General features: G+C 37.7%; 1 protein-coding gene and 1 non-coding gene across 2 annotated transcripts; one reads left to right on the forward strand and one right to left on the reverse strand.

The window, feature by feature from the left end:
- Positions 1–9,974: 9,974 nt before the first annotated feature.
- DKK2 (dickkopf WNT signaling pathway inhibitor 2) lies at positions 9,975–113,893 on the forward strand. The gene is made up of 4 exons (XM_043571068.1): positions 9,975–10,441; positions 107,454–107,604; positions 108,786–108,941; positions 111,509–113,893. Exons 1-4 carry the CDS (start codon positions 10,220–10,222, stop codon positions 111,757–111,759), a joined length of 780 nt encoding a protein of 259 aa, XP_043427003.1. The 5' UTR covers positions 9,975–10,219; the 3' UTR covers positions 111,760–113,893.
- On the reverse strand, positions 58,957–59,071 carry LOC122479182. The gene has a single exon (XR_006296250.1). It is a non-coding gene; the product is annotated as a U5 spliceosomal RNA (small nuclear RNA).
- Positions 113,894–144,179: the final 30,286 nt, after the last annotated feature.

Raw genomic sequence — 144,179 nt, forward strand, 5'->3', positions numbered from 1 at the left:
CCTTTGTCATCTAGCATTTCCCTAAAACATTGTATGTTGATCTTTTGTTCTTTCCAGTTCAATCTTCATTTCTGAAACAATTTTTCTTGTTACATCTTTTTTTTCCAGATCTTTCTTTTCTTGAAGCACATATTAGAGTTTTTCTAATTCTGATTTATGATGTTCTTTCATAGAATCAAATTTTTAAAATTTCCTTTAACATGTTTTAGAAGATTAGGTTACTATTTTATGTGTTTATTAGAAATTGTTTTTTGGCTTGCTTGTAGTGATGTTATTCTAGTCCTTATTCTCTTTCTTTCACATATTAAGTTTACACAGGATTGGGCCAAAATCTTTTTTTATTGCCCATTTTTAAGTTTAATAAGTTTTTCTTGTTGTTAGAGAGAGGGTTGGGCCAGAATAATTTTTCTAGCTACGTTACCCTAGCACTCCCCTTGTACTGTGTTTATAAAGTGATTTTTTAAGTGCCCTTATATTGTTGATATCTACTTCCTCCTTTTGCTCATTTTTATCTACACTTTTTCTTCTTGTCCCAATTGTTCCTGACCTACTCAATTTGGATTCTATTTCCCTAGGTTTTCTTCATTGAGGAACTTTGTTTTTTGACTTAGAGCCTGCAGAACCCATTCTCTCCTAGTTATGTCTACTGCTTTCAGATTGGCTGTGTTCTATCAAATGAGGACTTGAGAAAGACTTGAGCGTTCTCTTCTTGAGAGCCTCAGGTTTTTCCGTCAACATCATTTTTCATAGAAACTAATATATGGGCCTTATAATCACTGGTGATTTTCATCACTCGCCTTATTGCCTTGTTTTACTCTAGATGTTATCTGTGGGGTTTGTTGTTATTGTGGTTGTGGTTATGTTTGTTTGTTTGTTTTTGTTTTTGTTTTCCCAGTGTCTTTTTTCTGGTTTTGTATAGCAGGCATTTAAAAACTATGCCATCATGTGTTCCCAGACTCTACCTTCAAACTTTTACCAATAGACTTTTTGAATAACACTAATCCCTTTGTGTTGGGGCTGCTTTATTTGATGTTTATTGCAAGCAGTAAAACATGGGACAAAGTCAGGACAGAGTGAATAAGGAGGGAAGCAGCTTGTTGAAGTAGTTTTTTAAAGAGCTGGGGGGGCGAGGGAGGGGGAAGATGCAAACATTGTTATGGGAGTGGAGAGTCACAGAAGCTAAAGGAAGGTAAGAACTGAGGTCTTTGGATTTTGTTGCCTTAAAAAAAATGTTTATTTATTTATCTTGAGAGAGACAGCAGGGGAGGGGCAGAGGGAGAGGTGAGAGAGAATTCCAAGAAGGTTTTGTGCTGTCTGCACAGAGCCCTACGCAGACTCAAACTCACAAACCGTGAGAGCATGACCTGAGCCGAAACCAAGAGTCCGAGACTTAACTGACTGAGCCACCCAGGTGCCCTGTTGCTGTTTTGTTGGTTTTTCGTTTTTTGTTTTCAAGTAACCAGAGACAGTTTGAAAATAAAGTGGTAGTAAGATTAAATGGTATGGTTCATTTCCAATGCATTCTGCACATTCGTTAGGCCGTTTGCAACCTGCTTTATCTGCCTTTGTTTCTGAGTGGTCGGGAAGAGTTTCTACAGTAGATTTGGTGCCATATGGGCAAACTGCACTGATCTTGATAAAGAAAGATCGTTCCTTGTGTGTACTTGGGTAAAGGAAATCTTACTAACTTTTAAATTGTTTTTAAAATCCTTACAATCTAGGATTCAGAAGTATTACAGCATCTTCATGGGGAGAGTAGACCTGTTGTCAGGTCTCTCCAATTCAAAAACACTGGTATAGGAAAGGTCTTTAAACACTTCTTTCCAGAAAAATTATTTTGTAATAATCTCTAGTTCTTCATCTTTCTTACTATTGATAAATGTGCATTACTGCCCTCTGCTGCATGAACTTGGACCTCTCCTAGTCTTGCAGACTAATGATAATTTTGTAAGATCATGGATTTGTTTTAAAGCCCATTTCTAAAAGTTGGCAGGAATTCTTCTTTTGTCAGAGAATAATATCATGATGGGTTGCAAGTTTTATCCCCCATTTGTATGGATTTACTTAGAGGCATTACTTAGAGCGGTTTCCTTAGAGACATTTTAATATTAAATGGACACTGAAAAAGAAAAGCAGATGATCATGTCTGCTGTATTCAGGAAGTGCTTTACAAATGAATGGCAGATAGTGTACAAATTAACTTACAATTAACAGTCTTAGACTGAATCTACACTTGGTTAAAGAGAATGAAAATTGGTGGATTTTAACAAGCATAACTTTTGATCAGAACTTACAATTGTGGGCTTTTTAAATGAATCACCTCCTAGAATTATGCAAACATATAGAAAGGAAAATCACATAATTACATGAACTTGAAAGTAATACTTAGGAAGTTATAATTGTATCTTGCCTTTTCACATTAGAAAAGGTCCCAGTTTGCATATCTCTGGCCCGGTGCTAGCTCCAGTGTTAAGTGGCGGAAAGACATGCATTCAATATTGTAGAACAAAACGACAGTTTTCAAAATTTGATTAATTCTATTACATGCTAAGAGTATATTTATACAATACATTTTGATACCTAAAAGGCCAATGGATAAAATACTTGAGGATTTCATTTTCTTATTAGTTAAAATATAATATTGGTATTGGGGAACAAGGCTAACCCACTTTTAGAACATGGAAACGGTTGTTATGTTCTAGATCTTATTTGATCTTAGGTACATAAAATCTGCACATATATTCTTGATACTAACCACAAAAATAGCATCTTATGGATTTTGGAAAGAACAACAACAAAAACTGAACTAAATCTGAGTTTATTCTAACTCAGATTTCTTTATAACTTAAAAACTAAATGGTCAAAGTGCACATATATTAAAAAATGATTTCATGCGCAGTTTCAATGAAATTAGATATTCCCTCTGCTTCCACATATTTAGCACTGCCTTGAATTAATTAAAGGTACTGTGATTCCAACTGACTATTAATTTACTGAATAAATGGAACAAATCAAATTAAATAAATGGACAAATTAAGTTAGTAACAGAACAAGTTGCTGATTGCTAGATCGATCTATTTTTGATTCCCGCTTCCTTTTTCTTTGATCTACACTGATTTCATTTTTGTATCATATACTCCTGTATTTTATTATTTCCATCTTTCATTAACGAGGTGCTGTTTTGAAATGTAAAAGTGACCTTATCTTCTTGGCAAATAGCTTGTATTCATTTTCAGGGCCCCAGTGGAATCTCAACAATCATATTCAAACTCAGTCAGCTGGGTCCATAGTTAGCCATAAGTCACACACAGAAGAAAGGTGAGAAAGTTAATATCATTAACACAGGCCAGAGGTAAAATGTAATAGGAAAAATTTGAGTAACATTTTTAAGTGGATGTATGACACATCTCCCACCTTAAGTTTAGGAACTCTGGTGGACTTCCAGAAATGTTACTCCTTCCCCAAATATTTTAATATGCACTATGTCTATAAATCCATCTGTTAGGGGCTGAATTCTGTTTCCCCCCCAAATTTACATGTTGAAACCCTAGCCCCCAGTACCTCAGAATGTAACTGCATTTGGAGATAAGGCCTTTATAAAGGACATTAAATTAAAATGAGGTCTTTAGGGTAGATCCTCATCCAGTCTGACTTATGTCTTTATAAGAAGAAGAAATTTGGACAAAGACATAAAGGGACAGCCAAGTGAGGACACAGAGAGGCGTTAGCCACCTGTAAGCCAAAAAGAGTGGCCTCATAAGAAACCAAACCTACCCCCACGTTGATCTTGGGATTCTTGCCTCCAGAACTGTGAGAAAATAAAATCTGTTGTTTAAGCCATTCAGTCTGTGCCATTTTGTTATAGCCACAGACTAGCCATAGACATAAGACACCATCTAAATTGATAGCAGAGAGCCTTTTTTGTTTCTCTGCTAAATGATCACTGAGTTTCCAAGAGGCTCTACTACATTGGATGAAGCTGCAGTACATGTACTCATCTACTTACATTATTGATGTTATTTGTAGCCATTTACCAAGCTCACCTCCTTCAGCGGAGTCAGCATTGAGTTCTGCTGCAATGAGGAAATTTTCTCCTTTTGTAGGTGTTCTCTACATCGCTGCCGTAACTGGGCTTTATGTCTAAAATGAGAGCCCGATGTGCTGCAAGTTACTCTTTGCTCAGTGATTATTTTAATATTGTATATTGTTTTAAAGGCATGAACTAAGGAATCCGAATAAGAGGTAATACATGTAATGCATGTAAAGTACTTAACAAGCCGGCATATAGTAAGAATTTTAATATATTTTGCTTGTTATTATTTTTTATTACTACTGTATATTTTAAGCCATTTACCTATAAAATTCCTTCAGTTGATTGTAGTTTAATATCTTGACTTTTCATACCTCAAATTGTTTTTGAGCATTGCAGCCTATTCCTACTCTATCAAAAGGTAGGATCTATTATAAAATGATCATTCAAAAATAGACCAAACACAATTTACATTTCCTATTACCGAGCCTAGTGATGCTTGAAACACAGATTTTAAATTGCCACTTGGGAACCTATTTCCTTATTTTTTGCAAACAGTTTTCACATTATTTTTCAATCTGTGCCACAATTTATTTTATAGTTAATGTTTTTCCATGGTCATTAGTCATAGGTTCGGATAACTACCAGGAAGAAACATATTGTCCCATGACTGGATTAGGTACCCTGCCCTTCCATTTTTTAATACTCTCTACTTCAAGTGACCAAATCATTTCTGACTGGATAAACTGCCAGATTTTCAATAGTTTCCCCATTTGAGTAATTTGTTTTGGAAATAATCTGTAATAATAACAGGGTAGAAATCAATCTATCTTGTTCTTGGCAGGTTGAGGGCTCATAGAATATTTTGCCTAACTCACTGTGGATTCCAAATCTTAGCAGTTAACAGCTGATTAAAACCAACCAATCAACTAACACATCTCTCCCCTAAATAAAAACAATAACAAAAGCAGGCATTTAAAAAGTCATCTTTCTGGATCCCTGTCCTATCAAAAATACAGCAGCTTTAACTTCCTTGTGGGACTTCTCTAGAACCCTGAAGACCTAAGGAATATAGTTTGGAACCCACTGGTCCAGATTACTGAGAAGTTGTTTGTTTTCTTGCTCATCAAGATGAGATTCCTTGCAATGAACCTCTCTTAAGAATTAAACATGTTTCTCTTTCATAGCCAAGTGTAGTAGTTTCCCAAGAAGAATCTTGAAAACAGCCTGCCAGAATTCAGCAGTGGGAGTATGTGGACCACCAAGAAGGATCTGCAGTGTACGGAACCAGCAGAAATTGTGCATCACAAAAGGAAAGGCTTGGTGTTAAACATTTGGAGAATGTTTCCAATTTCAGCTTCACCTAAGGTCACTTACACGCACAAGAATCAGTAGAATTTTGTCCACTTGAGTTTCTGACTATAATATTTGCACACCTTTTATTAGTTGGGTTCAGGTGCTAGGAGAGGGATCTGTTCAATAATTCTCTTTCATCTGAGTAGCAGAGAAAGTATTGAGAAGATGATTAGTAGGTCAAAGATCAAAAAGAAAAGTCATTAGCTAAGCAATTGTGTTTCTGATTGATCCACTGTGAAATCCCTGAAATCATTTCATTTGTGCATGTTTGTGTCAAGTATAGCTAAGTGCCTCAAAAGTGACTGATGAGGCTTTTTCTCATTAGTAGGTCCTGTTGTTCATCAGATCAAGGTAGAAAAGAGTTAATAGCTGAAAATTACAGCAGGGATCAAATAGGAGATACAAATTTTTCATATCTGGTTGGAAATGAGCCCTATCAAGAAACACACACAAAAATGTTCACAATACCAGTGCTAACTTACGTTTACTGAAGATTATTTAAAATGCAATTAACAGCAACACATGATACTATTATTTCTTAGGCAGAGTGAGAAGCATGAAATGCTCATGTGATAAGATCCAAAATGTGAGCGTACTACTAGAATAGACAGCCAAGTAGCCTTGTTTACTATGGAGAGAGGAAACCCATATAACCATATTTTCCAAGTCTTTTAACATCCAACAGGAAGAAGGTCTGTCATGTCCATCCTGTGTGGACAAGAGGATTTAGGGTCCTGTGGGGCCTACTAAAATGTAATCTCCCTTCCCAATTTGCCATAATACCATATTTTGGTTCTTAGTAACTAAAATGACCACGACTAGTGTCATTGTAGGACTATTTTCTCCATGTACACTCTAAAAGTGTACATGTAACTTATGAAGAAAGAAAAGACTGGAGGACATATCTATTTTTTTTTCTTTCCACAGCCACATGAATTCAATCCAGTTCAGAAGTTCCAGATACCCTATGAGAGACTGAAATTGGCAGAATTCAGCAGCAGATGAGAACAGAGGAAGGCTCATAGCAGCAACTCCTGAGAGGGGCGAGAGGCAGATTTCAGTGAGGCAAGGCCTTGACAGTGGACCATAAGCCTCTCCATAGCCAAGGCACTGTCTTAGGCACCTTTGTCTTCTCAAGACCTTAAGCTCAATAAATATGCAGTGAATGCATGAACAACTGCTAAACAGACTTATGTAGGAAGTGGTTGCCATTGCGGGGAGAGAGATAACGGGATAGAAAACACAAAAAAGGCAATTATGTGTATGCACTTAGCTCACCGTGGGGCTAAGTAGTCAGAAGGAAACCAGGATCCAGAAACAACTAGTGAGATGGTTATTTTTCGACAGAACCAAAATGACTTGAGGAGCAGAGAGAGAAGGGAAAATACGGCCAAAGGAGAAAGTGCTCAGGCACTTTCTTCTAAGAAAACCCTATCCTTACTTCTGTACAGTATTGCCTTTATATATTTACTCCCTAATGATGTTATTGCAAAATGCATTAAAAAATCCATTTTTCCAAGTAGATTATGAAGCTTGTATCTTCATGCTTATGAAAACACACATGAGAAAACACATGTGTGGTTATGACATTAGTCCAAAGGATTATGTTTATTTGCAGTTAGTTGATTTTGTGTATGTATATCTACTTGTCTATGTGTGGGTTATGTGTGTCTGTTCTACAATTTAAAGAGAGCACTTGGATCATGAATACAATTAGTTTTTACCTCCTGTAAAAACTCCTCCTCCTCCTGTTTAGCCTAAGGTGTAATTGTGTATATTTAAGCATTTGATTCCATAGTGTGATTTAGTTTCATGTATATGGGGAAGTGTTAGTGCACCTAAATGTAAACTTTGATTTTTAATTTTGATTTGCAAAAATTTCCTTTTGGAGTGTGTAGGGTGTCATGTAAACCCCTGAGATAATCTCTATCATGATACCCAGAGAAGAGGCGTTTCTTGAGAGTACATAAGTTGAGCTTCACATCATTTTGCTTTTCAGCAGATATATTGACAAGAGTTAGGAATGACCATGTGGGATCTTACTTTGGTTGGAAGTAAGGAAAGAGGGAACTGACAGGCAAAGTATCTTCAGATTTTCTCTTGATACCTGTGTTCCCTCTTTAGCAGACGATGGATATTTGCAACCTTCAAATGGATGTAGAATGATTTCTTACCCATATCATTTAGCTCTCTTTTGTCTTTTCCTTTGCTCCAGATCTTGAAAAATTCCCAACCAATAGCCTCCTAACTTAAATTTCTCCATTTCTCTAATGTTTTCTAATTGGCATATCACAAAGAAGGCAAAAGATACACCTTCCTTAAGGTGTAAACACTGAATCCCAAGTACTCATTAATAGCATATCAATCAGTTTCCTTGCCCTTCACTAGTCCTGTAATGCGTCCTTTGTCCTTGCAAATACATTCCCAGGCATATTTTTAAAAAGTGGAAAAAAAAATTGAATGTGAAAATCTCTAAGGAAGCACAAAGGCAATCCAGAGATAAAAGATTCCAGAGGTTTCCTCAGTTTTAATGACTCTTTGCTTGTGTTTAAAAAAAAAAAAAAAAAAAATCTGAAAACGAAGAATTCCACGCCAGACAGACTCACAGATCAGGGCAGAGAAACATGCAAGGCTGGTGCTGTCTGGGAGACCCCAGACATAAATTCCTACTTTAGACCTCGGCCCTTTTGTGGGGAAAAGAAAAGAGTCACTAACGTTCTCACTTAGCGACGTGTTGAACGCATACTCCTGTAGGCGCTGGTGTGCTTTCGGATCAGGAATCCTGTTAGGATCGGGTCCACAGATCAGATCTAGAGTGCAGTTCGGGAGATAAGCCTCCTTCTCTAGCTGTTAGCTGCCAAGCTGTGCTCACGGCCTCAATTTCTCTGCGCGCAGGCGTTAGAGCCTGAGAAGGACAAATACAACTCCCAAACAAGCCTTCTCATTGCAGTAGAAGCATTGGCGATTAACGGCCAAACCGCTCCAAACCCGAGCACTGAGCTTGCCCGGGACGCCGTGTCTCCTGCAATACTTCCGCGCCTCGTCCGGCTGCTGCCACTGGCGCCCCCAAGCGCCGCGCGCTGGGCGCCCCAGTCCCTCTTAAATCCTCCTAGACCTTCTCAGAAGCAAACCGGACCTAGGGAGCCTTGTGAGCTGGAAGGAAAGGCTTCCCATGGAATTCCCAGAAGCTAGGAGGCAGGAAGCTGAGGAAAGCAGAGCCTCAAAAGGCTCCCCTGCCTCCGTTCATTCCAGTTTGGGATTTCCTCTCTGCAAAAAGGGGGTAGTTGCCTGGCACGGTAAAGGTGCCCGGTAGAGCTGGGAGATTGAAACCCTCGCAGCGTACTCAGGGCACCCCATTCCTCCCAGCCCCAGAGACATAAACGTACGCTGAGTGTGTGGTGGGGTCCCAGGGTTAGGGGTGCAGAAGGCAGACACTAGAAAATCCCAAATGTCTCCTGGGCTTAAAGAATAGGAACATCTTTCCCCTTTCTCAGGTCGTCTTCTCCCCAATTCCAAAGCCCCCATCCATCTCAGTTGGGCACCCCTTGGCACACAGCATAGCGCAGCCTCACACACCGACTGGGAGGCAAAGACTAAAACCCTACTTGAGCATTCGAGCGTACACAGACCACAGCATTAACGCCCAGGTGCTCACTTCTCTAAATCTTCTGTAGGGCTTTCTAGTGCCCCAGTAGGAGTCAGGCATTGGAGGTGGGTGCTGGTGGTCCCCAAGGGCGGTGGAAACCTGCCCCTCTCCACTTCCACTTTTGTCTTGTCCTCCGTCCGTCCCCAAAGGTCTTTCCACCGTCTGGAGCTGTGGTCAGGAATTAGGAGACCTCACGTTCCTCTGGGACTGAATCCCATTTTCTCAATTGTTGTAGCGTGAAGAGGGGTGTGGGAGGGGGGCAAGGAGGAGAGGCAGGAGGGGGGGCCGCAGAAGCAGCAGCCGCATGGGGGAAGGAGAAGAGTGGGGCGGGAACGTGGGGGGTGAGAGAAACGATTTCACTCTTTGTCACTCTTGAATTGGGGGCGGAGGGAAAAAAAAAAACCCACTGTGGGAAGCTATAAAAAGCAAAGGGGGCGGCGGTGAGAGAGCAAACGGAGAGAGGGAGACCGATCCGCGCGCGAGACCGCTCCCAGGGCATTGCTGCGTTCCTGGCAGCAGTAGGCTGCCGGGTGTGAACCGGGAAGCGACGCTTCGCGGCGACTGTGCCTGCGCGCGTGGGAGACCTCCGCTCGCCTCAGACCTCCAGGGTCACGTCTGGGGCGTTCTTGATCCCCCATTAGAGCGTCCGCTAACACTGTGTCCTGCAAAGGTGGAGGCTTAAAGCGTAGTAAGGAAGGCAAAGAGGAGAAAAAAGCAACTGAGGCCGCGGGAGAAGGAGCTGGTGTGGACCTCCAGAGGGATTAAGAGGACGATTGGACCGCGGAGATCCGGGTCCAGAGGGATTAAGAGGACGATTGGACCGGCGGGACCACGGAGGTGCGGGGCAAGGAGCAACTGGAGCGGTGCGGTCTGTGGGGCTGGGTCTTCTTGCACCTCGGGTCACGCCTCCTTGGCGAGAGTGCTCCTCGCCTTTGATTGCTTCCAGTTACTGCAGAACTTCCTGCCCCGCTGGAGAAGCGGGTCTCGCTCTGGTCGCTCTCGCTCCAGGTCTGAAGCGTGAGACTGAGTTCACACGGTGCTGGGCCCCCCCAAGCCAAGTGGGGTTGGGGGAACAGAGCCTGAGATCCGCCTCTCCCCGAGTGAGGGGCCAGGTGTAGGGGTCCTCCCTCCTCTCTCATCCGCACCCCTCCCGGCTTTGCGCCTCCCCGGGGACCCCTCGCCAGGAAATGGCCGCGCTGATGCGGGGCAAGGACTCGTCCCGATGTCTGCTCCTACTGGCCGCGGTGCTGATGGTGGAGAGCTCACAGCTCGGCAGCTCGCGGGCCAAACTCAACTCCATCAAGTCCTCTCTGGGCGGGGAGACGCCTGCCCAGGCCGCCAATCGATCAGCGGGCACATACCAAGGACTGGCTTTCGGCGGCAGTAAGAAGGGCAAAAACCTGGGGCAGGTAGGAAAACACTCCAAATACACTCTACAGCAAGAGCGATAGGGACCAGCGCTCTTGAGCGCCTCGTTTGCCTTTGCACGCCTCAACCTTTCAAGTGCGTCCCCAGGTGTGGCGCGCACCACAGCTAGGGAGGGGTTCCCAAAACAGATCTTCGTGGGCAGGGGTGGCTGGTGGCTGCTGGTGCTGGAGGGTGTGGACCGGGCGGATTAGGGTTCTCTCATTTTTCCTTTGGGACATGGGCATGGTCAAAATCCAGAACGTATCGGTGGGGAATGGTCCTCCAAATTTAACATGGCAATGCTGATGATAATGTTAATAGCAGCTAACACATAGCAACTATTACGTGTCAGGCACCGCTCTAAGCGTTTACATATATTTAATCTTCACAACCCTATGAGCTAGGCGCTGTTACTCCCCCCATTCTGCAAATGAAGAAATTGAGTTAAGGAGTGATTAAGCGATTTGCCCAAGGCACACAAGCTAGTGTTGAGTGGCAGAGTGGGATTCCAATCTAAACAGTCTGGGGCCAGGTCCTGGTCTCTTAACCATTACATTTTACAATGTGGAGGGGGGGATTTACCCTCTTTCAGGTTCTGCTTCCCTCCCAACCACTTTCTTCCTTCAAAGAAGTGAGGTCACAGACAGAAAACTTCAGGACAATCCATTTCTCAATTATCTAGCATTGTAAATAAATCATCCAGGAGGCAGCAAAATGATGAAGCGACATTGACAGCATCGCGTAACGCAGGCGACCAGGGTGCCTGCGACATAGCAAGGTACACGCCGGAGGCATTTTCGCAAGCGGAAACTTTTCGAGGGCGTTTGTCACATTGTCATACAGACACATTGACAGTCGCTTGCAAAGAGTTACGCAAATATTCACAAACAATAAAACTAGCGTGCACACTCAGGGCCCGCTGTGGCCAGCGCGCAGCAGCCAGGAGAGGGGGCCTTGTGGGCACTGGGAACCACGACAGCTCCCCCTTTCTGCTCCTTTTGTAGCAAGCCAAAACCGAAAGCCAGTATGCCAAACAGCACACGCACCTCTCAGCACAACTGTCAACCCGTGAAAGCGGCTCATTGCCCCACAGATCCTGGGTTTCCTTGTTTCATCGGAGGACCTTGTCGCACCCGCTGTGCGAGCTCTTCGTGTCCTCCACTGCCCCTGCTCCTAGCGCAGGCGGCAGGGTGAAGTTGAGAGCAAGGGCCAGTCCTGGATGGACAACGAGGGAAAAGTTGGCCCGGGTTTGGCCCCCTACTGCCCTCTCACGGGGACAGTTTTGCTAGGTTTACAGTTCCAGAATGCTTCCTAGGCTTTGAAATGACAAACATTTCAGCTATCTTCTCAAAGGAATACAAAGTCTACAACCACTTTTTTCTTTAAGGGTCTCAAGGGAAATGAACTATACCTATGCATGCATACTACATGCATAAATACTACATGCATATATGTCCTTTGCACATTCTCGCGTGTCTTGTGCACATACCTCCACACTTATGTGACCATTGTCATTCCCATTTACTCTTCCCTCTGAAACACCCAACACGTTCCATAGTAATGTACTTAACATTCCCTTAGATATCCATCATGAAACAAGGCAAAGTTTAGAAGGAAACCAAGCTGTCAATCCAAATCATAAGACTTTTCTCTCATGCTCCTAACTTCGAATTCTGCCTTGTCAGTTGTTGAAGAGAGCTAGGCATTTAGTTCAGCCAAGGACAGAGGAGTGGACCCAATGATCTTTTGAGGTTCCTATCGATTTTAATCAATGTACATCCTGTGAGTTTCTGTAAAAGACTTTCTGTTTCCGTCACCACTGGGCCCCAACACTTGATGTTCCTGAATCAAATTATCAGTTATGTCAGAACTGTCATTAGCCATGGGTTTACATGGACTAAACTGAGGAGTGCAGCCCAGAATCTATCTTATGCTTTATGTTTTGATATGCCTATTTTTCTCTGTGTCCAAATATCTGCTCCTTAAAGAGGTTTGCAATTCTATGTGGACGTCTTCAAATGGGAAATTGATTTATTTTTATAAATGAGTTTAATTTTCTTCTTTCTTTCTTTCTTTCTTTCTTTCTTTCTTTCTTTCATACTCTCCATAACTTAGTGGTTCTGGGGAATAGATTTCATTATATTTACTTAACTGTAATCCCATATCCTTAAAATTTGATGATGGGTTTGTGAGAAAATTGTAATTTATAAGAGATAGTGGTAACGTAAGATAAAACACAGTTGAATTGAAGTAAGATAGGTGGAAACTGAGAGGATTATCTTTTGTTATTTTCTGGCTTCTTACTTGTTTAGCGGGTAATCTAAAATGTATTCTATTATGAAGAAACAAATGGAAAAATCTATCGTCTTTGAAGTAGAAGAATTCTTTGAATATTTACAGGTCTCTTTACCTTCTTTAATCTACTAGTTAGGTGGTTTCTGAAATTCTTTGTACTCTCACTTTCAATAATAGAATGGAAGTTAGAAAGACTATTCAAACAGGAAGATGCCACATCCTTTTTTGGAGAAAAAAATGTCGAATTGAAGTGTAGCCGAGCTGAATTTTTATCCATCAGAATAGAAAAATATGATTGATTGATAAGATTGGGTGTTAAGTGCCAACTGATCAAACTAGCTAATTATGTAGTGTCATTCTGAGGCCTGATAATTTGATTTTCTCCCCCTCCCCCAATCTTGATGAATGATGCTGAAATGTATGTGTTTCAGAGGTACAGGAACAGGAAACTGTAGGATGCAAATTCAAGCAGGTATATCAGAAACTTAGTTTTTGGTCTTCTTTTCCTTAAGTGAAAATTGAATAATTTTTTTTTCTGATTTACTTTCAGAATATAGAATTAAAATAAAGATTTTATTGCCCTTGCAGAATAAATTAATGAAGGAATTTAATAATTCATTAATCTACAAAAATGAAAATGAGAAAATAGGCCCGAAGCTTTTCTTGATTCGATGTATACTGTTTTCGTATGAAGAAAACATTCTTATTTATAGGAATTCTATTTATTCTATAGGTGAGATGGATTATTTGTAAATCATTCCTGGAAAAGATGCCTTTGAAGATCAGGAAAGATTAGGAGAGGTCAAAAAGAGAACATACTGTTCTCCAGAGGCGTTACGATTCTCATTTTTAGGTTTGCTTTCAAAGACAGTTATGAGCTATGATGGAAAATGACCTACAAAATTGAATATGGCAGTATTCAAGTGATTGATACAGAAGTAGCAAAAATGATCTCGTTGAATTATTCACATTTATGTTTTAATTTGGCTTTCCATTTTCGTCTATTGCTTATGAGTTTTAAAAGATAGTGTATATGTATGTGGGATAAATTAACTTGTAGACTGTTACTAACGCATATACATGTCAAGATATTTCCCTTTCCAAAGAGATTATTGCAAATGTTCGAAGTTAAAAATAATTTTAAACAAAATCTTTTATATCATGTGGATACATATATTCTGAATAAGTACACCGTTGCTTGACATCACCTCTGGAGTTTGAAGTAATCAAGTTTTACAGGCCACTTTAAGAACAAATAAAAAACAAGCAATTTAAAAAATCAATTTACCTTTGTAATTCACTTTTTTTTTTTCCAAATGGAAAACCTTTGGCTTTGTGCTTGTAATTGCTTCTTTTAGTCTTCTTTACTCCTTGCTTTGTCTCTTTGAGACAGATTAATTTGAATGCAATGCTATTGGATTTTGAAATATTTTTAGAGGTTATGAGTAGAAGAGTGGAAAATAAGTACATTTTAAATGTAAATAAGCTTCCTGGCATGTGTCTCTAAAAAGAAGCTGAAAACCGGTTTAACATAAATTCGATTCCGTGATTTTCTCATATAACTTGGACATTTGGGCAGGTTTGGATAACGTTGTGCTGTGAAAAAAGAATGCTTGAAATACGTTGAAACAGAAGCTTGAGGGAGTCGGTTAGAGAGCCCTAATATTTGTGTATTGCATTTTCTTTAATAAAAACTGCCACGGGTATTTATGTGTATGAATACTCAGGAAAGTGCTCATAGAAGTAAACTGTATATAAAATAGATGGCCTATTTGCTGTAGGTGATCACTTCACTTTTTGAAATTACCCATGACTTTTTTTTTAACCCCAGCCCAACTTTCTCCTGCTAGAGAGTAAATATGTGCAATTTTTTTGAAACATCACCTGATGCTAAGTGCAATCAGGAAAGCAAGTCATTTTTAAAATTTAAACTTTCTAAAATAGAAAGGTTTTGAAACAATCTGCAGTAAGGTTCATTTTCTTTCACTGTGAATAATAGAGAATTGATAGTCGATGCAAGTGGAAGGTGACCTCGTGAATAGCAAGAAAAGTATTTTAACGATAATCTAAGTAGGAGCATCCATCATTTTATTTTTGTGCTAGAGTAGAGAGAGCAAGGGACAAGGGTACTTAAACTCACTCCAGCTGTGACTTTGACCCTACCAGAGTCTTTTTTAGTACTCCCCTCCAATACAAACTCCTCCCAGGATGTTTCAAATCCTATAGTTTTTAAAGTAGAGAAAGCAATGTAATAGAAGGGTAACTGATGTATTCTGTTCTAGAAGAATGTTGCCGCTTCCTCTTCTTTTCCTTGTACAATCATTTTAAATGGATATTAAAATAACTTGTTAAATTGTAGAAGTTTTTATAATACTCAACATATTTACCATTTTTGACCCACAATTTTCTAGCTGTTCATTCTTTGATATTGATGTGACATCAAAATGAATTACAATCTTTTTTCTGTCTGTGATTCCCTCACAGCCCTTTAAAGTCATTCTACTTCATTAGACCCCTGGTTACTTGTGCTCATTTATAAAAAGAAGGTAAAGCTGCTCCTAGTTACTTATCTCACAATTGAAAAGATTTATTTACTATGTGTGTCTGCCCATGACTCTCACGGAGTCATTTTTTAAAAAAATAATTTTGAAACAGAACCCAAAAGGAGAAACAAATTAATAATAGTTAATGGATAAATTTTTGCATTGTGTAGGATTGCTTTAAGATAACAGAAAGATTAAATATGGAATGCATAATGAAAATTTAGTATTATCATGGAAGGTAAGCAGAGGTTAATTTTCTTTTCCTCCTTTGTCCCCTCTTGCCAGGAGCTAGAGGACAGCAACATATTTTTCTCTAATTGTTTTGTTGTGTTTTGTTTTGTTTTTCAGGACAAATATAAACTATTCTCCCAAATGAAGAGGTCAACTGATATAAAATATGGGAGATTTTTTTTGATAGGAACATCTGTCCACAGGAAGAAAAGTCACCACCCAAATATTTTAAGTAGTGGCTTCCCAACAAGTCTCTCGTGCTAGCAGCTCTGGGTTACTGCCCATGTCTCTGGGTTCAAACCAATGATGATGGAGGCCATGAATGATACCAACATCTAATCAGATGTCCTCAGGGAGAGCTCATCCCATAAATCCTTGTCCTTGGAACGATAAATTGAGCCAGATGAAACTTTAAGGCAGAGGGATTTCAATATCAGGTCTAAAATGCTGTATTTTAACTCAAGTAATTCGTTTATGTAGCATTAAAAAACAATTATTATTTCAACACTGATTCCATAACCACTTAACCATAACAGACTCTATTTGTGGAGTCTTAATAGTAGTTGAGATTTATCTATGTGCAATAAACAATAACAACAAATGTAGCAATAAAATCAGAAAAAAGCACAAAAGTAGTATATTTTTTAAAACCTCATTTCTTCTCTCTCCTTCATAGATAAAAGGGACAAGTGTGCATTAGTTATCCTTTGAAATATATTACAGTGCCTAATTTAATTGGTTGATTCCACTTATGTATTATAATTTGGTATATAGATAGTTACATATTTTATAATCATACGAATTCTAACTGCTGCACCCTGTCTAAAACAAAGAAATAAAAGTAATGAGGGAATAAGTACATTAGGTGGAAAAACATCAAAGCATCACAATTAGGAGTACTGATTTCTTAAAATAGTGGATCTATGCAAACATTTCCTGAAAGATGTTGGTTCTCTGTACTATATCTTTCCAAATAAGAGTGTTCTTTTTTTTCTGGGGACTGGAGGAAGTAAGTGGTCCTCAGACATATTATTTCCTTCACTGGCTTGTAAGTACTTATAGCACACATTAAATTCTAGTACAAAGTTCCATTTATTATTTACTCTGTGCCATACATTGCTCCAAATGCTTCATTATAATGAACTCTTTCGAACGTCTCAGCAGCCCTTCAAAGGGCAAGTCCTATTGTCATCCTTATTTTTATAAATGATAAAATATTTTATAAATGATAAAGCAATAATTTTTCTGAGACACAGAGAGGTTATGCAGTTTGTACAAGTCACACAGCATTAAGTGCAGAGAGGCAAAAAACACACTCTCCTGTGTTTATCTGCCTGCATCTGAGGGACACAAGGTGCCCACTGACACCAGCAAGGCAGAGGCCTTCTCAGTGACCTCCCTGCAAGGATTGTGAGTTGGTTTGACTGGCATCACTCACATCTGATCAGATAAGGGAAAAATCATCGAGGGCTAGTGCCTCTGATTGCTTTTGCTTTTCCCTTGCTTTGGACTTCTCTAGCTTCCTTTTGGAGAATCAGATGATCTGTAGCAGCCCCACAGCACTATACTTCCCAAAGAGGTTCCAACTTCTGACTTGCCACTGACCAGCTTAATGTCTTTGGGAAAGTTACTTAATCTCTGGTTCTTTTTCTTTTAATATGTAAAATAAGATAAGTAACAATAGCAACCAAGAGTAATCATATTTATGTTACTGAGCCAGAGGGAAAGGGAAGTGCACTTATTTACTGTGCTGTCATTACTGCTACCATTACAGAAATAAGTAAGACCAAGTCAAGTGCTCATGCAAAAAACAGAAAGTGCTGCTTCATCTTCCCCACCAAACCGGGCAGGGGTAACTAAATAAATGCATGTGATGTGCATGAAGGAAACAAATGAACTCAGTGGCACCAAGGGCAAGATTGCAAAACAAAACAAGACAAAATGAATACACACACAAACATGCTATTACATTTCTTGTATCGAATGTTAACATTAAGAGGGATGGTGAGTCAGTGCTTTCTTGTATAAAGTAAGCAAAATAGCATATAATTGAGTAATTGGTGAAATATACAGAAGCAAGGGTACACCAGACATTAAAATACAATCACAGTAAGTGAGGGTCCTAACAGCCATGGCAATATTAGTTATTTAACCACAGGAACCAAAATAATTGAACAACATGTTAGAGTCTGCTGCCGACAGCATTAATTTGATATTCTCCAAAGTAAGATAGCCTCTGCAAAGGCAAGTTTCTTGACACTTTCTGCACAGCCTGGGGCCCAGAGAGCTTGCTGAGAATTTGGAAGGTTTACAAACCTTTTTTGAGTGTCAGCTGTCCTGCGAGGAGGACTTAGAAATTCGAGGTTCATAATTCCCATCCCACTCCCTTCACTTTCTTTGTTTTATTTGGACTATTCCAGGATTCAGGTGATTTGGAAGTATTTTAACAATGTTACATTAAGAGTGAAAGTCTTTTAGCATATTGGAAACCAGCTGTTTGCCAATAAGTGTTTCTATCTGGTAATGAGCTAAAAGACTGGGTTCAGATGGGATGATGGGCGTGGGGATTGTCATTTAAAACCAACTGAAATGACAGCTCACATTCAAATAATGGTCTTCACTTGCTCATTCTAGCTTCACTTCATCTTAACCCTTTGAAACTTGGCTCAAGAAGCATTGGGTTAATTTGTCTCTTGAAATCTTTTCAACAATCATCCTCTATGCTCGGTAGCCTATCCTTTATACTTAATTTATCCCCTTGCTTCTGGTGTTACATGTTTCCATGTTCCTTTCTGGATCATTCCTCCCTCTTTCTTTCACTGATCCCTCTACAACCTTCTGCCCATAAATGTGGGCATTTGCTCAAGTCCCTTCCTTACACTTCTTTCTCTGTTCCACTCTCTCCCCTTTGCTGAGAGGATTTCCTTCTTTGCAATCATTTGCCGCACAGGCAGAAATCTACCCTTAGTTTGGTTAAACTCCTGAGCCCCCTTACCTGCTCAACTGTTTGGGACATCTTTCCAGAAACAAACAAACAAACAAACAAGTCCCCATATCAAAAATCACACATTTTATGTCTAACTTTGAATTGTCAGGAGTTAGGCAACCAAGTCTTTATGATTTCTCATAGCTATCAAAACAAACAAAACAAAACAAAACAGGTGAAAAGTGCCCTAGGTTAATCTAATGCAGGCCACAAGAATCAAGTCTGATTGCCCAAATTCTTCTCATGCTTTGCTCATTACTCACTGGTGATGAAATAAAGCTCTGTAGATTCCCATGAATGCTCCATATTTAAATGCTTGGGATTTAAATGGCCTCCAATTTTTTTTCTCTATGGTAGACCTGTTGTTAAAACAACTCATGTCTGATTAGAATGTGCAAATAAATCTGTAATGTATGCTTATAAAACATTACATATTATAATATGTGCATACCATTTTAAACAATATATAATGTTTATTTTTATAGCTTGAGCAACTTACCACAGAGTACTTTTTGCTATTTGCTATTTTAGAAATAATTGTTAATTTTTAGTGTGAAAACCCTTCTTAACATTTCCTTTCAACCTGACAGACTCTTGAACATGCTTTCATAACTGTGTAAGAGGATTCTTCAAATGTGCTTATTTAATATTATTTAAGATGGAGAGCTTTACAGAAAGAACCAAGAGAACCTTTTATCACCCAAAGGTTTCGAGACCTTGTACAAAACAGACAAATGTAGGCATAGTTGGAGCTGGCAGATACATTAGAAATCACCTAGTTTAACTCACTCCTTTTATGTGTGAGGGAACCGCACTAGGAGATATTTCCTGACCTGTCCCCGATGTCAGTGCCTGTGACAAAAGAATTTCTGTTGGAACTTGGATTATCTGACTTCTAACACAAGTCTTCCAAATAATCAAAAGCAACACTTTCTGTCAAATCCATGGTAACAAAGCACTATAGAAGAATTAAATTCAGTTGATTTAAAAGCTGGTGGGAGATAAATTACACGGAGAGCTCTCTTTCAGCTCTGAATTTTGTCTGTCAAAATGTATTATCAAAGAGTACAATGTCATGATGACAACTATGTCAGTAGGATTTATACAAAATTAATGAAGGGGAGGGGCTTTGACTGTATTGTCTTTGCTCACTTTTTCAGTCATGATACTTAGTGACATGATTAGCAAGAAGTCTGGCTGGAGAGAATCTGCACAGGAACAGCAGGAACACACAAAAGAAGGGAAGGAAATAATGGTGGGCTGGCGGGAACACAGATTGCTTGACCTTTGTCCAAGCATCATCTAGGATAGAGGCCAATGGCTTTAAAACTTTTCTGACAGCGATGCACGGAAAAAATTGTATTTTATGTTGTGATCCAGAATGCACACACACCCCTCAAAACAAAGTTTCGAAAATAAATCTTCTTACAATGGGTAATGCAGTGAGACATTTTAAGAAATGTTAGTCCTTTCCTTCATGTTCTATTCTATGTTAGTCTCCTATTCTATTCTCTCTCTCTTTCTCCCTCTTTCTCCCTCTCTTTCTCCCTCTTGCTCTCTCTCTTTAAAATGCTGGTCATGACGGGGCACCTGGGTGACTCAGTCAGTTAAGCATCCAGCTCTTGATTTGGGCCCAGGTCATGATCTCACCGAGCCCTGCATCAGGGCTTGGGATTCTCTCTCTCCCTCTCTGTTCCTCCCCCCCTCCCTCCGGTGTGCTGTCTCTCTCTCTCTCTCTCTCAAAATTAAATAAACTTAAACAAATAAAATAAATAAATAAATGCTGGTAATGACTCATTGAATTCATTGATCAAAATCTGAGGTTTGAAAACCTCTGCCCCATTTGATCCTGCCCTCACCCTGCACAGAACTCAGGGTACCATGCTGGGACATCAGCCATCCTTTAGGATCAGCACCAGTGAGGGGAGGTAGAAAGCAGAGGCAGGAAGGTCTTCATGGACAGAAGCATGCATTGTCTCAGACCTCTCCCACTTTCCCTTCTGCAACAGCATGTCGGCCTCTGGCCTAAATGTGGTGGACCTCTTCACCTACGATGTGCTTCACCTTTGCCTCTCTTTCCACTTTTAGGAGTAGGTGACTGATAACTATGCTGCACGTGGCACTTGGATGGTTCAGACATGTTTACTCGGAATCTGTTATCCTACGTTAGTATTGTTCTTCCTGAGTGTATGCTGTGTGCACTGTCATATTTTATTTCTGAGAAAATGCAGTCGAAAATGGTTACAGTCTCTGCACAGGATAGCAGGTGAACCCCAGAGAGCATGGGATATAGATTCAGAAGCCCTGGGTAGCCTATTGAAGAAATATCCTGGCCCTTGCAGAAATCATCTGACACCTTTGAGCCTTAGTTCTCTCATCAGTAAAATGTTAGTTCATAATAATATTATATTTTCTTATCTGTTTGCAAAATATAAAATATTGCTGATTTGATTAACATCATTAGAAGTTATTTTATGAAAAATAAAATTAAGACCTTTCCACCCTGAATTTATGAAGGACCAATGTGAATTAGAGTCAACTCTAATGAGTTAGAGTTAGCTAGAATGAGTTTATCTAGTTGGATTTTATGATTCTGGAATCATAAATTCAGTTTCTGTTTTAATAGATTGCCTTTTTTATATAAGCAGGAAGATTGAAAGTTGAAGGTGTTTTTTGGTTTTGTGGGTTTTTTTTTCTTCTTATTCATTTTGATTTTCTTGGATTTACCCAAAAATTGCAGTGCTAGTGGTTATACTTTCACCTTTCTGATTAAAACATAGTTTTTGTTTTTGTTTCATTCCTGCAGGCTACAAACTGCTCTCTCGCCTGTTTAGAATATCCTGTCTATGATATTCAAGGAGACCTCTTTTTTTTCTATCATGTCAGAGATGTGTTACTATTTATGTATTTTCAATATATCTTGGAAAGACATGATAAGTGTCTTAATAATAGAAGTAAGTGTATTTTTAAAACTGTGAAACTAAACATGAGGGTCATATTTTGGACACATTATAGGCTATTGGGGTCAGAATGGATAAGTTTAGGGGAAAAGCCAATTGTAGTCAAGTTGTGTGGGTGTGAAATCACATGTACGGTGACAGAGGAAATATATTTTGTTAGAATTCTTCAAACAGGAAAGTGGGTATTTTCAGAGCTGTTGAAAGCATATTGTATTGCTAAGGAGGCATTTCCTAGCGAACAATGTAATAAGTCTTATCATTCACGTTACAAGTGCTGGAATCTCACCCAACCATTTGTCCATGCTAAAAATAGTCTAGGCTTCCTGCTTTCTATTCCTGCTCCTAAGCAATTATTCTCCAATGTATAGGATCCTACATCTTCCTTAATATTGAGGTCTTCTGCTGCTTTATTGTCAATCCAATTGTCATTGCTTTGGCTCAGAACATAATCATTTCCGGATGGACTATTTCAGTATTGTAATCGTTTTGTACTTCTCCAAACCATCCTCCGTACTACTTCTAAAGTGAGCTTTTTAAAGTAAAACTCTTATCAGGCTATTCTCCATCTCACGGCCATTTCTAGAGCGTGATGTCTGAATTTCCTGAGATGGCGCACCATATCATCAATTATTTTGTTTCTCTCTACTTTATCCCTGGGGCCATACAATTGTTGAGTGGAAGATGTGGGATTTATAACTAAGCAGTCTTACTGGAGTCGGCCTGCTCAATCACCGTGCTGTCCTGCCTCCTCATATAAACTGGAGGCCAGAGAAACCAGCTAGAGAACTTTTACTGGTACACTTCAGAATTCAGATGTGGTTCCATTCTTCGGGTCAGTCAACTTGCTAATTGCTTACTTACTTCTTTGGTGTATTAGATGCTGTAGTCATAGTAAACAAACATTTGTCTGACACATATGCCATGCTGGGTATTTGGAGTAGGTAGCCATAAAAGCAAATGTAGTCTTCTTGTGGAATCCAGTTGGCATTTTAAGATTAAAAGAGATAGCCAGAAATGGTCCAGTCCACGCTTCTCTTTCTAATACGATATTAAATCCGGGCAACCTGATGTGTTTTCCTTTTTCTAAAGAGTTCCAAGAATGAACACTTGAATTGCATCACTTAGTTATCTCATTATTTTAACTTTAATTATGTCAAAAACTAGAACATTCTGCTTTCTGTTTTAGTGGAGCATGAATAAAACAAACCTGGATATCAATCTGTATGTAAAATCCCTCCCTTATTAACAGAAAATGTAAGTACATTATTTTAATCATTTTTCACAAATTACACTCTGATTCCCTTGATGAACAGTCAGGCTGACCTGGAAGGGTAAGACCATCGCTATAAACACTCAAGAAGGAGGTCTGTTCATGTTGGACATTATGGTGACAATGTAGAGCAGTGGTGTCTGCCTTTTCCTTTCTAAATATTTTAGAAGGAATTAAATTTTGATTTTTTTTTCCTTTGTAAATGCCTCACTATTCCCTGTGGAGGTCTGATCCTAATTTTACCATTTATAAAGGACTAAAGAAACATTAATGGGAAGAGGCATGCTTATGAGGAATTAGAAGAATAATAAGGAATAACAGAGTTGTACTAGTAGGAGGGTAGGAGTCTGGTGACCTAAAAATGGAAAGGTGGAGGGGGTGTGTTCAGTAAAGTAGACAAGATTTTACCGCAGGTAGGGAAGAGGGATGGAATGTGTGCTAAAATACATCACAGAATGAAATTTGATAAAGATACAAGTTTAAAATAATCTCCTAGGTTTTTTTTTTTCTTTAAACAACCACATGCATTATTTTTTGAAATTAGTCACTGCAGAAAACTCATCCTTTTGATATTGTCACTTAAATTTTGTTTTGGAACTAACTTCATAAGTAGTTTACATGTTTATTTTAGTCTACAACTTTATGACCACAAACAATGTTATATATATTGATTAACATACCACATTTAAAATGCTAGGCCCTGGGGCGCCTGGGTGGCTCAGTCAGTTGAGCTTCCAACTTCGGCTCAGGTCATGATCTTGCGGTTCGTGAGTCAGAGCTCAGCGTCAGGCTCTGTGCTGACAGCTCAGAGCCTGGAGTCTGCTTGGGATTCTGTGTCTCCCTCTCTCTCTGCCCCTCACCTATTTTCTCTCTCTCTCTCTCAAAAATAAACACTAAAAAATTGTTTTCAGGGATGCCTGGGTGGCTCAGTTGGTTAAGCATCCAACTTAGGCTCAGGTCATGATCTCACGGTTGGAGGTCTGAGCCCTGTGTCAGGCTCTGTGTTGACAGCTCAGAGCCTGGAGCCTGCTTCCTATTTTATGTCTCCCCCTCTCTCTACCCCTCCCCTGTTTGCACTCTGTCTCTCTCTCTCTCTCTCTCAAAAATAAATAAACATTAAAAATTTTTTTTTAATTTAAAATGCTTGGCCCTGAGTGATTTTATGTTGTTTCCATTAACCAAATAACCAACAGAAGGTAAGGATATCAAAGAAATGTGGTGTCATTTCTGAAAGTAATTCCAAAAAGTTCCAAAAGATATTATGAGTCATGGAATCAGTATTGTGGTTTCAATTGTAAATCCTTCAATGTTGATTGCTTTAAGGTGGAAAACCATCAACTGGGTTTATAGTCTTAAAATTAAAAAAAAAAAAAAAATATATATATGTAATATCTTGTAATTAGGTCTTCTCCATTAGAAGAACCTGGTCAGAATTTATATAATATGGTTATTATTTCTCAGAGGATCATGGTGTTCAGGAAGCATTTAATGAGTACAAGCCAGCAGTATGTTCCCCACCCAAACCCACTCTTTTCCTGAAAGAAGAGGCAGGAACAAATCAAACCCAGTGCAATTCCCTAGAGTCTGTCTGGTGACACACATAACTTTATGTGCCATTTAGTTAAAATGTGTACACTGAAGTCAGAAAAACAATAAGGTCCGTAAAAAGTTATTTTTTAATGCAAATATAGTCTATTAAAATTTTAGAGAAAAAACTAAACTGCTTTAACTCGGTAAAAATATTTTTGCAATTGTTCAAATTGATACAGTGCTTCCAAAATGGTCTTTGGAAATCCTTGTAAATTTCCTTGCTTGCCCATTTGCCCCACTGCTATCTTCTCAACACTTTTCAGAGGGAAAATTTTCTTTTTTAACCAGAAAAATCTTCTTGAAATTACATTTCCAGGGGGGTCCTGGCCACACCAGCTGCAACACATTGTAACTGAATTTTAGTCTCTGTTTTTCTTATTGTTAACAGCACAAGTGACCAGCACTCAGGTCTTATGCCACTGACATCCCACTGATTGATTACAAATTGGATTCGAGTGTGTGCTGTGAATTTTCCTGTTAGAAAAATACAAGCTTTCAACACAAAATAGCAGCTATATTTGATGGTCTGGCACTTAAAAAATTAAGTTAGACCAAAAAATATAATTCTGGTTCTTAGTAAACGTCAATAAAGAAGAATGTAGCCCAACCTCACCAGTAATTGTTTTTTTCATTTCTTTTTTTTTTAATTCCACTTATGGAGAGAGTCAGAGACTGAATGAGAGAATGTTCTGATAGTTGAAACAAAGATGTTCTGAATTTTCAAGGACCATTTAAAATATCTTAGGGAAGTGGGTCACCTGAGTGGCTCAGTCTGTTGAGCATCTGACTTCAGCTCAGGTCATGATCTCATAGTTTGTGAGTTTGAGTCCTGCATCAGGCTGGTATCAGTGAGGATCCTGCTTCAGATCCTCTGTCCTCCTCTTTTTCTGTGCCTCCCCTGCTCACAGTCTCTCAAAATTAAATTTAAAAAAAAATGTTTAAAAAAATAAGATATCTTAGGGAATCAAGGCAGGGCAATGTCCAGAGCAATGGACAAATTATTGATTTTGAATACATGCTATCAGATTTAAGAATCGCGTGCCCAATGACAAGCCCATTGCAATGATCATAATGAGATTTAACATAAGGATTTGAAAGAGTGATGATCTGCAGCTAAAATGCATGAAAAGGAAGAACATGACTAAAAGTTACTTGTGACTCAATCACAAAATCAAGCAGGAAAAATAGGCTGAGCTTCCAATCATAGTCATTGCTTATCTATGGTTAGGCAGTACACAATGTGAGTAGTACACAATACCTTGCTTCTAGAAGACAGGGCAACTAATATTTGTTGAGAACCTACTTCACGCCAAGAACTTTATATTATCTCAGTCTTCCCAATGCCCTATGAGCTTCTGTCATGTGCAGAGCACTCAGTAAATGTTTGTGAGAGGCAGTCAAGCAAGGAAGAAGTTGCTACAAAAGTGAGCATTTACATTATGAGCAAGCTCAACATATGGTATCTGAGGTCCTGTGATGGCCTAGCTTCAAATTCAGAATTATTTGATTGTAGTTTTAATATAGAATAGCTTTGCCTTGCTGAGTTAGTAGGGAAGCCACGTTACACTTCTTTTTAGAACGGTCATTATAAAAAAGGCAAGAAATAACAAGTGTACATGAGGATGTGGAGAAAAGGGAACACTCGTACACTGTTAGTGGGAATATAAGTTGGTGCAGCTGCTATGGAAAACAATATGGAGCTTCCTCAAAAAATTAAAAATTGAACCATGATATGATCCAGAAATTCCACTTCTGGGTATTTATCCAATGAAAACAAAAACACTAAATCAAAAAGATATATGCACTCTACGTTTATTGCAGCATCATTTGCAAGATATGGAAACAACCTGTCTGTTAATGGATGAATGGATAAAGAAATTGTGATATATATATATATATATATATATATGCATAATGGAATATTATCCAGCCATAAAAAGAGTGAAATCTTGCCATTTGTGACAACATGGATAGACCTTGATGGCATTATGCTGAGTGAAGTAAGTCAGGTGGAGATAGACTAATACTGTATGATATCTCTTATATATGGAATCTAAAAAAGAAAGAGACCACCAAACATACAATAAAAAACCAAGCTTGTAGATACAGAGAACAGATTGGTGGTTATTGGGGGCATGGGGTAGGAGAATAAAAAAAGAAAGTGGAGAGACACAACCAATCACTGAGACTGGAAACTGGCACAACTCCATATGCAATTAATTTAGCAAGTGTGTCTGATTATTCTTTTATGCGCTTCATTTCTTGTACAACATATTTGTTAATTATACAGAAACAGATTAGCATGCTTTACTGAAACATGAACTGAGAAAGAAAATGATAGTGGCATTAAATCTGAATTGCAAGTAATTTCTGAAGTCAGTCTACATTATTGGCTTAATTAAGATTATGAGTTCTTGGTTCCTGTGCCTGAAAATTAAGGTGAATATTCTGATCTTGGTCAAATTGGAATCTATTGAATGACTCTTGTGAGATCTTTGTTATAGTTACATATTTTCAGGATGATACTGCAACTATATTTGTAATTATATTATATATTTATAATTATATTATAAAATCTGTTTTTTTCCCTATTCCTATCAATCTTTTAAACAGTGAATGAATTTGTCTTCCCCATATTGAGATTTTGTTTTGTTTTGTTTTAGGGGTTTAACAACTTTATAGAATGAACCTATAAATTCTAGAAACATAATCGAAGTCCTTATCTTCTTATCTCTGAGGAATAAACCAAATTGCCATAATCTTTAAAAGGAATAGATGATAAATATCTATCAAAGGAAAAAATAAACATTTAAAATATCTGTTCATTACTAATAGTTGGTGAAAGGTAATAGATGGCTAAACAAGGACTTAATAAAGATAGTTTGTGGGAAATTCAATCCCCAAAATTGCAAAGAAGTGAGTGTTAATTTATACTCTTCAAAATGTCAGTTTTATCGGGGGGTGGGAAGGCAATTACTACTAGTTGTTCAATAGATTCTGAATTGTCCGCCATATTTTCCCTGTCCAGATTTTCATTAATGATCAGGAAGTCAAGGTGTGGGCCAAATGTCTCCTTATGTTTCAGAAAGACTAGGGAAGAGAGATATTCCCTTGTTGGTCTGATTGTTGCGAACCCAGGGACAAGAACATAGAGCATTTTTGGAATGTGCACATGCTTAACACCTGGAATTTTCTGAGAGTTATAGTCATACTTCATCAGTCACCAGAATGAAAAGCCAAATGCCGATCTGAAGGAGAACTTCTGAGGCAATTCTTCTGGAGCTAGCAATATACCCTACTTGTCATCTCTCAGACATAAGCCTTTAATCCTCTCTTCCTACAATTGTTTATTTTAAAATGTGAGAAAGGCTAAGGATGTCACAGCCGAACTGTGAGCTTTCTCTTTAAAGAATCCCATCCTTCAAACCCATCTTAGGCAAAGGAACTGGCATTCCATGTGCTGAGCAGATGGTGTCCTACGGCACTGGCCAGCCCACATGTGCAGCTGGGCCTATCTGGCACACAGGTGTCCTGATTTGGACCTTCCTGAAATTCTGACACCACACTTTCCTCCATGGGGAAGTATGACTTGGCTATGCTGTTTTCCAGTGACAACAGATATACTGGCCTCACAATGACAGCTCTGACTAAGGGGATAACATAACCCTCTAACTCATATTTAGCTGGGACCCAGGGCATAGGGTTTGTTCTAAGAGTTTGGGCCAACTTTTTGGTTTTGATTTCCTCTTTTGTGTTTTGTCTTTCATGTCTCCTCCCTTCACCTCTTCGAATTTTGGGTAATTCTCAGAAGGGTGGAAAAGTCCCTTGGAGGGGGAAAATGCTGTCATAATAAACAAACAAAGTTAAGCATCGTACATCAAATGGGTGGCGTTTCTATTCATGGGCCAATATCGGGCAACCACATTCCAATATTAAGTAATCTTCAGAGTTTAAAAATGAGCAAAACCAGACAAATTCATTAAACTTTTCATAGCATTTGACAAAAACTACTGTGAAAGTAAAAGGCTATTTCAAAACGCCTTTGTAGGCAACAAAGAAGAAATTCAGTTGATGTTCCTTCTGCACAATCTCTTACATAATCATTTGGGCTCACCAAAAATATTTGTCAGTGCAGAGCCCAGATGTTTTGAAGTTTGTTTGTTTGTTTTTTTAAAAAAAGCAATATTTAAGGACTTGCCCATTTCTTTCCATCTTAGTAACAGCTGCCTCTAACAACTGATTATAATGAAAATAGCTAGGTAGGAAAAACATTCATGGAAGTAATGAGGGAAGTAGATGGTATCACAGTTTTGAGCTGCCTCTGATTTTCTCTCTTTCACAAAACATAATTTCAAGTATTGCGCATCATTTATGAAAAGCTACTCATCTTCACTCAAGTATGCCCTACAGAATGGATTGGCCCTGCCTTTAGGTAAGCAGACATAATTACTCAGCTCAAGGGGGAATTAAAGTTTATTACCCAGAGGAGATTTTATACCACTGTGTTAAGATAATTCAACCATTCCCATTGATCTAAAAGGGACAATAAAATATGGAAGAGATATTCTGATTACCAAGAAGTAAAGGTTTATTCCAGAGAATGACTGGTTTGATATTGATTCTGGACTGCATCACAAAGCAGATTATGAAATTCAGTACTTAGGGAAATAGATATACCCAAGAAATAACACAGATTACTTAGAATAAATCATGAAAAACTAATTTTATTATTTCTTGGACAAGGAATTTGTCTGGTCTCAGTATAATACGTGCCATCTATAGTCACTCCCTTCATGATTTAATGATTTTAGGGCTTTAAATACCACCATATGCCAATGACTCCCATGTTTGTATCTCTAGGCAAAACCTCTCTTGAGCTTCAGAGTAAGATACCCAAATTCCAAGCTAACAGTTCCACTAACAGATATTTCAAACTGACCATGTTAAAATCCCATCTTGTCCTTTTTCCTAACCTGTTGCACCAATGGATTCCTTACCTCATTTGACATTAAATCCATTTTTCGAATTTCTCAAAGGACTAGGATTCATCTGCAACTTTTTTCTTTCCCTCACACTCACATTTAGCCCATTAGGAAAGATTTTTAGCTCTATAGATCAAAACAGGCATCTCTATAAAGGTATGAATTAATAGTGGCTCACAGAAAAATGACTTAGGAATTTAAATTTGGCTGAATAAGATGCACATGCAGCAGAGCAGACCTTCCTAAGAAAATAACATCATACATATATGAGAAACATATTTAGTTTATAGTCTAGGTGGTGTTTTATCTTTATAAATTCATAACTAAAAAAAAAATAGAAACCAACTCAATCATCAGTTCTGCCCAGAGGTGTTGCCAGGGCAGGAAAAATTACTCAAGTGGCATTCATTTGCCATATCCTATAAAAACAAAACACTTTGTCAGTTCTGTTCTTTGTCAGTAAGACTGGGTTCTTTAATCATTTTTTTTTAGTGACTAGACAACATCGAAAGTCATATATCAGCTATGTTTTCTTGATACCTTACAAATGTTTTTGTTTGTTTACTTTTTCTCTATGTTAGGATACATATAACTAGCAGTGGGTGCTAAACAGACAAGGATAATGATTTCTTAGATTGACCATGATGTTCTCTAATAGTCTTATATAGAGATGTGACTTAGCTTCCCAAACTCAGACTTTCAAATCACTTTGCATTAATTTGACTCTTTGGGAGGGGAAGGCTTATTTATTATTTAGGGAAAGGGAAATGATAGCCCACAGGAGGTGTTATGATATTGTTATCACACTATTTATCATAGTCCCAATTTTTATCATAATATTAAATTTCTCTCCTTTAGTGTTCAATCATATTACCAATATGATTTATCTGTCATACTGGTACATAGACATTTGAGGAAAATTGTATTTCATTTCAGCAACTAAAAGTATCTTCTTTTGCCTAAATTTCAGTTATTCTGTAATCCCATTTATAGGACTTAGTATCTGTGTCTCAAGAGAGATGAAAAATACAAAATTAACATTGTGATATTGACAAATTAACGAATGAGACAGATGATAGAGCCTAGATGTAGATTAGAACATCAATCATTAAGAAAAGAAGGAACTATTTAAAAACAAATGTTGGAAAAATCGAGTATTTTCATTGGAAAAAACTGATATTGTAATACTACCTTACTACCTATAAAAATCCATTCCAATGTGTTAGTGCTCATAACTAAAGATAAAAAAATATTAAAATTTTAGAATAAAATACAGTAAATATCTTTCAAACCCTGATAAGAAGAGATTTTTTTAGCAAGGCACCAACCAAAAGGGGAAAAAAAGGTAAATTTGACTATACTAAAAGTGGAACCCTAACCTACCCAGTGACACCATAAAGAAAGTAGGAAAGAGACCACTATCTGGAGGATGTATGAGCATTTACAGCCAGCACAAATCTTGTGTGACTAAAGATTGGTGTCTGGAATATTCAACAAATCCTATAAGTCAACAAAGAATTAAAAGGGAGATAAACTATCCTGGAAGTAAAATAAAGTTAAATAAAATTAAAAAAAATAAAAGGCAAGTAAGCAATCCAATAAAAATAGGAAAAACACATGAATAGGCAATTGACAGAAGAGTAATAAAATGGCCAAGAAATATTTGAATAGGTCCTCAGTCTTATTAGTAGTAAAGGTAATGCAAATTAAGATGTTGACCTTCCATTTTATACACATTGGACAATAAAAAATTAAGACCTTGATAATGCCAAATTAGAAAAACTTGAATATATTGTCCATGGGAGTGTAATTACTACAACTACTTGGCAATATCTTGTAATTCTGAACACTCATTTATACTATAACTTAGATATTTCACTCCTGAGAATATAACCCAGAGAAATGTTTCCTTCATGTGCACCAGAAGATATGTGTAAAAAGGGCAACAGCAGTACTGCTTATATCAAAAAACAGGAAACAACCTATTTTGTCAATAAGAGAATGCATATATAAATGATGGTTGATTAATATTGTGGACTGTTATGGAACAGTGACAATACATAAATGAAAAAGCTAGAAGTGAGCATGAATGAAGCTTTGATATATAATAGTGACAGAAAAAAACAATGTAAATAACATTGAGGATAGTGTTCATATTGGAGGAAGTCAGAGAATTGGTATATGGAAGGTAAATTATAAGTAAGGTATATAGAGGCAAGTTACTGATATTGTTCTAGTTCTTGGGTTGGATGATGAGGTCACAGTTGAGTTTGATAATTTATAAATACTTAATTTGCATGTGTCAAATATATTTTAAGATATTTAAAAATAAAACAATTAAAAGGTAATTCAAAAGAGGGATGAGAATCTTAGTATAACTTAAGGATTTTCCATTAAAGTGGGATATCTGCAGATAAAAAAATTCAGGAGAGGGGTAAACATTTGGGAGCATGCCCTCTGAAAAGTCTTACCACTTTAAAAGCAATTTTTAGAGGTCATATGTTGGCAACACAATGATAAACAGAACTAGGGAAAGTTGTGTAAGAGTAGGACTCAGACCTTAGAGAATGTATTTAAAACTTTTGTGAACTTCTTTCTCAACCAATGATGAACCACTTTCCTCCTCGTACACACCCCTTCCTTCTAGAATATTCCCCTGATATATAAACCTATATCTCTCTGCTTACTCACCATCTTTGACAACATCGTGGTTTTGGATATTTTCTACCTAAAGCAAAAAGTAGAGACTTTTTTTTTTTAAAGAAAATAACTTATGGCTTCAATAAACACCCCCTTCTGCAAAATGTATCTCTATCTTATTGCTGTAATTTACTATGGTAGTGAATAGAGATGAAATTACTTACAATGAATGAGGAGAATAATTAATTTTAAGATCTCAGCACTGAAACTAACATAAATACTGGATGATGTTTATTTTAATCACATTTACAAAAAACTATTGCTGAATGGTTCTACTGGGAATGTTATTAAACTTATTCGCTCCTTGGGTACCTTGCTTGTAAAGTAGGTTATAATTCATAAGCTGCGGTAAAACAGGTTAAAATCTCTTTAAAATCTGTGTATAAACTTTCCTTTCAGCAATATTGCATGCATGGGATATGAGATCTTTCAGCAGTTTAGCTTTCCATGCATTTTGCATCTTGGACAGAGTGGTTTAAATGATTTTTGTTATTTCAATGGTGAGTTATATATAGTTAGCAACTCCCTATGCTAAAGATGATGAGGGGGTGCTATAACTCTTCTCATAAGAGCAAAACAGAAAATCATTTTTTTCTAGTTTATTGATATAAAAAATAGCCTTATGCCAATGGTTCTCCAAGTTAGGTCCATGGACTCTTAGCTATACCCAGGACCCTTTCAAGAAGTCTAAAAGATCAAAACCTTTTTTTGTAATAAGAGTAAGATGGTATTTACCTTTTTCACTATGTTGACATTTGTTATTGATGGTGCAAAAACAGTGGTGAATTGGGGCGCCTGGGTGGCGCAGTCGGTTAAGCGGCCGACTTCAGCCAGGTCACGATCTCGCGGTCCGTGAGTTTGAGCCCCGCGTCGGGCTCTGGGCTGATGGCTCAGAGCCTGGAGCCTGTTTCCGATTCTGTGTCTCCCTCTCTCTCTGCCCCTCCCCCGTTCATGCTCTGTCTCTCTCTGTCCCCCCCCCCCCCCAAAAAAAAACAGTGGTGAATAAAATTTCTGGTACTTTAGCATGAATCATGACAGTAACACCAATCTGTACTAATAGCCATAATATTCTTCATCAAAACACTCAGTAAAATTATACATACATACACACATACATATATACATATATACATACGTATGCCTTTCCCTTAAGAATGCCCTTGATGAAATAGTAAAAGTTAATCAATTTGATTACATCTAGACCCTTGAGAAGTCATCCTTTAAACATTCTGTGTGATGAAATAGGAAATATGCATGAAGCACTTTAGCTGCACACATGATATGACTGCAATATTTGAGTTGCAAATTGAATTAGCTGCTTTTTTCGTCTTAAGGAACATCATTTTTTTACCTGAAAGAATGACTGAAAAATAAGTTGTGGTTATTCAGATTCAGCAAGTATTTGGGAAGTATTTTCTCAGAAATGAGCAAAGTGAACCTGTTACTTCAAGAAAAACAATTCATGATATTTGTTTCCATAACATTAGAGCTTTCAAGGTCTGCATAACTGCACAAACCAACATTTTCTAAATGATCATTGGATAATGTTGCAAAAATCATAATGCAAAGTAGACCAAAGGGTTTTAATGTGATAGTAGTGTATGAAAGATTCATTGACATGGTTTCAGATTCCATACTGCAAGTAACCTTTAAGAAACTACCATCTGCCAAGTTCTGGTGTACTAATCAAAGAAGAATATTCACAATTATATGAAAAAGCTTTTAAAATACTCGTCTTCTTTCAAACTATGTGTCTATGAGAAACCAGATTTTTAAAAAATCTATTTCAATCAAAACAACATATCATAAGAAATTAAATGCAGAAGCAGATAAGAGAATCCAGCTGTCTCCGACTCAGACATTAGATTTTCAAAAATGTAAAATAATGCCCTGCTTCTCACTACATTTTTATTGTTTCTAAAAATCTAGCTATTTTTCATAAACTAGAAAAGGTTATTATTACCTGTAAGTGAATTAATAAATATTATTTTTAAAAAAAACTTCTGATATGGTCATTATGAATAGATACAACAAACATAAACAAAAAGCTTTTTGAAGCCCTCAATAAGTTTTTAAGACTCCAGTAGGGTCCTTAAACTCAAAACTCGAACAACTTCCTTATACAAATTATCAGTCTTTCTCTTCCAGTGGTTAAGCAGCAAAGTAAAAAGAAAACTTTCAGGAGTATCAGAACTTAGTAGGAGAACCAGGAAGGTGACTTGATTCATTGTCTTTAATGTTTTAGTTTCTGAGACTTAATGCCTTACTAAAGTTGAACCCCACATTTATTCTCTTACCCAAAATTTACTGAGAACCTTTTATGGGATAAATATTGCCCTAGAACTGGAAATATAGAAAAAGACAAACACCCTTGTGGTCCCTTAGAAAAGATGTTTAAATTCAATATTGGATTTGGCTTGAGTTGATAAAAGTGAAAGATTAAATTAAATATTTGATTTAGCTTAAACTGATAAGAGTGAAAGACTGTGAAAACATTGATGTGTATTTAATAGATTATTTAAATTTAGAAACTAGGAATAAAAGTATTATCTTTTTTTATTGCCCACCCACTCTTATGTTTAGCTGTGTTAATAAAGAGTTAACATATAATTGAAGGAATTCATTAGACATTTTATAGTTTTAGGTTGATTGGTCTTTAACAAAGAATCATAACAAAGAATCTAACTCAGAGAACCTACGCTGTGCCTATAGACTTCATCCAGTTACCCCTTTCCTATCTTTGTAGGAAGACAGCCTACTTGTAGGTAAATCATTGAAATGGAAGGAAAAAAACCTACAGGTTTGTTTTGTTTTGTTTTAGTGTAAAAACCAGCTCATTTAAGTCCATAAAATGATGGTAAGCTTCACAGATGGCAAAATGCATTGGGATCCTTAGGGGAAAATAAATCCTTTTGATGTACAAATTTGAAGAATTGAAGAAACTTCACCTGGGGCCAAATTCTTATTCCCTGTAATTCGAGAAGAATTCCCACAGAATTACAGAGATTTAGAAACTGGTTAGCAAGTACTCATTTAAAGAAAAATATCTGTTAGCCAAGGAGCCTAAAATTGCTTTTTGCATAACAAAATGCCTTATTCCACTTTGATGGTGATTCAAGAATGTCCCTTCCAATACTATGTCAAAGTGAGGGCTTGCATATTTTATTAAAGTGACTTACTTGAAAAATATTGCTGTCCCTTTGCCCTCCCCCAGCTGCAAGTTCCCTAGATGAAGCATGATTTCATAAATTTATTCTGAAACAAAATTTTATTTTTCCTTTGCTCTATCCCTTCCAGCTGCAAACTCCTACCTGGCTTTGTGAAATAATTAATACATATGTTTAAAATAAGAACTCATCTTCTCCCCTCTATGCTCCCAGCTGCATATTTCCAGCCCTTTTTCAACTTTTTATTTGTAGTAATATTTCATAAATACAGAACAAGTTCAGATTCTCCAGTACCTCTTTCCAAGCCCACATGTTGCCCTGAGTCTCAGTGGTTCTGATTCTTGTCAGTGGAGAATAGCCAGGGCTCTTCCTCAGTTACATTATTTTTGAATTCCACTATTTTTAATTTTACTTTTGCAATTTTCAATCCTCAAAACATTACTAAATGAGCATTAGCCAAGGGTGGGCATGTTATAATATCCTAGTGTTGAAATTAAGGGGAATTTTTTTCTGTGCTTGAAGACAACGGACATCCTTCTGAACTACCTTTTGAACTAATCACTGAGTAGGCAATCTATAATTCCTTCATATTAAAAATGTCAGTATATAAAATCACTTCAGTTGTTGAGAAGACACTCTTGGTGTCTTCGAGAATAATTGATGTTTATGTTTGTTTTCACTTATTTGTCAGATTTGCAAACAAATTCTCTATTATTTGTCAGTTTTTGAAAAGGCATTACGAATAATCAAATGTTCTTGATCATAGAATAATGGATTGATATTTGTCTTATACAATCCAGTTTTGATTATATTCATTTGTCATCTTTCTAAATATCTTGAACATTTTGGCTAAGTAAAATATCAAGGCTAGGGAATCCTTCAATATTATGATTATAGTTGACCTTTGAACAACACAGATTTGAACTACATGGCTCCATTTAGTTATGTGGATTTTTAAAATAAATACAGTACAGTATTGCAAATGTGTTTTCTCTTTCTTGTGATTTTCTTAATAACATTAGCTTTACTTTATTGTAAGAGTACAGTATATAACTCACATAATATATAAAATATGTGTTAATTGACCGTTTATATTTTCAGTAAGGCTTCCAGTCAACAGTAGGTTATATTAGTAGTTAAGTTTTGGAGGACTCAAAAGTTGTATGTGGATTTCTGACTGTGTGCCCACCCCCCATGATGTTCAAGGCCAACTGTACTATTCATTTTATTTGACTTATAATTTCATTAGACTATTAACCCCTAAACATTTGGAAATAAGTTAAGCCTAATTCGACATTAAATCAATCATTCAAAGTCTAGAGAAGTTTCAACAACTCTGTGTGTGTGTGTGTGTGTGTGTGTGTGTTTAAGGTATTGTGTGTATGAAGATTCAAGGGGCTTTGACCTTCTCCCTTTGCTCTTCCATTTTGTGGCTTGGGGTGAGCTTTCCAAATTACAAATTCGATGGTGCCTCTCCCTTTTAAGATAAAGTTGACAGAACCCACAAGTCTATGATTTACAAGAGTGCTTATCTTTACCTAGTACATGGTGCTTTTTCTTTTTCCCTTTACATGTTTTACTTGGATAACTTACTCACCCTGCAGGCCTTATTGAACTTCTCAAGACAAAACAACATTGCTGGGTTCCAATAGCACCCTGTATTTATTCTCATTTTAACTGTTGTTATTCTGAATATTTTGGGTCACTGCCCATTCCCACCCCAGCTGAAAGATCTTATCTTTTTCATCGTTGTATACCCAGTGTCTAGCACAATAACAGACTACAAGGTGGATGTGTAGTAAATGTTACTTGAGTGAATGAATGAATGTTGAATTATAAATCCTTCAAAGTCCTTCTCAATTTTGTCAGTATGATTCTATATTGCTTTTTATGGAGTTCATTGAGCTTTTAATGGTGGTGATTAGAGAACATTTATTTTCTTTTGACCCTGTTTTATCAGAGGCTGAAATAGAAGTAGGGACATAACTGTAGAGTGCTTTGGAGTTGAATCAAAACAGTGCAGCCAGAAAAGGAGTAAGGAGCAGGAGATGATATGGGGGACTAGTTTGGGAAGTTTCTCATTCTAAGAGTTCCTGTTTCCCAAGGAATTAACAAACCTGTATACTGACATGCAATTGCCTCCTGCTGTTTACCTCGAGTTTTAACAATATCAAGTTTGCCATTACATATCTACACTTACCATATGGCATGACTCTACCCACTGATACACCAACTCCTAAACTTAACTACACATGAGAATCAGCAGATACCCAGGCTCCTCTTCAGACCAATTAAATCAAATCTCCTGGTGTAAAATCCAGACATTGTTAGTTTTTAAACCTCGTCAATCAATTTCAATGTGCAGCCAATTTGAGATCCACTGTACTTGATGATGACAACAGAAGTGTTGATTTGGAATCACATTAAACTCCATGAGCATGCTCCAGGAAGGCATCGTTGGATTAGAAAACCACCTCTAGCAGTGATCTATAGCACCACCACAGGAAGGTATTTGATTTCTTCTCAAAACATTTCTTCTTTGTAGTGGTGTAATTTAAAATTATGTTTATTTTAAAGTACTAATGGAGCCTCAAATGAAGGTGCTCTAATTACTTTCAGGAGTGCTGAAATAAATGGCTACTTTGGCAAGGAAAAGCATTGCGTATGAAAAACTAATCTGCTTCCTTACTGCCACCTTCCTGAAGCCCATGCTGAAAAAGAGCTTAAATTTTTTGTGACTCTATAAAGAGGAAACAGAACCTCTGTTACTTTTGAGTCCACTGACACAGAAGGGATATTGAAGTTGCATGCAGGAGCTTCAATTTAAGCACAAACTTAAATATCAAAGCAAATCTCCTAGTTTTAAAAATGAAATCAGGATTATTTTACTGGGGAAAAATCCTTAGCCTCAAAAAAGCAAAGCTACCATGATAATCATTCTTATAAGAAAATACACCTGTTTGTTTTACCCTATTAACACTGAAAATTTGAAGTGGTTTTATTTTTAAGAATTTTTTTCTCTTTACAATAATATTTAAAACACTGTCCCTTTGAGAAGTTTTCACTATCAACGTTTGATGTATTTATCATATTAACATGTCTTATTTCCCTCCACTTTCCCCTTCAAAATAGTTACAAAAAAGAAGGTTAAGATTTCTTTCAATTCACTCTCAAAATGCTGTACTTCCCAACCAAATTTTAGAACAATATTTTTGCCAAAAGGTTCTTATCTAACAGTTATATGTTTCCTTAATTTTCATTTGACTTTGCTGTGTACAAAAGCAAGACACAAACCAGAGACAGTCACCTGCCCTTTCACTGCTTTCACTGAGGTCAAATTGGCAGGTACATAGTATGGATATGGGGGAGAGGATAGCAGAGTAAAAAGAAAAGTGGATACATCTTGTACTCAATTCAGCCATCAAGTCAATCACACAGGATTTAATACTTCACAAATACTGTGCACTTAACGTGGTCTTGAAGTCACTAAAGATTTCAACAAGATCCTCAAACTTTGACCCAAACAAACCTTGGTTACCAAGAGATTGCTGAAGGTATTGCTTTACCCACGACCAGGTGTTGCTAAGCATGGAAAGAGGTTCTGAACCAGCAAGGACCTTCTGCCTGGGGTTTAGTTAGGTACACAGAAAATTTGCTTTGAAATTTTTGAGATGTTTAAATTTCTCCTTGTGAGTCATGCCGCAACACCCTACTCACATCACCAAAATTGTGTATTCACACATACTTACCATTAATAAGAAAAACACTGCTTGTTTTGTTTTTAAATCATTTTAATATGAGATCTCAAGCCATTACCCTCTAGTCCTTTAATTTTTATTTCTGACATTTACCTTCTTGATCATTAGCTACATTCTAGCTCTTTGATTGTCTTCTTAGCTCTTTAGATTTTATTTCTGACATTTTCTCGAATGTTGGAATTGCTCTTTGAAGCCACAACTATTATTTTTTCATGCAGAAGGTGCTATTCATTTTAAACTCCTACTGGCATTATGATTCTAGTTTCTGTATAGCTGTGCTATACAGACCATGGTCTTCCCTAAGGAGCTTCTCCAGTGATTCTGGTATGCTGCCAGATTTGGGAACCACTGCTCTAGAAACAAAAGTGTTTCTTAAATGAGATTGAACAACTTCTTCTTGTAACTAGTATAGCTTAATTAGTGGAAGAAGATATTTCACAGAACTCTATTGATAATTATACGATTATGAATATAATTTGTTTAATAAGGAGCTTTGCATTTGTTAGAAACTAAGACCAAAATAAAATAAATACAAAATATCTCCCCACTTACAAAAATCTTTGAAAATACCCTCTACATCTTTCATTGCAAGTTCAAAATAATAATGCAAATGGGATGCGTGAAGTATATAGGCAAATTAAGAGAATGGTGCACATCAGATACCACATAAGGAAGAAAGAATGAAATGATAAAGCATCGTCAAAATATCTCCATATATTTTGGGAGAAATGTGTTAAAAGCATTGAGATGGAAGACACAGATCTTCTAGGTCTTTCTGCTGTTTCACAGTTTAAAAATTTCTATTTACTATTTTTTGTTTTCTTTTACTGCCATAATAAATTACTACAAACTTAGTGGCTTAAACCAACATGTTAATTATCTTACAGATGTGGCATTTCTGACACAAAATCAAGGTGTCAGAGAGCTGAGTTTCTTCCTGGGGCTCTGGAGGAGAATTCATTTCTTGGACTTTTCCAGTTTCTATAGACTGCCTACATTCCTTGGCTCCTGGCACCTTTTTCCTCCATCTTCAAAGCCAGTAACAGAAAGTCTTCCTTTCACATTGCATCTCTCTGATCCTTCTTCCTTAGTAACATCTCTAAGTTTTATAGTCCTTCTGACTATAACCTAGAAACCGTTTCCAGTTTTAAAGACCTATGTGATTACACTGGGGCTGCCCAGATATTCTAGAATAATCATCGTATCCCAAGGCCTTTAATACCTGCAAAGTCTTTTTGGCATGTAATTTAATATATTGACAAATTCCAGGGATTAGGATATAGACATAGTTAGGGATTTTAATTCTGCCTACTACAGCATGTGTGATCTTTAGGCAATAATTTGTATGCCACATCTTCTATAATTTTATTGAATTACATGAATTATATAGTAAGGTAAATTTAAAAACTACATTACGTAAGTTTTGTCAACTGCAGATGACTTATGGCTAATGGTAGAACTGATGTTAATAGATTCTTAATTGGGGCTTTGGTCTAAATCGCCCTTGAAAATTTCTTAGGAAGACATAATTGTGAATCCTAAGCATAGGCCTATCAGTAACAACCAATATAATCTGATTTTTCTTCACTATTGGAATAGATCACTAGCATTGTGATCTAAGTACCAGATACAGTAGTTAGTAGATGAAAACTGTGTATCTTTAAACATTTTAATCACAGTGAAATGACACACCACAATATCACAATATGAGAGGCACTTTGTAACTGGGTGAGTAATTCAATAGCACGTTTACGCACCCAATCCCTCACTCACTCTGATTATATGGCCTGGAATGGTGGGATTAATTTAAATTGTTCTCTGTTGCATTCTATTTTGTAGATTCTTGCTTGCTTGCTCTCCCAATCCACATGTTATAAATACAAGTTATACTGAACCATGTTGCTTCATCAATTTCAATTTTGGCCATCGCTCATAAGAAAAGAAATAAGTTAAACAAACAGGGAATATGGATTCTATCCCTGTGAGTTCCCTCACCTCCCCCTCCACCACCATCTAATAGTTCATTTTGGAATGCAAGACTTACACAACTTCTAGAACTGTGCTTCTCAAATTATGATATGCATACAAACTACCCGGAGACCTTATTAGAATACAGATTCTGATTTAGCAGATCTGGGGTAGAGCCTAATATTTCTTATTTAAACAATGTCCCAGGTGATGTGATGATGATGGACCCAGTTTGAGATAGTTTAGTACCTTCTGATGACGTGCTGTTGCTATCGTAACCCTACTCTCTAGGAAAGGAAGCTGCAGATACAGGCATTTGGTGTATGTGGTTGGCTGAGGGACCACAGAGGCAAAGCTACCATCTGTGGGATTATTACTGAATGCCTCCAAGTCAGAACCCCACTAGGGCAAAACTTTAGGGCGTTACCACCAAGCCTTGTATAACTCTTGGCTCAATGATAGTGAAGGCTGGTGGGATTGCTTGCTGAGATGGGATCCCAAAGCCTCTCCAGTTGGCCAAGAGCACATGGGTGGGTGGGTGGGGGTGCCAGGGAATGGCAGGGTGAGGGACTAAAGCATGAGTGCTTATGTTAGGACTGGGAGTGATGATAAACTACGCCTGAACAGCGTGAAACCAGAGGAAACTCTGGTGAAGGACTATAGCAAGTCCTATGCAGATCCCTCATCTGATCTGGGTAAAAGGGAGAAAGACTGAGTTGTCTACTACTCGGTTCCCTTCAAAGTTTCCCTCAGCATAGCAGGCACCATGGAGAATGCCATGTGAAAAAGAAGGCAGAGATCTACAAGCCAAGGACTGCTAAAGATTGTCAACAACCATCAGAAGCTATGGGAGAAGCAAGGAGCAAATTCCCCATCAGCACGCTCAGGAGGAGCCAGCTCTGTCACCATCTTTTAAGTAACAAAGTTTTAGTGGACTTGAGCTATGAAGGATCTTACTTTCGATCTCTCCACATTCCTATAGAAGGTGCTGAATTATATGCTATTACTCATCTATGGAATGTGATAACTTCTCTGACCTATACTAAGCATTTAATATATATTTTCTGATTTAATCCCTACAATGGTGCCAAGAGATGGGCATTATCACAATTTTAAATAAAAGGAAGCAGAAGGTGAAAAAAGTCAATGATTTGTTCAAGACCACATAATTTGTAAGTGGCACAGCTGAATTCAAATACATCTCTGCTTTTCTAGGATCCGGAATTTTAATCACAGTGCTATAGTAAACATTTCAACAGGGAGTATACCCAGAACCCCAACTCCAGACATTAGAATATTAGAATATGAGATTGCGTTTTAATTTTTTATACCATTTTTAGGGCATACCAACTTTGTTGTCGGCTCAATATTTGTTCAATGACTGGTGGTTTTCTCTTCCTTTTTCTTTCTTTTCTTCTTTTTCTTTTTGGCAGTAGAAATCATTGAGCCAGCAAAGCAGAAGCATGTGAAGCCCTCCAGCAGATAAACATTTTCCATTCACATTTTGAAGAGAATAAAAAAGCCAAATAAAAGAACCCAAATGGCAAACACTGTAAAGCCATTCCTTCATAAAAATAAATTTTTGGTGAAGAGGTCTTTCATTTGGAAATTAGATCCAGCTTCTGCTTATGGAAAAAGCAAGTAAAAGGCAGGGAGAACCAGTAGGTCTGCTAACTATATAGCCACACGGTGATACTTAGAGTTCCAGAATGCAAAAATGTAGACTTAAAAGATTCGAACAATTTGTTTGCATATCTGTTCCCTGTGAAATCAGGCATTGCAAAGAAACAGTGTCTTGTAGCTAGCTCAGAATGATATAATTCAGGACAGATTTTTTTTTCTCCAACACATGGTTTTGAAATCGAAGATTTCTTTTCTTTGAAGGAAGATGGAAAAGTCATTATGGACCAAGTGCAAAAAATTAAGCTCAGAGTAAGATTTTCATGGCACGTAACATTTCACTTCCTGCTTATCTTTGATTGGATGGGTATATTTCTTGTCAGCAAAGACCAGTAGGTTTTCCAGAGCTGAGGTCAGTGGTAGTCCAGTGATGGTAACATAGTGATAAGGCTTTCACATTCTAAAGGAAAATGATTTTTGTCTGTTGTGAATTCAAAATATTTCTTTTTATTTTAAGATTATTTATTTATTTATTTATTTTGAGAGAGAGAGAGAGAGAGAGAGGCAAGGAGAGGAAGTGAGAGAGAATCCTAAGTAGGCTCTATGCTGACAGTGAGGAGCCTGATGTAGTTGGATCTCACAAACCATGAGATCATGACCTGACCTGAAACCAAGAGTCGGATGCTTAGCCAACTGAGCCAACCAGGCACCCCAAAATGTTTATTTTCTCTAATTATTCTAGAAATTGTCTTTTTGCATTATCTTATGCCTTACCTTATGGAAGACAAGTAGCTTCTCCTTCCTTTAAGTTAAAAAAATAGTTCATTCTTTTGTACACATAAGCAAGACAAGGCAGCAAATGGTGTGAGAGGTGGCAAGCCATGATCTCTGCCCTGTAGAACCTTAAAACCTGGGGTTTAAATAATCTGGGGTAAGAGGGATGAAAAAGAAAGAGAATGCACTATTCTTTACTGAGCACAAGACACCTCCCACGTCTTGGGCTAGGAGCTTTAAATATATTATCTAATCTCTACAACAATCAGTACTACTAACTGATTTAAACCCCAGTTCAGTTGTCTCAAAAGGCAATTTCCTTAATTTAGTCCTGAAAGTAGAAATATCATATAAGAGTTAAACCGTTTATTTAGAAGATTCTCAGAAGACGAAGACCTTCAGGATTACCAAGATCTATTACTTTTCTAAGACTGCTGTAAGGAAGTACCCCAAACTGGGTGGCCCAGAACAAAAGAAATGTATTCACTCACAGGTCTGGAAGAGTGAAGTCTGAAATCAAGATGTTGGCAGAACCGTGATATCTGTGAAGGCACCAAGGAAACGTTCTTTCTTGCCTCTTCTTGGTTTCTGACAGTTGTTGGCAATCCTTGAAATTTCTTGGTTTTCTATGTTCCTTTGCATGTTGTTCAGGTTGGGGATGCTAGGGTTATAGTGACTGCTCTCAGTGGGACTTTATGTTTCTAAGCTAACAGTAAGTTTTTATTTTTACTTTTTTGTTTGTTTTGTTTTTAGTAGAGAAAAGAGACATGGAAATATGATATGGGAGAAGTAAAAAGAGGTCGATCAGCGGACCAGTCATACCTGGGTTCTCCTCCCAGGAACCTTCAAATCTATGATCTTAGAACCAGATGCAGTTATTATACAGTTCAGATAGTTGTGGGGCTAAGAATAACGACTTAACTCACAGGTGGTGAGATCTAAACTTCCTAGTTGTATAGCCATGGACAAGTGACTCAATTCAACTTCAATTTCTTCATCTGTAAAATTAAGATAATAAACATGGCATAGGATTTCATGAAACAATACATTTAAAGAGTCTGGAATCATGTCTGGTGCATAATGGACCACAAAATTTTGTTCTCTATGTCCTTTGGCTTAAGTGGTTACACTATATCTCAAAGGGGTCACAGTTTAGGAAATCTGATACAGGGCCCCTCTATTAGCATCTAGAAAAAGAAAAGTAGTAAAATGAACCATGATTAGCATATAACACAGTAGAAGATACTGAATAGTTACCAAATAACAAATGGAGGTATGCGGGTTTAAATTGCCTTTTTGCTCCTTGAGTAGAAGCCTCAATTAGAAGCAATGTTTCAGGCGCTAAAAGTAGTCAAGTGTCCAGTACTAAAAAACGGATGGTGTAGATTTTGCTTAGATTGAAAAACCCATAAATCCAATCTAGTAAACAAAATTCTTTATTCTAAATGAAATAAGTGCTATACTGTTGATGAGTTAAACAGAAACACTGTAATTTAATCTCTAGTCATTAACATCATTTCAAAACTATTGAACTGTGGTTTTGCAGTTTATAACACCAAGAAAAATCCATAATAAAAGCAAATTTCCCATTCAAATAGAAGGCTATTCTTCTTAAAAGAATGTATTAGATATATAACAACATATATTTGATTATTTATAAAATTGTGCATTGTTTTAAATACTTTAATCTGTTGATCTTTAGATTTATATTTTATCACCCCTTTACACACTTTCCTTTTCTTCAGTTACATATGCTCTTATCACCTCTTTATGTATTTTTTTTTACGTTACATATTTCATCATCACGCTTATTCATTTTCATGGTGATAAAGTTTCTAAACATTCCCCTTCCGTTCACAGGTACCATTCTTTCTAACCATCATTATTTGAAGAGTTGAAACTTTACCCAGTTTAAAATACTCCAGTTTAGGGGCGCCTGGGTGGCTCAGTCGGTTAAGCGTCCGATTTCGGCTCAGGCCATGATCTCCTGGTGAGTTCCAGCCCCACATCAGGGCTTGTGCTAACAGCTAAGAACCTGGAGCCTGCTTCGGATTCTGTGTCTCCCTCTCTCTCTGCCCCTCCCATGCTCATGCTCTGTCTCTCTCTGTCTCTCAGTAATAAATAAACATTAAAAAAAGTTTTTTTAATAAATAAAATAAAATACTCCAGTTTATATTTATATTACATGATACATATGTCTATAGAATATTAAAGTTAAAAAGATGGAAAAATACAATTTAAGCTTACATTTTTTAACTAGCTTTGTCTTTCATGTAGCCACATCCTTCCTCACTAAAGAAATGAAGTTGAATTAGAAAAAGAAGTTCTCTTAAAAAAAGATACATGTATCTGTATGTATGCTCATACACACACACACACACACACCCATATCCCCACACCTGTAAACATTTTCTTTCCAAAGTAGAGTCAATCTAATGCATTTTTTTTCTTTTTAAAGTTGATATTTTCCTATTTTGAGTGAGACAGAGAGTGCGAGCAGGGGGAGGGGCAGAGAGAAGGGGAGAATCTCAAGCAGGCTCCTCCACGCTGTCTGCGCAGAACCTAACACAAGGCTGGATCTCGTGCAATTGTGAGATCATGACCTGAGCCAAAATCAAGAGTTGTCAACTGACTGAGCCACCCAGGTGCCCCACATCTAATGCATTCTTAAAACCCTACAATCTGCAGGACCCCAGAAATTGGGCCAGGTGATTCACATACTTCAGTGGTTATTCTTTTTTTTTTTTTTGTAATTTTTTTTAAAATTTATTTTTTAGAGAGAGAGACAGAGCATGAGTGGGGGAGAGGCAGAGAGAGAGAGAGGGAGACACAGAATCTGAAGCAGGCTCCAGGCTCCGAGCTGTCAGCACAGAGCCTGACGCGGGGCTCGAACTCACCGACATGGGGCGAGAACTCACAGACTTCGAGATTGTTGGAGATCATGACTTGAGCCGAAGTCGGAGGCTCTACTGACTGAACCACCCAGGTGCCCCTCACTGGTTATTCTTATAGCAAATCTAGAAGGTAGGCACAGGGTTATCATCAAGAATGTAATTTGCCTAAGAACACAAAAGCTAAGCACTGAGGTCAGGATATTAATCCCAGTCTTTCTGATTCCAGAGTTTGTATGCTGCCCTGTGCCCAATTTTGCCTTTTTTTCCCCCTAAAGAAACTTGAAGTGTATAATTCTAAGGCATCACTTTACTTGCATATTGGTTAAGTCTATGATCCCCATTTTTAATGCTTCACTTCTTCCTCTGAAAGTTTTTCACATAGTAATCAGGAAGCTATTTTTATCTGTTGCAAAGTCACATGCTTATAATAGGATCGATTTATGTGACAACAAAATTACTTGGGATGTTTACGTAAGATTTTTAATGCGGCCCTCAACATGAACTACTATTTAATGCTTTTTGTAATTTGCGCAAATAAACTGATTTCCCTTCCTAAACAGGACATAGGGGATTTTTTCTCATTAGCTATAAGCTATTTGATATGGCCCATCTTTAGAAAAGTTGACAACAAATTTATCAAACATGTATTTTTAGGAAGTATTATTGATATTTTATGGAACTGTTCCTTTTACAGGAGAGTTCATTGAAGATTTTCATTTAAAATTATTATTATTTTTAAATACTATTCTTTTTTGACCAGAGCTACTGAATTAAATGAGATTTGTTGTAAACTGCTTGCTGGCATCCATTCCAGAGATGGCTTTTGGAAGGAACATTGGTCGCCCTTACTGAAGTAAAGGAAGGGATGAAAATATACCTTTATGCCCCTGCATAACCAAAGTAATTACACCAATTTGACAGAAAAATATGGATACACTTTATGTTTTCTTCTTCCAGAAGAAATTTAAGCAAAATAACTTGTTTGGTGGCCAGATGGAGGGCCACCACATTGTGAGATTGAAACAGAATGGACTAGAAAAACCCAGTACATTCAAAATAGATTAGAAAATGTGATTCATTTTATTTGGTGGAAAAACAGGATGTCTTGACAAATGAGAAGAAAAGAAAGCGTCCCAAAGAAAGCATCCCTTTGCTTGTATATTTCAAGCTGTCTCTATGCCAGTTGTTTAAGCATTCTCCTGCCTCACCTACTTAAATGTTCACGGAAAGGGTGTTTCATATGCTGAAGGAGCTCCATATCATTCTTGTTCTTGAACAGTTCTGACAGCTTTAAGACTGTAATTCTAGAAACAGGAGCCTGGTATTAAGCATCTGCACATGTTCTCCATTATTTCCTCCAGAAGAAAACAATAGCTGGGTAAGATTACACTCTAATGGAATCCATTTTCACTAAATAGGTACATTTAGTCAGATGTAATTTGGTAGACCATAAAAGAGAAGAAGAAGAACCTATTTGAAATGAGAAAGGCAAGTATCATGCCTATTAAAAAGTGTCTGAGTAACCAATTACGCATTCATGCATAATTGGAGACCTGGATACACCTGAGTCTTGGAGAGTTTTCAGAAGAAAAATCAGTATTTAAGCTACCAGGACCTTTATCAAGGATGTTTTGGTTTGTGGACTTAATACATTCCCATCCTCCAATAACTTTTTTTGAATGAAATTTATAAGGAAGCTTTTCAGTTGGCATGGTAAAGGGAAAAATGGACTCTAAAGGAAACTAAGAAATATAACTCGTGGTTATCTAGACAGCCAATTGGTCCCAGATAACCTTGTTGATACTCTCGGTAATTTGCTATATTTCAGGAGGAATTGAATTGATTTGCATATTGACATGCTATGCATAAGTGTGATTGATAAATCACCACTAAAACGTGCAGCACTCAGCTGGTAAAAAGAAAAATCTGAAAATCATTTTACAGGATGAACAAATAATTGAAACTTTTTAACCCGGAAAGAATATCTGGCAATATTTTTAGTGTTGCCGTGGGATGATTGTTTATTCATTCATTCATCCATTCATTCAGCCACTCATTTAACAAACATTTATTGAGAGCCTACTGTGTGTCAGGCCTGTGCTGGAGTTTAAGACGTAGAAATAGCTAGTGCGATGAGTATAGGTATTCTTTGTAATTGAAAGGAAGAACTGAGACTAATGCAGAGGCATTACAGATTCAAGCTTGCATTTTTCATAGATTGAATATTTCTAAAAATCAGAGATTTCATAAAAATAATGGGCCATTTTGTGTTATAGAACTTTCTAGGCACGGTCTAAAGGTAAAAATGTGCTAATTTGTAGGGAATATTTAACATATGATAGTTGGTGACACGTTCTATGCTTCCTCTCAACCCAGGGATTTATTTTTAAAGTCACATATAATTTATTATTAGTCAAATTAAAATGAGCTTTTCAGAGCTAATCTTGGCCTAAAGAGAAAGCTAAACTAGGTGTCAGACAGACATTCTTCAGAGAAGCAGGAAACAAACCTACCAATTGTATTGCTGTCACACCTGCCTAAGAAAGGAGAAAACCCATATTGTGCAGCTGTTTTCCCCCCTTTCTGCTAGTTTTTAGACTTGCAAAACAAGTCACCAAGGGAACTATGAAAACCTGTTTCCAGCCCATGACCTAGTAATTTTGTGTGTGAGGTTAATCACCAGACATTGCCCTTTCTTTGATGTCTTGGAGTATGAAGGTAGTTGTGGCCTCCACGATCTGTCAACTTCAACACCCACGTGATTTCATAGTTTACCTTAGAACTTTGGCCTCAAAAGAACTTCATTCAAAAAACTTTCTTTAGAACATACTAAACTTACAGTCTGCTCTCTATGAGAATTGTTCAGTTACTTTTCCTAGAAATAGAATGGAATCCTTATCAGGACATTTGAAACAAGAAATCTCTAAATTTATACTTTTTCCCCCCTACATTTGTAGATCGTGTCTTCCATAACTCAAATCATAGGCTATTTTTAAAATCTGATCTACAAATTATTGTAGATGGGGCCAGCTTTGCATAGGAACACTCACCACTTAAGAGATCATGTGACTTTGAAGATCCAGAATGACAAATATACTTTGTCTCTGTACATTCTATTTAACTTTCAAGTGAAAGATTTCCAAAGTAGACCTTCTTTGGTTTTTAATTCTCCAGGACTACTCCCCACACCCCTTTTAAGATCTCTCAATATCACAGAATTAAGGGTTTGGAACAGATATTCACATGGCTAAGTAAAAATGTAGAAGTAATTTTTTTTTTTAATTTCTCATGACAAAAGGGTGCTTAAAGGTACAGAGAGTCTTATTCCTCAGTGACCTCATTCTATATGTGAGAATGATATGTTTTCCCTCCAACATTATGTAGGATTATGAAAATTCATGTTGGTGAATTTATTTTTTGAAGACTCGTCCAGCAAAAAGTGAGTAAGAATAAAATAAATTCTTTCTCTGTATTTTATTTCATTAAAAACAGTAGATCAAACATCCCTTGACATTTGTATCTAAACTGAAAATGAAAAAAAAAAAAAAAACTGAGACAACAAAGAGGACATTGGTGAAATTTCTGAGATAAAGTTTAATTTCAACTTATACATTCTTATAAGTAGGAAAAATATTTTCAGGACTCTAATCAATATATTTACAATAATGTCTTTAGTGAGACGAAAATAAAATAAAAGGATTAACAAAAAACGATATATTTTAATTCCTGAATCAGTAATTCTGAAAGATATAATTTTAGAAAATGAAATTAGAACTATAATTAATCTTACTATAACATTTCATATTGTTAAATTCTGGAAACATAAAAAAGGAAATAAATTGGATTATAGGAAATGAATATTTAGGTAATAGTTCTGGTATTATATATAATTAATACTATTAATGGTATTAATATCTATAACAAATGAAACATACTTTTGATAAAATAATATGCCAGTCTTGGAAATTTTTCTGTAGCAGAATAACAGCATATTTTAGTACAAAAATGAATGGGGAACTAAGAGCTACCCTTTCCCTAAAGCCCTAAAACCTTTTAGGCAGAGTTGACTGCATGTGCCCATGTGTTGGTCAAACAGGAGCCCTTGTAAGTGCTTGCTGTAGGTTCAGATGTGCAAGACAGTCCTCAGAGGGGTTCCAGTACTTCAAAGGAGAGCAGCTGGGGGCCAGATGGGGCCAGCGGTAGCCCGGAAAGAGTTAATTTGATAGGTTCCCTAGCAAGGTCTTCTTATTTTTCCCTGGTTATTCTCCCATTTACACAAAGAAAGTTATGGCACTGAATTATAAAAGAGAGAAAAACAGGATTGGTCTCTAACCCTGAAATTAGTTTGTATCTGCAATAGCTGGCCCACTGAGAATAACCCACTCTTTGAATTATTTAATTCAGAATTTTTATAAACTTTAATTGTGAACTTGCCATTAGGATCGTTTGTATGCGTGTGTGTGTGTGTGTGTGTGCACGTGTGTGTGATTGTTTGGAAAGACTTCTTTCTGAAAGAAACGGGTATATGTGTCTAAATCCTGGACTGAAATTGTCTAAGTGGACTTTGAAAAATTATCTTAAGTGAACGTAAGCAAAATTTCGGATGTGTCATGGCCACTCTGGTCTTTGAACGTAGCCAGCAACGCATGGGCATCGCACCGCAAGCTCTGAAAACTTGACTTTTGTCCTTAAGAGATCTTAGATGGGTTGGTAACAACTCAGAGATAAAGAAAACTAAGTGGTCCCACTTGGTGAGAAGAGAGGAAGGCATGTGAACTTAATAGTGGAGAGGCTGCTAAATACAGTGTCTGCTGGCAGTTTCCATAAACCACAAAATGCTCTTTAAGTTCTTCAAACCAAATTACCTCAACCACTAGATAAGGTTTCAATGCATGATATTATTATGCCGCAGGCTTTTCTCCCCCTTCCAAGTTAATATCTTTGTTTTGATTTTGGCTGGGGAAGTTCCTTTGTTGGTCAGCCACAACATTTCCATTAACTCACATAAATTCCCCATCTCACGATGCTTGCCAGTTTTCTCCCTGCCCAAACAGGATAGATAACATTAGCAGTGTTGCGTGAAACATCTAAAATTAAAATGATTTTTCCCACAGCTTCCGACCGCTGGATTGTGAATAACTTCGGTATTATTCACAACCTTCCTAATGAAAGCAGTGAACTTGGGAATACTTTTTATTTTAACAAGGAACTAAATCTCCATGCCTGATATTAGAAATTGTTGATAAGTTTTAAAAAATAAAAGAATACCAGAGTTGCTCCTGAGATTACTTTTGGATCTTGTGAAATCGTTTGCCTGCTCTGGTTGCCTAGAGCTGTGGTCACTGAGAGCTTGTATGGCTTCCCACTTCAGCTCCTAACAGCATGGAGTTACCTTGTAGGCCCCATATGCCTAATCCAGCAATCCAATCCGTCCACAATCCAAGTGGCCAACATATTCACTAAATTTCTATTGGGTGTGAAGCAAATTGGTCCTTGTGGATACTGTGGCAGTGACTACATGGGTAAAGTTAGCTCGTATTTCGTGGCTTAAATAAACTACCGAAATGAATGTATTACTGCGATGCCTAGGAACTTCCATTTATTGAGCATTTTACCAGGTATCAGGCACAGGCCAAGTACTCCACATACATCATCTCTTGAGTTACCGACAACAAACCAGTGACATGCATATTGTTTTTCAAATTTTACAGATTTATAGGTACATCTCCTTTAAACAATCTGCCCATGGGTATATTGTAACCAATAAAAGAGCCAAGATTTAAACAAGATGCCAATGGCCGTGCTCTGAACCATTACTCCATGCTATTTAATTGAACCCCAGTTAGCCAGCCTTTGGGAAGAATGGAGGAGAATAAACTTCTTTGTACTTGAACTGGTTTCAGATTCAAAAGATCTCAAGAAGAGGTACACACTGGTTCCGATCTTCAAAGCTCCTGAAAAGTCCCCCATTCAATTTATGGGCAACTCCATTTCTTTCTCAGAGGGACAGGAACACTTGGTGAGGTCTCAGTCAGACATCTTTGTGACAACAATGATAGCAATAAACCCAAAGGGTTTTTGTCTTCTGCCAGGCACTGTTCTAAGTGCTCTCCATGCAATGACTCATTCAGTCTTCACAACAACCCCATGAGGTAAGTTCTTATGTTCTGGGGGCAGGATGTAGTAGTGGGAGACTTTCCTATTCAAATATATGCATGAAGTGCTACCTACTGTATTCTCTTTTTAATGATTCACATTTCACATCAGCCTAGTAAAGTCTCTGAGAAGTTCTGCAATAAAGCAATTTATCTTTGTTTTAACCAGCATCTCAAATTTATTTATTTTTATTTTATTTTAGAAGGAGAGAGAGCACACAAGTTTGTGAGAGAGAAAGAGGGAAGGAGAGGGAGAATCTGAACCAGACAGAATGCTCAGCTCAGAGCCCAGTGTGGGGCTCCATGTGGGGCTCTATCCCACGACCCTGGCATCATGACCTGAGCTGAAATCAAGAGTCAGGTGCTTAACTGACTGAACCACCCAGGCACCCCCCCCCAAATTTACTTTAATATACACTCCCATATCCACTAACACTTATTAACATCTCATAGAGTGCAGATTGAGGGTTGCTGTTCCAGATCTTCAGTAATAGCCCAAATGCAGAAGCAAACCCTTGGGCAAATGTTCAATGGCCAGGAGGTGGGGAAGAGGCAGCAGGTGTGGAGAGATGTTATTCCAGCAATTCTAGAGTCCACAGTAGAGACACTGGGCTCAGATGAGCAAAGTAGCATTTGAGATGTCAATCAAAAAGTTGTTTGTCAATGCTGAAAAAAATTAGGAAAAGTTTGGCACTTAACTAACCCAAGGCACTTAACTAACCCCAGAAATAGTAGTATTTCTGCTACTACTTAATGTAAATCTTTCATCTAATAATATGGTGATTTCAGGATGTAGGGCAGACCAGCATTATACATGTAACTGCGGATAACAGGATCAATTTGTTCAAGCTGAGATAATCTTGTTACATTTACCGGTAAGAATTGTTGGTGTTTCATAACCTGCTGCTTATCTTGGAACTCTGAGGAAAGTTTGGCAAGTGACTTAGATTCAAAATCTGGTCACCTTGCTGGCTCCATGGGATCAGTTTATAGTTTAGTGTTAGGATGGAAACAAAACAGAATGATGCAAGGTTCATGGAAACAAAAGGAGAGAGGCTCCAAGGGGCAAAGGGAGTGAGGGAATTAATTGTCACTGGAGTTCAGGGTTTGGAGCTGAGGATGTTGGTCAAATGGTTATGAGGGCTTTGAAAAGTTAAAGCCCCAATGATGGATAGAATTTGGAGAAGTACAGATTAGGAAACGTAGTATTTTGATGTGTATGTGTGTGTGTGTGTGTGTGTGTGAGAGACAGAGAGAGACAGAGAGAGAGAGAGACAGAGAGAGAGACAGGTCAGGCCAAAACACACACACACACAAAAAAAAAAACACAAAAAAATCAGTATGGAAGAAAAGCACTGTAGCAAATTGAGCCTGTGTTCTAGGGATTGCAATCACTCGACCTGGCTTCATGGAAGTGCTTGCATGAAATTTCAGACAAGTAGGTTAAAATCAAGTTCTGGGGTTCTTTGAAGGCCAGGCCAAAAGAGAGCCCTTTAGGTTCTTGAGCAGTGGGATGACATAAAAAATAGTGTCTTAGGAAGAATCACCTAGTGGTTCCAGGTGGGGTTACCTGGAAAGAAAGAGAGAAGGCAGAGGGCCATGCAGCTGGCCCAGGTACCAGAGCAGCATGATGAAGACATGTATTCATATTGCAGAGGAATGGAACTAAAAGAAAAGGTTTGAAAGATTTCTGAGTATAAGGGTGAAGACAGCCATGAGAGATCGCAGGTGTACAAACCTGGATGAGTCCTAAAATGGAAGCTGAAATAATTGAATCTGAACCTCACTTTATATGTTACATCAATTTTGTCAACATACTGAATAATTATACTATAAATATATATAAAGTCATTGTTTCATATCAAAAAAGTAACATCTCAATAATTGTAGAATTTCTTTTCACAAAGGAGGTTTCCTAATCCATTGCAAAAAAAAGAAATGTGCTCTCTGATAATTTGTGAGGCCACATTAACTGTTTTACCCAAGTGTTTATGCACCATGGGTTATATTGGAAGGGCATTTTTCCTCTGTATAAATTCTATACTCACATAGGACAAAATTTTTTAATCTAGAAAAGAATCTGATGCCTTTCCTATTTAGCATCCTACCTTCAAAGTCTGTGCTACAGATTTCAGCTTCCTTGTGGTCATTTTCTTCCTATATGTCCAGAAGGAAAAAAAAAAGGAGACAGACCTTTTTTAATTTAAGCATTGGATATATTTTCCCCTTCTTTCTGATCCCTCATCAACCTATTCAGTGCCTTGGGAGGCAGACCTGCAAAAGTGTGTCATGGGCACCCTTGCCTGTGGTTCCCAGTTTAGTTTGACCATCAGAAAGGAGTAGCAGGAGACTGAATGATGGGAGGAGTTTCAGTGGTATGTTGGAAAGAGCCAATGTTGCCAAGTCCGCTTTCAGTGACATCATGTTGCCAGTGTGCAATCAGCCGTGATAGGAGAATTTATACCATGGAAATGAGCAAATATTACAAATCAGGGTTTTCAATGTTGGAAAATCAGGTTACCAGCATACCACTAGAAGAGTGTGGGTCCAGGTATTTATACTTTTCATTCTTTCTGTTTCCTAGCCATCTAAGTTGACTATGTACCTTCACCAAAGGTGTGTGGAGGGGACTCTCTCCATATAGCAACACTATTCCATCTTCTGTAACAAGTGCTTCCTCTTCAGGCTTACAGGAAATAATGGTTTCCTGCTCTGCTCACCTCAGACTACTATACCACTTTCTGTTTCTCTAAACCTGCAGCATCCAATATGGTAGCCACTAGCTACATGGGGCTATTGGCCACCTGATGGTGTGACTAACATAATAGGGTAACTGATGAATTTATGTTTTTATTTTATTTGGTTATGATTAACTAATATTAAAATTAGAAACAAACAGTATAAAACATTTTTTCATTAAATACAACCTTGTTGTTTTGGTAGGACTTCATTTTACTTGAGACATTATTTGAACTGAGATAGGCTTAAATATATAATACACACCAGATTTCAAAGACTTCACATGAAAAAAGAGAAACACATGTAATAACTTCTTTATATTTATTACATATTAAAATAATATTTTGGCTATGTTGGGTTAAACAAAATTTATTATTAAGAATAATTTTACCTGTTTCTGTTCACTTTTTTAATGTGGTTACTAAAAAATTCCAAATAATGCCTCCTACTATTGGCGTTTTCTTCTCTAAACCTTGCCCATACTACTGAATATAGCCCTTTTTTATTCTTTTCAAATACACAGTTTAAATATACCATCAGTTTCTGACTGTTGGACCCAACTAATACCACCCTGCCACCAAAACAATAAAAAATAAGAAAGAAGAAAGAAAGAAAGAAAGAAGGAAAGAAGAAAATTTTAAAAATCTGTGATTCGTTTTATTCTTTATGAGCTAAATTACCACTCTATTTTTTAAATTATTTTAGAGAGAGAGAGAGAGAACACAAGTAGGAGAGGGGACAGAGGGAGAGAGAGGCTCCCTCTCAAACAGGCTCCATGCTTAGTGTGGAGCTTGATGCAGGGCTCGATCCCATGACCCTGGGATCATGACCTGAGCCAAAATCAAGAATCGCTAAACCAACTGAGCCACCCAGGTGCCCCAGAACTCTGTTTTTAAAGAGAAAATAAACAAGTTTGTTGGAGGGATATATTTAGTGGGCACTATTAGCTAGGTGACACTTAGCTTCTAACGATGTTTCCTAAACAATTTTTATGGTGTGGTCTAGTGGAGTAATCCTCAAAAATGTTTCCCAAATGTCAGGAAATATTAATAATGCTGAGTAGCTATCATATGCTAGCCAATTTTTGGATAAATTGTTTAATTCAACTCTCTCAACAATCTTGAGAGATAGGACTGTTTTGAGATACCCTCATTTTACAGACCAGGAAACTGAGGCATGGAGAAGTTACTTGCCCATGGTTCGTAAACATGGAGGCCAAAATCAAGCCCAGATTTCTTGATCTTTATAGCCCAGGATCACTCTAGCACACCAAATAAGAGTTACTCCTTACTCTACGGCATCTTAAAATTTAGAAGGGCAAGTTGTTGATTATACTAGGTCTTGATCTTTAAGCTTTCCTTGCAATGTATATGGTCTTTAGCCTCCTTTTCCCTCTTACCCAACCTCGCAGACCACGTTGCACTTCTTTTGCCCCAAGGGGAACTATTTTCAAACAGCCCTAGGAAAGACCATAGCTCACAACACTTCCATGAAAAGTTGCGTCTAGGGGTGGCTTGTCAGGTCACTTGCAGGAAGGAAGAGCCAGAGGTTTGGTGAAATAAATCAGGCCAATTTGCATTCTGCTGAGTCCAGCCCCATCCCCAGCCACTATCTCATCCCCTCCTGCTCTTGATCCTTATTCAGAGTCCTATGTGGACCCTTAGTCTTGCTTCCCTTTAATGACAATGGAAAAGGGTGTAACAGAGGCTCAGAGATGGAAACTGTGCCCAAGTCACAAAAGAGACAAAGGTCTTCCATTTGGGGTTGAAGATGTCACAGTGCTACCTCCTGTTCATATTTTCAGTCTATGCATAATTTGATCCTCCTGCACTGACTCCAACTTACAGTGTAATTCTTATTGGGAGTTTTAAAGTGATGTTTACACACATGTTAGCACTTGTTGCCCTGGACTTCACGTATCCTCCCTTGCTAAATGGGTGTGAAATAAAAATATTTTTTTAAATGGAGGTAGGGACTGTACTTGAACCCATGTTAATTCCGGAATTGTGCACAGCTGTGTGACATTAAACTCTAAAAAGGAAATTATAGGAGCCTACAGGATCACTGCAAAATTGGTTATGGTTTTGGACTTCTTGTTTAGTGCAAGAAATCCTTTGGGTGCATAATAAATACCGACCATCTGATTAAATGTAACAAAGCAAGGGCTGCTTCCTCTTCGACCCATTTTACTGTTTAGCCTGATCTAGGATGACTGTGTGACCACCTAGATACCTTCTCATCTAAGCTCTTCTGAAGATGAACATAGAGGCAATGTTACCTAGGATTAAAAGCTGAGCTAAAATGAGGCAGTTGTGAGTTTTAGCCATGTTACTTAAATGCTGCAGGATGGTGGGCTAGCTCCTCTTGACACCCCAATTTCCTTATCTGCAAAAAGAGGGTAGTGTCATATCAGTTAGGGTTCTTCAGGTGCAAGCAACAGAAACCAACTCTTAAGTAACTGACACAAAATATTTTTTAAAAGGGAACTTATTGTTATAATACGAGGTAGCTGAAATAATCCAAGGAAAGAATGAATTAGGCCTCAGAAGAATATGAAGTGATGGAGTGCCAGAGGTCTGGAAAGCAACACTTTGTGGGCATTATTAGGGCACCTTGACCAGAATGGGAGAACTCTTACCTAATTTCATCCTTTGGCCTTTCTACTCAAGATGCAAATTCCCTGAAAGAGTCTGCAGGGTCTGGTTGGGGTCCTGCGTTCCTTCCTTTGGCCAAGGGAGGGCAGGAGAAAGTAGGGTGTCCTGACCAACAAACTGCAGTAAGAGAGACTGAGTTCTTATATAAAACATCAGGGTGCTGTTACCATGGAAAGAAATGTGGTATTGAGCAAGCAAGAGAAATGAAGTGTCTTACAGACTCTTGACTTCTAGAATCATTATGCCATTCAAATGAGATCATTGACTTAGGTACACACAGTGTACATATAAGTTGTCAATTAAGATGATTTAAAAATTGTTATTAGGAAAGAGTTCATAATCCAGTATACTCTACTAAGAATGATCATGTTTTCAAAGAGCGTATTTTATACACACACACACATAGACACAGACACACACAGCAGTCCCTTAGATTTTACTAATGGGACATTGTAGCAATTTGCTATCTAACTAGATGGAGATACAGGGAAAACAAAATAAGTAGTAATTATATCCCAAATAGTTAGCATGCAATTATTTAATTCAAAAATCTGCCTTTGCTATTTCAAACACAAGCCAACAATAAATCCCACGCCATCTATTTTAGTTATGGTAAATCATAGTCGTATGTGGTCATGATTATGGCTAATTGTGGGATAAAGGATTTAATTTTAGAGTATGAATGAAGTACACTCTTGTTGACATTTATGCATGACAGTCTGAGAACAATAGGGGAAGAGCTAACAGCTATGTGATATAAATTCCCCAACAGGGAGAATAATAAAGAACATTTGAATCAATGATTCTGATTCTTAATGATGGTACTGATGATTCTGGAAGCTTGAACTCTCCATATTTAGAATATACCAGCTGCTTCAAATTAGAGAGACTGTAGACTCTTCCGACACACATTGTTGTGTGTGTGTGTGTGTGTGTGTGAATTAGTCTCACTGATATGTGCAAACAGAAAATCTAGAATACTTGCTTTCCTGAAATAGTTTATGGAGGAATATATTCTGTGGTACATTGCTATGCCATACTAAGATTGGTAATGTGCATTGAAATTTGTAACTTTTTAAAGAACCTTAAGAGAGAATCTAGTAACATTTGGCCTCAAATTGCTTGGGACTGCATGACATCAGGAACTTAAAAGGAACCAACTCTGATTTTTTTTTAATTTAAACTTCTGCTTTCACTTCACAACAATGTCTCCCATTAAAACTAAACAATTAGCGCTGTCAAAGCAAGGCCTCAAACAATTAACATAAGACTCAAAGTTATTTCCCTCATCATAAATCTTCAGTAACAGGCAAAATATGTATACAATATGAAGAGGAACAGAGTATGCCCTCTGCTTCCATAACACATCCCCATTAAGAAAAACTCCTCTACACTGACGGTAGGTATTTAGTGTCACAATATCGCTCCTGCAAAAACTTTTCAGGGAATTCTGTAAATAAATACGAGTTGAAAGAAATTTAAAATAGTACCATTTTATAATTGTACTGTGTGCAATACACTGTGGGTATTAAACTGAATCTGAGTCACCACCCTTTCCATTATGGGAAGTTCTTAAAATTCACACAGTGCCTCCATCAGGCGGTGAGGGGGAGGAGACTTAGCTAACGACTCAGGTTGTGTCCCCATCAGAGACTCCGGTTGAATTTGTATATTTGTATATCTGACTGAGATTTCTTTCCTTCCTTCCATCCTCCTTCCCACTCTCCCTTTCTCTCTCTCTCTCCGTCTCTCTTTTCTTTCTTTCTTTGGTTAAACGTGATATTGTAGAATCACATGCAATTGTAATAAGTGACATAGAGAGATCCAGTGGACCTTTTGCCAAGTATCCCACAGTGGTAACATCTTGCAGAAGTATAGTGCAATACAACCAGGGTTTGACATTGATGTGAGTCAAGATACAAAACATTTCCATTCTGCAATTATCTATCATGTTGCCTTTTATAGTCCCGGATACTTCTCTTCTGCCCTAATTTTGTCACTTTAAGAATGTTTCATAAACAGGGGCACCTGAGTAGCTCAGTCAGTTAAGTGTCCAACTTCAGCTCAGGTCATATCTCGGGGTTCATGAGTTTGGCCCTGCATCGGGCTCTGTGCTGACAGCTCAGGGCCTGGAGCCTACTTCGGATTCTATGTCTCCCTCTCTCTCTCTCTCTCTCTGCTCCTCCCCCACTAGTTCTCTCTCTCTCTCTCTCTCTCTCTCTCTCAAAAATAAATAAAATGTTTAAACAAAAAAGAATGTTCCTTAAATGGATTCATGCACTATATAATATTTGGGGACTGGCTTTTCTGACTCAACATAATTCTCTGGAACTTCATTAAGAGGCTGTTGTGTGTATTAATAGTTTATATTTTCATTGCTGGATAATAGTTCATGGTATGGAATACCAGTTTGTTTAACAATTTACCCGTTGAAAGACATCTGGGTTTGTTTCCCATTTTTGTCAATTAAGAATAAAGCTGTTTGGGAATGCAAGCTGGTGCAGCCACTCTGGAAAACAGTATGGAGTTTCCTCAAAAAACTAAAAATAGAACTACCCTACAACCCAGCAATTGCACTACTAGGTATTTATCCAAGGGATACAGGTGTGCTGTTTTGAAGGGGCATAAGCACCCCCATGTTTATAGCAGCACTATCGACAATAGCCAAAGTATGGAAAGAGCCCAAATGTCCATCAATGGATGAATGGATAAAGAAGATGTGGTGTGTATATATATATATATATATATATATATATATACACAATGGAGTATTACTCGGCAATCAAAAAGAATGAAATCTTGCCATTTGCAACTATGTGGATGGAACTGGAGAGTGTTATGCTAAGTGAAATTAGTCAGTCAGAGAAAGACAAAAAAATTATATGACTTCACTCATATGAGCGCTTTAAGAGACAAAACGGATGAACATAAGGGAAGGGAAACAAAAATAATATAAAAACAGGGAGGGGGACAAAACAGAAAAGACCCATAAATATGGAGAACAAACTGAGGGTTACAGGAGGGGTTGTGGGAGGGGGTATGGGCTAAATGGGTAAAGTGCACTAAGGAATCTACTCCTGAAATCATTGTTGCACTATATGCTAACTAATTTGGATGTAAATTTAAAAAAAATAAAAAATAAAACGTTAATAAATAAATAAATAAAAGAAAGAAAGAAAGATCTCCCACTGACTAATGAATTAAAATACATAAAATATGATTAAATATGTAGGTCATTAAGGTTCTTTAAAAAAAAACCAGACAATACAAAGGGGGAAAAGAAAGAAAAGTCGTTGTTCACCTTTGGAAGATGCAAGGTCACCGATTCATTATTTTGAAAGCTGGTTAATACAGAATGAATTTATCCACTTTTCTTGTACCAACGGAATCCCAGGGTAACCAAATATGTCTTGAGAAGTTTCTCCTCATAATTATGTTCTAACTTATTAAGTGAAAGAGATATAATTAGAATACCACCATTTTGCAGTCCTTAATGAGTTGATGGATTTAGATAATTAATACATGTTTGAGAGGCATCAATGCTTCCTCATGGAAATACATAAAACTACCTCTGAAGTATTTTTGCAAGGAAATATAATCTAAATATGATTAGGTCCATAGACCTAAACTTCCAGGTTTCAGGAAATACAAGAGTCAGAGAGACTCTTGCTGTATGATTCCAACAGAAAAATTCAAAATGTCATGAACTCTAACAAATGACTGTTTCTTTAACATATAAATTGTAAAGGAAATAAAAATAATCATTTAAAATTGAGAGACATAAAAAACATATCTACCAATTACAATATGTGAAATCTTTTGGTCTTTTGATTTGAACAACTTGAGACAACTGGCAATATTTGAACATGAACTGTGGAGTTTGCTAATATTAAGAAGTTTAGTTTTTTAGTGTGGTAATGGTATTATTGTTTTTAAGACTCTGTCTTTTAGGTATATGTAGTGAGTATTTCTGGATAAAAGTATATGCGGACTGGGATTTGCTTCAAAATGAAATCTAGAAAGATAAGTATGGATATAGATGAAACAAAATGGTCCTTAAAGTGATAATTATTGAGTCTGGGTTAACAGGCATATGGCATTAAATTATATTCTTTTTATATACATATCATAATTTTATTTAAAATTATTATGTGTTATATAATATACAACATTATAATTTTATATAATCTCTTTGTATTAGATAGTCTTTATAATAAAATATTTTAATTAAAATATGAAAAAAAGAATAAAGCTGCTACAGATACTTGCATACCAATGTTTACAGCAACTTTATTTCCAGTAGCCAAGAGGTACAAACAACTCAAATGTGCACCAACATATAAACGGGTAAACAAAATGTAGTACATGCATAGCATAAAATATTATTCAGCCTTAAAAAAGAGTGAAATTCTGATACATGCTACATCATGGATGAACCTTGAAAACATTATGCTATATGAAATGAGCCAGAAACAATAGGACACGTAGTGTATGATTCCACTTACAGGATTATCTAAAATAGGCAAATTCCTAGAGAGAAAAAGGAGAGTAGAGGTTACCAGGGATTGAAGGGGAGAGGAAAATGGGGGGTTCTTGTTTAATGCGAATGGAGTTACTATTTGGGATGATGAAAAAATTCTGGAAATGGATAGTGGCAATGGTTGCACAATACTGCGAATGTACTTTATGTCACTGAACTACACACTTAAGCATGATTCAAATGGTTAAATTTTATACAATTGCTGTGTAAGCACTTGTACCCAGGTTTTTGTATAAGCAGAAGTCTTCATTTCTCTGAAATAAAAGCCCGGGAGTATAATTGCTGGGTCATATGACAGTTGCATTTTTATCTTTTAAAGACATTGCTAAACTATTGTCCCGAGTACCATGCCATTTAAATTCCCATCACCAATGTGTGTTCTAATGTGTGAAATCTAAAGGATTTCAGCCATTTTCTCGGCATCTTCACCAATATTTGGTACTGTCACTAATTTAAAAAAAATTTTTAACCATTCTGATAGGTGTGTGCTGATATCTCGTTATTTTTTTTTTAATTTTTTAACGTTATTTTTTAATTTTTTAACGTTTATTTGTTTTTGAGAGACAGAGACACAGCGCGAGTGGGGGAGGGGCAGAGAGCGAGAGGGAGACACAGAATCCAAAGCAGCCTCCAGGCTCTGAGCTGTCAGCACAGAGCCAGATGCGGGGCTCAGACTCACAAACAGTGAGATCATGACCCAAGCCGAAGTCGGACACTTAACTGACTGAGCCACCCAGGCACCCAGCTCATTGTGGTTTTAATTTACAATTCCCTAAGAACTAAAGATGTTGAATATCTTTTCAGATGCATTCTGTCATCTGTATGTTTTCCTAGGTGAAACTCTCAAATCGAATTGTTTGCCTGTTTGCCTGTTTATTATTGAGTTTTGAGAGTTCTTTTAAAAAAATCTTTTTTTAAAATGTTTATTCATTTTTGAGAGAGAGAGAGAGACAGAGAGTGAGCAGAAGAGGGAAACACAGAACTCTAAGTGGGTTCCAGACTCTGAATTGTCAGCACACAGCCTGACGCCGAACTTGAACCCAGGAACCCTGAGATCATGACCTGAGCCAAAGTCGGATGCTTAACCGAGTGAGCCACTCAGGCACCCCTTGAGAGTTCTTTATATACTCTGTGTACTAGACCCTTGTCACAGATGTAATTTTCACATTTTCTCCTACTCTGTCACCTGTCTTTGAATTTCATAGAACAGAGTTTTAAAAATTTTGATGATGTCCATTTATCATTTTTTTCTTTCTGTGAATTATGTTTTGGTCAAGTCTAAGAACTCTTTGCCTAGTCCTAGATCTCAAAGATTTCTCCTGCTTTTGTTTTTCTTAGAAGTTTTATAGTTTTATAATTACATTGAAATCTGTGATTCATTTTGAGTTAAATTTTGTATAAGGTGGAGGGGTTCCTGGTGGCTCAGTCTGTTAAGTGTCCGATTTCAGCTCAGGTCATGATCTCATGGCTTGTGGGTTCAAGCCCCACGTTGGGCTGTGCTGACAGCTCAGAGCCTGGAGCCTGCTTGGGATTCTCTCTCTCTCTCTCTCTCTCTCTCTCTCTCTCTCTTCCTCTTCCTGCTTATAACCTCTCTCTTTCAAAAGAAAGTAAATATTAATTTTTTTTTTTAATTTTGTATAAGGTGTGAGATTTGGGTCAAGGCTATTATTTCCCCCCCCCCCCCCGTGGATATCCAATTGCTCTTGTACCACTTATTGAAAACACTATCCTTTCTCCACTGAATTTTTTTGATTGCCCAAAAATGATTCTCTTTCCTCCCATCCTCCTTTCTTTTTGGCTACTGCTTAACATACTCTACATAATCTCATTGTGGCTGGCTTTTCTTTGTGTAGACTAAGGTTATGGCACCTTTATGCTATGAAGTTGGATGGTCAACATGTACATGGAAGGCATAAATTTACATTTTCTTCCATATTTACAAAATAACCACACCAGCATATTACTGGTCCAGTTATGTACTTTCGTAGCTGTCATGTTTATTAACGTGCAAAAGAGAGAAGGAAACAAATAGTACATTTTAGTCCTCCCTTTGTTATACAATGTATCCAGTGTCAACAGCACCAATTAGTCTTGGTTTATTCCTGTTCTGCCATATTAGGAAGCTCAGAAACTAGGGAATGAGGCACAGGAGACTTTCCAGTCAACAAAAGTGGTGATGAGAACAGTGACGTATGCGAACAGATCCTGTACCTTCCAGTGTCCTTCTCTCTCTCCCTCCCTGAACAAAGTAGACAGATCTTCGCTTTTGAATAAGGTTTTGAATATTTATTGTGTAGGTTGTAATATAAGAATTACAAAATGTGTCATTAGAGTGTTGAAATTGTTGATAATAATTCATTGATTTGCCCCGTATTTATTGAGTATATCAAAATTGCCCTAATTGCTGTTATAACCCTAAAGAAAAAAAAATTGTAAGTTTTGGTGTCCAAGAATTTATAATTTACCTGAAGACATGAGAATATACCTAAAACATAAATATGTTAAATATGTGCCATATAAAGGGAATGAATGATAAATGATGGTTAAAAACAAAAATAGTTCAGTGAAGAGGAAAAGTCTCTTTGGTTGGGAATGGATGTGGGAAAGTATCACTGAGCAATGAAGATGGGTTTTGCAGTAAACTTCAAAGTGGAGACAGGATTTCAGATAGTTAAAGACCATGAAGGATGCAAAGGACAGTGAAGATGATTACCCTAACAAAGATTTGGTGTCAAGAAAACAGGGCTCCTCTGTTTGGGGGATGATAGACCAGTTTTGACATTTTGGTTCAAAAAGTAGGAGATTCAAATACAAAGGGAATAAATGCATGGTAACACAATTTGAATGCAGTGGAAAGATGCCTATTTGTACCTGGACCCTATACTCACAACATCTCCCAAAAACATTCAAAGATTTAGGCTTTAAATAGGATGGAAGAATGTTTTCATTTGTGTAATTGCTTTTAAAGATTTTAGACTGAATAATGGATAAAATGTAGTTGTTGATAAGAAAAATCTTTATTTTCCCAATAAGAGCTAAAAATATTTGTTTGCATAATTTGTCAGCATGAAATCACAATAATTTTGTTGCTAATTCAGTTCACTTTTGAAAAAATTCAGGCCAGGGGCACCTGGGTGGCTCCATCGGCTAAGTGTCCAACTTTGGCTCAGTTCACGATCTCTGGATTGGTGAGTTTGAGCCCCCAGTCCAGGCTCTGTGCTGACAGTTCCTTTGCTATACTCTGATTCTATCCATTTCCCCCATATAGGCTGACTGATAACAGCAGAGTCAATCAACACTTTAAATAATTTTTTTAATATGAAATGTATTGTCAAATTGGTTTCCATACAACGCCCAGTGCTCATCCCAAAAGGTGCCCTCCTCGATACCCATCACCCACCCACCCACCCCCCATCAACTCGCAGTTTGTTCTCAGTTGTTTTTTTTTAAATTTTTTTAACGGTTTTTTTTGTTTTGTTTTGTTTTGGTTTTTTTTGGGGGGGACAGAGAGAGACAGAGCATGAACGGGCGAGGGGCAGAGACAGAGGGAGACACAGAATCGGAAACAGGCTCCAGGCTCTGAGCCATCAGCCCAGAGCCTGACGCGGGGCTCGAACTCACGGACCGCGAGATCGTGACCTGGCTGAAGTCGGACGCTTAACCGACTGCGCCACCCAGGCGCCCCTAACGTTTATTTATTTTTGAGACAGAGAGAGACAGAGCATGAACGGGAGAGGGGCAGAGAGAGGGAGACACAGAATCTGAAACAGGCTCCAGGCTCTGAGCTGTCAGCACAGAGCCCGAAGCGGGGCTCGAACCCATGGACCGTGAGATCATGACCTGAGCCGAAGTCAGACGCTTAACCGACCAAGCCACCCAGGTGCCCCATGTTCTCAGTTTTTAAGAGTCTCTTATGCTTTGGCTCTCTCCCTCTCTAACCTTTTTTTTTTTTTCTTCCCCTCCCCCATGGTCTTCCATTAAGTTTCTCAGGATCCACATAAGAGTGAAAACATATGGTATCTGTCTTTCTCTGTAGGACTTATTTCACTTAACATAACACTCTCCAGTTCCATCCACATTGCTACAAAAGGCCATATTTCATTATTTCTCATTGCCACATAGTATTCCATTGTGTATATAAACCACAATTTCTTATTCATTTAAATAATTTTTAAATTGTTATATGCTGCATTGGCAAAATTATGAGCAGATATTTTTCACACAATTGTGATTTCAATTGAGCAACATGTACAGGACTTGGAGTCTTGACCTGGATTGAATTCTTGTTCATGTCACTTGTCATCTTTGAGTGGGGAGATAATAATAGCATTTTCCTCATATTGTTGTGATAAGGATAAAATGAAACCATGTATGTGTGCGTGTGTTTTTTAAAGAAAATTGGTAGACTGTTAATTTAATAATATTAGGTAATAAACTTCATGATGGTCTGGACTACCTCTTATATATCTTGGGATTTTCCAAGTGCCCTGTGTACTACCTGGCATGTAGCACCTCATTATTTTTGGTAGCATTATTGAAAATAGCAACAGTACTACAGCACATTTATTTGCCTTTATGCATAGAATCTGGTTAACAGGCTTGTTGATGGATAAATAAATGTCCTATGAACTTATTTACGAAGAATTTAGCATACATTTATCTTATTTAATCACAGTCAATCATCTAGAATAGAGAAGTCAAATTCCTTGTGTCCAAAATTATGACTTGTTATACTTGTTATACTTCTGATATGATATATCGTGTAATGCTGAGTAAAAGTCAAATTACATTTCCTCCATTGGCTTCACTTTATGTTTAAGCAGATGTCATGCATGATTTAATAGTCAGGATATAACACGCAGAAAAGTTAAAAAGTTTAAGCTTAGAAGGTTCAAGCCTAAACATTTAAACTTACTTTGTGATAACATATAGACAGGTATAATGTTTATATTTGTGCACATAACTATATCTTGAGGTATATATCTATATATGTAAATGTGTAGATGTATAGGTACTGTAGACACACAACCATATAGTCTAAGTTGAAATGAATCCTAGTGCCTCAGAATGTGCTGAGTTTCAAATCACATTGAAACAAAATGAACATGTGTAGCTGTACAGCAATTGTCGTGCTAAAATTAAAACTATTTCAGAGTTCATATAGCATTCCAGATGAGAGAAGCTTTCTTTAATATAGACTGGTGTAGCACAAACCAAAGTACATGCAGCAGAATGAAATTTTATGTGTAGGTCTGTGGATGAGTGATTTAAGATTTATGATAATAAATTAAAGTGACTATTTTTATGAATTATCCCCTTATGAATCTATTTGACCATTTATCAAAATCTTACATGGTTAAATGTCGAGGTTTAACAAACAAACAAACATCTGGATACTATGACGGATGAGAAAGACAGAAGTGCATCTGTGCACAAGTACGGTGAGTGTAAGTTGGTAGTAAGGCTGGGAATAGCACAGCATTAGCTGAGTGTGTGACACACTTAACAGAACAGATCCTGAACACGTGCGAGCCCTTATGGTTTCGGTCAGCAACACTGTCCAACCACGACATGGGGCCCCTTCTAGGATAAGTCACGAGTGTGTAATTTACCATGGAGTGGCCTATTTATGGTGCACAGGAGGATACCTTGCTGGTTTTTTTTTTTTTTTCCACAGTCATTAAATCTTACCAGCAGTTAGAATCCATGATACTGTACAACTTTGCACAAGATGACAGCGTGCTTCCTACAGTCTTCCTGTCTTTGAAGAAAACAATATTAAGTAGTCTGACCAGACCTTGAGGAATGAGAAAAATGTGACTTTTTGAGCCAGATGAACTTGCCCTCACATCCTGGCTCTTTATTTAATTTTTCTTGGCCCACTTTTTAGTTTTTTTTTTTTTTTTTCACAACAGAGAAAACAGTATGTACCTTTCATGGGCACTTTGAGTATTAAGTGCGGTAATGGATGCAAATATACAATATAATGCCCAATGTCTATTAGGTGGTCATACTCCCTCATTGTCCAACACCCTATCTCCTCTCCATTTCCTATCATCCACGGGGAAATTAAGAAAAGAATCTTAGAGTTTTATAGATTCTAAAATTAAAACCTTTACATGTTTTCTTACGGAAAATTGATGCTAATTCATACAAGAAGAATGCGATAGTTTCTCTTATATCAGTACCTATAAAACAAGCCAGCAATGTTCTAGGAACTTTATATATGTTAATATTTGAGTACATGTATTAATAAATACCTCATCCAGTAGATATTATTATAAGTATTTTGCAGATGCTCAAAATAATCATGAGGAAAAAGTACCAACTTATTTATGTTGGCTTTATAACAAGAATGCAAGCTCTGTTGGAAGAAGACATGTTTGCCCTACTTATATTTTAAGGCACTTTGCTTTTCACTTAATAGGCAGTCAAGATACATGAATTGATTGTTTCTTCTTGAAAAGCTTCATTGCTAAATCTAGAAGGATGGCTTTATAGAAACTGTTTCTCTGATCCAAGTACAAATCAAGAAGCGCTACATAGTAAAGATCTATCTAGGTAGTAAGTGAAAAAGCAGGAGTTTTCCTCTGGAATTTGTGAATCACTTTGATGAATTTTGCTTCTGTGAACTGGTTTGTTCATCGATGTAAAGATGGGGGTGAAAAGGAGAGGGAGGGAAGAAAGAGAGAGAGGGAGGGAGGGAGGGAAGTGACACAATTTTTTAAATTCTCAGGTGTGAGAAATTACTAGTGAATTATCCTTGAAGTGATCAGATTGCATTTCAGGAGGTTGCACTGAAAAGGGTATATTAGCAAAAAAATTATTATAGCATTACCAGCTTGAGGCACTTACTTCTTTGTACCTATTAACTAGCATCACAAATGAACGGACACTCCATCACAATAGATTCAGAGTACTGAAGAAAGTAGTCTCAGGTTGCTACATCTGGATTTTTTTCAAGGGTGGAAAATAAAATAATGAGGATACCAACCGGGCCACCCACTGCAAAATGTGGGTGACCAAATGAGCCAACAGAACCTCTAATGAGTATTTACTCCAAGGGACTCTGCATGTAAACTACTTCCAGACTGATGTGGTGCCAAGCTTCAAGGATTAAGTCTTTCAATGGCTTTTGTTGATCAGCGGCCACAGCATCTAGGAACAAAGGAGGGGTCTCCTTATTAAGCATATCAAGAATATTACTTTCAGACAAGAATAATGCAAAGAATGGATCAAAGAACACTATAAAATAGATGGAAGACGGTAGAAATAAGTAATAACAGCATCATTCATACTCTGCATTTAGAGTGACTATAGTTAAGGCATTATTTTCCAGAAGACTTTAAAGCATCGCTTAACATTTATGTGGTCTGGCCTACATTATAGGTAGTTGTGAACATGTCCTTGGGTTTGATGATCTGGGGAGCAAGAGTTTCTCTGCTCTGTCTCATCAGTGTGCCATTAATCTTTTGTTCTTTTCCTCCTTTAGCATTAAAGAGTATAGATGTAAGTTTTTTAATAATTATTTTTGAAATATATAAATGGAACCTTGCAGTTATGATGGCTTTAATAATATAGAAAGCATGAGGACTAACATAACACGGTTTTCTTTTAGGAGAAAGAAATCTGTGAGACAAAGAAAAGATATCTGGAGGGAATAGCTCAGTATCGCTTAGAAAGTTAGTGGCTGAGTTTATCCTGACTCAGGGATCTTGCATATCTCAGACAAATCCAATCCCTCAATGCCATGCAAATGACAGGGTGCATACGGAAAATCACATTCTCAATATGTTTACCCAGAGAAAACACAAAGCAAGAAAATGTTTACGCACTGTGACAAAAGGCAGTGCTAGAATAGGTTCTAAGATGGCCACCCAAACAAATGTTTACTTCTGTAAAGCAAAACAAAACTTAATTTGGTATTTTAAAAGGTTGAAAAATAACAACAGCTATTTGATTCCTTTCTCTTCCTGTTTCTAAATAGTTGCAGTATTTGAAAACCTTTATTTTTTCAGTCCTTCTCAAAGAAGTAGTCAGTTGCAGTTAACAGTAAGATTTCCTAAGAAACACTCCTGGATGTAAATTGTGGCCATGTTTCCCCCTCTTTAGGTACAAACTAGCCATATGGGTATGAGGCGTTGACTTGCAATTTTGGAACTGCGCTGTCTTGATTCAAGATTTTTCCAATGATAATCAGTACTAGTTTTGCCACAATCCTGACACATGCTATGGGTCCGACAGGCCCTGTGCTGATATAGCAATTGACAAACTAGTAATAATGTAATAAATACACGATGATCACATTGATGTTGGTGAGAATAGTAATAATAATAGTGACTGTTGAGTACCTGCTCTTTGCTAAGCACTTCGCTGAGATTTTCATATACGTCGTCTCCCTGAATCTTCAGAGAGATAATGGCAAAGATAGATAACCATTACTCTTTTCTAAATGGACTGCGGTTGGATACTTGCAGTTATACACGTAGAGGGCTTCCAAAATTTTTATTTAGATTCTTAATTTAACACTCCTATAAAGTGCCAGAAAATGTTTTCATTTCTTTACGTCCACGGATTCATTCAATCCTCACAATAGCCATGTAAAGTAGATGGCAGTAATGTCCCTATTTTATAAAGGTGAAAAGTGAGGCTAAATGAACTGTTACAGGTCATGCATCAGAAAAGTGGTAGAACCGGGCTTCCAAACTCAAGCCAGCCGGCTAGAGCACATTAAAGTTTGACCCAAACTCAAAAATACACGTTCTGAGGAAAATAATCACAGTGGCTGGATTTTCATAAAATCCTATCCAACTCATAATATCTCTGAAACTGTATGGTAAGCATCTCCCTCCTCTGTTCTGCAGCCAGCTCTAGAGTAGACACAGGAAGTTCTCCAGGTCTTCTGTCCCTGGGGTCGAGTCCCACACAGTGGAGCTGAGAGGAAGGTAGGAATCATGAGGGTGGGGGATATTTCTAACCAAGCTGAACTCCTGGGGATGTTTCTGTGCTCTCAAGGATTCCGTGCCTTCTTTTGTCAGCTCCTTTCCTTTGCCTCTATGAGTCATTCCGAGTTGTTTTTTTCCTCCAGGCATTTTTTAGTTTGGAAAGCGGTGGAATCTTTCTCTCACCTGAAGCAAGCATTCAAAGTAACTGTCAAAAGCTTTCAAAGGTGGTATATAGCTAAGGACCAGAAAGCAACAGAGATGGTGAAAATATATCACAGGGGAAACATATTCCTTCTTCCCCCGCGGCCCACTTACTATACTTGATACAAGTTATATAATTGATTTTCAGAGTAAAACTTCTTAAATTCTGGAGTCAGCTTGGGGCTGAATTTCCAGGGGGGCGGGGAGGGGTGGAAAGCATGGGAAGGGAGAGGTGAGGAAAAAAGGGCATCAGCACTGCTGACAGAATAGGTCCTAAGAGTGAGGAGCCCAGGAAAATAGTCCTGAAGAAGTGGGAGTACCTGGGATGACCTGGGCTATGTGGGACAAGAGAAAGGCAGGGATCCCAAACTGGAGGCTAAAATTTTTAGCAGAGGCAGGGTGAGGGAAGCCAGCACTCAACTCTAAGCAAAGATAATGAAACTGCTTCTTTAGGGGTAATTGACTCCTAAAAAAAAAATGCATAGCCTTATTCTCCAGGAACCTAGCACTCAACTTAATTCCAGAAAGGAACTGGGATTTATTTTAGGTCAAATGCTTGAATTTCTTCTTGAGTAGTTTTGTTTTACACCAGGAGTATCTCTACGTTGACCAGTTATGCTTCTGTGAAATCCAAATTGGCAACGTGGGAAAGGGAGGAAGAATATGACCATATATCTTGAGGGAGTGTCTTTTTATCTTCTCTTCAACGGGGGAGTCAATAATATTAACTCCTTTTTCTTAACCTGAAGGAACTACAACCAGAGCCAGCTTTTCAATTTTTTGTAAATCCCATGTGTGACAACAGCTTAGGAAGCTTGCCAATACATTCAAAGCCAAACTGCCCAGAAAGCCATATGGAAAATGAAAAATCAATTACCTCATTATGCAGTCCATTTTATGCATGTTGGGCACACTGTGTTTCACACCAACTTGAATTAAAAGTAAATATATTCACAATAGTCTTAAGAATATAAAGCATGGCCCCAGTGTTTAGTCTCTTTAAATCTTTTTTTTTTTTTAGTTTTTTTTTTTAAGTTTATTCATTTTTGAGAGAGAGAGACAAAGCATGAGCAGGGGAGGAGCAGAGAGACAGAGGTAGACACAGAATCCAAAGCAGGCTCCAGGCTCCAAGCTGTCAGCACAGAGCCTGACACGGGGCTCAGACTCACAAACCGCGAGATCATGACCTGAACTGAAGTCGGACGCTCAACAGACTGAGCCACCCAGGCGCCCCTAGACTCTTTAAATCGCAATCACAATCAAGACCCGTCTCGGTAGAGAGATAGAAAATGATACATATACAAACACATATACTAATATGCTAGAGACAGGATGTATATAAGAACTGGTTATATCACCTTAAGCAAGCTATTTAACGATCTGTAGATAGGTCTTATACCTATCTACAAAAATGATGGTAGAAACCAAAATGAGACAAGCTCTGGGAAAAGTTGAGGAGGCACACAGTGGATGGGAGCTCTAGCTGACCTAGATAAATCCAAATCTTATGCTGCTTACTGTCTCTTTGATGTTTCCCTCTTGCTCCCACCCTCCTTCCCTTCTATCTTTTAACAAGTATTTGTCAACTCTATTAAGTGCCAGGCATTGCATCACCATCCTCTTCAAAATCCTGTGCGTGACTTCCTGTTTCTTCTACAATAAACCAATGAAGTCTTAGTAAGCCTCATTTCGGTCACCACCTTGCTCTCATCCCTTGGGACACTCCGTTCTTTTTCTGCCATGCTGTCTTGTGCTGCAGGGACTTTACACAAACCATTTCCACTTTCTGGAACTTTTCCTTAGCGTGGCTCTCCCTTCAGCTAGTTAACTGCTAGGCATCCTTCAGATCCCAGCTCAAATATCACTTCTTTGGAAAAACTTTCTCTGACCCTTCATCTGGATGAGGTTCTTTTGCTATGTGCTTCTACAGCACTTCCACATTGACTCAGAGCACTTAACTCTGTTTATCATATTTATTAATCTCTACTCCACCAAACAGCAAGCTCCACAAGGAAAACATTGCTTGTCTTCTTCCACCCTTGTGAAGCCAGTGCCTCCCAAGGTGCCTGTGTAGCTTACGTGCTCAATTTTATTTTATTTTATTTTTTTTTATTTTTTTAAATTTTTTTTCAACGTTTTTAATTTATTTTTGGGACAGAGAGAGACAGAGCATGAACGGGGGAGGGGCAGAGAGAGAGAGGGAGACACAGAATCGGAAACAGGCTCCAGGCTCCAAGCCATCAGCCCAGAGCCTGACGCGGGGCTCGAACTCACGGACCGCGAGATCGTGACCTGGCTGAAGTCGGACGCTTAACCGACTGCGCCACCCAGGCGCCCCTCGTGCTCAATTTTATTAGCTGAATGTGTGAGTGAGTGGATGAATGAATGAGTGGGTCCACCAACATACTTCCCTGTCATCAATTTTTGTCCCTGTCAGTGGTGGTAATGCTAAAAAACAAAACAAAACAAAACAAAACAAAAAAACAACCAACCAACAATCCTTTAAAATTAAAAGAAAAAAATTCGTGTACTTCTGTACTACACAAATGGACTCTAACGATGAAGATAATTCTTTGAAGACAGTTCCTTATTGTGATCTTTTCTTCCACTTGCAATCTATTATTAACCAGAAACCTATGACTGAAAAGCCTGGTAGTTCTGAGACAGCCTCCAGAGACTTATGACTTGCAGGCTGTTCATTAACATGCATATTGTCTAAAGAAGAAAGAACCCAGAGGCTTACAATATGTGCTTTCAAACATGACTATTTGTGAACAATGGTCAAGACATTTAGTTTACTTCCTACCAGATGAGATTTAAATAAAAAACACACGTACATTCTTGGGAAAATTAGAATGGCTGAAAATTCAGAAGGGATGGAGAGTTAGCTACTAATGAGCAAACCCCCAGGAAATTGACGAGGTCGCTATTCAGTTGCTGCTCTTGTGACTGGAGTTGAGAGTAAGGCTGCATACATTTTGGCTTGTAATGCATATTCCCATGTAAATTCCATTGTGTGTGAAGAAAATGAATGAATTACATGCTTTTCTTTAAACTCAGAGTCTGATTCCAAAGGTTGGAAACATTTGCTATTTTTCTTTAGTGAAGGAATATTATGTCATAAAAGGCGACTTTACACTAGAGTCAGTATATTAGCTACTGCTTTTTGGCAAATTATTGTGTTCAATTACTACTTGGTCATTATTTCATAATTTCAATCACCTTACATAACCTGAAGTTAATTATCCATGTCTTATTACAAATATCTAAATGTAAGTTCATTTGAAACTATGTACTTAAAAGCCTTTAGACTTTCCCAAATTATTTTTAAATCTTAAATTACTTATGTATCACTGGACTTCAAATACAATCAAGGACTTCTCAGTGGTATTAATATTCTCTGTAAGAAAATTGAAAGAAGTATATAAAAGATCAAAAGCAAGTGAAATAGGTTACATGTATTAAATCTTACTTTTGGTGGGGTGTTTCAAATAGTTTTTATTGCTTTTCAATTAGGAAGACCTGCATAACTCTTGGCTTTGACATTTTTAGGAAACTTATTTCTGCCAAATTTAAAAATAACTAATTAGGCTCACAAAAAGATATTTTACCATAGTTTTAACACAATGGTTATTAGCTATTCCAAAAAAGCCACCCAAGACATATTAATTATCTGGATAGTAACAGAACATGATAAAGGTATATTTCTATTTTGCGCCCTTAAAACTGCTTTTTAGGTGTTATTTAAATGTCTAGAAATAAAATTATATGACATAAAGTCAAAAGGACAAAGGCATATAGGAAAAATATGGAAGAGAAAATGCTTTCTCTTTTTGCCTTTATTCTATTTTAAATCAAGTTGGTTGAGTAGTAATAAACATACATCAATTAGGATTTTCCAAAGAAACAGAATAGGAGAGATACACAATATGTTTATGGATATAGAAAAATATAGATATAGAGGTATATCCATATTTCTGTATCTATCTCTGTATCTATCCATCTAGATATAGATATAAACATATAAGTCTATATTAACCAGAAACATCGATCTATATATTTATATCTATGTATATTTTGAAAGAAATTGGCTGACATGTTTGTAGACCTGACAAGTCTGAAATCCATAGGCTGGAAACTCAGAAATGATACTGCAGACTTCGGGCAGAATTTCTTCTCTGGGAAACCCTTGGGTTTTGCTCTTAAGACCTTTCAACTGATTGGATGAGGCCCACCCACATTTCTCAGGATAGTCTCTGTAAAGTCAGCTGATTATAGATGTTAATCACATCTACAAAACACCTGCACAGGACACCATGATAGATCAGTGCTTGGTTAAGTAATTGACTACATTAGTCTGCCAAAGTCAACTCACCAACACCAGGTTGCTTATTAGTCTCTAAATTTCTTTTTGCTCCTCACTGGCTATGCAATGTTTATTCTTCTTCTCCTTCACCTTCTCCTTCTTCCTCTTCTTCCTCTTCTTTTGTTTTTTAAAGATTTACTTATTTTTGAGAGAGAGAGAGCACAAGAGGCGAAGGGGCAGAGGAGGGGAGAGAGACAGAAGATCCGAAGCGGGTTCTGCAATGATGACAGCGAGCTCAACTTAGGGCTGTAACTCACAAACTGTGAAATCACAACCTGAGCCAAAGTCAGAGGCTCGGCAGATGGAGCCACCCAGGTGCCCCTCAATTTGTATTCTTAATTTAAATTTCAAAATAAAACAATTTTGAAAACTGATACTTGTGATAGTCTCTTTTTCCCCTTTATTTGCTCACCCTTTTAGTCATTATGTTATGTATTTGTACATTCATCTAAGAATCAGAATGAAAAAAGAATAAAGCTCACTCCATCCAAGTACTTGATCAGTAGGTTGAGTACACAAGACCCCCTTGGCAGGTTGCTGTAACTTAAGGACTCCTTCTCAGAATAATTAATGTTTTTTAAATATTTATTTACTTATATTTTTTGAGAGACAGAGCACAAGCAGGGGAGGGGCAGAGAGAGAAAGAGACACAGAATTCAAAGCAGGCTCCAGGCTCTGAGCTGTTAGCACAGAGCCCAATGCCGGGCTCAAACCCTCGGGCACGAGATCATGACCTGAGGTGAAGTCGGTCGCTCAACAAACTGAGCCACCCAGGTGCCCCTCAGAATAGTGTTTAAATAAAATAGTAGAACTGAAAGAAACATCATTGCATTGAAATATGATTAACCAAATTGTGATGTGTTTATATATTGAATAATAAGATCTAGATCTAGGTTTAATAGCCACCATGATTTTAAAATGGTGATGAGTAGAAACAGTATTCTGAGATCTAGAAATAACTGTAATGTGATATGAACATATCTGTGATTTCTATTGTTGACAGACACAGATACTAATACCACTGTGATCCATTCGATGCATTCACAACTGAAGGGCGTGTAGTTAGAATTTAGGGAAAATAAAGATGTCATATTTTCCCAACCAATTCAGAGACATCTGGTTAAGAACCAGCCAGTTGTTTGATGAGGAAAAAAAAATAATGGTTTGGTAACTAAGACTTGGAGATTATCTATAGATTTAATTTCTCAAGCTTCACCAGATGACAAGAATAATAATAGCTATAGTTAACACAGCACCTATCAAGTGCCAGACATTGTCCTGGGTGCTTTATATATGTCACATCACATCATTCTTAGAAAAAATTTCATGGGTAAGATTTTACAGATGCACAGAGAGGTGAAGTAACTTGCCCAAAATCATACAGTGTTACAGGTGGTGGAGCCAGCTCCATTATGGTCTTTTAAAATATTTTTTTAATGTTTGTTTATTTATTTATTTATTTATTTATTTTTTAATATATGAAATTTATTGACAAATTGGTTTCCATACAACACCCAGTGCTCATCCCAAAAGGTGCCCTCCTCAATACCCATCACCCACCCTCTCCTCCCTCCCACCCCCCATCAACCCTCAGTTTGTTCTCAGTTTTTAACAGTCTCTTATGCTTTGGCTCTCTCCCATTCTAACCTCTTTTTTTTTTTTCCTTCCCCTCCCCCATGGATTCCTGTTAAGTTTCTCAGGATCCACATAAGAGTGAAACCATATGGTATCTGTCTTTCTCTGTATGGCTTATTTCACTTAGCATCACACTCTCCAGTTCCATCCACGTTGCTACAAAAGGCCATATTTCATTTTTTTCTCATTGCCACGTAATATTCCATTGTGTATATAAACCACAATTTCTTTATCCATTCATCAGTTGATGGACATTTAGGCTCTTTCCATAATTTGGCTATTGTTGAGAGTGCTGCTATGAACATTGGGGTACAAGTGCCCCTATGCATCAGTACTCCTGTATTCCTTGGGTAAATTCCTAGCAGTGCTATTGCTGGGTCATAGGGTAGGTCTATTTTTAATTTTCTGAGGAACCTCCACACTGCTTTCCAGAGCGGCTGCACCAATTTGCATTCCCACCAACAGTGCAAGAGGGTTCCCGTTTCTCCACATCCTCTCCAGCATCTATAGTCTCCTGATTTGTTCATTTTGGCCACTCTGACTGGCGTGAGGTGATACCTGAGTGTGGTTTTGATTTGTATTTCCCTGATAAGGAGCGACGCTGAACATCTTTTCATGTGCCTGTTGGCCATCTAGATGTCTTCTTTAGAGAAGTGTCTATTCATGTTTTCTGCCCATTTCTTCACTGGGTTATTTGTTTTTCGGGTGTGGAGTTTGGTGAGCTCTTTATAGATTTTAGATACTAGCCCTTTGTCCCATATGTCATTTGCAAATATCCCCTCCCATTTCGTTGGTTGCCTTTTAGTTTTGTTGGTTGTTTCCTTTGCTGTGCAGAAGCTTTTTATCTTCATAAGGTCCCAGTAATTCATTTTTGCTTTTAATTCCCTTGCCTGTGGGGATGTGTCGAGTAAGAGATTGCTACGGCTGAGGTCAGAGAGGTCTTTTCCTGCTTTCTCCTCTAAGGTTTTGATGGTTTCCTGTCTCACATTTAGGTCCTTTATCCATTTTGAGTTTATTTTTGTGAATGGTGTGAGAAAGTGGTCTAGTTTCAACCTTCTGCATGTTGCTGTCCAGTTCTCCCAGCACCATTTGTTAAAGAGGCTGTCTTTTTTCCATTGGATGTTCTTTCCTGCTTTGTCAAAGATGAGTTGGCCATACGTTTGTGGGTCTAGTTCTGGGGTTTCTATTCTATTCCATTGGTCTATGTGTCTGTTTTTGTGCCAATTGTTTATTTTTAAGAGAGAGAGAGATAGAGCACGAGTGGGGGAGAGGCAGAGAGAGAGGAAGACAGACAGTATCTGAAGCAGGCTCTAGGCTCTGAGCTGTCAGCACAGAGACCGATGCGGGGCTCAAACTCACCTACCATGAGATCATGACCTGAGCTGAAGTTGGACGCTTAACCGACTGACCCACCCAGGTGCCCCTCCATTATGGTCTTTTAACTATTGTGCTATGTATTGTAGTTTTCCTTTATCCATTGTTTTTGTTTTGTTTTGTTTTGTTTTGTTTTTTGTTTTCAGTTTCCAGCATTCAACTCCAGTCCAGCAATAGATGATCCTTCTGGCTATACATCAGAAGGTCATTAGTAGCCTACCAATATGTCACAATGCTTATGTCATTCACCTCACTTCATCACATCATCACAAGTGTGAGAACAATACAATAAGATATTTTGAGACAGAGAGAGAGGGCACATTCACATAACTTTGATTACAGTATGGTTATAATTGTTCTATTTTACTGTTAGTTATTATTGTTAACCTCTTACTGTGCCTAATTTATGTATTAAACTTTATGTTTATATATGTATGTATAGGGAAAACATAGTATATATAGAGTTCTGTACTATAGCCATTGTTTCAGACATTCACAGGGGGTCTTGGAATAGATTCCCAGTCGATAAAGGGAGACTACTATAATTCATAGCTTGTTTCTTTGTATTTGTCTGAATTTTATGGGAAATAATGGGACGTCAGAATTATGTGAGAAACTTGTCAATAGAAAATGTTTTAAACTATTTTGAATATCTATAAATTTGCATAAGGGGTTACTCTTATCTATTTTATAAATTGTTATAATTAAATTGTTCATGTCAGAAGCACAAGAAATGCTTACAAAGAGTCTGTGACTGTTAACTATTAACAGACTTTCTGCTTTTCTTTTAGTACAAGCTGTTGGTGGTTGCAAATGTAAGAGTTTGAAATTTCCTTACAAGGTTAAAACATGTTAAAATTTGTTGTTATATGGTTGTTTGACTCAGATTTCTAGAACCACTTTGTTATGAAAATGTTAAGATCTTACAAATTTTAATAAGGTTAAAAATTAAGGAAAACTAACATGGTGTTAAAACATAGCTACTGTAATTTAATATTAAATATTTTTCAACTCTAAAAACTTAGTGAAAGAGACAACCCACAACATGTACCAACTTTTCAACAAGTTCAAAATACTTTTTTTTTTTTCTGAAAGATTTAATGAGTTTGGGTTTACTGCTTTAGAACACATAGACATTTAGCCAACTCTTAATTTTCCAGAGAAAGGGGAGGTGAGATGGCATGAGGACTCACGTGTAGTGTGGAGCTAAAATTAGCACTTAATATAAACGTTTATATTAATATCAAAATATTAGTTACGCTTTTAACAAATACATGAATTATTTAAATGGAATTAATCTCTTCGTATAGTAACTGGTCAAAAGAGAAAAATTCATGGGACACCGGGGTAACTCTGTCAGTTTAGCATCCACCTTTTGATTTCAGTTGAGGTCATGATCTAGTGGTTCGTGGGCTCGAGCCCTGCATCGGACTCGGCATTGACAGTGCAGCACCTGCTTAGGATTGGTTCTCTCTCTCCCCCTCTCTCTCTCTGCCCTTCCCTCGTTCTCTCTTTCTCAAAATAAATAAATAAACTTAAAAAAAAATTTAAGAGAAAAATTCATATAAAAAGAGAAAAAAAGAATGAAGTACTTGGATTCCATAAATATGCATAATTCTAATAAAAAATAAACATACAATGACTATAGATTAAATCATTTACCTTACATAGAGCAGACCAATGACAATAGAATGAACAAACCAGTAGGGAAGAAGAAAAGAGGAAAAATATAAACCTGGCCATTTCATTTTTTATAATTTAATTAATCATTATTATTAAAACTCACAGGAAAGATAATTTAAATAGTTATAAGCATTTTTTCCTAATTATAACTGGTATGAAGGCAAGTTTACACATTTTGTAACAATATGAACATCAATATAAAACATTTGGAAATTTCAGGCAGTGTGTTTTAAGGCCAGTTGGCCATTTATTTAATGAGACTTGAATCCTTACTTATAAAATAAATTTATCATGGATATCTAGATATCCAAGTTCTTCCTGAACAGAACTAGTTTTATCCTTTTGTCTCAGCTTGTATGCCCTCAGTTCAGTTTTCATGCCAGTGAGCCAATTGTTTCATAAATTGATGACATGTTGAGCAAACTCAGAAATCACATTTTAAAAATTACTCGAGCTCATTGTGTATGAGCTTCATTTGCCCTTCCTACTCTACACTCAAGGGTAAGAAGGGCAAACTGATTTCACAAGGGACAAAAGAAATTGTTGAATGAATGAATAAGTTTAAGACAAAGAAGAGTGAACTTCTGCCAACCATAACTTTTTACAATATCTTTCAGTTTTGCAAACTGCTACTGCCATAAATTTGCTCATATTTTTAATTTTTACCTTATTTTTTGTTAAGCACATACCATATTAAGTTTTAAAATATTCCCATTAAAATGTGACCATTCTGTTCTAGTAATGAAGCTACTTATGGGAACTTTTTATAAATTGTGGTCTAGGTCCTACTTAATCTCCGCATCCTCTTAAGAAACATTTGAAAAATTAGGCATAAAGAATCAAGTAGACTTCCAAGATAAATGAAGAGATTTACATGAAAAGGAAAGGAGTAATTTCCTTGCACTGAATACTGCAAACCAGTCATTTCTTAATAGCATGAAGACCAATTTTCTAGAGTCCCAGAGAAAGAAGAATGAGATCAATCAAGAACATAAACTTATGTGAGGCAATCAGACACTCATAAAAACAGCTTAATGTAATGAATTTTTGTGATGTGGAGACTTGGGATATTTCATTCCTAATCCACCAGGAAAGCCCTTTTATATGTTTGGAATATTTTCCCACAAAGGCAAATAAAATCTTTTTTTAAGACGTCTTGTGATTGTAGAAAGTGAAATACAGTAATTGGGCATATATTTTTGGATTTCGAAAATAATGCCTGCCTGATACGATCAATTATTAAGAAAGGAAATGTAAACATATGTCTGTATTTAATGCCATTTTTTTCATCTCTTAAATTCTTAATAATAACCTTTCTGTTCATTTTGTTTTATTTGTGGAATGGCGGGAACATGAGGAAAACTGAATCTATTAGGTAGGAGCGCAATTGGTTAAACTGGATGACAAAAATTAGAAGCAGCTGTGCTCAAGTGCATAATTTTTCCCTCTTTGGTTAATTAAAGTTTTACCAAACTATAACCTTTAAAAATGATGCTAGGCATGCATCCATGAATTCAGGCTTTCTTCACAGGGCATAATAATATATATTCAGTATAGTAGGACTTTAGCTTTTTTTAGTTTTTTTGTGTGGTTTGGGGGAGTCATAAATGGGAGATTAAGAGTCACAATGTCACACTTATTTCTTGAATACAGTTCCAAATCTTATAAATTATAGGTAATGGGTAATCCAGGTATATTCTCACAGATCTTGAGTTTGCATCTATTTTTTGATCCTTTAAAAAAGGACTGTGATTACTATATATACTTGAATTGGGGATAATTATACTTTGTTAATAAAGCTCCCAACAAAGGTAAAAGTAAGCCAATCCATTCCAAAGACCCTGTGATATAATCTATATATAATTTATATATTTAATAAACCTTTTAATGTACATTATCATGTTGTCAGTAATTTCTATCTTAGATCCTAAAAATTACAAAAAAGTTTTGCAATGCAGACAACTGTGAATAAATTCTCAGTTCTTTGATTTCGATAGAAGTGATCAGCTACATTTTTTTGAAGAGTTCTTGCTTCTTTTAAAAATGCTAGTAGAGTATCTCTTAACAAAGTTGGACTACATTCTCTTACTCCCTAAATTAAATTATCTTCAGAATTCCTGTATTCAATAATTATTCACTGATTCTCTTCTATGCACCAGAAACTGTATCATGAATTGGCATATATAGATGAGCCAAACACCTTCCCTTCCCTTAGGGAAACTTCTAGACAACCACAAGAGATTGTGATAAACGTGGCAATAAAGGGAACTGAGTGCTGCGGGGAACAGGGAGGGAGCTCTATTTCTGGGACTGGGGTGCAGGAGGGCTGCACAGAAGGGTAATATCCACTTACCTCTTCGCTGGGCTATGCGGTAACGTAAATGTAGGGTTTCTCTCTTTATCAGTATTCTGTAGTTAATAGCAGTGGTTTACCACCAAGAAATGTTTTTCATTTGCTCTCTTTGTATTTCTGATTATGACAAAAATAGGATAATTTGGCATATTTAGATTTAGCTGCAATTTCACCAAGGTTTCCGTGATATGTCGGATAATTGTTGATCTTTACTGGAAAAAAGGAATAGTTTACGTCTCCCTTGGTATTGTTAGGTGTGAAAAGATGAGTTGTGGTGAATTCATGGGTGCTGTATTCTATGTACTGGGTGTGATTCTACACAAGGGAAAACAATTGTCCAATAGACACACTCTGGTGTGGTGGTTCCTTTGCCTACCCTGTAAAATCTCCCCAAATTTCATGCACGAGCCTAATAAGTGAAGCTAGTGATGAGGTTTTTTTTCAACATTTATTTTTTATATTAAATATAATTTATTGTCAAATTGGTTTCCATACAACACCCAGTTCTCATCCCAACAGGTGCCCTCCTCAATGCCCATCAACCACTTTCCCCTCTCCCGCACCCCTCATCAACCCTCAGTTTGTTCACAGTATGTAAGAGTCGCTTATGGATTGCCTCCCTCCCTCTCTGTAACTTTCTTTTTTCCCCTTCCCATCCCCCATGGTCTTCTGTTACTCTTCATCAGGGAAAGACAAATCAAAGCCACACTGAGATACCACCTCACGCCGGTCAGAGTGGCTAAAATGAACAAATTAGGAGACTATAGATGCTGAAGAGGATGTGGAGAAACGGGAACCCTCTTGCACTGTTGGTGGGAATGCAAACTGGTGCAGCTACTCTGGAAAAAAGTGTGGAGGTTCCTCAAAAAATTAAAAATAGACCTACCCTATGACCCAGCAATAGCACTGCTAGGAATTTAGCCAAGGGATACAGGAATGCTGATGCATGGGCCCCAATGTTTATAGCAGCACTTTCAACAATAGCCAAATTATGGAAAAAAGCCCAAATGCCCATCAACTGATGAATGGATAAAGATGTGGTTTATATATACAATGGAATAATACTTGGCGATGAGCCTATTTTTAAAAACATATTCACCTTACATTTACCTTCAGAGAGTTTTAGCCACACAAATACTTTACTTTCAGACTTTGGAAGGATAGGAGAGAAATATGGGTAAAGAAGAGAGGCAAAAAAGCCAGCCACTCAGCCTCTGGTCTTTGGGAGGGCATAAGTATAACATTAAAAGAAAAAATAAAAACCGTTACATTTCCAGTAAGTTGTTATTTTCAAAGATAATTAACATTAAAATATAGCACACTATGTCTTGTTCATTATTACTTGATTTATGAATAAAAAAATTTCCATTGAGAAGACATGCAAAGTTGCCTCACTGTGCAATTTCCCAAGGCTCTCCAATTGAAGCAAAGCAGTGTTGTTAATTATGAACTTGTGAGGTCATATTCCACAATGGGGAAACCCCTCCACATTGTCCAGAAACGTCTCCATTCCAGTCTCTACAGATGCGGCTTTCTATGTAACATTGATGGTGGTTTCTGTCTACCATGAACTGCCAAAGACCTGCTTTTCTCTGTTACATAAAAATGGGCATTTCTCAAATTTGATTTAGGCTGTCATGTGAAATAATGGAGTGGTATATTAGAGAATGTACTGTGTCTTGATTAAATGCAATTACACAATTCATCTCTTCTTTCTCTCTTATGTCTTATGATAAAAATAAACTTGTAGGTGGTCCAAATGGAAAAATATAAGAAAGTGATGATAATATTATGTCAGGCAAAATGGACCAACCAAGAAAACAATAATACAAAATTTCAAAATTCATATGCTCATTCCAGCACTTTTAGATAATAGCTTCCTTCCTCAATCTTTTGTCTGTTGAAATTTTAGCTGGCACAGTGGTGCCTCTGGCTTCCTATGGGAGAGGTGACAGCTTTCCATCAGAGATGATTTTTTTTTCCATTTTAGGGTTTTTATGTAACTTATTGAGACTACTGACACATTTACAACATTTGCAATGTACTTTATTTTTTTAATGTTGATTTTTGAGAGAGAGGGGGACAGAGACAGAGAGACAGAGAATGAGTGGAGGAGGAGCAGAGAAAGAGGGAGACACAGAATCCGAAGCAGGCCCAGGCTCTGAGCTCTCAGTACAGAGCCCGATGTGGGGCTCGAACCCACAAACCATGAGATCCTGACCTGAGCCGAAGTCAGACACTTAACCAACTGAACCACCTAAGCACCCGAATTTGCAATATACTTTAAATAACAAGTTATCTCATTTGACCACTCAATGATGTAGTAAATGGAATAGTAGTTACTATTATACTCGCTGCATATTTGTTAAAACCTCAGCTTGGCTGATAATTTGCAAAAGATATCCGTGACTTGGATTTTCCTCATCATACTGTACAACAGGACTTTTATACCATAAGAAAACTAGATATCAAGAGCTTATGGATAAATGGACTGGCATCATAAAATTAGTACAAATTTGAGGTCTAAAATATTTGCTTTCGTTACCTGAAAGTGATAGGGTTGTGCTGCATTATCGTAAGATCAATGCCCTATGATTCTGTGATTCTAGAATGTCAGAGAACACCGAATTCTCACTTACCTCTTTGTTGGGCTATATTGTGACTTAAATGTGGGATTTCTCTTTTTATGTGAGGTATTGTCTCACATGGACACAGGGAGAAAAAGAAACAGCCTCTGAGCATCTAAGCTAAGGGAAGGGAAGATGGGGTGGGAAACCTCAAAACTTTCCCTTTTCATCTACTGAGTGAGGCAACTCGTCTATAATGTTGAAAAGCATCACAATGTAATTGATCCTCCAAGTGGTTGTGGTTAAAGCCTTCTCTGTCTCCCATTTTTCTTTATTAAACTCATGTTACTTTGTTATTTTCATGTACAGCAGAATCACCCGGAATGTATAAACACAGTTTACCCCAGAATGGTGTTCTGGCCACCCTTTTAAATTTGTGCTACAAATATGTTTTTGTCTGTTTTATTTCCATAGAGAAAGGTGAGGCTCAATCCCCCCTTTGGAGTAGTGAATACAGTGATGGCAATGGCCAGCACTCTGCTGGTTGTCCTGGTAACAGCATCTCAAATCTTACATTAACATCTGGTGTTCTTAAGCTTAACAGCTGGTTGTCTACAGAAAAATTTGAATTAGGAGTTGAAACACAAATGGGAATACCACAAAATAAAAGTAGTTACCTAGGAGGAATACTAAGAAATAAGTAAGCTTAAAGCAGGAAATTAGATGCAACTTGCAAAAGACAGAGAAATATATCAGAGATTTAAAAAATGAATAAAAGATAATGTTGCCCCTCCTGCAAAATGAAATACAATGAAAATTGTAAGTTTAAGTTTTGTATTGTTTTGATTAGCAAATCAACCAACATCTTGGGAAGATGACAAATCCTGATTAAATTTTGGAGAATTTGGACTCATAGTAGCCGACTTGTTCGGAGTCTCTACAAATCCTAGCAGAAGTGGTACCTGTGATTATCAGTTCAGTTAAACCTCTTGAGAATTCATTGTAAGGTGTCCAAAGATTAGAAAATTCTTGAGCGTTACCCTAGAAGTGGTTGACCAACACCTTTTAACTTATTTCTATTCATGGAATTAAACATGGTGTTGTTATATTTGAAGGATTTGAGGCTATTTTTATTTTTGAGAAGATTGTTTTTACTTGAGGGACTCACTGAATACATACTGACATTGAAGGAGTACTCATTTTAATTTTTTTTTTCAGCGTTTATTTATTTTTGGGACAGAGAGAGACAGAGCATGAACGGGGGAGGGGCAGAGAGAGAGGGAGACACAGAATCGGAAACAGGCTCCAGGCTCTGAGCCATCAGCCCAGAGCCTGACGCGGGGCTCGAACTCCCGGACCGCGAGATCGTGACCTGGCTGAAGTCGGACGCTCAACCGACTGCGCCACCCAGGCGCCCCAGGAGTACTCATTTTAAATCATAACAAGACAAATAAAAGTTTTGACATCAACAGGACTCTTCATTTTTTTTTTTAATTTTTTTTTTTAACGTTTATTTATTTTTGGGACAGAGAGAGACAGAGCATGAACGGGGGAGGGGCAGAGAGAGAGGGAGACACAGAATCGGAAACAGGCTCCAGTCTCCGAGCCATCAGCCCAGAGCCTGACGCGGGGCTCGAACTCAAGGACCGCGAGATCGTGACCTGGCTGAAGTCGGACGCCTAACCGACTGCGTCACCCAGGCGCCCCATCAGGACTCTTCATTTTTAAGGGCACGGAATATGATTACTTACAAAAAGTTGTTAAGTCAGTGATTGTTCTTCACCTTCACCTCTTGAATTGGAAAGTTCATTAAACTCCCAATTTCTATAGGTAAAAACAATTTTTGCTGTACCTACTCTCATATTAGGTGATATCAGAATATCCAAAATCAAAATAGGTCCTTGCCTATAAGGAAATTGACCAAAGCCAAATGGAAGTGTTCTTGTGGCTTAGGATACAGTCGCAGAAAGGTGACTAAAACCACTCAACTAATAGGAGTATAAAACTTGCGGTGAGTAGATTTACTAGGCAGAAACAGAAAAACTGAATAGAAACAGAAAGGGAATTAGAGTTTTACTTGATACAGGGGAGAACAGTTTAGGAATTTGTTTCCTAAATGGAGTGGACAGCCTCTTTAGGTCATAATTTCCTCACTTGTCAAAGATGCTGAATAAAAGCTTCATGTTGAGTTAAATAATTGCTAAGCTCTCATCCAAATCCAATCTTTAGTTTTCTTCTTTACTCAATGCCGTACCAAATGTAGTAATTTCCAAACTTGCATTTGTCTTTAGTGGTATTTAGAAAAAAAATAAGCAAATAATTGATTACATTGCTTTCCATTTAATGCAAATATTTTCCCAAAGTGTAAACATATCATTTTTAAGAGCTATATTTGTGGGGAAAATTTTAAAACACTAAAAATTTTAAATAATAATTAAGTACCTGACTTTCACCACCTAGAATTAAGAGCTTTTTAATGTTTTTCCATATTTGATTAAAAATAAAATGTTAGAGTTTAACATGTTTAACTTTATTATTAAGAACGCTCTGAACACTACTTCCCTTCCTTCTCTCTATGGTCTCATCTCACACTCTCTTAGTCAGAGGTTTCATTGGTTTTCTTTTAAATTTTTGAGCCACTCCTTTTGCCTTTTTGGAGGATGTTTAAGGAGAAATAGGAAAGTCATGACTAAGAGACTGTACTGATTGAATTTTAGTGAGCTTATATGTAAAGACACACATAGGGTGCCAAAAGAGATCTAGAAAATGTTAGGCACTGAAGGGAAATGTCTGGAGTTGCAAGGACAAGTTTTAGTCATCATCGTTTAGAATGCCATCTCCACCAGACAATCAAAGCCATAGATGTGACTAGGGTTCTGGAGTGAAAGATTCTATAAGAAAATTTAAAATCTGAGACCAGAGCTGTTTAGAATTACCATGTTGGATGAGAGAATGGAGAGGACTCATTTAAGACAAGGTGAAGAACCAGGATGATGTGGGCTATAGAAGCCATTGTCCTTTATGGATAATCCTGTCCTGCAGAAAGAGTAGAAAGTGATACCTTGAACTAAGCTCTTAGAGGGTGAGTATACCCAGGACTGATGAGTGCACATTGGTAGCATCGGGTTTCAGGTTAAATGATGAATTAAAGAATGAATTAGTGGCCAGAAAGAGGAGACTGTATGTACAAACTACTCTTTCAAGAAATCTACCAATGGAAGGGAGAAAGAGCAGTTAGAGATTTGGTTTTTCATAAAAGACTTTCCTCAAGGGAAAGAAAAGTTACTAGTAGGTGGGAAGAAATGCGAATAACATTATCTCCTTTTAACAAAACTTTCACCAGTCAGACTCAGGAAAACAATTTTTCTGGTTGTGGGGCAAAGTTTTACAAGAGAAAGAAAAAACAACTGGAAGAGGGAGAGTCTTTGTAGCCTAAAATAAAGACAGGTAGGGAGGAAAAGGACCTTTTTAATGCTAGGTGTGCAACACTATGTTTATAAAATATATCCATTCATTCGTTTATTAAGCATCTGTCCTATGCCAGACATAGTTCTAGATGTTGGAGATGCAGTCATAAACAAAACAAAATAAAAATATCCCTGCCTTCATCATGCTTATATTTCAGTGAGGGGAGAGATGCTAAATAAGTAAACATTAAAACTATATAGCATGTAAGATGGTAAGAAATACTATAAATAGGGAGAAATAAAGTGGTGAAGGAAGCAAGGGACCGGTGACATGGGGTGTCAGGGAGGCCTCAATAATAAGGTGACATTGAGCAAAGATCGAAGGACAAGAAGGTGTCAGCCATGTGGCTTCTGGGGAAGAGCCTTCCAGGCAAAGAGCCAGTGCTGGGCCCGGAGTTAGAGGATGTCTGGTGTGTAGGAATAATCGCAAGGATACCCGTGTAGCTGTAGCAGGGTAAGCCAACGGGTGGGTAGTAAAAAAAGTAGTAAGAAGTAAGTGAGTAGTTAGATGAAGGAAGAAAGGAGAAAGAAGTAGTAAGAAAGTAATAAGAAAGTAGTAAGAAGGGCTAGCTCACGTCAAACAGAAGGGGCTCTGACTTTTGTGCCCAATGAGATGGACGGTTTTAGCCAGTAACTGATGGGATCCGACTTCCATTTCAATAGGCCCACTTGGGCTGCCATATTGAGAATACAATGGTGTAAGAGAATCCTGGGATGGAGGGCAAGGATGAGGCTTGGAGCACAGCGCAGCAGCAGTGCAGGTGGTGAGAAGGGGTTGGATTCTAAAAACGCTTTGAAGATAGAGCTGACTGGATTTGCTGATGGATTTGAAGTTAGGACTGAGAGACAGGAGTCCAGGAGAGCTCCAAAGTTTTCAGCCTGACAACTGCCACCATAAACTTGCCATTTACCGAGATGGGAAAGATTGCTGTGCAAAAGAAACAGAGTCCCATTTGTAACATTTTTTGAAGATGTGGAGAATCATTCCTACCTACCTACGTGGGTTTCACAAAACATATGTATCTGCTGGGACTTTTTTTTTTTTTTTGACATTCCAATTTGGAATTGCGTTGTTAAAGTTTTGCAATTCAAGACATGTTGTATACTGTGCAGGAGCCTCACACACGTTATTGCTTGTAAAGCATTTAACACAGAGAGTTGTATATAGTAAACTTTCAGTAAGTATTAGCCATTATTAGAATTTGTTTTGTAATGCCAGGCTGTGTTAACAGTGATGCCATTTCATATTTATCAAATGTTCTGTGTAGATATCTAGTTTGTTTCACTAGGTGCAAATGAACAATAAAAGGAAGTGTATTATTTCTGTAATGCAAAAAAAGCAGATTAATGACAAATCACCCCTGGGAAATTGGGAAGTTTTTTGATAGTTGCAACAGATAGCCTGTTAAAAACAAAAAACAAAGTCAAACATTTTTTTAGGTGATTTCCTTTATTCTACAGATGAAAAACCAGAAGACCACAATGATATGTACAAAGTCTACCTGCTAACTGATGGTAGTCAGGACTCGAACCCAGAATTTAGTCTCCTGACCACAAAATGTTATTATCTCTTGTTTGAATCAAAAAAAAAACATCTGTACAAAGATTCTATGTGTTTTTAAGAAACTGCTTTTTTATTCATCACAGCTACCTTCCTCTGTTTCCCAATTGTTTGTGCTATTATTTGATGTATGGGAGAAAATAAATAGAAGTCATAACAGTGTGACCAGAGCTGTCATCTTTGTCCCCAGAGTAAAAGAGTCAAAATAGCCACCCACCCACAGAGCAGAGATCTAGAAATGTGTGGGTAATTCAAGTCACCTGGTACCATAGGCTCTGCAGGTGTTTGTAACACACACCCTTTACTGGCAAATGGTTTCCTGGTGTTTCATTTAGTCCCAGTGTCACTGCATAAAGAGGGAAATCTCAGACATCAAAGGAAGAAAGAAGATTAAAGGATCCCAGCACTTTAGAAACAAGACCTTGTCAGCTCTACCGTTTACTCTCCTGCAATGCCCCTCCTCACCCAACCTCAAGCTAAGTGACCAGGAGAGAGAGTGAACAGATCTGGTAGGCAGATGTTGGAATATACGTTGGCTATATTGCAAATTGTCATCTGTACACATGTACCCACATGGGGGAGGGGAGGGCAAAGAAAGTGGTTTGGGGTTGATGCTAAAACACTGGCATCAGCTCATGCAGAGCCAGGAGAGGAGGGGGTGCCCTAATCAGTGCTTTTAAGACCTTTTCGTGCAGTTGGACTATGACATTGGCATGAAACCTGACTTGGGTAAGAATTAACCTATGTGTAAAGCTCTGTCCATAATGTCAATAATGGAGGTTTGCTTCCCAGCCCTGTATCTAGAAGTGTCTCAAGTAATACTAAAAGAAGCCCTCTTACTTTTGATATGTACACTAATTCATTCAACATTGACTACTCTGTCTGTGTGTCAGACTCATGATAGGAGATACATCTCCCTCTGGCATTCTGGAAGTACAAACTTTACACAGTTTTCAGTTTCTCAGGCCTGCTGGGAGAGATAATAAGCTTAGCTAGTTAAAAAAGGACTGATTTTCAGCAAGGAATTAAGAGTCTAACCTACGTGGTAATTTTTAAGCAGTTCTATTTCTGGATCTGGCACTTACTATCTGCTGGTCACCGAGCAGCAAGCTTCCTCCCCAGGAAAGCTTCCTCCCTTGTAGAACTGAAAGGTAGTGATGCCTACCCAACCTGCTTAATGGGGTATTGCATGGGAGGGCTGAAGTGATGGAAATGTTTTGGAACTAGAAAGAGGGAGTGCTTGCTCAGCACTATGAATGTAGTAAATGGTACTGAATTATTCATTTTTTGATGGTCAATTTTATTTTTAAAAACCGCCTACCCACCTCATCTCCCTTGCTGATGAGAGAATGTGTCTGAAGGCTCTTTGCCAGTCAGAAGGTGCCTTACAGATGTGCGTTTGTGGGAAGGCTATTCAGAGAGTAACTATTCTTAGCTACTTTTATTTTTCCTGAAAAACAGAGAGCCCTGTCATTTCAATTAGACAGACATTTCGCAAGCGTTGCCAAATAACGTGGCATTTTAAAGAAAACATTTTATCTTTCCCTCTCAAGCAGCTGTCCTGGGATGAAACAGGGATGGGCGGAGGGGAACACCAGCTGCAGCTGATGTAGTTGGTATCAATAGATAAAATCCTTCACCTCTGGGTCACACATATACCACCAGTTATTCCAAGATCAAAACCAAAAACAAAAAACTAAGAAACTCCAGGTACTTAGAAAATTTCCACTCAGTCTGATATCAGTTCTTTCCTGTTCTTTGCCTTTTCGAAGACAATGGGGTGCCTATGTGCCCCCTGAAAAAAATGGGCTGAGAGTAAGTATATCATTAACCATGTGCGTGCGACTACCCATACAAGGAATGTCTCGTTTCTGCCCTGTGTGATTCTCTTAAGGGCAGGGACCATATCTTGTGCATCTCTACCACCCCTAAGATGTCTACAGGAGCAGCCCATCAGTAACAGTCAATGGATGGCAATCGCCTGGGGTGGGTGTTTTCCTGTGGGGTGGGTGTATTCCGGGGATAATTTTCATTCTAGAGATTGGAGCATCAGAGCTAATTCATGAATACAATGAATGCACCACCACCTCCACTTAGTAAACTGTGAATAATCCAGTTTGGGGAAAGTCCAGTTTAATCACACTACCAGAGGTCTTGTCAGCCTGATGTAGCCTTATCAGAAGTTGCTTTTGCAGCCTCTCCAAGGTGAGGATGGAGTCAGAAGAAGGAGAGAATTTTGACTCCACGTTGTCAGGGTGCTGCCTGTGCTCTGCGTATGGAACCAAGTGATTTCAGATCGTGTCTGGAGTTGGCTCTCCTTAAATATTAGAGTTTGCCTATGTCTCAGGAGTTCTTTAGTTTCTTCCTGCTGGAAATTTCAAGCGTAGACAAAAGCAGAGAGAATAGTAGGAGTGAACCCCCACATGCCCATCCTGTAGCTTTGATAGTTTTTAACTCACACCTAATCTTGCTTCATGCACACTGCCCTACTCACCCCTACTTTCTGCAGCACAATTTAAAATAAATCCTATACATCCAGATTATTTGATCCACAAATATTTCAGTTTTCTTTAAGAGAAAAGAACTTTTTAAAAATAAGTGCAATACTGTTATTAAAACTAAGGGTTAACAACACTTCCTTAAAATCATTAACTATCCAGTATGTAGAATTCTTGAATGCTTACAATTTTGGAAATTACCAAGCGGAAGTGATTACCATCAAAATTTGCAATCTGTAATGAAGACCAGCCTTTGGTCTTCATTGGTTTGTAAAGTGACATATCGATAAAGTACCTAGGCAAATTGTGAAATCATTTTTGTAAAAGGCACATCTGCAAAATATCTGTAGTTTCCATGAGCCTGTTACTTTCAGGGTCTCATGAAAATGTGTGCATTTTGTAAAGAAGCTATAGCAACTGTGGCATCTGTTAGCAGGAGGAGTCCTTTTGGCTGGTGAGATGGTGAATTTAAGGATCCACGGCTCGGCTGAGGTTATGTGGAGAGTTACTGAACTCTAGTGAGAAATGTGAAAAGCTCATCCTCACCACACCCAGGTTATGCACCCAAATTCCCAGACAATTTTTGTATTATTTTCGGCAAAGTCTGTCCTCAATGAAAACCATACTGCTCTATCACTGGAAACACATTTTTGCTTTTGATTGGGTATTGGTTGAGGACTCAGCAGCAAACCAGCCAGACAGCAGGACATGGGTGTGTATTATTATCCTATCTCTGTACATCCATATATGTTTATCTATCAGTGGAAAGATTCCCCCTGCAGATATTACCAGATGAGAACACATGGATGTTAAATAAAAGTCTCCCTAGAGCTGTGTAAACATATGTTGGCAGTTGTGACAGAGGGAGTTAATTTGTTAATACTTAAGGAGTTTCCTACTTTGAAGACAGACAGCTCTAAGTACAGTTAGTGTTAAATATTAATATTAATTATTATTATATAATCAGTAACTGGCTGATTACTCTTTTAACTGATTCATTCTGTGAAGCTGTGTTTTAAAGCTCTGTGATTTCTTTTTGGAACATTCCCAGAAAGCAGAACTGGACTTCTTAGCAGATTTGCTGTTAGTTATTTAATGTCTCTCTATAAGAAAGGTATTCTAATGTTTCTTGGAATCATCATTTTCAAGTTGTAAACAGTTTTCAATGTTCCATTTGCACAAGTACAGCTCCAATTCTCATTACTATGGGATGAGCAGTCTTATTTCAAGAGCTTATTCTTGGCTTTTCCAGACCATCCTGTTTAAAATCCCAGGCAGAATTTGATCAGTGTGTATTAGGCAGTGCTGTGCTCAAGGAAGGGAGATGAAAAGCAGCACATGACCAGATCCTTGTGCTTTTGATCTATCCTCAAAAAAGAGCCTGGCTAGTGCTGGGTTTGGTAATAAAAATCACTTCATCCAATGTTAATGTGGAAACAACTTGACTTGCGTGTGTGAATGAAGTTCTGGTGATCTCATTTAAACCCAGGAAATGTTAGAGTCAGACCGTAATCCATCCTGTCTGATACCTGCTGTGCCCAGGTGTAGCTGTGTCCTCTTCATACAGAACAAGGGGATCCAATCACTCTAGTCTCTAGACTGTGAAGCTAAAGTGTACAGGAGTCTTATAGAGACCCAACTTTTTCAAACACACAATGACATCCCTGCCTGGACTCAAAACATGTAGCAAACATCTAACTTAAAAAAATTTGACCTAGAAGGTAGAGATCTTATTTCTTGCCTCTTTGCCCAGGCTATAGGCCCATCTCATTGTTCTACAAATACAAATATGAACCTATCTTAGGCTGAATAAAGTCCTTTGTAAATTTCTTTAAGTTTTTAAACTTGGGAGATGGGTCTCAAAAGTATATGGGTGTCTCCAAAATTCTGATGTGTGGGCATAATGAGAAGAGTTGAATTGGTTTATACAGAAATATAGACAGGATTTGAAATAAATTTGGTTCAAAATCTAGAAGCACTGTCCACATTTTCTTATAAAAATGGACATTCCAATGATATTTAACTAATTTAACATGGCTGGTGAGAACCTTGTTTAGCTCAATTTCATTAGGGTCATAAACAAGTCAGAAGCCCCTAAATGCATTGATGTGGCATTCCATGAGACACACATTTGGAAAAAAATCACTTTAGTTGTTAGGTACTGGTTGCTATTTTTCTGTGACTAAGGTGTACCAGGAAACTGAATCCCCTTAGCATTCCATCTATGTGCCTCCAAGACGTTGAAAGGAAGCCATCGTGAACTACTCACTCACCTTCTTGCATCTTTGCAATAATACCTCATAGTGGTGGTGGTTAACTAGGAACACTATCAGGTATGATCCACCAATGAGAAAAATATTGAGAGATAAAGGCAAAGAAAAGTTAGAATAAAGTATGTAGGGTGGAGTGTCACCAGCTTCGTATGATCCTCAGAAGTACTTAGAGTCATAGTTTCTAATCCACCAATAGGCTTAAACAATTCCCTGAGGACAGTTAGGGAAGAGGTGAAATCCAGAGTCATTGCTGTGAATGGCCTCTAGGATGGCATTATTGCTCTGGCAGAGACATTGATACCACTTAGAAATGAAAGAGCCTACTTTTCACTTTAGGTAATTTACATGTGAAAAATACCATCAGCTATAGGAATGTAATGCAAAAGGAATTGATGAGAGTACTTGAAAATGTGAATCTGAGGCTCAAAATGAAACTCTTGAAGCCAAGTTGCTGGTTGAAAAATTACTCACCAACCAATCTCTTTTCTTCTTAAACATATAAGATGTCCTTAGCTATATAGTTGTAGGTTTTACTGATTTATGTAGAACTTAGCTAAGTTTTAAAAATCTATTTCAAAATATATAAAAAATCACTGTTTAATTTCTACGTTCTTTTTCTTTTCTTTTCTTTTCTTTCTTTCATTTTACTTTTGTTTTACCATCTTCTCATGGGTACTTATGTGAGCAATTTTGTCAATTCATTGTACAGATTTGCAGACACTGTTACGACAAAACTTCGTTCATTAATTCATTACTGGACAAAATGTGGAATGCTGTTATTCCAGGCATGATGTGACCACTGGGGATACAGAGATGAAAGATGGTTTCTGTAATCAAAAAGTATAAAGAAGGCAGAGGAAGACTTTAAGACAGCACACTCTATATCATGGAACAAATAAGCATGAAGTATTAACAGGGTGCAGGTGACATGGGACGTCCGAATCAGCTGGACGTGAGGAGCCAACCCAGAAGGTTCCCCCAAATAAAGTCACTTGATATAATCTCTGAATGGTGAGTTGGACTTATCCTGATGAGGAAGTAAATGGAGGAATGGTATTCTTGGTAGAAGAATATGTACAAATGCCTAGTCATGAGGGAGTGTGGCTAAAGGATGTGCAAGTAGCCCCAAAGAACTGGCATGTGTAATGCAAATGCTGGGGAGGTAGATTGGGATCATGTGTAATGCTGAGAACAAAAATGTGTTCTGGTCATCTTTACTGTGACACAGCTGTCTTAAGTTAAAACAAACAAAACCAAACAGGACAGATTTCAGATAGCATTTCCTAGCAAAGTTAGACAAAAACTCTATTAGCCATTTGGCTAATGAATTTCATTTGATTTGTTTGCCTAGACTTTTGATTAACCAACATAGTAGTGGGGTTGTCTGAGGAAGGACAGCTCTACTCCAGACCTCAGGGCAGGTGGGGTGAAGGGTCCTTGTTTTCCTAGTTGCATTCCACTTCTCTTTCCCACCCTCCCTCCCCATCTCACACTTTAATGCCCCATATTTTCTACAAGTCTGCTGGAATGTGAAGCCAGACTCAGAGGTGTTAAAAAGAGTCCAATGCCAGTACATCTGTGATTCTAGTAATGAACAAAGGCCAACAAAGGAAGCAGCAGAAATACAGAGGAGCATACTCTTTGCACAGGCTGGAAGGACCAAGGGATGGAGGGGAAGTGACTTAAGCCCAGAGACATGATTTCATTTGTTTCATCTAGTAACAAATCATCTGACCTCCCTTGCACTATTGAGAATGTGCTGGTTGCCACACCAAAGCAGATGAATGGGATGTGGGTGGCGTGGGGGACCAACGTCTTCAATGTGTTTTCTTTGGGATTACTAACACATTGAGTATTTCATCACAAGATGTACCAAATTTCTGAGGCTGAGATTTGAACAGGAGGGTCACACAAACCAAAGAATCTGTCCTTTGGCTTATAATCTCCTTGTCCAATCTTCTAACAAAGCATTTAAATAGAATTTTTTGATAAAAATAGATTGTAAGTCAATGAGTGATGTCTTTATGCCATGCTGTTTGCTCGACATAAGTTTGCTTTGTCCTTGCTGACCAGCTGTCCTTGCTGTCCTCTTCTTTCTTCCACACAGTAAGAATTTAAATTGGTTCAGGGGAGTAGAAAGGCTGGTAAGTAAGACCACGTGTGTATCAAGATATCGATTGTTTTTTGGAAAATTATTCTATTTTAATAAACAACATGTGGTCATATAATTGCTATTATCAGACACTAAAAACAAAAACACTCTCCAAGCTGGGGCTTTTGAACCCAATCATCTTGCAAATGTCTGAAATAAATGAGTAGCCTTAGCTATTGTAATTTCATCCATTAGGAAGTCAGGCAACTATTCTACCCTGATGCTTTAACCCTTTTGTTACATCAGAGACTCTGAGAATGAGTTCAAACTGTCTTCAATATAGTTTGTCCTGATCTTTGGAACCCAGAAATGACAGTATGAGTGTATTTTGAGTGCTCCTTGCATGAATTTCTGTGTGAGAACTGTCCCATCAACTGAACATTCCATAAAAATAAAAATGAAGCTGGGGTGTGGGGCACAGATTCGTAACCTGTTTTACAGGCTATATAAATATTGGCTTGGGTGGCTAGGGAAGGAGTCAAGCTGGGAAATAGGAAAGAATAAGGATGGCAAAATAATAGATTAAATGGCTTCTATTCCTTTCACTTCAGTAACAGACACGTTGGCTTATCCAAAGCCCAGGAGTTAAAGTCCGTCCCCCTGCTGCACATGTAACTTGAACTTCAGTCCCTCCGTATGTCAGTAGTGTGTAATGTCGTAATGATTCTAGTCCAGGATTCTTCATACACTTACTTTTTATTTTCTTCCAAATGGCAGAAGTAGAAATAGAGGAGTTATTTCGGCAGAATTCTTGTTAGAATTGTCAACCACCTCTGCATCCTACTTTTTTAATCCAAAGGTTTTTAGTCAATTCAATATTTGTGTCTGTAACAATTAAGTAAACCCCTTGCTCCAACCATTTGGGGAATCACACGGGGCCCTGTTTCTTCTCAAGTCATTGCTTCTCCTCCCAGCACACCTGGAGGGATGGAACGCAGGCCTGCCTTCTTGCTCGTGACTCTAACTTTGAATGGTAATATTTTGTATTTTTAATCAATATTTATACAGAGCCTAAAGTGGCTCTTACATAGAAATTGGGTCTTTTCACTGCAAACAAATATTGAGGATTATATGCTGTGATTTTTTCCCCATCTTCCCAGCCGTAAAAGAACAAACTTTTCAGTTCAATTGGCTTTCATCAACTGTTTCCTCATAATCAGAATAGACTGCGGGGAAGAGAAATGATACCAGAGAAATGTAAAGTTTGCATGTTCTATACTAAATGAACAATACTGTAAACATCACCTCAAGGAATTGTTGGGACGATGGATTATTTGTATGTGTATATAATCTAAATGTATTAATGATCTGACTCTGCTAATAAGGTCACATCAATAAAAACAGAAAAATTTTAATCAAGAAACTTCAGCTTGGATTCTTGATACTCTTGCAAGAAATCCTGACTCTAGGAAACCCAAGCTCTTCCAAGACTTCCTAATACAAGAGCTAGGAGGCATAAATTAGCAAGGAAAAAGAAACTTCACATTGAAGCTCTTAAAATTAGTTCCTTTAACAACTGTATTAATTTTAATAGATAATACACCACGTGCAAATTAGAAAATTTTTAAAAGAGTTTACATGGAAACTAAAATTTTCCTCTTCTCAGTTCTCAGTAATTCTGTCCAACCTTCCATGGGTAAATTCTGCTATACTTTTCTTGGATGTACTTCCTGAAAAAATGCAATTAATAAATTAGGCACACACAGAAACCTGTATACACAGATTAATATATATCTTCACTGGATTTCTTTATCGTCATTCATAAACCATGATTTTAGAAATGAAAAATGTCTCCAACTAATGTAACATTTAAATATTTTTTAATATTTTTTTATTTTTGAGAGAGACAGAGACAGAATGCAAGTGGGTTAGGGGCAGAGAGAGAGGGAGACACAGAATCCAAAGCAGGCTCCAGGCTCTGAGCTGTCAGCACAGAGCCGGACGCAGGGCTCAAACTCACAGGCCATGAGATCATGACCTGAGCCAAAGTCAGACGCTCAACCGATTGAGCCACCCAGGCGCCCCCATATAATATTTAAAATTCACAAGCATTTACATTCAGGCTCAGAAATATTTACCAACATTTACTTACTCTATAATCCTAAAGAAAGTATGTTAAGTTTTCATACCTACCTGGACTTCAATATTTGAAGTTTGAATGTGATTTTTCAATATTTGAAGTTTGAATGTGATTTTTCACTGGACAGGGAAATTTGATGCCCTACCAGAAATAGGAAATAATGAGAACACACATCCATCTATTTATCATACTTGATACGGGGAGAAAAAGTAGTTGTTTTGTAAAGACCCACGGGATACGAGATCCAAAGAAAACTGCAAAGCTGTGTCTTGCCAACAAGACACAGGTGCACACCACATGAGGATATGAAACAGTCCAGCTACAACGGGTGTGTTGATAGCTCTGAGTCTACACTGTGTATCTCCCCAAGTGCACTGGTATGTTTGTTATGTGTTACTTTATTTTTTCATGTAGTCTCCGAAATTCTCAAGCCTACCCCGAAGCACAGTGGCTCAGCTGTAGGAGTAAAGGTGAACCTGCCTGGAAGTAGCTGTTGTCGGCGAATCTCTTAGACTCATGGTGATGTCGGGGAACCAATTCCCCGCTTAGACCCCTGTCTATCAGAGATAATATTGAGTCCATATCTCATAGAGACCAGGCATTTTCTCCATGATATATATGCAAGAAGCATCCTTAATCTTTGTAACAAGTCTGTAGAGAAATGTTTCCCTATCTTACTGTATCTATGATTACCAGGACAGAATTTATTAATGATACAGGCTCCTGGACCGTATCCAATTCACAAAATTAGAATCTCTATGAGGAGTCTGTGAACAATTTGTTTTTAAAGAAACCCTGTGAGATTTTAAAGATTTGGTAAGTAGGGAAATGCTGCTGAAGGTAGAAATGCTATCTGCCTTATCAAGGAGAGAACTGAGACTGTTCTCAGTTAAGTAATTTATAACAATCAATCGTGGGGGCATAATTCAAACTGTAGTAGGACCCCAAAATTCTTCTTACCATGTTACCTTTCTGAAGGTCATGAGGTCAGAAAAATGTGTGAGGCTACATGGAAAATTTTATATTGTAGGCCTTCCTGGATTTGGAAGAAAACTTGAAATTGTGTAGTTTCTTCCTCTGTTTTGGTTAGAACAATTATACTCCATCAATCACAGAACTACAAAGGGCTTTATAATGATATAAGGAGTATAAAGGGCTCCAACCATTGCTGCAAAAGCACTCCTGAGATGCTGCTTTCTGAGCATGCAAGTGTTTTCGTCCTATCTGTTCCAAATGAGAGGAAAATGGGTCAAAAACAGGCAAAAGGAAAATCAGGTAGACTACAAGGTTTAGATTTCTCTAAGTGCTGAGACCTTATGGAAAGGGTTAGCTTTCCCCACCTGTCTCCTGATCAATAGTAGCAATGAACATGTTACAGTTGAACATGTGGTCTGTGTTCCAAGTAGAGAACTCCCTGCTATCTCCTCTGCTTAATGATATACAGAGAACAGGGTGGAGCAACCCAACTTAGAGAGGACTTTGCCTTGATTTCATAGAATTATTGTTTCTTAGGATTTAAGTGAGATTTTTCTGAACAGATTGGGGAAGTTAATGGACCACTGGCAGAAATCCATCATTCCTAATTTATAATCCAGGAGGCATTAGCAGAAGTCTCTCAGCTCTGCACTTCTATGTCAAAACCAAATATCTAACAATCCCAGCCTTAAAACGAATATGTGGAAGAGGTACCCAAAGGTTTTCCACAGTGTGCACAGCATGAATTGTTTTAAGGGAATTGAATTCCATATCCTTAACTTGCATGATTTTTTTTTCCTTACAATTGTCTGGGAATGTGCCTGTGTTTCCTTTTGCCATTTTATGTGGAAAGAAAGGCAAAATCGTCATGCATTCCAAATCTTGATATACTGCATTAACCAGCAGTATAAAACCTTTTATGGATGACAGATGAAAGTAGAATTTGGAGTATTGGCTTAACAACGATGTTCTTAGTGGTTGATTAGGCATCCTAAACATATCTCTCCTTGTCTTGTCATTAATTCTTTAAAAGTGAAGCTTCACCGTGGTTGGAAAATTATGGATACAGAACATCCAAAATAGTTGTGATGACTTGTATATTTCAAAATTTAACTGAATGTTTTCTAAAACTAACCATTACTGTGAATTTCATCTTATAAAATATTTAGCATTATATGTTACATTAATAAAGCTAGCTAAACTTGTGCTGAAAAATTTTACATGTTACGCACATGAGAGGATACATAGTTTTCAAAATTGTTTTATGGATAGTGCAGGCAGAACATTTGTAGATCACAGAACTAGTTGTGTCTGGATTGTAGCTGGTGTTCAATAAATAAATGCTAAACAAACAACTATTGAATATTGAATGAATACCCAAACAGCTGCCTTAATGAACCTATGGCACACATTCAGAACATCATGAAATTTCTGAACTTTTCCCCTCCAATTTAATATAGCTCAATCCTCCTGGCCTTATGTTCAGGAATCCTCAAAGATACACCCTTATCCCCTAGAGGTAATTGTGGACAAAGGAAAAGATCCGATTGCAGTGCCTTTGGCATGCACCATGAGAGTGCACATTAGCCAGCTTGAGTTCTATGTCCCTGCATCTCCCGAAGCTGCAATTTTAAGGTTTGATTTTGAAATTACCACCTTAAACGGTAGCAAAGCTTGTATATTCATTGAAACAGAGAGCTATCATATGGAATGTTAGGCAAGGGAAATTATCTTTTCTCTAAGAACTGAGTTGGGGGTGGGGAGCCAGTCCGATCTGGTTTCCCAAATGTTAATTGCCAACCTTCTGCTAAGTTCCCTTTGAGACCCCAGACCTTCTAGTCCCCAGCCCTTTGCTGCTACCTCCTTCTATGCACTCGCCCCAAATGTTTTTCATTCCCACAGCTGGGTCCTCCCCCTGCAGGCTTTCTTCTTCCCGCCCAGCTGATGATGTTTTTCTGGCTCCAGAAAACTTCCGATTGTTACAAACAGTGCTTGCAGGGACAAAGGATTGTCCCGATTAAAACAACAACAACAAAACTGGGACGGTCTTGCAAGAATCCGGATGGGTGGCCATCCCACATGAACACTATGTGATGTTTCTCCCTTCCTTTTTTTTTCCTACCCATCATTAAACAGGAACAATGTCATTATTTTGAAAACTTGGGAGTTAAACTAAGGTTTCGGTTGTGGCCAAAGGTCTGTTCAATAGCCAGTGCTGCTGAGATACCTAGATATTTTTCTCATTTCATTATTCGTAGGGATTTGATGATGTCATTGTTGCATTTGCATGTTTTAAGGGATGGACAACTGTTGAAAACTAAGAATAAATGCAACCCTAAAGCTTACTCTCAAATTAACAGGTATTTTTTCCTCGAAGCTCTGAGAATAATTGAAAGAAAAAAAAAACAGGCTCAATTAGTTCAAATTTCGTTTTATTTCATTCATTAGAATATTATTTAATTATCATTAATCACATGAAGGGCTTTTACTTGTAACTCTGATTACCTTGAATTTAAGTGGACATAAAACCGTTGTCAAGGAATGAAATGAGAAAATGTTGTTTACGGCATTGTCTGTGTTGTCCGCCAGTATTCCGTCTTTCCAACAGCTGCACCCGGACATGCTGTTGGTATTTGGAGGCTTCTAGAGAGAGAAGTGGCCAAGTTTATTTTTCTAATCTCTAAATTCGGCACACAGGTCAGCACTGAAAACCCCTTCTCTGTGTGTGCATTAAACCGTCACTGGTAAATGCTCTCAGTCATGACACCTTGTAGGGAGGCCTGAAAGCCAGGATAGGCCCCGAATCCCCGAATTCTCTGCTATTGAGCACATAGGACTTATTTGCAGAAATCACTTAAGCTCTCTTTACTTCATTGCTAAAATTTTAAATAATGATTCCAAATTCGCACAGAGTAAATGGAAGTAAAAAAAAAAATCCTTCATACTAAAAAGAAATGCTCATTTTTGATGGACTTGATTTTCAAGCCTTGCCCAACATGTTCACTCTGTTTTAGTTCAGGTCCTGGCTGTAATAATAACTAGAAAACACTCTATTTTTAGCCTGGAAAGGGGGTTGGGCAAAACTTCTTTGCTTTTTGACCTGATCATGGACAGCTCTCAAACATTCTTAATTTATGGCCTATCACCTGCTATTATTAGGAATTTCAAACGAATCTATCTCCTCATTGTGACTGACACTAAGTCAGGAATGATTTTTCATGGAGGCAAGTATTCCTGGATGATCATGCAACCAAATTTCACTGTTCCTCAGACCATTCGCTTGACAAGTAAATGAAGAGCCATACAAACTCACTATTAATCATTTCCATAGAGGTAAAAAAAATCAGTCTTCTTGTTAATTTATAAAAATAAGTAACAGGCAGGCATATTATTGTTTTTGTTAAATAGAAACTTAGACTAAGATACTCAAATTCATTTTTTGTTTGTCATAAAACCATCAACAAACGGAAACAGGAACAGCCTTCTGAGTCCAAAGTAAATGGAAAATAAAGATTTTTTTTTTCTATGGAAAAGTATCTGAATGGCACTTTCACTAATGTATGTAATTCCCTTTAGTGGTCTATTAATTGCCACAGTCCTCACTTCTTCAGGATCCTCTGTAGCTACTTTATCCGTGCGCCTCTCTCCCTTCGTCCCTTTTTTTTCTCCCTCATTCTACCTGCCTTCCTCTCTTGCCTACAAGGATACCATTTCCAGATATGTTAAAGGGGGATATGTGGAGAAAAAACAATAGCAAGCTGCAGAGCCCTCTTACTTGAGATGAAAATAGTCTTGTTTCAAACTCTTTACTGAAAAATCATGTATGAGGCTGAAAATACAAGAATTGCTATTAATGGTTCAGATCCATATTTTCTCATGTTCTATGTTTTATTGCTAATGGTTATGCCAAAGGAAACCATATGGCTGAAGAGATCTGGGCTGGGTGACATTGATATCAGAAGGTAAGGCATGCCCCCATATTATTTGCTTTCCCAAAAGCCTGCTTCAGTCAATGTGTCTTATCATTTTTTTAATTTCATTTATATTTGAAGGCTGTTTATTGGAGCAAGCAGTTTTATAAGCATACTAGAAGCTGTATAACTTTGAATTTAAATTACTAAAATTTTATTTTAATTGTCAAAGAATTGCTCTTAATGTTATGTTCTGGGATTCCATTTCAAGTGCAACATCACGTTAATGATAATCTTTTATCACAAAAAATTCCGCATAGTTTTCTGCCTGTGTCATTTCTATTTAAAGCCAATTTATATATAATATATATATATATAGGTGTAATATACATGCATAATAAAACTACACATCCTCCAGTATATTTTACCTCTTAGAACAACTGAGTTTCCCTCTGAAAAACTTGTGAGAATTTTATTGTGACCCCATTCAAATAAAGGACTACTGTACATCTAACTTTTTGCAATATCATCTGCATCAAATATTTTCCATTTCAAATATTTTCCATTTCCCACCATCTGAGAATGGGAAGTTAATGATGTGCCTTCCACAATTTTCTGCATAAATGAACTGCTACTTTTAGCAAAGAACTTGTTTTTTTACCATATAGACTTTTTTTTTAGTAATTGAATCAAATATTATTCTATATTCAGAATCCCTTGAAGATTTGTTGCTTGTGTTGTAAATTTCACGTGATGTTTTAGGTGGCACATGTTTATTTCCATTGAAAGAACATGTCCTATTTTTGAGGAAGGGAAAAAAAAACTTGTAAGACATCAAATGTTTCTTGCAAAACAATTTGATGAAATAAATGTAAATGAATCAGAAACATGTGAATTGTATTTCAATCAAAATTAATGGGTTTAAATATGAAGGGAGTAAAGTGCTTCGGGGAGAGAGTGTGGCAAGGCGGGAAGTGACATTTGTTTTGTTTTCATCAGTCTTGGATTTTTGAAAAATGGCCTAATACTCTGAATTTACCCTAATTCATATTCTCTCTTAAGCCTGATGAGGGAGATCCAGAATGGGACAACAATATGCAAATTCACTTTATAGCTTTATCTGGCTCCAATTGTAATGTAGGCATCAAGCATGGCCACTGTTCAATCCTTCAAAAGCAGTTTCAACTTGAAATTCATGATTTTTCTATTTTCTCTTGAGGGTAAACGGTAAATTGTAATAATGCTGAAGTTATAATTTTTCCCATAGAACATGTAGTTTTCAGACTCTCATGTCAGCTTCACATTTATTTCCTCTGCCAAAATGAAGAGAATCAGATCTAAACAGAAAATACGTGGGGACTGACTGTAGCCACACTTAGCAGGAAAAGAGCAGGGGGAGAAAGAGAGTATAAGAGAGGGAGAAAGAAAGACAAGGGAAAAGAAATAGACCATTCACAGGGACATGGGTCATCAAACCTCATTTCATAAGCAAAGCACTCAAATCACACTACTTATTTGAGAGTCATAAAAATTTTACCCATGGTTTTACATTTGTACCATTTATGTGTGCTTAAAAACAACTACATGGCTTCTTTTTTACTTTTTATATTTTTCAACAACAAAAAAAATAACCATGCCTGACTCTGAAAACAGAAAAGAACTACAAAAAAGAAAAGAAAAACAACTTACAAATAAGTCTCCCTGTCAACATGCTTCAAAATATGAGGGAGTTTGATGTGTGGTGTGACAATGCTGTTTCTCAACTCAGTCTCTGCAAACAGAGACATTTTAAGTGTTCCAAAAACTTCCAAGAGGCCAGGAATACATAACTGGAGATTATATTTTTACTTTGGGAGATAATGTGGGGCACTGCTTAAGTACCTCCCTTGGTGAGAAATGTAGGAACAGAGTCCTTTCTGCACTGAAGGTGTAGTAGCCCATAGGGTTATTTTTGTATGTAAAGAGCCTGCTTTTTTGTTTCCTGAGAACATGCTGCGATTGGAGTTGAGCATTTATTTCTCTGACCATTTGGAACTCCCCTGCTGTTCATCACCACATTTGGAATGAAGACCCTGCTCCTTGATTTCCTTGTGCCAAGCAGCTCATAACCTCAAACAGTTCTGGAAGTGGTTCTCTGCCATGGTCCTCACAGGCAGGAATTGTAGGGAGTCCCTCTTAATATATTTGTTCTATAACTGGGCAGAAGATATGTTTTAGCTTCTAGCACAACCCTTTTTTTTTTTAACCTCCCCCTCATCCAATTTCGTGGATAAAAAACAGCATAGCTAGGCTGACTGTTTTATTTATGCCTTAAATCAGTGGCAGTATAACAATTACAACTGGGGTGCCTGGGTGGCTCAGTTGGTTGAGCATCTGACTTCCGCTCAGGTCGTGATCTCACCCTTTTTTTTTTAATTTTTTTTTATTTTATTAAAAAAAAAATTTTTTTTCAACGTTTATTTATTTTTGGGACAGAGAGAGACAGAGCATGAATGGGGGAGGGTCAGAAAGAGGGAGACACAGAATCGGAAACAGGCTCCAGGCTCTGAGCCATCAGCCCAGAGCCTGACGCGGGGTTTGAACTCACAGACCGCGAGATCATGACCTGGCTGAAGTCGGACGCTTAACCGAGTGCGCCACCCAGGCGCCCCATGATCTCACCCTTTTTAAGTTCCAGCCCAGAGTCAGTCTCTGTGCTGACAGCTCAGAGCCTGGATCCTGCTTCAGATTCTGTGTCTCCCTCTCTCTGCCCATTCCCCGCTCACGCTCTGTCTATCTTTCTAAAACACAAATAAATGTTTTTAAAAATTTAACAATTACAACTATTTCTGAGCTCTCAAAGTTACCCTTAAAAGCTCCATTGATCAACACAAAATCTAAATTCCAGTTCCAAAGTTGTGTCAACAAAAGTATATGAATAGCATCAACATTATCTTTGTTACAATCAACAATCAGTATTTATAAGGTTCTCAAAAAAGTGTCACTATGTAGGATCTATGCTCAGAACATTACTACAATGGCATATTTCCTTTGACGAGAAACGTATTGTGATTTACTTCCCATTATGATTTGTTGCAGTAAGTTTTTTTAAGTGTTACAAGATCTAATCTACTTTGCATTTGGTGTTGTTGTTCTACTTTATGACAGGCCTACCCTTGTAGCAGTGATAAGGAATGTGAAATTGGGAGATACTGCCATAGTCCCCACCAAGGATCATCGGCCTGCATGGTGTGTCGAAGAAAAAAGAAGCGCTGCCACAGAGATGGCATGTGTTGTCCTGGTACCCGCTGTAATAATGGTAAGATCTAGTTCAATGTTGATAGGCCTCTTTCTTTTTATGTGAGAGCTGCTTAGCAAATTAGACCAAATTCTCCTTAGCCAGCCCCTGAAATGTAAGGAGTCTTTCAAAACTGGCAGGGATTGGATCATGGTTTAGATATGTGTACAATTACTTGGATTACCTTCCAAATCCTAGGTTTCCTGGACTCTGATCACTTTGTATATCATACAATTTATGGTGATCTAGGATTTGCCATGTTGAACTGTTGTATATAAATAGCTAGATATTCTATTCCACTAAACACGAGTGAATACATGCAAAAGACCAAAGAACCTGCTGTGATTTAGCAACACAGTGGTGAGTCCCTCTTCCACTTGCATATTCATGTCATACCTTAATTCTTCTATTCAAGGTGTCTTCTTTTAAAGGCTCCACCCTGCACCACACTTATAGGGAGGGAGTGATTTGTTCCTCCAAAAGGAAACACAGGAGTCTATTCCATAGCCTTTCCATAAACATGACTTCCCCCAATCTCCATGAATTTATAGGCAGACAATTCAGCATTAATGATGAAATAAAGAATCACAGACAATACATGATAAAATCATTAAATAATTATAGCCAGTGATCATAAACATAAACTTAATCATGTGAAACAATATGATCATACTCCTTTTCCTATACTTGCTCCTGACCTCTGGACAGAGTCCTATTGGAAGTACTGTGGTCAGGTGAAGGGAAGAAAGGCCTCATACCATTCAGGGTGTTTACAATGTAAACTAGGATTATATTGTTGATTGAACAAAGGAAACTGGATACTGAAGGTGTATGTCTGGTCAGACATTTTTAAAGTACTAATAGCTAATATTAATTTAATATTTGCTAAGTCACTATTGTAAGCACGTCACACATATTCACAATAACTTAATGCAATGTTTTAATTCCTATTTTTTTCCCACAGTCACTTGGTCTTGAGAGAGACAAGATTCAAATGAAGGGAGCCTAGCTCAAACCAAAAGATTTAATATTATTTCATATTAAATAATACAATTTAATCTTTATGTAAATAAATTAATGGTTCAATAGAGGAGAGAGAGAGAGACAGAATATAGCTTCATACCTCATATCAGCATCATACTTAGATAGGAGCCATACTTTATAGAATTGTAGAAGTCTAACTGCTTACCTACCATCTCCAGGCATCTGCATCCCTGTCACTGAGAGCATCTTAACCCCTCACATCCCAGCTCTGGATGGCACTCGACACAGAGATCGAAGCCATGGTCATTACTCAAACCACGACTTGGGATGGCAGAATCTAGGAAGACCACACACTAAGATGTCACATATAAAAGGTAGGCTATCTATAGTTGTACATTTACTTTTTCTTGTTTTTAAAAGAAGTAAAATTAAAATATAGGTAATTCATTGCTTTGATTTTAGAAAAAATACAAGGAAGATACTTTATTGGCAAAATTTTAACTGAATTCTTAATTTATTCTTACTTATGAGGATCCTGCAGGTTTCTAAGAGATCTTAAATTGTTACAAAATGCATAGTAAAATAACTACAGCACCCTGATCAATCATGCCATTTTCTAAACAGTCCTGCCTTTAAATGTTTGCTGTCATATGATTAAATCCCTAGTCTTTTATATCTTTTTCTCACCTTTACAGAAATTTTATTTCAATACACAACCACATATTATACTATTCATAAACCAACTTACCAAAAATAATTGGTTTCTAGTGGAATTATGTATGGTCATAAAATTCCCCTTACTTGTATCAAAATATTTGGGAAGCCTAATCACTAACAGTAAAATTTGAAAGCATGAAATTATTAAACTTAAATACTAATAGTAAAAATTTAAAGGCATGAAACATGTCTATTTTTAAAGGACGCATTTAACAAGTGTGGAGCATTACTCTGTTAAGACCTTCTTTGAATAAAAGGGTTTGTAATAATGCATATTCCCATTTTGAGAATTTTATATAATAAATATTGGTATATTGAAGGCTGTCAGAAGTCCAGCAATGAGGAAAACTGATTAAATTTTTAAACACCCCTATTTCCCCATATTTCTTGACTACAAAACCATTTCCCCACATTTGCATGCCCAGAGGAGCTAGTATTCTATAAAGTATCTGACCTATTAGACCTGGAATATTATTGTTGACATGGATAGTGATAAGGAGATGAACAACTCCTCTTCAATTATCCTCTATCTAAAATACTCTGAAGACCTACGTCCTTTACCCAATCTCCTATTTCTATTCCACCAAATTCACATACATCTGTTATTACATGAATATCCTTCGTTATTCCAACAGATATCTATGTCACAGTACAGTTTCAAATTTACTAATATTTTTATATAGTTTTATGTGTAATTTTCTTCTTTTTTAAAGTTTATTTTGAGAGAGAGAGAGAGAGAAAGAATGCATGCACGTGTGCCCATAAATGGAGGAAGGGCAGAGAGAGAGAGAGAGAGAGAGAGAGAATCCCAAGCAGGCTCTGCTCTGTCAGCGCAGAGCCCCATGCGGGGCTCAGCCCCCAAAACCATGAGATCATGACCTGAGCAGAAATCATGAGTCAGACACTTAACTGACTGAGAAACCCAAGCACCCCTTATGTGTAATTTTCTGGTGGCAACTAGGAAGAACTCTTATGAAAATGGCTAGTGAGTTGTGTCCATATCACAGAGGGGGATTGGTTATATCTGGGCTGACAGATAATCCTTTAGACCAGGATTGGCACATCATGGCCTGTGAGCCAAATCTGTCCTGCTGCCTTTTGTTGTAAATAATGTTTTATTGGAACACAGCCTTGCCTATTCATTTAGGCATTACTTATATTTGCTTTTCTGATATGTAGCAGAATTGAGGAGTGACAGATCACATAGCCTAAAAAAGCCTAAAATATTTACAATCTGGCAAAATTACAGAGAAGTTTATTGGCAACCCAACTGTGATATGTGTGTTTGCTCTTTGCTGACTTAGTCATTTTTCTGAGTTAAATATCCAGATTTGTTCTTCCATATGTTTTTAATGAAGCGTTCTTGGTTGACTTTGGGGCTGTCTGCCCTTTCACTACTCCACTCTGTATCACAGCTCTTTATAGACTGCATGTTCTAGGCTCCCTGTCAGGTGGCTTCTGGCCATGCGGGTTTGGCTGTGGGAGAGAAGCAGGGAAAGAAAAAAGCCAACATGCTAAGCCTGCTTCAGGTGATGTTTCTGGCAGAACTGTATTTCCCTGGGGCTTCAGCGCCTGCCACGTGGGCCTGTTGGGATTCTAGTCATAGCTAGTGATTGCAGATTCCAGATTCTGACATGACCTTCTCCTTCGGACCCTCCAGCCTATATGTGGAAGTGGTTTCCTGCTCTGTTGCTTTACCATCCTCTGGTGCTTCTTAGCCTTGCCACTCACTACCTGCATGTCTGGTTCTCTGCGTTAAACACCTTATATTTTAAGTTTCTGTTTGCTGGCTAGACATTGATACATGGTTGTAGGAGTTCCTGAGAATTTCAGCTTTCTCCTTGAATCAGTTTATTTATATTTCCAGGAAGGTATCAAATTAATTACTTTGAAAGCACTTTTTTTTATTTACTTATTTTTCACTTACCTAGTTAAAAAAAAAAACAACAGACATGATCAGGGAAATATCTAAAAGCAGACCATGCCAAAGTAAAGTCCTAGCTATTCACAGAACTTGATACGCAGACAGCAAATAATCAAAATGAATGATAATGGATTGACATGATTAGAGAGACACCTGATTGATATGAATCCAAGACTTTCCATAGTAATGATAACTTCATGGAAGGAAGTACAAGCACAAATATCTTATGTGCTTCTGAGTGACAAGTAGAACTCTTTTCTCAAGTGTGATGATAATATCTTTTGGTCATCATCTCTGTAGGGCATGAAGGAGACCCCTGCCTACGATCGTCAGACTGCATTGAAGGGTTTTGCTGTGCTCGTCACTTCTGGACCAAAATATGCAAACCAGTGCTCCATCAGGGGGAAGTGTGTACCAAACAGCGCAAGAAGGGTTCTCACGGGCTGGAAATTTTCCAGCGGTGTGACTGCGCAAAGGGCCTGTCATGCAAAGTATGGAAAGATGCCACCTACTCCTCCAAAGCCAGACTCCACGTGTGTCAGAAAATATGATCACCTCTGAGGAGAATCAATGCTAGCAGACTGTGAATCTGTGTATTTAATGCATTACGGCATGGTGGAAAATAGAATTTGGATCTCAGAAGAATGGCTACAAAATAAGGAATGTGATTAAGAATATAGAGCTCACAGAGAGAGAGAAAAAGGAAAAGAGGATAAGCAGATTAGAAAGGGTGACAAATGTAGTACAACCAATGTGTTTCCATTATGCAACTTGTTTATGTAAATAATGTACACATTTGTGAAGATGCTATTACTGAAAAAAGCACACAGTGAAAATTACGGATACCATGTGACTTTCCCAGAGTTTAGGTTGTGCTGGAGGATTGGTTTCCTTCAGATTGGTGATTGCCTATAGAAATAACCTAAAAGCCATATTTCTAGTTCAAAGTTATACTTTAACAAAATAGTCCCTGTATACCTCGGCATACAATAGGCTCTTATGTAAAAAGAGTTGTTAAATAGGAAATGAAGTCCTGGAACATAGTTAATTTGGAATGCAGAATCACCTTTTAGTTTGGAACACTACTTCTACTGCTCAGTGAAAGGCCTTGGTAGATAAGAAAAAAAAGTCAGTATTTTCCAAATAATTTCAAAATAATTGCAAGCCCTTTATGAAGGTCTTTAGGAAAAACCAAACTTGTTTTTCTTCAAACTGTTTATTTACGTTTTTCAAATATTTAGTTGCATCAGTAATTAATAAGAACCAGTAGAAGACAAAAAGAGTGCATTCACATTCTAAAAGAATGACATTGTATCTTTCTTGATTGTATGTAATTCCTACCCTGAATATATTTCATTTTCCAAACTATCCTGATTAATTGTGAATAGCACCAAGCAGAATTTCATAGTTTGCAAAAATTTTCAAGGTGTCCAAAATACAGAATCAATGCTAATTGTTATTTTTTGAAGCTTTGGCATTCCCTATGTTTGATAGAATTAGATTGATAAATACATTTATTCTTTACACATGCTGCAGTATAGTTGGCTAAAGCTGATAATAGAAACTTGATCTATATTTGCCCTGGACAGAAGTACACAAAGGAAATGGAAAAAAGATGGCAAATACTGAGGTTTTGGCAACATGTTGATCATACATCTGAAGCACAAAACTGACTATTCATATTGGAAGCCCAAAGCCACACAACCTAAATGGAAGTTTTCCATGGGGTTTGCTATCACAATATTTACTATGCAGATGAATTCTGTGTAGGTTGCTAATTGACCTCAGAGTATTTATTTTATATTTTTGAGGTCCTAAAATAATAGGAGGTCTCATGAAATGGATTCCCAATGCAGATTAGTATAGTGAGGTTCCATTGCCCTTGATAAGCTTCTAACTTGCCAATGGCACCATCTGAAATTTCTGTACCAGTTTCTGTCTGCAATAGCTGTTTTTTGCCAAAGATAGTGTTTCCGTTTTCTGCAACCATTGAAATTAAACATATAAATGGAATAACTTGTAAAATCTACATATTGCTAACCTATAGGAACCACAGCCTCGAAATTCTTTGAAACCATTTTATCACTTTTTTACTTTACTCAGTTCTAAATATTATGTCTAGAGCATAAAGCAAAAATGTTATCTTATAGTTGTTACTTTTGACCTTTTCTTTTATAGACTGAAAGTCACTCCTTAATTTTCTTTTACTTCAACCCCTTCTGCAGTCTCAAATTCAAGTTTTCTCAGTAGAAATTGAATCTGAGACTGCATATCTATTAAAAATTTCAGCTTCCCATACACACTTACTAGGGTGATTAAGATTTACATTTTCCCCACATGTCTGCTAAAACAAAAATTATAAGCTGATCTATCCAAGAACCAATGTCTGTACAAACAGGTTTCTATAAGCTTGGCAACGTGAAAAATGGAACATTTCAGTCAAGCATTTCCTATATAGCAATTACATCTACAATCTGGTTTTTGCATTATTTCCCTTATGTACATCCCAAAATTATTATTTGAAGTAATTTATTTACAGGAAATGTTAATGAGATGTATTTTCTTATAGAGATATTTCTTACAGAAAGCTTTGTAGCAGAATATATTTGCAGCTATTGACTTTGTAATTTAGGGAAAATGTATAATAAGATAAAATATATTAAATTTTTTCCTTCGAAAATGGAATTCAAATTTCTTTGTGCTTTGCTTATGATAAAAACTTTCATAGAATCAGATTCTCAGAGTTCAAATGGGCTTACTTGATCTGATTTTACAGTTGGGTTAGGAATCCTTTGGATGACATCACCATGAGATGATCCAAGGCAGTTTACTATTACCAAAGGCAGCTTATTCATGGAAAGACAGATGCAATTGTTAGAAAGTTATTTTTTCATCAAACTAAAATATGCCAGCTTGGGCTTTGTACCCATTTATTCTTACTTAGCGTTCCGGAATATTTTGGAACAAGGGCTCTCTGCAGACTTCTTCAAAATGCTTGAAGCCACCTAGCATATTTCCTATAATCATCTCTCCAGATTACAATTTCCCAAAATAGAGATGCCAACATGCTCAGGATATTGGTTCATCTCCCTCATGGTGCAAAGAAGCTACAAAATATCTTTGTCCCTCTATGGATACAGACTGAGTTACCTGGCCCAAATCCACTTCCTGGGAAGGTCTTTCCTCTGCTTCCTAAACAGAGATGTCAGAAGTGTTTGGTAAACAGTACTCACCAATTTTGAGACTGGGAGTGGTTGTAAAAACCCATGTTGTATTAGAGATGTTAATGGGCTGGAAATGTGGAAAATAAACATTCTGTGACAGTGGAATGGATTAAGTGTAGCTATGGCAGCATAATGAAACTAAAACAGTCCCATAGCTAGAGTTCAGAGTTGAAGATACCTCAAGCATTGCTGAAATAACTCCCACATTATTCTAATTAGTCACTTAAATAGTTATTCTTAAATAGTTATCCATTTCCTCAAATTGAGAACATTTGTATTTCCTAGTTACAGTGTATTTTTAGACTATAACAGTCATATGGGTAATATTTTTCTTTTCCACTGAGCTCAGGGAGATGCTCTGAGAACTGACAAATTGTCTAGACTTCCTTTTTAGCCAAGAAACACAATGCCCTATCATAGCACTAGGATTTGAGGAAGGAAACAATCAATTGCACTTTTCTCCACCCCCAAATTCAGGCCATTTGAGAAAAAAAGTTGAGAGAGAAAGGCAGATGACAGATTACCCTAAAGCTGGTAAAGTTATCGGAGAGTGTGATGTGTACTGTGGGCAAGAGGATACTAGAAAGAGACAGATTCCAGAGCAAGATACTAGAAAGTTGCCCATTCTCAGACAACAACAGACAACGTCATTTCTATCTATGGGAGCTGCCCCTGTAAAACTTATAGCATGGATGGGCAGAATGAAATGACACACTTTCTTCTGGCAATTTGTGCCAAAGAAGAAGGGTGGGGAAGGAACAGAACTCAAGAATCTCATTTGAAATTCTACAAAACCGGGTAATTCACCGCACATGAAAGGAGTGAGTGAGGGATAGAGTGGGACAAAGATTATTATACACTCCACATTAAACTAGGAAAGAAGAAACCCCTCCCCCACATCATTCCCCATCAGAAGAATCCACCTGTGTATTCCATCTACTTTTAGAGGGTGAGTGGTATTTGAAGCATTACTGCCTTAATGTAAAACTGGTAAAGTTTAGAAATTCACCATTTGGTCTTAGCCTCAACTGGGGTTTCTTTTTTACACACCTAGCATATTCAAAGCATTGCCAGTGCTTGAGAATAGGTTTGGTTTGGTGATGTGGCCTCCATATATCTTGCAGTTTGACCTTTTTGGGGGTGTGCTATGGTGCTGCCTCCACTGCTTTATGCATTACTTGTTTCCTCATCCCTGCATTTATCCAAGCTGTAGAAGCACATCAACACATTCCTGAAATAAAATTGCTATTGATACTTCTGAAAATTACCTGAGCAAAGGATGCCCCGGGACACAGAAGATATTCCCAAATTATACCCCTTCACTCAACACACACTCACTGACAGTGCCTTCTATATGGCAGGCAGCTTAGTAGGCACAACGGTAGAAGCAGAAATCCAAACCAGTAAAGTTCCTCCTTTCATTGTTTTTACACTCCAGTTATTTTTTAGGGCAGTACAATAATTAAATAAAAATTATGTAAATACTATAGGAGACAGAGGATGAGCCCCATGAGGAAAATTGAAGCAGGGTAAAGAAACGGAGGAAGACAGTGCTATTTTAGTGGTCAGGGAGATCTCTTAGAGGAGGCAACTATGAATAGAAACCTGAGTGAAGTGAGGGTCTGGGAATGGAAATTTCTGGAGAAATGGCAGCCCAGGAAGAAGAGCATGGGCAAAATTCTGACATTGGGAAGAAGCTGAGGGGGAGACTCAGATGGGATGGGTAAGGGGAGAGAGCTGGAACATGAGGTCAGAGAAGAAGGTGGGTCATATCGTGTAGAACCTTACTGACTTGATAAGTACTTTTATTTTCAAAGAGAGATGGAGTTGGTGAGAGCTTTTGAGTGGAGGAGTAGCATGAGCTAACATGTTTTAAAAATTTCACCCAGGCTCTTGTGTAGAGAAGAGACAAGGGCATCCAGGCAAGAACCACAGGTGGCTTAGATTTTCGAGGTAAGGTGGAGGACATGAGAGACAGCTGGATTTAGGGTATGTTGGGGGTGGAGCCAACTGGATTTGCTGTTGGACTGGATGCAGGTTTCATGAGCGAAAGAATCTCTCTAGCCTAACCCAAGGATCAAGGTCATGGAGAAATTGTTGATAAGAAAAAAAAGGGTTAAAAAACTCTTTCTTGTACAGTGCCCTTGTATTTAATATCTAAGGGAAGAATTGCCCTCGTAGAATACTGACAATTCTTTAGAAAAGTACCCTTTGCAAATTTCTTGCCAGCCATCTTGAGAGCTTGAGAAAAAATTATGCAAAGGAGGGATGGAGTCAACAAAAAGAGAGAGCTTGTTGGATGCACTAAGAAAAGCAGTTGCAGAAAAATGGAGGGTATAGAAGAGGGAATAAACAGGGACTGAGCAGAGACAGTTTTAATGTAGGAAAGAGATGCATCAGGTGGAATGCTAGAAATCTTAAAAAGTGCTAATAAGAAACTTCAATTTGATGCAGATGTCAAACGGTGTCAAGGAAAACTTACAGGAAGAGAATAGCTGACTCACAGCAGTAGGTTTAGAGAATTATTTAAGCAAAGGGTGTAGCCCAGGCACCATTCCCATTGACATCGGGCCAATGAGTTGCAGTAAAGGGCAATTTGTCAAAGCAAGTCATAGTTCTCTTTGAGTTTTAAGTAATTATATAGTGTAGGACCTGGGAATTCTAAAGACATAACAATATGCAAGTAATTGAAGTGCTTTCAGGAGAAATACACTTGCCATCATACCGCTCACACATACGTCATGAATACCACAATGCACAACCTTTTAAAATTTCCTGGGGGTCAACATTTCTTATAGATGCCATGGATTTGTTTTATTTGCTCCACACCTTCCCACTTCACTACACCTGCTACACCAGTCATCATTCCGTATTTAATGGCCAGTCAGTCTCCAGGGGCTAGTAACAGATGGAGAACATCAGATCAGCTAATGCATATAAAATATTCTAAGTCTCACTTAAGCTTTTCAGGCAGACTATGAGCTTGAGATCATTCTATCCTCCATTCTTTTCCTACTTTGCCTATCACTTCTTACCACTGTGCTCTTGTCTGTTGCAATACCCATTTATTCTTTGTCTAATTTTTTTTAATGTTTATTTATTTATTTTGCGGGGGAGGGAGGAAGGGGCAGAGAGAGAGGGAGAGAGAGAGAATCCCAAGCAGGCTCTGCACTGTCAGCACAGAACCCCACCCAGGGCCCAAGCTCACGAACTTGTGAGATCATAACCTAAGCTGAAATCAAGAGTCCGACACTTAACCAACTGAACCACGCAGATGTCCCATTCTTTGTCCAGTTGTATGCCACACTTAAAGCTTGTTTAGAGAACAGGAAAACCAAGCAATGTCTATGGAAATTTCACAGTAACATGCAAACTATTCAACACATACCCATGTCTTATAACTTTCCAAGATCCAAATATAGCGATGCTACCTTTTATAATGTCTGAGAGAAATACACAGCAAAACTCGTTTTTACATGTTTCAAAGGACTTTTAATTCTCTATGAAGAGTATACTCTCCAATACACCATTAGCTTCAGTTTGGGAGCATTAAAAATCATTCTTAGTGGTGGAGATATGTAGGGATGCTATGCAAGACTTTTGTTAATTAAAAACAGTAAATACAACTCAAAAGTGGTTAGGATTTATTTCTTTAATGAGTGTAAGTTTGCTCAAAAACAGTTTTAGGGCTTAGGAAGAGAAGTAATAGATATTACTTAACAGGGAAAAACAATCTCAAGAAAAACCTAACAGTGTTAAGAGTAGGATAGGTTGAAGAGATTGACCATCTGGAAGAAGAACAGGCAGAGAAAGTTCAAGAAAATGTTCAGGGAGCAGGGAAATGTGAACTTTCTTTGAAGGAACTTATGTTTTGGTAGCCTTGAAATAAATCAAAGGAAGCATTTAAAGAGAAGGATTAACTGGGGGAAAATGGGGGTGGGAGTTACACAGAAAAAACAATGCCTTAGGGACTATCCAAACAGAATATTATGCTAGTTCAACATCCTTCTCAGATTCTTCAGGTAATCTACCAACAACCCAACTCTTATCTCCTCATCAGCTGGCAAAAAAGAATGTTCCTAGGGAAACTCTCATAGGATATAGACAATAGTAATGATTATAATCAGCTCTGTTTACTTTGCCTCAGAATGCCATCAAGTGTGATACTTTATTCCTTACAATATGCTTGAATATTTACTATGGACAAGGTGCTGGCTTAGTAGTGCTTCTACACCATCTCCTGTCATTCTTCAAAGCAACCACACTACAGCCAAGAGAGCTGGAGCCAGGATTTGAGACCGACTCTCTGAGAAGAGTCTGCATTCTTAGCCATTAGTTTATGCTGCCTCCATTGGAAACAACCACCCCTTTTATGATTATGGGGGATTCTATGGCTTGCCTACTGACACGGAGCTCATTAGTGTCAGAGCTGAGGTTAAAGTCTATCTTTCCATAACCATTTATTCACTCTAAGATTCTCACTCTAAGAGTAATTCCAAAAGCAGTTACCTTATTTTTCCTGCAAACATAGTAGTTAGTGCTGGAATTAGGGCTAACAGTTTATCGCTCTCTCCCCAGCAGATATTCCTCCCCATTGATTTTTTTTTCCAGGGGACAAACTGGCCCATTTAGTATTTTGGACAATGTTAATAAGAACATCTTATATGTATATCCCAGTTTATAAAGTTTACAAATAAATTTTATAACAGAGTGAGGTAAGAAAAGACCATTTGTATAATGACTGTAATTTGCTGTTTACAAAAAAAAGCCACAACTTTTAGTTTGTAATTTGTTCCCATAAAAATGTCCTAAGTTGGAAAGATCTTTATTGCTTATTGGTTTGGTATAAATATTAAGTTGTAATATATTTGAAATCAATTTTTTTTAAAAGGTACCCGATTGATGGCTTTTCTTTGCTCTCTTATGTCCCAGGAGACTGACTGACATCGATTGCATTAGTAGATTCCCTAAATCTCTAGCTCTTTGCTGGATTTGATGAAGAAAGGCAGTTGAAGAAGATCTGACAGTGAAAACAGAGGGTTCTTGGCTTTTCTTCTGACATGGCCTAGTCTGGTAGTGACAGTATTCTTCCACCAAAGGCCACAGATGGGGATGAAGGCCCTTTTTGTGACTCCTCTCCAGGTTTCAGAAATGACAACTTCAGACATAGCAACATTAACACCTATTGATCCTAGCCCTGAGTGCAACATCCCTTGTTGCTTTTCGTGAACACTGCCTACATCATTATAAATTCACCTTCATCAATCTCTCCTTAATGACCTGTCTCTGACACCTGTTTCTTGCCAGGACCCTGACTGACACCTTACCTAGGTGTAAATGTTAATATGTGTTTTCTTTTCACTGTTCTCCTTCACAGTCTATGAAAGTCAAGATGCAACATTACAAGATGGTAAATTATCAAGTCCAGGGCTTTATCTGGCTTCCATACATGTTTACTGTTGTCTACTAAAGACTAGTGTTTAATGTGATGGCTTGTATCCCAATTTTAGAAAAATTTGTATTATTTTCTAACATTTAGAAAATGGAAAGTTCTTACCTAAAAATCTGGATTTCTAGTCTCCTGAAAAACAAAACAAAACAAAACACCATGAACTATAGGAAAATGCTGGGCCTGCATTTCTGGCATCAGTAATTGACTAAAGCTAAGAGGGGCTGGAGTTCTCTAATTCTTTTTGGTTCCCACCTCTTTCTGGTATTTTGAGCATCCATTGCTTTTATTATTTTTATATATTTTTAAAATTGCGGTTGGGCTTTTTTTCTTGTACGTTTAGAAAAAAGCAAAATGTCACATGTTCCTCTGCTACAAATATCCAGTCTGCCATTACCTCAGAATAGCCTCTAAATCCAACGTGGCCTCTGCCTACCTTCCTGACCTCGTCTCCTCTCTCCCTCTCCACTTCAGATGAGTTTATTTTCTTTCTGTCCTCACCAGAGTTGTCCCCATCAAAATCACTTTTCCTTCAGTCCTTTTGCCTAGTATGGTTTCTATCTGACCTTAATTCATTGAGGTCCATCAAATGTTGTCTCTTCAAAAAGGTCTTGTCTCTAGAATGTGAAGGTCTCTATTTTGAGAGGATCTGCCATGTATGCCCACAACTCTAGTATCTTATTCTTTCTTCCAGATCCTCTATTTTTTTTATCTCCAGCACCACTGCTTCTCAGGCTCCTCCACCAGCAAATCCATAAATTGTAGCTGCAAGTGAACTAATACCACATGACCTCTCCATGGTCCAGACTCTGAATGTTGCTTTGGCCCTGGGATTAAGGGGTAGAAGACTTATTGTACAGTATTAAAACCAGATGGTGTTATTTTAATTAGAGTGATGGGGGTTCTTAATCAGGAAAAGTGCACAAACAAAGCCAGGATATATCATCATGTCCATTTAAAAAAATCGGCAGAGCATTGCAAAGTCATTATTTTAGAATGTCCCTGAAATTTTTCTGTACAAATATCTCTGTTTCCATTAACATGTATTTGTGAGCCTTTTCCAAAATTCCTTTCACAAGCTTTTATTTATTTTTTTACTCCGTCAGTGAAGAGACAAAACCACAGATATCTTAAAGGGCGTATAAACATGCTTCATTTGGGGGTGTGGGTGTGTATGTGTGTGTGTTTCTGTGTGCATAAGGTGTGTTCTCCTGAAAAATAAATAAAATAAAAGACAAATCCTCCCTCTGGAACCATTAACCACAAAAGATTCCTACGAGAAAAGTGAAATTTAATTTGGGAGGGATGAATGGAACAATCTGGTCCCATACGTAGTGCAATATACTTAGCTCCATTCCAATCATTTTAGTAACGCACGCCCACTCTTTATCCCTTTCACTCGCCTGTGTTTTAGCACTTCTACGTGTATCTCCAGAGACCCCAGCATTCTTTCCATGTTTCTGACACTTGTGCTTATACGTATTGGGGCTGATCCTCTCTCCTCCATTAGATTTTAAATTTATTGTGCACCAAGAACTTTATAACTCCCCACTTCACTTAGTAGCCCCACAGCTGAAGTCTTACCTCTTTCATGAACTCTCCCTTAGACCCTTCCGACCCCTGGTGAGCCTATCCTTCTCCAAAATCATATTGCATTTCTCATTGCATCACATCCCACAGCACTTTCTGTAATAACATTTACTGAGCACTTGTTATATGACACACACTTTCTCTGTATTTTATTTGCATTGCTAAATTTAATTCTCATAATAAACTTATGCGTCATTAGGTACTATCTTTATGCCAATTCAATAGACCAGATTAAGATATTTGAACAAGCCATACAGCCGGGAAATGCTATACCCACCAAGTTTTCTGAATTTAGAACATTCCTTTTAACCATTCTGCTTGATCATGTTAACTATCTCTCATGTATGTAATGTCTATTCATTTATGAATTCTGTCCTATAAATTAGTTGAACCTCAGCCAAATGTCATACTGCACTCAAACAGCCTGTGCAGCGCCCAGGTCTGTATTATGGGAGGTATGCAATAAATATACTTGTTAACTAAGCAGTCCTCGTGAGAGTTTCTACAGTCCTACGTCAGATCACCTATCTGCACATAGCCAAGTGTTTAACATCTATGAGATTTGAGCATTTCTATTTTTGAGATCATCAGAATATTTGAAGGAAATGGATTTATGCTATGTAATTGAGGTTATCATTTTTAGGATCCAAGGAAGAAAAGGTGAGCCTGCAAAATCTGCCATACACCAACGTGACCAGAAACAATATTCCTTTCTGCTGTAGACTGAGTTCGAGCATAAATGGAAACACTTCATCTTAGTTTATGCTGTGGGGGGAAACACAGATGACAAGAGAGAGAGGAGAAAAAGGAACCACTATTTATTAAACTTCTCTTTATCATATTACCCAAATTGATCTTAAAATTGGGTTTTATTAAATTGACCTTTAATTGGGTTTCTATCTCTGTCCTTTTGCAGGAGTCCTTAGAACCCCATGGTATCAACAGACAGACTTTGGGGTGCTCAAAAATGTTATGAAAGTCTTGCAAAATGCTGTGTGCCTGTTGTTATGTCTGGTTGAAAAGGTTTGTGATGTTTATCAGTTCCTCAAAGGAGCTTTGAACGGTAAGATCTACTGCTCTCCTGATGACTATAATACATCACACATAACCTGAAAGTTGCTCATTCGTCCACAATCAGGAAGAATAAATAATATTAAACCTCTATGAAAGACAATTTTCAGGATTTAATATAAGGAAAGTGAAAACAAAACTGTTCATATTTTAGGACAGCGTGCTTAGGGTTCTTTCATACTCTTAAAAATGATTAAGGACCCTCAAAGCACTTTTGTTTATGTAGACTATGTCTATTAATACTTGCCAGGTTAGGAAGTAAAATAAAAATTTTTTTAAGCATACGCAAGCACACATTCCATTAACCCTCAGAGTGATCGCACTATCAGAGCCACAGTTGTGCAGCCTCTGGAAAACTCTACCCCGTGATCTGGAGAGGAGGACATTGAAAAAACAAAAGATGTTTGTCTTATTACGAAAGTAGTTTCACTTCGCAGCTCCCTGAAGGGACTAACGGATCCTGAAGTATATATACTCAGATGACATGTGGAGAACTACTGCTTTAGAAAAGCTAAAATCTTGTCATTGGTACTGCTTTCCCATTTCATTTTGGGATTCTGGAATGATGAGGTCCAAGTATGAGATTCATCTCCGGGAAACAAGGGAGCTTTATGAGAGTGTTGATGCTATCCTCTCTCTATCCTCCCTATTTTCTCTTTGTCTTACTTTTGTCCTATATTTATTTCATCTTACTACACCGTGTACATAGTCACAAACGCCCTCAAGTTCTTTTGGAAAAAGATAGTATTTAAAGAAACAAAGACACACACACACACACACACACACACACACAAAAGCACTAGACCACCATAAAAGACTGAGGTAGGGACAATAGTTTTTTTAAGGAATTTATTCTGAAATGACTAAGTTCCATGTGATGACACTGTCAGAAAACTCGTAACTTTTAGCAATTTAAAAAAAGTGTGCAATGGAATAGTTTTAAAGCTAGAAAGGGTTTTGGTGTTTTAATCCAATCTCATCTTTTCACAGGGGAGGGAAATGAAGTACTATTGTCGCTTCAGTTTCCGTAACTTAAACATTGATTTAAAAAAAAGTTTTTTCATCCTTGAATATAGAAATTACCTTGATAGTAGCATATTTTTATTATTAAGTGTGATGAATATTTGGTAATTCTCCTACACAAACTGTGATACCCTATATCTCATGCATGTTCAACATATAATGGCTAATGCTAAATATGGCAGAGAAATGGGGGTTCTGAGTGGGAGTGGGTACAACAGAAGCAACTAGAATCTGTGTCTGTGTATCATTCATCATTGACAACTAAATACTGTATCTTTCACGTGCAACTGGTGGCTCTCTCTTCCTGCCAGTAGCCCATTGTTAAAGATAAATGTTTGAAAACAGGAGATTTCTCCCATGAAACCATAAATCTGTGTTTGTGGTATTGTCTAATCTCTGTTGTGGGAATGGATCTGACATCACCATTTGAAAATTATGACTTCTTTCAATTCAAAACCGGGATGCAGATGACGATGAAGAAAAATTTCCTCTATATTCAGGCAAATGTCACAATTGTGTATAACTCTGTTAGCCATGTTGAGAGGCAAATGGACTTAGGGTTTACTATCCCTTAATTAGATTTATCTTCAGGAGATGTCATGGTTTATGTGCTCACTAAAGCAATTGAACTGAGCCCTTACTTCCTCTCTAGCTAATCCTGGGCTGGAGAATGCAAATGTCATCACTGTAATGTTACAAGTCATGGAAACAACCCAGAAAAGAGGATTTTCATCCAAGGGTTCAAATCAAGTCCATATTTCTAGGGCCCCGATCACTTCCCCATGTTCTTTCATCAAACATTTCCAGTGTGCATCATACCTTGCTGGAAATATCCTTTAAATTCCACTTGTCAGAGTGATATGATGCAAAAGTCATGTTTTATGGTAGGAAAACAACCTGCCATCTACTTATCTGTGCACCTCTCCTTCAGTCCTTGACAACATCCTCCAAGAAAATAGTATTGCTTTAGTTATCCTCCCTTCATTTTTTAACATCTGAGCATATGTTGGGAGCAATGACATCATGTGATAACCTTCCTCTCAAAGAGCATGCAACACCTTTCAGGCCAGATGCTTGGAGCAAACATTAAACATGCATCCTACCTCTTTCCCAAACATGGGTAACTACGTACACATCATCACAGAGAAGCTCACTTACAGGAGGTTACTCCATGACCTGATGGTGTAGGTAGGAATAGAAGCCAGAAGCCACAGTTCCCTGGGAAGTGTCCCACTTAGAAAACACTAGGCCTGTTTCTTCAGGAAAGAAAACACACTCTGAGAACAGGCCAAAGATTTGGTTAAGGGGAGGATGGGTCAGGACTTCCCCAGCCCCGAGTGAACACCCTTCCAAATTCCATCACAGTTTTTCTTAGGCAGGTGTCACCTTTGCTGAGCAACAATTTCTATTAGCACAGAGATAATTGCACTCCATGTTTGATAGTAATATGGAGGCAATTTCCTTATTTGAGAAAAGAGAGTAAAAAATTAGAGGAGAAGTGTCACTCTGTCTAGAAAATCTTAAACACACTCCTTGACCTATAAGACAAATCTAAACAAGCAAACAAGCAAACAAAAAACCCATTGTGAACCTCTATAAACATCAGGCAAAAAACATATATTCAGTTTTCTTTCCTTGAATTCATAATTTTTTGTTCCTGTGGGTTGAATTAGGCATTTGGGGCAGCTACTTTAGGTGGTACTGCTAAAAATGGAATATTCTGAATTTATTCAGACCTTAAAATCTGAAAACATCAGTACACCCTCTCCCCCATTTTGTCTTTTCTATACCTTTCCACCAGCAGGGTTTAGCTCAGCATCACTAGGGGGGAAATATTCAGTTAAAAGGAAAACATAATTTGTTTTCTATCTGTATTTCCAACACAAAAAAGGTTCTCCATAAGCATTTATTGACTATAATAATGAAAATTGCTATCAAAACCCTTGCCTGTGAATATGCCCATTTCCCATGCTGGATTTATGGGGGAAGAGGGATATATTTTTAGGGAGAAGGGGGTAGTTTATGGGATACTGAGGAATAATTTGATAATGTGCGCTGCAAAATATTTTGAGGTATATCATTCTCATGCAGGCATAAGTGACATGTATTGAATTTAATGTGCCCTTGAACTTGATTTTACTTTCTTATCCTGCAAAATTATTCCTCACTTGGCATTACTTTAATTAACCAATGCAATGAGGCCACAGTCTCCATTTAAGATTTAATTTTTCAGTAAGGCAACACCCAAAGGAGGAGTCAGAAAGTTTTACTTATGTATATGCATCATGAGTCAGATTTTAAAGTTACTTTTTATTATTATTTGTAAATTTGTAAAAAATTTGTAAAAATTTGTAAAAAATTGTAAAAAATTATAAATTATATTTTCCTATAAACTAACCCCTATTAAGTTAAGTTTTAAAATTTTTCAACTTAAATAATTATAACCATATAGAGATAAGCAGACATTTGTCAACCAGTAGCCTGCTGGAATCCTGTAGTCTACAGTGATATATAAACTTGTATTAATAAGTGATAAACACAAGTTAATTACTAGAATGATGGGAAGGGGTCAGAGGGAGAGAAAAAGAATTGAAGTAATTTTTAAGTGAGTAACCTTTCACCTGACTCACACTGGTCAGAATCCAATATTGACCAGAGGGACAGGAATTCATTCTGATGATGTGATGGTAAAAAGTTATGAGTTCAATGAGTCTGGAGGTCTTGGAACTATTCCCAGAGAACTGGAGTTCCCAGTACGTAACTGAAGGACAACTTCAGTCTAACTGGCAGTCTTTGTTAGGTCAAAAAAGACTCCGGGTAGAAGTAGGCTATTGGGACACATTTTTTCCTTCCTACTGACAGGCTTCATCTCTGACTGAGTAGAAGGAACTCTGGTGGTCACTCCTGGAGAAGTAGTGGCCAGGACCTGATTCTCAGTCTGACCTGTAATTGTATTGGACTCTGGTTTCGAAGGAGTACTTCCCCAAACCTATTGCTGTCTTTGGGGAACACAAAGAAACATAAAATTTATCACTTGGAAAGATAGAATGATTTCATGTGCAGCCTTCATATCAGAGTCCTCAAGGAGAAGTGATGAATAAGCTGAGAAATTTTATTCAGCAGAACTTTTCCCTTGGGTATGGGAAAGAGTGAGCCACGGTCATCTTTATTAGAAATTGTGCACCTGAAGGCTCCCAGACAGAGTGAGAGAACATGCACAATCCCACTGTAAAACACTTTTTAAAAATCTTTAGGATGCATTAGTGCGTTAATACACAGGGGTTTAGCTCTGATTGCCTGATATGGAAATCCCAGCTGCTCATCTTTAAAAGCGAACACTTTCCATTATAAAGTGTTTTTTTTTAATCTTTTGCACTGGTTTTCCTCTTTCTTTTAATTTGTGGTATTCATTTATAGAGTCCTTATGTGGTCCCTATGGTTTCTAAAATTACTAAAGGAAAAAACTCTTCCCAAAGTCCTTGTAAGTGGCTAGGGTGAATGATTCTTGTCCCTGGATCAAGCTCCAAAAATATATGGAAAAAAATGCAAAGTCAGTTATGGTGAAGTGATTCTAGTCTCTATAATTGTACCATTCCATTGGTGTTCCAATCCAAATGGATTATCTACAAGAAAATGATGCAAAGCTCAGAAGTTCCTCAGAGGGGTTCAATCCCAGTGTGAGAAGAATGCGGGCAATCAGAAAAAAAATTGCAAAAGCAATTCTGTAACAGAAAGGAAAAAGAGCCCCTAGACAATATTCACACATGAAAACACCACACACTAAGCAAGAAAGTGCAAGATGAAAATCCAGTCATCTTCTCCAACTTGCATTTTATTTAACCTGCTGGTAAAATCTGACACTGGTTTTTTTTTATGCCCTTTGTCTTGAAATTTTCTCTTTTTTGTTTTTTATACTGATCTCCTAAACAGGCTGCTACTCTGTTATCTTTCTGCCTGGAAAATCTGATGTCTTTTGGGAATCAAGATCTTCTTTCCTTCTGTCTGGTGGTCTTGGCACTATGCCCATCCTGGTGGTCTACAGACTCAGGGAATCCTGTCCTATCCTTTGGCTTTAGATTCCATCCACTTGACAGTAACTCCTGACTGGTCAGGGCTCATTCAGAAGCTAGTGACAGAAATACAAATGAAACCAAATTAATTATTAAAAAATGGGTATTGGGTACCTGGGAGGCTCAGTTGGTTAAGAATCTGTTTCAGTTCAGGTCATGATCTCACAGTTTGTGGGTTTGAGTCCCACAATGGGCTCTGCACTGACAGTGAGGAGCCTGCTTGGGATTCTCTCCCTCTCTCTCTGCCCCTCTCCTGCTCCCTCTCTCTGTCTCTCTCAAATTAAATAAATAAAAACTTTTCAAACATGGGTACTTATTGGCCCAAACAACAACAAAAAACCTAGACATAGTTATGATAAAGGTGTTCAATGTATCTACTCATTTAACAAACTTTACTGAAGATCTACTATAAGCCAAGCACTATTTAAGGATTAGGGATAGAAAAGTGAACTAAATAGAAAACAATCTCCAACATCATGAAGTTAACAATAAAATAATTTGAAACACTCCCAAAATGTATTGTATGTTAGATGCTGGTAAGTGATAGAAAAATAAGGCATGGAGGGAGATTGGGATGTCTGGGATAAATAGTTATTAAGGGCAAAATCTCACTGAGGAAGTAATATCTGAGTCAAGATATGAAGGCGCTGAAGGAGTAAGCCATGGGGATAGCTGGAGAAACAACATTCTAGGCAGAGGGAATGACAAGTGCAAACACCTTAGGGCAGAGAAAGTCTAGAGGGTGTGGGACCTGCAGGGAGTCCAGGACAACTGCAAAAAAATGGAACGAAAAAAGACAGTCATAGACGGAAATAGAGAGGTACCCAGTGGGCAGAATACATAAGGCCTTTGGGGCCTTTGTAAGGACCTTAACTCTTTACTCTGAATGAAATCTGACTTGTTGCTATGTTTTGAGGAGAAGAGAATTGTGATCTAACTTATGTTTTGACAAAATTATTCTAGTGGACAGAATAAAAGAAGCAAAGTTGAAATCAGGAAGACCAATTGATGAATGTGTCATTCCAAAACTTAGGGCTCAAAACCATATGTATTAACTATCACTCGTGCATCTTCAGGTAGTCTGGACGTTTTCTTTGTGGGGTCTCAGCAGTGCCTACCTACACATCTGTGGTTGGCTCCTGGGTAGCTTAGTTGATCTTGATCATCCCACATTTTGGAAGATTGATTGATTGTAGGCTGGCCTCTGACAGTCTCAGCTGGGATGTCTGACCTCTTCTCTTCATGTTGTTTCATCTTCCACCAGGCTGACCTGGGCTTGTTCATGTGGTGCTGGCAGGGTTTCAAGAGACAGAGGAGGAGTATGCAAAGCCACTGTAAGCTGGCCACAGAACTGTCAGTCACCTCTGTTACATTCTGTTGGCAAAAGCAAGTCAAAGTCCAGTTAAGATGCAACGGGTGGGAAAGTAATTCTATCAATTTATGGAAAAAGCAGTAAAATCATGTTACAGAAGGTATTCTGGGAGGCTAATGATCCCCAAGAAGGTATTGTTAAAAATAGGTAATTGAATTCTCCATATTTTGAAGGTAGATCCAGGAGAATTTTCTGGAGAACTAAAGGTAGCATATGAGCGAAAGAGCTGAGACTGACACAACTTTTGTCTCAAACAATTAGAATGATGGAGTTGATGCTAACCTGGAAGGAGAAGGTAGCAGGAGGAGAAGTAACTTGTCCTTTCTATCAAGATCCTAATTAAAAATTTTTTTTAATGTTTATTTTTCAGAGGGAGAGACAGAGTGCAAGTGGGTGGAGGGGCAGAGAGAGAGGGAGACACAGAATCCAAAGCAGGCTCCAGGTTCTAAGCTGTCAGCACAGAGCCCGATGCGGGGCTCGAACCCACGAAGTGTGAGATCATGACCTGAACCAAAGATGGAAGCTCAACCAACTAAACCACCCAGGCACCTCCATCAAGATCCTTTTTTAAAACTCTGATTTCCTCTATAAGGTAGGCTTTCCCCATATCTGAGAAAAAAGTCATCAGCAGCAGCTTCAGGTATATGTCTCTTTCTGGATTAGCAATTAAGTAGAAAATGAAAGACTTTGTCCATTGTTTTATTAGAAGTTCTGAACTGACTTTCATTGCCTTAGTTAAGTCCTTTGGCCATTCCAGAGCCAGTCATTAGGACTATAATTACTCAGGCACGAGTCACGTGTTCACCCTCAGAGCCTGCTATCAGTCTATTTGAATAACAAGGATTGAGAGTGGAATAGTGGTGCTTTCTCAAAGAAATGAGGATTCTATTACTGGGGAAAATGGATGCCAAACGTGTCCATCACAAACCAAAAGCCTGTATCTGCTACCAAGATCTCTTCTTATGCCTTGTATCTTGAAGATAATATCACTTGGATATTCCATAGGCACCTCCAGCCTGATTTATAGAAAACTGTACTCATCTTTTTACCTTCCTTGCAAACACCAGATGATCCCTATGTTTCTTACCACAGTGAATGGCACAATCATCCCTCTATTTGCCCAAGCAAGAAACTTGGGAGTCATCATTCATTTCTACTTCCCTGTATATTAAATGAGTCATGAAATCCCATAAATTCCCTGTTACTTATCTGTTAGAAAATCTGTTAGATTGGGGCCATGATCCATAGGATTATTCCTGCTGCTCCCTGTGTTGTCTTTATTCTCATTCCTAGTAATTTTTTAGCTTATTTCTTTTATTTTGAGAGAGAGAGAGAGAGAGAGAGAGAGAGAGAGAGAGACAGCATGAACAGGGGAAGGGCAGAGAGAGAGAATCCCAAGAAGAGAGAGAATCCTGTCAGTGCAGCACCTGATGCGGGGCTTGAACCCATGAACCCATGAGGTCATTACCTGAGCTGAAACCAAGTGTGGGACACTTAAGTGACTGAGCCGCCCAGGTGCCCCTCTCATTCCTAGTTAATCCACCCTTTATTCTAATTCATTTTTTCATGTGCAGACAGCAATATTTCTACAACAAAAAATAGTTACGTGACTTCCTTGACTAACATCCTATAATCAGTCCCTATTACTCTTAGAATAATACAACTTGAAAGTTTCCTGCTTACCTCTTGTTTCCTGTTCTTTACTTTTTGCCACTCAGACCATGTTCTCAGCATACTGAACACATTCAGTTCCTTAAGGAACTCACCATTTCCCTCTTATCTTGAGCTATTGAACATTCTGTTTCTTTTCCCTGGAATATATATATTTCAAGACAGATCTCATTTTGTCTAGGAAATATTTTCAAACCTTCCTTCCACTTATCTACTTTACCTCTATACCTTCCTTATCATAACACTTTGTACACTGCATTTTACTGATGATTTATTTGTTAGTAATCAATCATTAGATTTTAAATTTCGTAAGTAATGAGACATCTGCCTTGGTTACTATTTTCTCCCTCAATAACTGGCTCATACTAATTGGACAAGGTTTCATATGCATCTATGAATAGAAGAACTCTGATTAAACCTTTGTGTAAAGAAAAATCTAATCATCACATGATAGAAATAAACCTCGCGAAAGCTTTGTTGTGGTGGCATCAGTGGTTATAGTTGTGCTGGCTGTTTTAGTGTTCTGGAATCCACTGTCAGAGAATTTTGTATAGGAATCATCACAAAGACTAATCAGAAACACTGAAGAAAGAGAAGAGAGAATGAGAAAAGGCTTATGACAGTGTGAGCCAATTTTTCAAAAAAAATTAAGAAGGGCAAGTTCCCATTTTATCTGTTAGTGGGGTAGCAGAGAAGCCATGGGTGTTACAGAAAATTCATTACAGTAATTATGCTTTAGTCAGTTGTGAGAGGAGTTGGAGAATGAAGGTCTGGAACATAGACCAGTTACTGTAGAAGCCAAGTATACCCAGCTGCTAAATCTGGGTCAAATGGGCGGGAGTGTGTGTGCGGATTTATGGTGAGGCCTATGGAACCTCTTCTTTCTGTGTAGCTACCACTTCGTGGAACCACATCCAAGTGTCAGGTGGTGGTCTCAAGGCCACTGTTGCTCAGCAGGACCTGAAGTGGGGAAGATCTGAACGTAGAGCAGCATCTCGAAATCTGCCCCTAAAAGACATCTGAGTGTAAAGAGATCTGCTTTATCTCTGATTTATTTCTAGATTTTATTCAAATTTCTAATCTGGATCCATACAGGGAAGGACATTCTGGGAATTATATTCCCCAGCTTGACAAATGTGACCAGCATCAACTACTGAATGCTAATGGCCTTGTGTAGATGCCAACAACACTTGCGGATTTCCTTTCCCACCCAATCTGAATCTGGCAAAGAGCAGAGATTTAGACATTGAGCTGCCCTGTAGAGCAGGGTGACCCTGACTCAGACTTCACATTGAACAGCTGTAGTGAAAAAGAATGGGTAGAAATGCCAAAAAGCCTAACCAAGAATGGCAAATAATCTTGAAGATCAAATAAATTCATGGCATATGGAAAAAGAATGAGATCTAGTCTTAATTATAATGGTTTTAAAAATAGAAAACTTGCTGCCAAGAAATAAAGTACAAAAATGTTTAGACTGGGTTTCAATTATAGTTAGAAAATGTAATGAGTTAGAAACCTTGTATTTGTCTTATGGACTTGAGAGGCAAATTAAACATCCAATAGAGATTGTCACGTGAGTCAGTAAATTTTAATATGAAATATCTGCTGCTAATGTTGAGGGAAAATGTGTGCTGTAACACTGAATTCTATGTAGCCATCTTCATCTTTGAGCCCTACGTCTGACTTCTAATAAGATCTCCATTTCTTCTCTCATAAACTCCCTCCCTTAGTCTCAGAGTTTCTTGCCAGAGGATACTGGGAAAATATTTGCCCTCAAAATGTTCTCTCTGCAAAGATGATGCCTACATCAGTGATGCAGGCTTTCAAATTATTAAACACAATATCTAACATGCCAGCCTTAAACATTTGTATCCAGATGCTGTCTCCAGTGTCCTGGCCTTTCCAAACACAAGCAGTATTAAACAAGATGGCAAGGAGGCTCACCAAACCAAAAACAAAAAGATCACATCAAATATAACTTCTACTTCCCCCTCTTTAAAGCTGTACAATGTCAATTTCTGGCAATTTTAGCATAGCCATCATGCCCTGGCAGCCAGTAAATAAAGCTTTACATATATTGAGGTACAGTCTCAGAACCTTCTAACAGGCAAATGGCAAACTTTAAATGTTATTCCATAATGGGATCAAATATAGATCTTCCAAAATCATTTCCCATTTGCTAGATAGAACTTCATACAAACTACCTTAGAGAGATATCTACCAAGTAGATTCAAAATCCACTTTTGTACTTGTTTTCAAAGTCAGTGCAGGATATTTTTAATGTTTCATCCAGTTCATTCCCACAACCGTTTCCTGGTATCTCAACCCAGGAGAGTCTCCTTCTTTGTCCATATTCTATTCTTTCAAATAAATGTGCTTTAATACTGTCATTTAATTCCCTTTCAGGACTTGCCTGGCCATTTCTAGCTTTGTCTTAGTTAAGATTTTCTTTGTGGGCATATAAGAGCATAGGAGTCAGAGCAGAAGATTCCGTGGAGAAAGAACCTTCCCTACTGCAGATCATTACTCATCTTCTGACTCATCCACAAGGCTGGAGGCTTAGAACTGTCTATTTTAATTACAATTAGTTTTTAATAGAACTAAAACAACTGTGTTGAGAAATGTCATTGGCACATGACATTTCAGTCAAGTGTGTGGAGGAGGGGTGCTTGACCTTAATACAACGTAGACACTGAGAAAGCTCATGATACACAGTTCCTAAAATTCCGCTTAAAGATACTCCAAAATAAATTAGCAAGTGAACAAGCAACTTTTAAGGAAAATTGTATACTTAACTCAAGCATTTTGGAAACCATTAGAAAGTTAAATTCTGAAAGCTATTTGCAGGCCTTCAAATTCTTGAATGTTAGTCAGGAAAAAAATTAAGAATGTCCATTGTCAAAAACCTAAGAAAATTTAAACTTTATGAGACTCATAACTTCATCTTTTTAAGAATCATAATTCTTTATCTTTAAAATGGTTTATTTGTTGTTTTTTTATATCAGTGTGATTATTTTAAGAGACAATTTAGCTACTTTAGCTGAGTCATTGGCACTAAACAAAAGAAAATTTAAGATTGAAGTAGCTGCAGAATAATGAAGACATCATTCCCTAGGATTCATCTTTTCCCAGAAAACCAATTGCCACCTTTGGATGAGCCTTATATCAGAAACTGATTTAAGAAGAGGACAAAGAGCATAATGCTTTAACATATTAGTGTATAGGAGATGGGAGACATAAATTCAGATTTCAACGTTAGAATTAATGCAGACTTTGTTATTTTGGGAAAGAACAATCGCAAACCTTTCTACACAAAGAAAAAAATCAACATCACAAGCAATCATGAAACAAAAATGTGAAACTCACTACACACACACACACACACACACACACGCATGGGCAACTGAAACAGAAACTAGACTCTCCTTGAACATATTCCATTGAAACAATTTAACACTTTCTGAACTAAAATTAGGGGGAACATTGTCATTTTTAATCCAGCGCCCAATTGTATTTAGGGGCTATACTAAGTAACACTGATACTATTTTATGAGTTAACCATTACACATGAAGTTTAACTTCATAGAGTTCATAGAGTAGTTCAGACCCTACTTTTAATAGGACACTAAACATTCATCCAGCAGAGGGCAATGGTGCATGCTTACAGTTCAGCTCCCAACAGGGAAAGGGGGAGAATGCATAACAGGGAAAGTGGCTCAGTAAACATGCAAAGCACAGTACAGTCAGACTGCATTATAAATTCTTCAAGGTTTGTTACTAATGGGAGATAAGGCATTTCAAATCTTCAAGGTTTATTGAGATGTTGTTATAAAGAGCCAAGAAGGGGGGCATATCAGCTTCTGAAATTACAGAATCAGCCTGACTTAACAGCAGTGGGAATTATGCAGCTCTCTCTTTTTTGACCTTTCTAACTCTGTTTTTACTTTGTGCACTTAACACTTTAAAAAAATCATCTTGTCATATTGCTGTCTGCAACATTAAGAATAGGGATCACTGATATTTATTGGGTATTTGTAATTTTGTTAGGTACTATCTTAAAGTCTTTACATATACTATATTCTATGGACTGAATGCTGTGTTCCTGTAAAACTCATATGTTGAGGTGTGACGGAATTAGGAGGTAAGGCTTTTAGGAGGTGATCAGGATTAAATGAAGTCATGAGGGTGGAGCCCCCTCAATGAACCCTTATAAGAGTCATGAGAGAGTTTGTTTCCTCTCTCTGCTCTCTGCTGTGAGAGGCAACAAGGAGAACTAGCAGTCTGAAACCCCAAAGTAGGTCTTCACAGACCCTGACCTTGCTGGCAACCTGATCTCGGACTCCCAGCCTCCAAACTGAGAAATACATTCCTGCTGTTGATAAACCACCCAATCTATGGTACTATGTTATAGCAGCCCAAATGGAAAAAAATACTAGATTAACTCATCTTCTCAGTAACTCTATTTTATATGTATTCTTATTTCCTTTTTAAAGGGGAAGGAACTGAGGTTAAGTAGTTTTTGTACATCTAGTTTATTGCTCCCCACTGGTGGATTGTATTTTAGAGTGTTTCCTCCACCACATTCTATTTATATATTTTTGTATTGCAGAGCTATACATTGCCTCCAACTCCCCACTGTGGCAAGCTCTACTGCAGGGAACCCACTCAAATTTTCCTCCTGTCCAGAACTATGAAATATATATCCTCATGTGTGATTTCTTGGTCTACAATATATCAATACTTAACTTCACAAAAGAATTGCAACTTTTGGGAAGAGCCAAGATGGCAGAACAGCATGGAAGTTTTTGTGTGTCTCGCGTCCATGAAATACAGCCATACCAACACTAAACCATCCTATACACCTAAAAAACTGATTGGGGGATTAACACAACAATCTGCATAACCTGAACCACAGAATTCAGCAGGTACGTGGCATGGAGAGTTGAACTTGAGGAGCGAGAAGCCACAGAGGGCAGGGAGGTGCTTTTGCTGGTAGAGAGAGGATGGAGATGGGGGCTGGGGGGGGGGAGAATATGGGAAAAGCACCCCTTCCCAAAAGCAGCTGGAGAGAAAGTGGAAAATTGGAAACAGCCGCAGGGACTAAACAAAAAAGGAAGAAAGGAGAAAGGAGAGGGTTTAAATTCCATTAAGACTGTAAACAAGGGGAGCGCAAAGGCTGCAACTCCGCAGCTCGATACCTGGCGGTGCTCTGGTGGGAAATGTGAATCGCCAGGAACAGAGTGGGGTCCGGGAGGTTCTCGGGCCACATGGGGAAAAGCGGTTCCACTGCTGGAAGGACATTTGGTAGAGACTGTTGAAGCCACCTGGTCCCAGCAGACCCCAGAGAATGGCCACATTTGCTGGTGCTGGAACAAGGTTGTTAGTGGTGAAGCCAGGTGCCAGATGTGTGTTGTGATTTTCCATAATCCCTGAAAAACTGCTGCTACACAATCTCGCAAACTTTTTCTGGGGCGGGCTGGCACCTGGCTGCAGTCTCAGGGCACTGGCAGCAGCAGGGTCCAGCAAGCATTCCTGGGTGCAGCCAACATTTGGCCATTGCTCATTCGGCCAATGCTCAGTGAGACCCTCCCACAGAGGGGCAGAACGGGTCGAAGCTGCAGTCCTTCAGAAGTAAGGGGCCGAGGATAACAACTGCATCTGAGACAAAACTCAGGAGAGAGGTACTGACTGGGGCTTGGTTACGGACAGTGAAAAAGCAGGGAGTAGATGAAAGCTGAATACAGAGAATGGGTGCGCGATTGCTGATTGGAGAGAACAGAGTTCTGATACTAGAGACTGGGTGGCTGGGTGACGCCATTTTCAGCACTCCCGCGTATGCGCATAGCACATATGAGCACCACAGCATTCCATCCCAGTAGGCTAGCAGCGCCATCTAGTGGAAAACGTAGCCCCGCCCAAGTGGGCCAACCTCGCTTTTCAAGAACACAAGTCTTCCCGCCTGCTTAGTTTATGGACTATAAAGCACTTCATGGTCTGGCTTCTGGGGGAAAGTGAAGTAATTTCAGTCCTATTTCAATCTGTTAGCAGGTCCATCTATTCAATTTTCTGTCTTTTTTTTTTCTCTTCTTCACTTCTCTTCTTTTTCTTGAATACAGAAAGAGAAAAAATAATTTTTAATTTCAATTTTTATTAAAAATATTTCTCTTTAATTTTTTTCTACTATATTCTTTATTTTGTGTATTTTTTTTCAAATTCTATTTTACTCCCATCATCTCATTTCAGTCTACTTCAGTGTATTCATTTTTTCAAATTCTCAAACGATTTCCTTCCCCCCTTTTTTTTCTCTAATCTGTCAAACCACTCTCAACACCCAGACCAAAACACACCTAGGATCTAGCATCATTTACTAGATTTTTTTGTGTGTACGTGTGTTTTTAATTTTTTAATTTTAATATTTTTTTGACTTTTTTTAATTTTAATTTTTCTACCTCATTAATTCCTTTTCTCCCTTCAAAATGACAAAATGAAGGAATTCACCCCAAAAGAAAAAGCACGAAGAAATGACAGCCAGGGATTTAACCAACACAGGTACAAGCAAGATGTCTGAACCAGAATTTAGAACCACAATAATAAGAATACTAGCTGGAGTTGAAAATAGATTAGAATCCCTTTCTGCAGAAATAAAAGAAGTAAAAACTAGTCGTAATTAAATAAAAAATGCTATAATTGAGCTGCAATCACAGATGGATGCAGCTGCAGCAAGGATGGATGAGGCAGAACAGAGAATCAGCAATATAGAGGACAAACTTACAGAGAATAATGAAGCAGAAAAAAAGAGGGAGATTAAGGCATAAGAGCACGATTTAACAATAAATCTGTGACTCATTAAAAAGAAACAACATCAGAATCATAGGGGTCCCAGAAGAGGAAGAGAGAGAAATAGGGGTAGAAGGGTTATGTGAGCAAATCATAGCGGAAAACTTTCCTAACAGCGGAAAGACACAGACATCACAATCTAGAAGCACAGAGGACCCCCATTAGATTCGACAAAAACCGACCATGAACAAGGCATATCATAGTCAAATTCACAAAATACTCAGGCAAGGAGAGAATCATGAAAACAGCAAGGGAAAAGAAGTCCCTAACCTACAAGGGAAGACAGATCAGGTTTGCAGCAGACCTATCCAAAGAAACTTGGCAGGCCAGAAAGGAGTGGCAGGATATATTCAATGTGCTGAATCAGAAAAATGTGCAGCCAAGAATTCTTTATCCAGCAAGGCTGTCATTCAAAATAGAAGGAGAGATAAAAAGTTTCCCAGACAAACAATTAAAGGAGTCTGTGACCACTAAACCAGCCCTGCAAGAAATATTAATGGGCACTCTCTGAGGGGAGAAAAGATAAATAAATAAATAAATAAATAAATAAATAAATAAATACCAAAAGCAACAAAGATTAGAAAAGGACCAGAGAACACAACCAGAAACTCCAACTTGACAAGCATCATAATGGCAATAATTCATCTTTCAGTAATCACTCCAAACGTCAATGGACTCAATGCTCTAATGAAAAGACATAGGGTAACAGAATGGATAAAAAACAAGATCCACCTATATGCTGTTTACAAGAGACCCACTTTAGACCTAAAGACACCTTCAGATTGAAAGTAAGGGGATGGAGAACCATCTATCTTTCTAACGGTCGACAAAAGAAAGCCAGAGTAGCCATACTTATATCAGACGATCTAGACTTTAAAATAAAGACTGTATCAAGAGATGCAGAAGGGCATTATATCCACCAAGAAGACCTAACAATTGTAAACATTTATGTGCCAAATGTGAGAGCACCCAAATATATAAATCAATTAATCACAAACACAAAGAAACTCATTGATAGTAATACCATAATATTAGGAGACTTCAACACCCCACTCACAACAATGGATAGATCATCTAATCAAAAAATCAACAAGGAAACAATGGCTTTGAATGACACACTGGACCAGATAGGCTTAACAGATATATTCAGAACATTTCATCCTAAAGCAGCAGAATATACATTCTTCTCCAGTGCACATGGAATGTTCTCCAGAATAGACCATATAGTGGGACACAAATCAGCCCTAAGTAAGTACAAAAAGATCGAGATCATACCGTGCATATTTTCAGACCACAACACAATGAAACTCGAAATCAAACACAAGAAAAAATTTGGAAAGGTAACAAATACTTGGAGACTGAAGACCATCTTACTAAAGAATGAACAGGCTAGCCAAGAAGTTAAAGAGGAAATTAAAAGGTATATGGAAGTCAATGAAAATGATAACACCACAACCCAAAACCTCTGGGATACAGCAAAGGCGGTCATAAGAGGAAATTATATAGCAATCCAGGCCTTCCTAAAGAAGGAAGAAAGATCTCAGATACACAACCTAACCTTATGCCTTAAGGAGCTGGAAAAAGAACAGCAAATAAAACCCAAAACTAGTAGAAGACAGGAAATAATAAAGATTAGAGCAGAAATTAATGCTATTGAAACCAAAATACCAGTAGAATAGATCAATGAAACCAGAAGCTGTTCTTTGAAAGAATCAACAAAATTGACAAACCACTAGCCAGTTTGATCAAAAAGTAAAAGGAAAGGACCCAAATAAATAAAATCAAGAATGAAAGAGGAGAGATCACAACCAACACAGCAGAAATAAAAACAATAATACGAGAATATTATAATCAATTATATGCCAATAAAGTGGGTAGTCTGGAAGAAATGGACAAATTCCTAGAAACATATACACTACCAAAACTGAAACAGGAAAAATAGAAAATTTGAACAGACCCATAACCAGTAAGGAAATCGAATTAGTAATCAAAATCTGCCAAAAAATGAGTCCAGGGCCAGATGGCTTTCCAGGGGAATTCTACCAAACATTTAAGGAAGAGTTAACACCTGTTCTCTTGAAGGTGTTCCAAAAAATAGAAATGGAAGGAAACTTCCAAACTCTTTCTATGAAGCCAGCATTACCTTGATTCCAAAACCAGACAGAGACCCCACTAAAAAGGAGAACTATAATTTCCCTGATGAACATGTATGCAAAAATCCTCAACCAGATATTAGCCAACCGGCCCCAACAATACATTAAAAAATTATTCACCATGACCAAGTGGGATTTATAACTGGGATGCAGGACTGGTTCAATATCTGAAAAACAATTAATGTGATTCATCACATCAATAAAAGAAAGGACAAGAACCATATGATCCTCTCAATAGATGCAGAGAAAGCATTTGACAACATATAGCATCCTTTCTTGATAAAAACCCTCAAGAAAGTAGGGATAGAAGGAGCATACCTTGAGATCATAAAAGCCACATATGAATGACCCAATGCTAATATAATCCTCAATGGGGAAAAACTGAGAGCTTTCTCCCTAAGGTCAGGAATAAGACAGGGATGTCCACTCTCGCCACTGTTATTCAATGTAGTATTGGAAGTCTTAGCCTCTGCAATCAGACAACACAAATAAAAGGCACTCAAATCGTCCAGAAGGAGGTCAAATTTTCACTCTTCGCACATAAAATGATACTCTATATGGAAAACCCAAAAGATTCCACCAAAAAAACTGCTAGAATTGATTCATGATTTCAGCAAAGTTGCAGGATATAAAATCAACACACAGAAATCGGTTGCATTCCTATACACCAATAATGAAGTGACAGAAAAGAAATCAAGGAATCAATCCCATTTACAGTTACACCAAAAACCATAAAATACCTAGGAATAAATCTAACCAAAGAGGTGAAAAATCTATACACTGAAAATTATAGAAAGCTTATGAAAGAGGGTGGGAGGGAGGGGAGAGTAGGTGATGGACATTGAAGAAGGCATCTTTTGGGATGAGCACTGGGTGTTGTATGGAAACCAATTTTACAATAAATTTCATATATTAAAAAAAAGAAAGCCTATGAAAGAAATTGAAAAAGACACACAAAAAAAGGAAAAATATTCCATGCTCCTGGATAGGAAGAAGAAATATTTTTAAAATGTCAATACTACCCAAAGCAATCTACATATTCAATGCAATTCCTATCAGAAAAACACCAGCATTCTTCACAGAGCTAGAACAAATAATCCTAAAATTTGTTTGGAACCAGGAAAGACCCCAAATAGCCAAAGCAATCTTGAAAAAGAAAACCAAAGCAGGAGGCATCACAATCCTAGACTTCAAGCTATACTACAAAGCTGTAAGCATCAAGACAGTATCATACAGGCACAAGAACAGACACTCAGATCAATGGAACAGAATAGAGAACCCAGAAATGGACCCACAAACGTATGGCCAACTAATCTTTGACAAAACAGGAAAGAATATCCAATGGAATAAAGACAGTCTCTTCAGCAAGTGGTACTGGGAGAACTGGACAGCCACATGCAGAAGAATGAACCTGGACCACTTTCTTACACCATACACAAAAATAAACTCAAAATGGATGAATGACCTAAAGGTAAGACAGGAGGCCATCAAAATCCTCGAGGAGAAAGCAGGCAAAAACCTCTTTGATCTTGGCCACAGCAACTTCTTATTCAAAACGTCTCTGGAGGCAAGGGAAACAAAAGCAAAAATGAACTACAGGGATCTCATCAGAATGGCCACTTGTTTCCTAAATTGGCTACATCTGGTCACAGAGGGAATTCTTGGCTTCCTGTATTCTCACTAATTAATATTTTAATATGTACCTTTTAAGTGTTTATCAATTTGCATTTGGTCACTTTTAATGAATTGTGTCCTTTCTCTAAAGAAAATTATTAGCTGTTTGGCTTTTCCATGTACCATTCCAAAATAATGGATTCTATGTGGTAAAGTCCAATTTTCACCTTAAGGTTTCTTTTTTGAGATCTTATTCAAGAAGACTTCCCTCACCTTGGGTCACAAAGACATAATGTAATATTTTCTCCTTTTACCCTGTGGTTTTACCTTTCCCATTTAGATTACAAACCAGAGGAAATCCACTTTTATATATGGTTTACAATAGGAATTGAACCATATTCTTTTGCATATGGTGAATGGTTTTCCCAACACCATCTATTTCCAGTCATTCTGTAGTGACAACTCATCATCCAAGTTCTCACATACATATACCTCTCATTCTAAACACTGACTAGTATTCTGTTGCCAGTGGCTAGGTCAGTTTTCTCTTTCTATGCTAGTTTCATAACATTTTCATTACACTATCACTTTATTATATTGTAATTTGCCAGGTGCATTAGGTGCATCATTTACCAACAGTGAAATTCAACTGCTTAGGTAGAGTTCTATGGTTTTTGACCAATATATGAGTCAATATACCACCATAACCAAGATATAGAAAATAATTCCATCACTTCCTCTCCTACCCCAACACACAAAACACCCTCATACCCCTTTGTCATCAACATATACTCCCAAAGCAGATTCTGGCAACCACTGATCTGTATTTTGTCCCTCTAGAATGCCTTTTCCATAATGTCATATAAATGGAATCAAACAGCATGTAGCCTTTTGAGAAGAGCTTCTTTCATGCAGCCTAATTCATCTGAGACAATCTAAGTTGTGCGTATCAGTGGCTTGTTCATTTTCCCTGCTGAGTAGCAAGCCATCCTTTGAATATACCACACTTTGTTTATGCATTCACCAGTTAAAGAATATTTGGGGCATTTTACACTTTTAATGATTATGGATAAAGCTACAATAAATACTTGCATACAGGTTTTTGCATGAACAGGACTGCTGGATTATATTTTTAAGTGTGTAATAAACTGTGGAACTGTTTTCCAAAGCGTCGATATCGTATTTTCTCATCAGCAAGTCGTGTATGAAACTTCCAGGTGTTCTCCACAAACTCTAGCAGTTGATTATTGTCAGTTGTCTGTCCTTCCTTCCTTCCTTCCTTCCTTCCTTCCTTCCTTCTTTTCTTTTTCTTTCTTTCTTTCTTTCTTTCTTTCTTTCTTTCTTTCTTTCTTTCTTTCTTTCTTTCTTTCTTTCTTTCTTTCGCTCCTCTCTTTGTTCTTGCTTTCACTAGGGAAATACTGGTATTGATTGTGATTTTGTTTTACTTTTCCCTTATGAGTAATATTATGGAGCATTTTCTCATGTGTTTCCTTGCCATCCTTATATCTTCTTTTGTAAAGTCTGTTGGAACTATTTACTTCTATTTTTTATTGGGTTGCTTGTTTACTTACTTTTGTGTTTGAGAATTACGTATATACTCTGGACACAGGTGGGCTTTCAGATATGTGTTTTACAAGTATTTTTGGTTAGTTAATGATTTGACATTTATTTTCTTAATAATGTTCTCAGAAGCACAGAAGTTTTTAATTTTGAAGAAGTCTAATATATCAACTTTGCCTTTTATAGGTAGTACCGTTGGAGAAGTATGTAAGAAATATTTCCTATCTCAAAGTCACAAATATTTTTTTATGTTTTATTCTAAAGTTTTATAATTTCGAGTTTTACAATGAGAACCACAGTGTATTTTAAATTAATTTTTGTATCTGTTGTAAAGTATGGGTCAAGACTTATTTTTTCCGCATATGAATATCCAAATGTTCCAGTGCTCTTTGTTCAAAAGTACTCCCCTTGTTCATTAAATTTCTTCTGCACCTTTGTTGAGAACAACGGACCATATGTGTGGGTTTGTTTCTGGATCCTCTATTGTGTTCCACTGTTCTATATGACTGTACTTCTGTTGATACCACACTGCCTTGATTAATGAATCTTTAGAGAAAATCTTGAAATCAAATACTGTGTGTCCTTTATGGTCTTCTTTTTCAACATGTTTCTGGATTTTCTAATTGCTTTGCCTGTCTACTTATATTTTAAAGCTTCAATTTCTAAAATTTCTGGAATTTTTATTGTGATTACAATGAATGTACAGATCAAACTGGGGAGAATTAATGTTTTGCAACATTGTGTCTTTTGCTTTTTCCATGGAAAGGGTCTGGGTAGAGGTACTGCCTTTCCTATAGCAGATGCATGACTCTTCCTCAAACCTACACTACTGACAGTAACTTTCTTGCTTTCCTGACTAGCTTTTAATTTTTCTTGGGAGTGTCCACTTGAAATCTGTGCAGAAGAGCCTACAAATTCAGGCAAAGTCCCCTGTACCTGCAGCTTCCAACTTGTCCTTCATACTAGACCAAGGATGGTATACCTGCACACTCGCCCACATATGGCTTTTTAGCAATGTTGTAAGTTGCAAATTCTTCCTACTATTTGTATGGCAGTACTGTCTTTCTCACGTGCTTAGACAGGAGTTAGAGTATCTGTCATTCTTTAGAGTAGGGGCAAACAGGTCACCCTGCAATCTCAGTTCACTGAGGAGTTGAAAGACAATAATGATTTTATACATATTCTGGAGTTGTTTTTTTTTTTTTGTCAGAGTGGGAGTGAAGTTTTCTTCATCTTTCTACATTCTGGATGGAAGCCTGAAATTATTACTGTAGCTTTATAATATATTCTAATGTCTGTTAATAAGTCTCTTTGTTATTTGTATCTTCCATATAAAA

This window comes from Prionailurus bengalensis, chromosome B1, assembly GCF_016509475.1.
Source record: "Prionailurus bengalensis isolate Pbe53 chromosome B1, Fcat_Pben_1.1_paternal_pri, whole genome shotgun sequence".
In the NCBI taxonomy this organism is placed as follows: domain Eukaryota; kingdom Metazoa; phylum Chordata; class Mammalia; order Carnivora; family Felidae; genus Prionailurus; species Prionailurus bengalensis.

Bases quoted from the DNA above. Each gene is read 5' to 3' on its own strand.
- DKK2 (XM_043571068.1), top strand. From the start codon at position 10,220: ATGGCCGCGCTGATGCGGGGCAAGGACTCGTCCCGATGTCTGCTCCTA. The intron at 10,442-107,453 runs GTAGGAAAACAC...ACTTTATGACAG, and splicing joins AGGGCAAAAACCTGGGGCAG to GCCTACCCTTGTAGCAGTGA. The intron at 108,942-111,508 runs GTAGGCTATCTA...TCATCTCTGTAG, and splicing joins TAAGATGTCACATATAAAAG to GGCATGAAGGAGACCCCTGC.